A 144,179-nucleotide genomic window follows, 5' to 3' on the forward strand; every position below is an offset into this window, starting at 1 on the left:
CACATTAAAAGGCTTGAAATAAGACAAGGAGCAGTTCAAGAGTCTGGAAGAGACCAGGAGAATATTGTGTTTCTAAAGCCTAGGGAAGAGATTAGCCAGCAGGAACAGGTGGTTGATAGTGTCAAATGCTACAGAGAGAAGATCAAGGCAGTTAGCAACTGGAAAAGACCATTTTATTTGATGACTAGATCACTGATGACCTTTTTGAGAATAGTTTTAGCAGAATGGTAGAGATAGAAGCTTATTACAAGGACCTGAGCCCAAAGTAAATGGAGGGCAGCTAGATAGCACAGTGAATCAAAGCACCAAACCTGGTCCTAGGATCAAATCTGGTATCAGATACTTCCTACCTGTGTGACTCTGAGCAACTCATTAGCCCTTGCCCTTCTGTCTTAGAATTGTTACTAGGACAAAAAATAAGGGTTAAGAAAGGAAAAAGACAAAGAAAGAATAAAAAAGAGTAGGGACATGGTGAAGGCATTAGGGCTAGGCAATTTTTTTTCTCACAGAACTTTGTTGAGGCAGTCAGAGAGCTGGAACAGGTGCTGTGTGGTCCAGCAGGGTTAAGCAAAGTCTATTTTGAGATGAGAGAAACTCTAGTGTGCTTATAGGTGGATAGGAAAAAAAAAACTAGGGAGAGTGAAAAGCCCTAGATTTAGCCCTGGTTTCAAATCTTGCTTGGTGTGATCATGGGCAAGTCACTTAATACTCCTGCTTCTCAGAGTCCTTATTTGTAACATTTGTTACAAGGGAAACCTTTTGTTTTTATTTTGGGGGGAGGGAAAGAATTAGAGGGAACAGAGAATAATATACTGAAAAAAAGGGAAGAAAATGCTTACACATCTTTTAAAAGGTAAGCTAAAGGGAGAGCAAAGACAAGCAAAGAAGTGTTGGAGCTATCCTTGTAAATTTGATTATACAAAAAAAATTGCAAGAGTGGGGAAAAGCCCAAACTTTAAATAATGCAAGTTCCCAGTTTAATATGTAATTACTTTTGTGTTTTTATTTGTATATTGACATGTTCATTTTTGTTGATGTTTAAATCCATGATAAAAATAAAATACATTTTAAAAAATATTAGGGAAATATAAAGCGATATAAAGTGAAGTGAGTAGAACATTGTACATAGTAACAGCAATAATGTACGATGATCAACAGTGAATGACTTAACTATTATCAACAAGGCAGGGATCCAGGACAATTCCAAGGGACCCATAATGAAAAAGGCTATCCACCGCCATAGAAGGAGCAGATGGAATTCAGACTGAAGAATGTCATTCTTCACTTTATTTCCTTCATGAATTTTTCTCTAGTGTAAGAAATATGGTTTTTTTCATAACATGATAAATATGGAAAAATGTATTCTATAATAACATGTATATAACCTATATCATATTACCTACCTTCTTGGGGAGGGAGGAGTGGTGAGAGAGAGGGGGAGAAAAGAATGAGACATAGATTTTTGGACATAGCTAATATGAGGATTTTTTCTCTTGGATAAACATATTTATTACAATTTATTACATATTTATAACAAATCATATGTACTATATAGTTATGTTACATATTATATTGTCATATATTAACAAAATAAAGAGTAACTCAGAAAGTAAATAAAAAGATTGGGGAATCTTAGTTATAGTAAGCAGGCAGATAGGAAAAAGTCAGGGTGTGGAAAAAGCACTGGACTTAATGCCAGAAGATCTGGGTTCAACTACTATATGTTAATTATTCTGTGATTTTGACAAGTCACTGGACCTCAGAGTCCATATAAATAAGAAGAAAGGACTCAGAGATTCTACTTAGGGCCTATGAGATTGGAAAGGATTGTGAATCTTAAAACTGCTCAGACTGTACCTTGGAACATTTGGTTAAGGTTATTCCCTTATTGTAACAAATGAAGGTACTGAATCAGGAATGTATTGAGAACTTTACATTACTCCACCCATACTTAAGCATACCTTAGGGGAAGATAAAGTTGTAAACTCCTTACTGAACAATGAAAAGTCCCCAACTCATACTTATATTGAGGCAAAAACCCTTAAGCTAGGTTTATTTTTAGATCTAATACAAAAGGGTGCTAAGTACCTATAAAGGTTAAATTAATCACTAAAAGGTCAAACAACTTACAAAGGGCAAGCTTAGCAAGAGGTGTGAAGTTTTAGTCTACTCAGGGAAGGTAATAACAAAAGAAGATGTGAATTAAGAATGGTCAGTCCTGTGGAAAACGTCTACTGTGATTGGTAGATGTGAAAATTTAGGGGAGGTGACATAGGAGAAAATTCTCTTTAAAAGGAGGTCAGGAGTTCAGAAAGTTAGTTAAGTTTGGAAGCTGAATTGGAGGGTCTCTCTGAACACTAGAGCTTGCTTGGGACAAAATCTTGTGGTGAGTGGATAAAAGACTGACTTAGTTTTCTCTCTTAAAGAGAAAGGCCTAGGCCAAATGGCCTACTCCTACTATTTCCTCTTACTCTGTCTCTCTCCCTTCCCTTAATTCCTTCATCCGTAATAATTGAAATCTCCACAAAAGCCAGCTGACTTGGGTATTTTTCATATTTGGGAATTTTTCCCATGGCGACCACTTATTTTTTATTTAATTCAAGACACTAAAATTATCTTTACAGTTTTGGTGATTCGCAGTCTTGAAACCATATTTTCGCGGTCACAGGATGACAAAAAAAAATAAGCACAATTGTTAGAAGGGCTAGGGGAGGAGAGGCACACTAATGAACTATTATAGAAACCATGAATCAGTTATTCTGGAAAGTAGTTTATAACTCTAACCAAAAGGTCACTAAACTTGCATACCCAGGGATAATCGCTACTAGTCTTGTACACCACAATAGATCATCAATTTTTGTTGTAAGCAAAGTACTGGAAAGAAAATGTGTGCCTGTCATTTGGAGAGAGGCCAAAGTAATTATGGCATATGAGTGTAAAGGAATTATTTTGATTTAAGAAATGACAAAAGGGAGGGATTCAAAGAAACCTGGGAATGTGCATGCACAGATGCAGGATGAAGTGAGAAGAATCAGGGTAACAATTTATGCAACTATAATATGGTAAAGGAAAATAACTATGATTATGACAAATTTCCTGACTTCATAAGTCTAATAATAAATCATGTTTCTTATCTCTTAGAAGAGAAATGGTGGACTGGAAGTATAAAACATGATATATATTTTAGACAAGGCATATATTTATTTGTTACAAAGGTGGGTCTCATTTTTTTTGATGGAGGGTATTATGGGAAGGTTGTTATTATTCAATTATGTTCAACTCTTTGTGACCCCATTTGGGCTTTTCTTGGCAAAGATACTGGAGCTCCAGCTCATTTGACAGATGAGGAAACAGAGGCAAACATGAATTAAGCAACTTGCCCAGGATCACAGAACTAGTAAGTGTCTGAAACCAGATTTCATTTTGTTAAGGTGAGACTTCCTGACTTCAGGCCCAGCATCTACTGCACCATCTAGCTGCTAGTGGGAAAGAGACAGAGAGATAGAGAGTGAGAGAGAGAGGGATATTAGTGGAATTTTTAAAAAATTACTCAGAAAAGAGGGAAGTCAAAAGGTGATATGGAAAACTGTCAGAACTACTAATTTAAATTTAACACAGCCTATTTTTATTAATTAATTTTTTATTTAAAATTTTTTATTACTTTTTAAAATTTTTATTTAATTTTAATAGTCAACTTAGACTATTTTTCCTTGGTTACTAGAATCATGTTCTTTCCCTCCCCTCTCCCCAACCCCTCCCGTAGCCTACATGCAATTCCACTGGTTTTACACGTGTCCCTTATCAAAGCCTATTTCCATATTATTGATGTTTGAACGAGGGTGATCATTTAGTCTACATCCCCAGTCATATCCCCATTGGGTCATGTGATCAAGCAGTTGTTTTTCCTTCTGTATTTCTATTCCCGCAGATTTTCCTCTGAATGTGGATAGCGTTCTTATATATCCATCCAAGTTGTTCAGGATCATTCCATTGCCACTAATGGAGAAGTCCATTACATTCTATTGTACCAGTGTATCCATCTCTGTGTACAATGTTCTCCTGGTTCTGCTCCTCTCACTCTGCATCACTTCCTGGAGGTCGTTCCAGTTCACATGGAATTCCTCCACTTTATTATCCTTTGAGCACAATAGTATTACATCACCAACATATACCACAATTTGTTCAGCCATTCCCCAATTGAAGGGCATCCCCACATTTTCCAATTTTTTGCCACCACAAAGAGGGCAGCTATGAATATTCTTGTACAAGTCTTTTTCCTTATTATCTCTTTGGGGTACACATCCAGCAGGGCTATGGCTGGATCAAAGGGCAGACAGATTTTTAGTGCCCTTTGGGCATAGTTCCCAAATCGCCCTCCAGAATGGTTGGATCAATTCTAACTCCACCAGCATTGCATTAATGTCCCAATTTTGCCACATCCCCTCCAACATGCATTACTTTCCTTTGCTGTCATGTTAGCCAATCTGCTAGGTATGAGGTGATACCTCAGAGTTGTTTTTATTTGCATTTCTCTGATTATAAGAGATTTAGAACACTTTTTCATGCGCTTATAAATAGTTTTTATCTTTTAATCTTAAAATTGCCTATTCATGTCCCTTGCCCATTTGTCAATTGGGAAATGGCTTGATTTTTTGTACAATTGATTTAGCTCTTTATAAATCTGAGTAATTAGACCTTTGTCAGAGGTGTTTGTTATGAAGATTTTCCCCCAATTTGTTGCTTCCCTTCTAATTTTGGTTACATTGGTTTTGTTTGTACAAAACCTTTTAAATTTAACGTAATCAAAATTATTTATTTTACATTTTGTAATTTTTTCTAACTCATGCTTGGTCTTAAAATTTTTCCTTTCCCAAAGATCTGACATGTATACTATTCTGTGTTCACCTAATTTACTTATAGTTTCCTTCTTTATATTCAAGTCATTCACCCATTTTGAGTTTATCTTGGTGTAGGGTATGAGATGTCAATCCAAACCCAATCTCTCCCTTACTGTCTTCCAATTTTCCCAGCAGTTTTTGTCAAAGAGTGGGTTTTTGTTCTCAAAGCTGGAATCTTTGGGTTTATCATAGACTGTCTTGCTGAGGTCACTTACCCCAAATGTATTCCACTGATCCTCCTTTCTGTCTCTTAGCCAGTACCAGATTGTTTTGAGGGCCACTGCTTTATAGTATAGTTTGAGATCTGGTACTGTTAGGCCACCTTCCTGCACATTTTTTTCATGATATCCTTCATCTTTTGTTCTTCCAAATGAACTTTGTTATGGTTTTTTCTAATTCAGTAAAAATGTTTCTTGGTAGTTCAATGGATATGGCACTAAATAAGTAAATTAGTTTGGGTAGGATGGTCATTTTTATTATGTTAGCTCGTTCTACCCATGAGCAATTAATGTTTTTCCAATTATTTAGATCTAATTATAATTGTGTGGAGTGTTTATATAGTTCCTGTGTTTGTTTTGGCAGATAGATTCCTAAGTATTTTATATTGTCTAGGGTGATTTTAAATGGAATTTCTCTTTTTAATTCTTGCTGCTGTGATATTGAAATCACTTTAAAAGACTGATATATATTAATTTAAGGTCGCCAAGGAATTCAACTATGTAATTCCTAAATGAAACACTCGTCAGCTGCCAACTTTTTTATGGTGTTTTAATTACAAACAGGAGGAAGAAAGTATTAAAGGGAGAGAGAGAGAAAGAGAGAGAGAGAGAGAGAGAGAGAGAGAGAGAGAGAGAGAGAGAGAGAGAGAGAGAGAGAGAGAGAGAGAGAAAGGGGAGAGAAGGAAAGAGGGTTTAAATACCCACTCTGCTCAGGCTGAGCCAAAGTGGGGCCCAAGGCTCTGGATAGCCAAGGCAAGGAAAGAGATCAGTTCTTATCACTCACGTGACCAAACTGGAGAAAAACAGTCTGCGGGCTCCTCAAACTCCAAGCACCAGCCTCCTACTGACTCTAGTCCTCATCACAGGAAGTCCCGAGAACCCCAGAGGCTGTTCTCTACCTCACTTCCTGCGTCTCACGTGTGCCAATGGTGGCTCTAGCTTGACCTACTTCCTGCGTCTCATGTGTGCCAATGGTGGCTCTAGCTTGACCTAGGACTGCCCAGAGACGTGTCCTTTTTTTGCACATGTCTGTTGAGGGCCATATTCTCAAATAATTAAATCTTTTGAGTTTTACTGCAGCCCTTCCTAATCTTGTTACCCTGAGTAGGGTGGAGATTGTAGTTTCCAAGACCTGATTCTGTTATTCCAATTATCTCTATTGTTATTGATCAGGAGATAGCTAAATCCCATCTTCTAAAGAATGGTCTGAATAGGGTGGAGTAGTTTTGAAATTCACACTGCTGAGAAGTGTTGGAAATATATAGAAATGCTGATGACTTATTTGGGTTTATTTTGTATCCTGCAACTTTGCTAAAGTTGTTGATTATTTCCACTAGCTTTTTAGTTGATTCTCTAGGATTCTTTAAGTAGACCATCATATCAACTGCAAAGAGTGATAGCTTGGTCTCCTCATTGCCAATTTTAATACCTTCAATTTCTTTTTCTGCTCTAATTGCTACAGCTAGTGTTTCTAGTACAATGTTAAATAATAGAGATGATAATGGGCATCCTTGTTTCATTCCTGATCTTACTGGGGAATGCTTCTAGTTTATCCTGATTGCAGATGAATATAGCCTATTTTTAAAAAATCTAAGTGGTACAAAATTTCAATGTCATGTACAATTATCTGTTTTGGTTCCTTGTACAAGGAAATATTCATATTTGTTGTTTGTCAGGTTCATGATAATTACAATTTTATTTTTTTATTAATTAATTAAGAATATTTTTCCATGGTTACATGATTCATGTTTTTTCCTTTCCCTCTTCCATCCCCCCCTTCCTGAGCTGACAAGCAATTCCACTGGGTTATACATGTATCATTGTTCAAAACCTATTTCCATATTATTAATATTGTGATCTTTTAACTCCAAAACCCCAATCATATCCCCATCAAACCACGTGATCCATCATGTTTTTCTTCTGCATTTCTGTTCTCACAGTTTTCTCTGGATATGGATAGTGTTCTTTCTCATAAGTTCCTCTGGATTGTCCTGGGTCATTGCATTGCTACTAGTAGAGCAGTCCATTACATTCAATTGTACCACGGTGTATCAGTCTCTGTGTATAATGTTCTCCTGGTTCTGCTCCTTTCACTCTGCATCAATTATTCGAGGTCTTTCCAGTTCACATGGAATTGCTCCAATTTATTATTCCTTTCAGCACAATAGTATTCCATCACTACCAGATGCCATAATTTGTTCAGCCATTCCCCAATTGATGGACACCTCCTTATTTTCCAATTTTTTGCCACTATAAAGAGTGTGGCTATAAATATTTTTGTACATGTATTTTTCCTTAGTATATCTTTGGGGGTACAAACCCAGCAGTGGTATGGATGGAGCAAAGGACAAGCAGTCTTTTAAAGCCCTTTGGGAATAGTTCCAAATTGCCCTCCAGAATGGTTGGATCAATTTACAACTCCACCAGCACTGCATTAGGGTCCCAATTTTGCCATAAACCTTCCAACATTTATTAGTTTCCTTTACTGTCATATTAGACAATCTGCTAGATGTGAGGTGATACTTCAGAGTTGTTTTGATTTGCATTTCTCTGATTATAAGAGATTTAGAAAACTTTTTCATGTGCTTATTGATAGTTTTGATTTCTTTACCTGAAAATTGACTATTCATGTCCCTTGCCCATTTTTTGATTGGGGAATGGCTTGAAATTACAATTTTAAATGAGGGGATTCGACTAGTAAAAACTAGTCCATTTTTACTAAATCTATAATTCTATGATGGATGAGAGTGAGGCAGCACTCAGTGTTGTGAAAGGAGCACTGGATTTAGAACATTCTAGTTCAAATCCCAGCTCTAATAATTACTGCCTGTGTCTCCTTGGTCTTGTTGAACCTCTGTGGGTCTCAGTTTTCTCATTTCTAACATGCAAAGCTTAGCCTCAAATTCTTTTAAGGTCCTTTCCAATTTTAAATTTATAATCCTATGATTGAGAGAAATAAAGTTCTTGTAGCAGACAATAAACATTTATAAAATATCTACTATGTGTGTCAAGAATTGTGCTAAAGCTGGGAATATGATCAGAAAAAAAAAAGACAGTCTTTGCCTTCAAGACATACACAATCTAAAAGACAATAAGCAAATATATTTAAACAAGCTATTTATCTTACAGAGGATAAATAGGAAATAGGTAAGAGAGGGAAGGCATTAGAATTATGAGGAGTTGGGAAAAGCTTCTGGAAGAAGACAAGATTTTAGTTAGAAGATCAAGGTTGTGGGTATTGGAGGTTGGCCTTAATGAGAAGTAGGTCACCTATTTTGTGATTGGGTGGAATTATGAGATGATGTTCATGTGTGAGGAAGGAAGTTGAGGAATGTTATGCTGATGATCTCAGTGAAATAGGAAACTATCATAATTTGGTAATCACCCTTAGTTTCACCTTTCATGCCTATCTAATAGACATGTGATCTAGAACTGAGATATGTCAATATAAGACCAGCAAAACTCCAGAGTGCAGCCTGGACTAGATTCAAATGCACTTGTTAAATATTTTAAATGAAAATATAATAAAACATCATTAACATAAGAATTTATGTCAACATATGGCTGGCAGAGACCCTTATATATGGTTTAGTAGCCCCTATTTCTATGTGAATTTGACACCACTGATCTAAATCACGTATTTCCACATTTATTGATTTATTAAAAGGTAAAAATGTTCTTAGTGGTGAATACTGGCTAGTTAGAATACATATTCTTTCTTAACTCCATATATCAAATTAGATAAAATTCCCTACTTTCATTACAGAAAACAATGATAGTCCCATGAATATTTTTAAAGAAATTATTCTTCTTTTAGAATGGCAATGAATACCATCTGTAAATATGAGAAAATACATCTATAAAAGACTTCAGTTCTGCCCTATTAAAATTCTAGTTTCATAAAAGGTAGGACTTTAAAATTGAGTAGTAGACTAACTAGGGAAATTACTAATAGTTCATAGGACCTAAAGAATGACAAAAAATAGGACTGACTTGAAAACACTTCTGAGAAACTGATTACAATTTGAACAGCACGAATGACTTAATCTGATTAAAGAGAGAAAAATGGAATTTTGGCCCTGAATTTCATTGAGAGAAATTAGAAAGTGTTTATTTTGAATAATACATTAAAGTTTTACCTTTATGAATTTAATGTAAATATACTGTAGACTTCTGGCCATAATGAATAACTAGCACAACAAATGAACCATAATATTTTCAAGCCCAATGTTACTTAATGTGTTTTCTAGAGTCTTTTAAAAAACTGTTTCATACAGAGAATTGAAATGCTTCATTGGTATCTATGCAATGTCAAGGGAATAGAAGGAAGTCTCCTAGAAACTCGGGTAGATTTTTTGAGAGAAAGTGGAAAAGTTGCATAAACTAGGCAGGTATAACTAGGTTGTGATTTGCATTGATGGTGGTATTTAAAATAAAGAGAGCATAGATTCACTGGAGCACTGACGTTTACTCTGGAATTTTCATCTTTAAATAGATATATACGGTCCCTAATGTTAAAAAATTTTAGACTTAAAATGATTTATTTTTAAAGGTCATTTATTTGTTTCATTGGACTAAAGCCTCATATCTATGCAGTGTTACATAACATTTTAGACAACTATATCCTTATCATTTAATATCATTTATATTTACAAATAAAAGGGGAACAAACTTCTAGAAGTTCTGAATAAAAAACTAACTGGGTGATTTCTAAAGAATTGCAAAGTTGCCACCACATGAAAGAATGCTTCAAATTGCAAGAAAAGAAATGGAAATCAAAACAATCCTTTTTCCCTTATACTCTGCAAATTTACAAAGTTGTCAGAAATAGTTGATAATCAATATTGGAGGGATTGATGAGGGATGAGTTAGGCACAGTAATGTATTGATGGAGGAGCTATGAAATGATGCAATTATTTTGGAAAGCATTTAAAATTATGGACATTAAATGAATAAAATGTTCATACTCTTTGAACTGGACTTGAAGCCACAGTAAGAACAAAGTCCCTATATATATACACATGCAAATATTTATGGCAGCACTTCTTGTGATAAAGAATCAGGAACAAAGTGGATGCCCTTTGACTGGGAAATGGCTAAACCAATTGTAGTACATGAATGTAACAGAATCCTATTACTGTGCTGTCAAAAATAATAAATGTTCATGAAAGAGTAACAGAAAAATCAACACAAACTGATTGAAGATGGAGTAGGGCCAAGAAAACAATATATACAATGACTACAATGCAAATGGAAAGAACATCTACACACATGAAGATCAAAAGTGAATAATTATGATGATCAAGAATTCACATCCTTCTGTCTTCCTTATGTCTTCTTCTGAGGTGGGAGGTCCACAGGTGTTATATATTGTACATGTTTTTAGACTTTTTCAATGTAGCAATCACTTATGCAAATTTTTTTCTTCCCTTTTTTTTGAAGCAGAGGGCTTAAATTCTCTAGGAGGGTAGGAGAGATACTAAAAAGAATTATGATGATCTAAAAACAGAAGCCAACAATAAAAATGTATTTAAAAAAGAATAATCAGATTATCCCTAGCCTAGGGCCTACATTCATCATTATTGTCTGGGAAGGGCAGAAGCAAAGAACAATGAAAGAAGGGCAGGTAGGATCTTCAAAAAAAAAAAAGGTGAGAGTTTTGGATTAGAGAATGGTACATTTTAAAAAATGTACATTTTTTAACTTTCACACAATGAAGATTTCTAGAGGTGGCAATGAGTCAGATTTGCTTTTTATCTTTTTATTACCCTAGAGCTTAACACAATATCTGAAAGGTAGGTACTTAATAATTCTTGGTGGATTGCTAAAGATTTTTAAAAAGAAGTTTTTGTGCTTTTTGTCTTTAGATCATCCAGATTGAAGACTTCTCTTATAAAAGAAACATCAAATATATAAATCTTTTCTGATAACATATATTTTGTCCTGTGCCCATTTACTAGTAGGTTATACCATTAGAAAAATGTCACAAGAGGGGCAGCTGGGTAGCCTCAGATACTTCCTAGCTGTGTGACCCTGGGCAAGTCACTTCATCTCCATTGTCTAGCCCTTACTGCTCTTCTGCCTTGTAACCAATACACAGTATTAATTCCAAGATGGAAGGAAAAGGGTTAAACATTTAAAAAAAGAAAGAAAAATGTCACAAGAAATAGAAGTTGGCCAGATGTGACCAAAGGAGGTACTAGAAGCTATTATTCTGAGGGAAGATCTGACTTTGAATGTTATGTAATACATTTCTATAGGAAATGGAAAATCTGAAGTTCAGGATCAATTAAATTAGCTAATGGAATTACACCAAGGAAACTCATTAGCTGGTTAATCTTGTTATCAGTGTACCTAGGGCAGACAATGAAGAAAAGAAACAAGAGAAAAACGAACTGACCTACATCAGGTATACAGAGATATTCTTGACTGAAGGTAATGATTTTGAGGTGCATGGGTGTTCAAGGGGCACTAGCATCTCTGTGAACCCTTTTGAAGGCTGCTTATCTATCTTTGGAGTCTACTTGGCACTCACCTCTCATTTTTGGCTCCAAGAAGCTGTGGTATGCATAGTGGCCACACCTTGCCCAGCCATCTGGGCAAATGGGCTAAACCAGATTGAGGATGAAAGATAGGTCACAAACCCATCAATGAATTGGGGGAGTGGGGGAGGGAGTGTCTACCAAGCATGTGAAGACTTCTGGTAGAATAGAATCTTTTGTTCCAATGTCCATGAAGGTGGTTGAAGCAGGCACTGTGGAGAGCTTAGAATTTGGTCAGACATCTGAGATGCCAAAGTCATCCATTACATCCCAGGCCATCACCAGTGATCCTGCTTTTTGTTTGCCACTGGATTTTGATGACTCTGGAAGAAAGAATGAAGCTGATTGTGTTGTGCAACTCTGCCTCACTTAAATTCCAATTCACCAAAAAGTCAAGACATCACCCCATTTTTATGAGATAATCTACATATGTGTCAAAGGCATCTTTGATGAGGGAGGAGTAAAGAGGTTGGTTTTTTTAAGCAATTATAGGCAAGTAAACCATATTTCTACTCTCACACAAAGATAAAAAGACTACAAGATCCCACCAGAAGAAAATATCATATTAAAGGAGTTTTTCATCTTTTTTGTCATGAGCTCTTTTGGAGAAGTTTAACCTGTGTTTCAGCATAATATATTCAACTCAAAAAACCCATTTATATTAAAATGTAGGTACTAAAATATTTTTTAAAACGCCAAGTTTTCAGCTACCAAGAATGTCTGCCTTAAAGACTCTCTTCCAAGTAACACGCATATATCAAAATTATATAATTCCTTGAAAGATTTAGCAAAGTAATTGCTTGAAAGTCTTGTAATTATTAATATAGACATTCATTTGTAGATGACTATGCAACTGACACAAAGCCCCCGATAGCCTTCTGAAAGAGAATCATTAGCATTCAAAAAAGTAAAAAAGTCTGGCTTAAGAATCCTCATAAGAAACATCAGGTGGATAAAGAATGCCTACCATTCAGACATTTAGTAGTTTATGTGGATAACTATTAAGTTTGCCCATCAGTCTATATCTTAAATGAACAATGCAAATGGCTTATAAATTGGACCTATAACAACATAGAGAACTGGCTGAATTGACTCTGGGAAGTTGCAAGTTTTTTTTAAGGATACCTAAAGTTCTTGAAACAAAAATCCTTCTTTTTAATTTTAACATTCTTTTCGTGTTGTAATAGCTTCAAGTGATGGGACATGACAGACTCTGAAGAAGAAAAATTGAAACTTCCTCAAAAGATAATGAAGATGTATATAAAGGGCAGAATAAAGGATGTGTAATGGTAACAAGTAGATACTTGGAAGTCAGAAAGCATAGGTCCAGATCCCATCTTAGAGACTTAGGAGGGGTATGTGATCATAGGCAAGTCACATAGTCACTTTCAGCCTCAGTTTCCTTTAAAAGAAAGAACCTGGACTTGATAATCTCTAAGGATTCATCCAGTTTTAATTCTATGACCTTAAGATCAAATAAAGAAGATAGGGCAGTCATGTTTGAACAAGTACCATTTGGATGGACCATTAACTCCATTAGCACCCACAAACTGTCAATAGAAAAGGGGGTAGGAGACTATCCCCAGTCATTCATGATTAAAGTACAATTTGCACCGAGTAGAAAAATACCTCTATAGATTTTCAGATCCCAGAGCCATATTTGAGTTGAGTTTATGTTTCATAGAATCTAGATTATTCTGAAAAATTGATTTGATGGAAGAACTTGTGTTCTTGAAGTGGTATTTTTGAGGTCATAACTTTTAACATAATAGCAAAATAAATATATACACATATATCCTATATATATTTAGACATTCTATATATAGTTATATACATACTATACACATATCCCATAAATTTATATATTTTATGTACTATATATAATGTACATACACATACACAATTCCTCTTTGAAATTGTATACAATTTCTGCTTTTCAACTTTCCCTCTTTATATGGCACTCCAAAATGTCCTTTCATATCCATCATATCCATTCTTCAAGGTTATGTTCAAGTTCCACTTCTTTTGTCAGGCATTCTTCCAAAGACAGGCATTTCCTAATCTATACTGATTTCTTTTCATGAATTACTATAGCACTTACGTTTTATTAGACTTACACATTTATATTATTATTTAACTTTAAACATATTTTTATCCTCTGACTAGAATGAAAACTTCATGAGGATAAAGGCAAGGTCTTATAGATCAATTGCCTCATCTTCAATGCCTGCAATATCCAGAATTAATGCTTAACAAATACTAATGTAGTTATTCATTTAAAAAATCCCTTACCTCCTTTGAATTGATACGTTCCAAGGCAGAAGAATGGTAAAGGGTAGGCAATTGGGGTAAAGTTAACTTGTGACAGGTCACACAACTAGGAAGGGTCTAAGGAAAGATTTTAACCCATAACCTCTTATTTTCACGCCTGACTTTCTATCCACTGAGCCACCTACCTGCTCCACACATAGTTATAAATGGGGATAAAACTTACCAGAGTTTCAATGGATCTATTGCCAATTTCACAATGACAATATTGATAATATGTACATGAAAAGGGAGCAAGGTGATATTTTATCAGTAAAAATTCAAAATTCAGATCCAGAAGCTAACATTAGCTTTTATTTTACTGTGACAAATGGATTGTGAGGGAAGTAGCTTGGTAAAATGGAAAGACACTGATTTAGGATCAGAGGACAGAGCTCCAATACTCCAATACACTACCAAGTGGAGATAATAGAGCACTTAGATAGCACTTTAAGTTTGCAAAGTGTATTTCATTTCATCCACAAAAGTGTCCTGGTAGGTAGGTGCTATGATTATCACCCCTATTTTACAGATGAGGAAAATGAAGCAGACAAAAGTGAAGTGATTCACCTAAGGTCACACACCTAGTATTTGAAGATCTAGGCCTCCATTTCCCCACAGCAAGCAGGCAGTCCCTGAATCACTTTGGGCAAGTCATCACCTTTCTGGGCCCCACTTTTATCACCTCTAAAATGCAGGGGTTGTGGGGCAGCTAGGTGGCACAGTGGATAGAGAGCCAGGCCTAGAAACAGAGAGGTTTTGGATTCAAATGTGACCCCAGATACTTCCTTGCTGAGTGACCCTGGCCAAGTCACTTATCCCCTATTACCTAGCCCTCACCACTCAGTTTGCTTTGGAACCATTACTTAGAACTGATTGTAAGATGGAACATACGAGTTAAAAAAAAATGGGGTGTTGAACTGTATGCTCCAAGGTCCCTTATAGCGCTGTAGAATCCTATATTTCATAGCCAACCAGGAAGGATCAAAGCACAGATATTCTTCTACTGTATAAACAGATCTTCTTTATTAATTTTGTAACCATGGAATTTATTCAACAAAGACAAAGAACAAAAGTCTTTCCTTGAGTCATGGGAGGCCCCAGGGGCTCACTTGTATGTCTTCATGTGCCACAGGCCATCGTTAAGGTAGTGAATGTTTTCGATGCCTATGCCCTTGTTGACCCTCTCGATGTCTTGGGCCGCCATCTTCATGACGCCCACACAGAGAGCATGCTGTTTGCCCTCAGCCATGATGGCCACCACGGTGTCGGCGGCAGCTGGGTAGAGCTGGGCGCCTGGGGAGGTCAGGCCAGGGCACATAATGTTGGCACCACTGAGCACGAACTTAATGGCGCCCTTGTCCACGCGCTGGTGCGGCAGGATGAAGGGGTATTTGTGAAGCAGCCTCAGTGTGGGGTAGAAGGGGCCCTCCCTCTGCCGGAAGAACAGCAGCTCCCCGTTCACAGTCAGGATCTCGATGTGCTCATGGCAGCGCACGATCTTCACAGGGTCCTTTTTGGGCATGATCTGGTTGAGCCACGGCTCGATGCCCGGGAACTGGTCCAGCAGCTGGTTCTTAATGCCCTTGATGACGGACGTCTTCAGCTGGATGCAGTTGGACACGTTTTCTTTCTCGTCAAATTTCTTAAACATGGTCGCGCGCGGGCCGGCGGGTCTGGACCGGGAGGAGCGGGAGGCGCGGCCGGGGAGCGAAGAGGGAGGGAGGCGAGCGCGGCAGGTGCCGGGGCACGCAGGGACCTCAACAAATTACTCACAGTGAGAAGGTCCACGAACGATGGCAGCTTCCTCGAAATGGCGTTAGGTGTCCAGTCAGGTCTGAACCCTCCGATTGCCTTCCCCACCAGCCAGTCCGCGGCTACCTCCTCAGCAAGCGTGTTGACACATGCTTTACGGCTTCGCTCACAGCCTGGGCGTACCTGGAGAATTCCTTTACGGCTTACGGCTATTCGCGCACGCGCTACAGACATGGTTCTGTGCCCGCGCACTTTCGCTAACTTTTAGGGTTCTTAAAAAGTCTAAGGAATATCATGGAACGTTTTCAGTTCTCAGTTCTGTTTTTTTTTTTTTAGGAACAAGTTTTTCTTCTTGATGTAAATCAGCAAACAGCTCAGTCTGAAGAGGGCGGGAGGGTGGAAGAGAAGTCTACGCCTCGGGCCCAACAAGCCACGTCGGGGAGGAATCTGAACTCCGACACTGGCAGCCGGCGATGGGAGGGGACCATGGACTGGAAAGCTTTCTGCAGAAGTGGGCTAGCCCCGGAATCCTAAGAAATGGGAAAGAGTAAAGGGGGACCAGCCAATGTCAGTGCAGAAGGGAGAGGGGGGGGGGGGCTCCTGGGCACAAAGTACATCCAATGTAGCTGGATTTTAAAGTGTCAGTCTCTTAGGAAAGCCTAAGAAGCTTGGAAAGATACTCAGTGCCAAGTGGTGAACAGCTTGAAATGCCAAAAATAATGTCTTTACGTATTTAGTGATACCATCGCACCTGTACTTTTTATTTTGTTGCTCCTAATAAATGTTTATTGATTGGGTTTACAGAGTTCGTTGTTGTCTTTTGTTTTTCTCCTGCCAAAATTTCCTCCACTTCAGTATTTCATTTTATATTACTTGAATTTCTTTCCAGGTATCTCAGCCCCTCTCACTCCTCCACACAGCATAGAAGGCATTATCTGGCAGACAGACATGTAGATATAGATTGTCTCAGAAGTTTGTTGACACCACAATGAGATGCTATAAATGCTTTGGAACACACAGGTTCTTTTTCTTCTTCCGGTGATCTAGGTGAAAGACTATTGCTGGGTCTAATATATATATACACACACACACATATATATGTACATATACATATATATAGGTATTGCTCTCCAAAATAATTGGATCAGTTCACAGTTCCACCAACAATGTACAAAACCTGTCATTTTGCCTTTCTGTCATTTTAGCCAATATAATAGGAGTGAGATTTCAGAATTGTTTTGAGTTTGTACTTACTTAATCAGAAGTGATTTAAGGCATTTTTTCGTGTACCTACATATGGCTTTGATTTTTTTATTAAAAAAAAATCCTGTCTGTTCATATCTTTTGCCCATTTATCAAATGGGGGACAGCTCTTATTCCCACCACATCTGTACTTTAAGAAAATCACTGGTACAGAGTGGATGAAGTGGAAAGAATCACAGAACTTCAGGAATTCACCCAACAAAGGCTAAATATACCAAAAAATAGTAAGAATTTAAATTGTCTGGCTTTAAGCAAATTAAAAAAAAAAGTTAAAACTATATAGGATGAGGAGGGACAAGGCAGCCCAACACAAATACTACAAACAACTGAAAACCAAGAAAATTCTCAGGAGACAAAAAAACCAAGAATGAGGCCAGTAGTGAAACCCAAGCCTTCAGTTATTGATAGAAAACCCTGAAGGAGGGCAGTGACCATTCTCTCCTTAAGTAAGGATACAAGAGATGAAATTTGAAAGGTATCCCAGATTTGGGGAAGCAGATTTCAAAGGACTGAGGAAAGACAGAATTCCATGGAGTAAAGTGCTACTTCCAAGAAGAATGGGAGATGCTCATGAAGTTCATAAGACAAAAAGGTATCATTCTAATGAAGCAGAAAAAAATATATCTGTCTCCAGAAACTTGTGGATGTACAGAGAGCACTCAGCAATCAATCTGGACTTAAATAAGAAATGTATAAAAAATAAAAACAAGAGGATGAGTACGAGTGTGGCACAGTCTGTAAAAAAGTGTCAGGAATGATAAGCTGAGAATGAATTAAGGCTGGCTAGGGAAGGACAATTGAAAGGGTTTTTATCTTTTCAAAATTATATTGGGTGGGGGCAGCTGGGTGGCTCAGTGAGCCAGGTCTAGAGACCGGAGATTCTGGGTTCAAATCTGGCCTCTGACTCCTAGCTGTGTGACCCCGGGCAAGTCATTTAACCCCCACTGCCTAGCCCTTACCACTCTTCTGCCTTTAGAACCACTACACAGTATTGATTCTAAGACAGAAGGAAAGGGTTTTTTAAAAAAGAAACAAAACTACATTGGAAATAAAAAGGCTGTAAGCAGAGCAAGAACTTTTACTTGGGGTGGATGAAGTGATGACAACAGGGAGGAGAAATACTCAATTCCTGTTTTGTTTGCTTTTTTTTTTTTGTGCCAAGGAGAATTACTTTTGTACTGGAAATGTCAGAACAAGCATGATTTATAGAGTTGATACACAGATAAGGAAGGAGTAAGAATAGCACCTAGCTGCCCATGAATTCAAGGTACCTGGTCCAGATGAACCACACCCAAAGACCCAGAAAGATCTGACATGATGAAAGAACAGGAAAATAAGGCAAGTATCACAAAATCAGAATCCCAATTTTCAAAAAAGTTAAAATGTATTCACTTTATATATAATATGCAAACTATAGGGTGGAGAGTTTGTTGTAAAAGTTCCTGACAACTAACTATCCAAAAGCAGAATCTGTTACCTCTGGTAGTCATGGGGTTCTTTGTCACTGTATGCCTTGTGTATGTTTTAAGTGGGGATTCTTTGGTGTTTAGGTTGGCCATGAAGATTCCTTCCATTCTCAAATTTTGTGACACCCTGAATATACTATAGTATAATTGTGACTAAAAATGTTTATAATGAGATTGTATTTCCTAGGTTAAGGGGTTATTTTAAACTAGAATATACCCTCTTGGGCCTATCTCAGAGAAAACTTATGTTTAGGCAAATATCAAAACTAGCTAGAAGTTGGTAACTAGGTGGAGCTTGGGTTAAGAACCAGGCCTAGAGACAGGTGGCTCTGGGTTCAAACCTTTTTTAAAAGGTATTTTATTTTTCCCATTACATGTAATAATTTCCCATTTAAGTTTTCCGAAGTTATATGATCCAAATTAGTCTCCCTTTCTTCCTTTCCTCCCTTTTCCCAGAGATAAGCAATTTGACCTGGGATATACATATATCATCAAGTAAAACATTTCCATATTTTTCATTTTTTAAAAAACCCTTACCTTCTGTCTTGGAATCAATACTGTATATTGGTTCCAAGGCAGAAGAGTGGTAAGGGCTAGGCAATGGGGGTCAGGTGACTTGCCCAGGATCACACAGCTGGGAAGTGTCTGAGGCCAGATTTGAACCTAGGACCTCCCATCTCTAGGCCTGGCTCTCAATTCACTGAGCTACCCAGCTTCCCCCCTGCCCCAATATTGTTCATTTTTTAAAGAGAATACCCATATGAAAAACAAAACCCCAAAATAAAAATTCTGGGTTCAAATATGGCCTCAGACACTTCCTAGCTATATGGCCCCGGGGTAAGTCACTTAACCCTCATTGCCTACCTTATCACTCTTCTGCCTTGGAATTAATACACAGTATTGATTCTAAGAAAGAAGGTAAGCTTAGAATTCAATTTTTCACATTTTCTTTTAAACTTTCTTTGTCCTGACTTCTCTATTTATCTTTAGGATACCATGTTTGTAGTCAGCCAAGTTTATCACTTTAGTCATCTGTAACTCTTTCTACCCATGAGCTGAATCTGTTTCTTCATTTGCAAATATAATTAAAATGGGATTGGCAAATATAATAAAAAATTGTTGTGGTTGCTGTTTATAAAAATTAAACTATGAGTCAGTAAGCAGGAAATATAGGAGGTAGAAAATATCACCTAGCTAAAAATAACCTAAGTACTAATTCTGGTGCCTCCAGACTGTGAGTGTGAATCCGAATTAGAATCTCACCAGAATCCAAAGTCCAGATCAGGAAGCCTAAATCTGAAGAGCTGAAGATGCTGAAAAACCACTGAGAACCATCAGTGCACAAGGCCAAGACCATCATGAATCCCACCAGAGCTCATGCTCCCTAGGGTAAAGGCCACCAAGAATGAAGAGCTAGAATAAAGACTCTGAATCTCTCTCAGGTTCCTGCTTATAGTTTTCTCCACCCATCAGCTCTCCTCATCACATCTCAGGAATCATTCATAGCCTTCTAATTTGCTTAGCACTGCAGGGGGTGGGGATATAGTGCTTGTGGCATGAACTTTATTAGTGACTTACTAAGTATTTAGTGTAAAGGGAAAAAGGGGCTAATTATAAAAAGGCTAGGCTGGATTACATTTTAAAATAGGGTCCCTAGGAATTTATTCCAGAGATTTATAATTTACAAAATATAGAGTGAAGTAAGAAAATCAGAGAGGATAGGGTAAGATATGTAGCCTAAGCACTAAGTAATTTACTCAACGGCCTGGCTCAACCTCAGGTAAGGAGAGTTAGTCCTTAGCCAGCTTTACATTCAGAATAAATGTTTTCAACCCCCTTCAGTTCAGTTCATTACATCCCAAAGTTTACTCTGAATCTTTTGATGCAGTGTGTGGTTTCTGTAGGCTTCTTTACGGCATTTTCTCCAAAGGATTCACTTCCTTGATTCAGGGTGTTGGCGAGTTTCTTTTCCTAAAAATCCGCCCCCCCCACCAAATTTTAAACTTTGGATTTTATGAAAATTATACATAAAACTATGGTCTTCTAGAGGGCTTCTGCCACTCTTAACTAGGCTTCTGTTACAACAGGTTCCTTCTTTATCTGTTAGTGTCTAATCTCCCTCCTTTCCAATACATTATCCTCATAGCTGGCAAAAGTAATCTTCCTAAAGCCCAAGTGTGATTTTCCTTTCTGCTCTAGAATCTTCAGTCCTGTTTCTCCCTTCCACTTTTTATCAGTCTAGAATAATATGCAAAGTCTTCCACCAGGCACCTAAACTTGCCCCCATCCTCTTATTTCATATTATCCTTTCCTCAAAAACTCTGCTCCATTCTACACAAATTTGACATTTCAGTTCTGTCCTCATGCCTTTGTATAAGTTTTTCTGGGTGTTTTGAATGTCATCCCTCCTGTCTGTTTTCACTGTCAGACCAAAAAAAAAAAAAAAGGGCTTTTCTGAGACACCCAGTCATTAAGTGTTTTCTCCCACTTAGAGTTATCTTGTATTTAGCTAATATTGGATTTCTTTGGTGTATAAGTTGGGACTAGAGAGTCAATGCACAGGTTTCCTTTTTACTCTCAAATAGTCCATTTCCAGATGAATATAAGATTTTCAAGGGTAGTAACATTTTGTTTCAATAATTGTGCATGGCTTTGTAAGCATTATATTTAATAAGCCATGAAAACATTCCTATCTTTTTTCAAATGAACCTCACTACCTACTTGCCTTTTTTCTGAGCCTTCAATGGAGGGAGAAGCAGAATGGTGAAGTGGGGGTGGGGAATATTTAGTTTGGATTCAAATGTCCTGAATTCAACTATCAGCTCTCCTGCTTATGTAATGTAGGGAAAGCTACTTATCTTCTCTGGTTCCATTTCCTCATATGTAAAATACTATACTTGATCTCAGTCAAAAGGTGGAGAAGAGATCTCATATGTAAAATAAGACTGGATTAAATCATCTCTAAGGTCTCTCTCAAGCTTTTATATTTGATCCTATATCTTTCCTAAAATGTGATGTCCAGCACTGAACAATAATTTCTAGATGTGGTTTGAACAGGGCAAAGTATAGTGGGATCATCACCTACTTATTCACATACCTCTACATGCATCACAAGATTGAATTAGCTTTATTGGCTGCCATGCTATTGTTAATTCCTATTTGAATCTGCAGTTTAAAAAAATCCCCTAGTTCTTTTCCAAATGAACCATGCCTCCTCATATCTTGTTTTTGTAGTTTTCAACACGTGTAAGACTTTACATTTATTCCTTCTAAATTTCATATTATGTTTCAATCCAGTGTTCTAGCCAATCAAGGCCTTTTGGAATCCCATCATCCAGTGTTTGCTATTCTTCTCATCTTTGTGTCGGCTGGGAATTTGACAAACACGTCAACTTGTGTCTTTATCCAAAACACTTGTTAAAAATCCCTGGGGCATACCATTGCAGATTTTCTCATAAAATGACATAAAGCCATTAATACTGACTCTTTGAATTAAGCTATCAACTAGCTATAAATTCTAATTGTACTTTGTCATATAGTTTATACTTCATCTTTTTCCACAAGAGTAGTATGCCAAATCCTTTGCTAAAACCCAAGTAAACTATAGCTACATCATTGCCCTATATTAACAGCTGAGTAACCTGGACCAAAAAGGAAATGAGGTTAGTCTGGCATGACCTGTTTTGGATGACACCATGCCAGCTTTTTGGGATTACTCCTTCTTTTAGATGCTCACCAATCATCTCTTTTGCAATCCATTCTGGAATCCTACCAAGATTAGAAATCAAACTCACTGACCTAGACCTTTCACATTTCATTCTCTTACCTTTTGGGAAATGAGAACTACCTCCCCCTTTCCCAAATTTTCTCCAAGATTTGCCAAAAATCACCTTTATACTAAGGTTCAGAATAATTTATTTCTTCAAATACTCTTTAATAGAAAGAAGTCTTTCTTCTTGGAGACTTGCACTTCTCAAGGGTGGCTAGACATCTTCTTATCTCCTTGTCTGGGATATCAACTAGTCATTTTTATTCTGCTCTTTTCAGATCTAAGATCATTCTCCTTGGCAGAAAAAATAAAAGTGAAAAATCCTGCTTTTTTTGTGATTATCAGATCTTATCTTCTTAACTCTGAGAAGTACCTCTTTTTTCTCCATTTCTCTTTTTTTTCCCAACATAGCTAGAAAGCTCTTTGTTTCCTTTTGCAGTTCTGGCTCATTCTAAGTTTAGCACTCGTATTAATTTAAGAGTCACATTCATATATACTATTAGCTGAGTTTGCTTCCATCTAAGTGTCTTTTAAAAATTAAATTCATAGGCGAGTTCCCAACTAAGTCGCCTAGTGAGGCAGATGGCTGAATTAAAAGAAGATTGGGATGATTAGATGCCTTTCAGCTAACTGGTCTACTACTATTGTTTTTCAAATAGTTCACAACTATTATTTGAGAACTTTAGTAGTACCAGTTGGGGAGTGAGAAAGCTCTGGTTAGAAATGCTGGATTTCTTAGAAAACCAATCTTGGAATAAGAAATATCATTACTTTTAAGGAGCAGCAGGTACTGTCCATCAAAATGTGAGAACTTAGTCAAAGCAGCTAGAAAATGCCTAACCTTTATTACCTTGTTTTTGTTCAGATCTACCAACAGAGAATTAGGAAGTATACATATTGTACTGAATATCCACTCTGACAGAGGCAAGGAAGATGCTACTAGTGGAAAAAAAATAGACATAACTGGTTTTTAGAAACTTTACAATCCAATGAAAATCTTTTAAATTTAGAAAAGATGAGATTAAAAGTACACTAAAGAAAACACAATCTAAATGAATTCTGATATTTCTGTCAATTAATTTGTTTTAAACAATGGAAAAAGGATCTGGATTCAAGGAAAGATATGATTAACAACTGGGGAAGTCTGCAAAAAGTTTTATTACATGAACTGATTTAATTTATGGGTAACTGGGGATTTCCATTTTTGCTTCAGAGTTCCTCTGGCCCACAATAAAGTCCCGCATAAAGAAAATAACCTTATAACATTTTGAAATAAGATAGTCTGATGTGGCTACTATCAAGGAAAATATCATTAAGATCAGAATTTATTGCTTTGAATATTTTAACTTAGTAAGGTATCTTTTATAAAGAAATCTTTTTATCTTCTTTTATTCTCTTAGAACTCCCAATATATGACAGACTACATCTATATGTACAGAATGGATGTCTTTGATACAACCACTACTTTTGACATTTAAGGTCAATCTATATATTAAAAGACGATGACTTTGGGGCTCATTGACAGCCCCAATTATGTGTAAGTCAATTCAGCTTCCATTATGCACTCAACAATAGGTATGACACAGCCTTGGATATCAGCTTCAGTATCAGCAGACAGGTATATGCCATAGTTGTACTTTTCTGAGACAACATTCTTAAAAGCATGGGAAATAGTGGTGAGGGGGGTTGTTCCTCAAAAAGCCCTTTTGGTAGCACATTATTAGATTTCTTTTTCCGTATCTGTTTTATCAATACACAGACTACAAGCAATAGCACCAACCTGGAAAATGACAGCTACCAAAAGCCATCACCCAGGGGGAGGGGATGCAGGATGAGAGATTAGTCAGGGGTGTGGGCAAATTCCAAGTTGCCACCATTCTTTAAAACCTCACAACCTATTTCACTGAAAATTGACCTTTTACTGAAGGTGAACTTACCTGGGGGGGGAGGGGGAATTAGACCTTGAATTTTTTTTTAATTGTTAGGGCAATTGATGATTACATAGCCAACAAAAAGAGGGAAAAAATCCAACAGGTAGTTTGAGCAAGCAGCAGCGGAGCGCGGCCTCCTCCCGGGCCTTCCCGAGCGCTGCGGCCGCTTCTCAGGAGGCGTCGTCATTTCTGGAGTCGGGGCCGCCGCCGCCGCGCGCCCTTGTGAGGTAAGCCATCTTTGGGCCACAGGCGGGAAAGGCAGAGGCCCCTGCAAGGCTGTCACTCGCCTAAGGAGCGTGAGGCAAGGTCCAGGGTCATTGTTAGCCAGGCCCCGCCAGCCCGGGCCGTCAGTCCGGCGCTGGGTGACCAGGGCCGCCGGGTGCTGCTGCTCTGGGGGGGGGGACTGGCCTCAGGCGCCTGACGCGGCCGGACAGCGAGTACCAAAGCCCGATTCCCGCCCCCGCAGCTAGAGCCCGCTCCGGGCAGCTCGTCCCCGCCCCCGCGCAGGCATGGCCGGGAGGCGCCGGCGCTAGCCGCGCCCGCCCCGCGCCGGCCACACGTCCCCGCAGCTTCTTTCCCTTCACGAATAAAAAAAAAGAGAATGAAGGCGGCCGTGAGGACCATGGTGGCGGGGGGAACGAAAGACTCCAAGTGAAAGCGGCCCTGGGGAGCCTTGCCGCGGCGCCCAGCCAATGAGGTTTCTTCCTGTGAGCTGAGCCCACGGGGACGATGGGAAGCCGGGAGAGCCGGGGGCCGGCGGCGCACGGGCAGCTCTAACGCAGAGGAAGAACGCAAGACGGAGGAGACCCCCTCCAGCAGCAGCCTCACTTTCGCAGCCGGACCGAGCCCCACCCCCCTGCCTCACCTTCCTAGCCCCACTCACCCGCCCCGCCGCGCCTCCTCCGTAGCCACGTGATCAGCCCTTCTCTTCCTAGCCGTCCTCCTCAGTTAAGGGGAGGGGAGGAGAGGAAAAAAAGACTCCACTTCCCAGAAGCCCCCGGTTACCCAACGCACCCGCCACCTTGCGCAGGCGCCGCCCGGGCCAAACGGACACGTTCGTCACGTGGGGGCGACCGGCCAATCCGGTTTGAATTTCATTTTTTTACTCTCACCCCCCCTTCAGGAGCGGTTGTCTGATCAGATCGATCTAAGATGGCGACTGTGGAACCGGTGAGTGTTGCCTTCGGCCCCCCCCACCCCCTACCGGGTCCCCGCGCCCGGTTCCCCTGGGGCCCAGGAGACTCCGCGGGGACGGCGCTCCCGGCGCGCACGCATCTCTCGCTGCCCCCTCCCCCTCCGTCGGGCGCTGACCCTCTCTGGTGGTGGCGGCGGCTGGGGGCGCCGGGGAGGCGGCGGCGGCGTGTAGCGCACACATTCTAGTGGGGGCAGACGAGACGGGAGAAGAGAGGTGGGGGAGGGGCGGCGGGGAGCCAGCGGCGGTGGGAGCGCGAGGTGCCCAGATGGGCGGTGGGGGCACGGGTGGGGGCAGGGTGGAGAGAGGGTGCCGGACGCTGGGTCGGGGGCCCAAGCAGGGGGAGGAGGCGGGATCGGGTCTCTCTGGTTGGGACTGGCGGGCTGGGGGCGGGCGCGAGAGGCTAGCGAGGAGGGCTAGCTGTGGGACTTGGAGGAAGCCGGCCACCGGCTGCCGTAGGGGCGTCCGCCGGGGATTCGCGAGGTCGGGAGTTGGTGGAGCGGGCGGCGGCACGCGCGGAGGGCCCGGACCACGCCGGCCGAGGGGCGGGAGGGGCAGGCGCTTAGGGCTCGAGAAGCCCGCGCGAGCCGCCTGTCGGGGTTGGCGGCGCGTGGGACCGAGGGTGGGGGGTGGTTGGGGGCGGCTCCATATCGGGTTTCGCGATAGTGGCTTTTGGGGAAAAAACCGTGCCAAAACTGGAGCGGAGAGCACATTGTTCTCTGTGCCGCCCGGGCTGTCATGGAGAAGCCATTGGGGGCTGGGGAGCAGTCGCGGCCCCTACGAGGCCTAGTCCACGCGCTTCTGGGGCCGGGCAGGGGCCGGCTTACGCTTCGAGGTTTCGACTGCCCTCCATTCATTCAGCCTTGCCCCCGTTCTGCGCATTGCGCATGCCTTGGAGTAGTGGGAAGAAGGCTGGAATCTTCAATTCCTCGGAGTCCAGATGGATTGGGAAATTTGCCTTCTTGGGCTGTACTAGGGAGGGCGGAACTTGTTACAAAACTGGATCTTTTATTTCTTGCCGGTTTCTTCTCTCCACCTTACTCAAGCTCCCCTTCCAATAAATTTCAGGCAGGTCCCATTTTAGACTGAGAAGCAAACTGATCGAGGGCAGGAAATATCTCTTCCCTTCCCCCCAATCCCCCCATGGAGATAGAAACATGTGTCACAATGTGGGGCTTGCCATCTGCCCCACTGGCTGAAACCTTTAAAGCCCCTACGTGGCAGTTTTGAATCTATATAACATCCAGGCTTTAAAACCATCTTAATGTCAATTGAACTAACTTATTAGTTTCATAGTAGATAACAAAGTCTTAATTCTTTCAGCACTTTTTTTCCTTTACAGGTATCAGTTTTCTCTTTTATTGAGGAGTGCTTTCTTAGTTTTCCATCCCTAGTTGTGTTCATAAGAACCATAAATTTATATCGTTTTTGTTATGTATTGAAAAGTAGTTACAGTTGTGTATTTTATCTTTGGAACATACCGTTTTTCTATTTGTGTTTGGAAAACCTATTACCTGACTAATATTAAAATTATTTTTTTATACTCACATACATATTATTTAATAGTTCATTTAGGAGATGTGGTCTAGTATATGAGTCAAGATCTTCATCCAGGTACTTAACTCCCAAATAATATTTCTTATTAGTTTGTTCTGGACCCTTCCCCTCCTCCCCCCAAGCCCTGTACAAAGTGGGTTTTTTGAGTAATCTTAATTGCCTCTACACCACAATGATATTTTTTGATAAAGGGTTGATGGCAGTGTAAATATTTAAGGCAAATGTTGAGGAATATATTATATTTAGAATTTGCTGCAACCAAAAAGAAGCAAAATGTTTCCTTTTATTTATTAAGATAACTGTTAAAACATTTGCTCTTTCTTGTATTTATTTCAAACTGAACCTGGTGTAGCATCCACTATACTAGGTTATCCATGGAACCAAGGTAGTAATAAGAGTAATTTTCCAAGACTATTATGCTGTTGCTTTCATTGTCACATAACCATTACTATGTCAGAGACTATAGTTGAATAAATATTGTGGGTCTTTCATTCTTGAGCAACACTTCTGTCAGTTGTAAAGTTGTTCAAAACAAAATCCACTGGCCATTTAATGAAATTGTTGCAAATTTCTATTGTATTTCTACAATGTCTGAAAGTGCCTGTAGTGCGCAGACCCTTGGAAATAATTTGTATATGAGAGTAGAACTTGGAGTTGTGAGGAGCTGGATAATAGTGGAGGCCATATTGGATCTGTGTAGATTCAGATTATGCATAAAATTGGACTTGGACTATTTTGTTCATACTTATGGGTTCTTAAACATATAAGAAGTCATCTTGTGTTTATAACTTAGGTAAAGCTTTAAAACCTTCCTGTTCCTCAGTTTGTAAAAAGAGGAGGTTTTGATGGGAGCAGCCATTCTTAAATCATTTTTGTGTCTTGGACCCTTTTGATAGTCTGATGAACCCTAGAGAGACCCTTTTTCATAGTATATTTTTTACATTTACAATTGCAGGAAATGCTAAATTTCAGCTAGTATTTAGTGAAAGTAAAATAAAATGCTTTTATTTCCATTCATGTACCTCCTGTAGAACTGAACCCCTAAAGAACCCTAGATAAAAATTTTTTTCCATGTTTTTACAGTTAAAGAAACTTACTGACTCTAGAGAGTAGTGGTTATTACTTTTAAATTAATATGGTTTTTGGAGGTACTTATGTTTTAATGAATATTTACTGTTAATTGCCCAGTTTTCAGAAAAATCTTAATTTAAATAATAGAATCTTATAAGTAAATTAAAACAGTCCTAGATTGCTATCTACTAGATCTGCATCCTATAATTTGAAAAGCTAGGCATTTGGGAAGCTTCTATGTATCTAGATTACATAAAATAATGAATTATTTGAGTTTTGATACTGAACTTTTGTAACATTTTATCTTATGGAAGTATAGGCATAAAAATGTAACCATTTGGTTTAGAGTATACAAGATCAATGTGTTTGATAATGTTTTCAACTCTGAAAGACTTATTTTTCATGATGTCTAATGTTGGAGAACATTTTACATTATCCAGTCATCCAATAAAATAGTTAATTAAAATGTAAGTTGTTTTATTCTCACTTGTGCTTTAAATATAAATTTAAACTATAAACTTCCTTTACATAGATTACCAGATAATTTAAAACAAGTTTTGCAAATAAAAATGTTCACCTCTGGTTTCAATTTGACTTGATTTTGTTGAATAACAATGTTTCTTAAGTTACAGCTTCTATTCCTTTTTTCCTCCCTAAACCCTTACCTTCTAGCTTAGAATTAGTACTTTGGTTCCAAAGCTGAAGAGTGATGAGGGCTTGGCAATTGATGTTAAGTAACTTAACTTGTCCAAGGTCACCCATCAAGGTAGGAAGTGTCTTTGGCCAGAGTTGAACACAGGATCTTCTATCTCTAGGGCTGACACTCTCAAACCATTATGCTACCTAGCTGCTTCTACAACAATTTTTTAGCTTTCTGTAAAAAAATAAAATGTAAATTAAATTTTTTAACATTAGTCAGAGGCAGATTTCATTATGATGTTTTAAGGGAAAACAAAACAACCTTTATAGAAAAGTCTTAAAAGAAACTTATTTTGATTAAGTCCTAAGCTAGCATTTTATGCATATCTAAAATGTATTCTGAAGCTTAAGGAAATCTGCTCCTTGGATCCAAAATGTGGTAGTTTTTTTCAATTTCCTTTATAAAAAAATGATTTAAAATTTTCATATATTGAGATTTTTCCATCAAAGTGAATTGTTTTAGGTAAAATATCACTTTTCCCTTTTGTTTTTTTTTTTTTAGTTATATCTTTGCTAGGCTACAATCAAATATTGCTAAAGGAAATGACTATTTGACAGCTGGTTTCCTTTTTTTGATTTTTTTTTCTCCTTTTCCTCTATTTGTACCATTGAAATTACATTTTATAGGTCTTTTTAAGATCAGATCATTGATACTAATACTAAATGCCTAACTAGGTACACTACATTGTTGAATACAATTCTGAAGGTGCTGAGGTTGAGATCTTTAGAATTTAGGAACTTTAGATAATTTCAAATTTTGATGTGAACTGGCTATGCATCAGCTTTTTCCTTTCGATTGCCTTTTATTTTAGCTCTAACTGTATGTTAATAGCCTATAAGCCAATTATGTTGAAAAGCTTTTCTTTAATCTCTTCAGTTTTTGTAGTATTTAGAAAAGCAAGTTTAGTGTTCCTACAGATTTATTTACTAGGGAAAACTACTTAAATTACATGCGTACATTGTATGATTTTCTGGGTAATGAATGCTGGTTGACTGACATACCTTCGTGCAAGTTTATTACAGGCATTCTTGTTTGAGAGAAAACAGCATATGAAAATTCAGATTAAAATAGAATTGTTAGAGAACATATGTTGAATAAAAGGCATAGCTTTAAAGTGATTGGATTTGTACAGTATAGAAAATTTTAGCCTAGGATTACTCTGGTTCAATTGTATGACTGACAAAACCTTTGGGCTTTAATTTGTATTTTTGTGGCTAGTCTCCTAAAATCAGGAGGGTTTGGTTTCAAGTCCTTACTCCAGTATATAAGTTGGCTGTGTCCCTTGATTACAAGTCACTTTGTGTCTTGATGTGTGCTATTGGCCTTTTAGTTGCAAAGAAGCTGCTTAACCCTGCATTGATAAAATAAGTTTGCACATTTGGGTGTTTCCTCCATAGCAAAGAAATCATTGGTCCAGTTCTATTTTTATTAGTGATTTGGGTCATTCATATGATAATAGTTTTCATTTCTTTAAAAAACTGCCTATTTGCATCAGTTCCCTATATTAGCAATACCTGGATTCTTTTTCAGTACAACTCTTTGCTGAGTCTCTCATATCTATATATCCAGCTGCCATCACTCTCCTGAGCTGTTTTTCTCTATCATCAACCCTTCTGCTGATCTTCTCTTTGGCTGCTCCCATGGGTTTCTTAGACTCCGACTTATCCAAAATTGAATTTATCCCCTTTCACACTCAACACCCCTTTCCTCTCAATCCCCCATTCTTCTCTTTTTCTAGTCCAATGTATCACCATCTTTCCAGTCATGCATGTTCACAACCTTTGTCATTCTCTACTCTTCACTTTTCCCTCATTCTGAATATCCAATCACTCCTATCATTTCTGTTTCCATAAACATCTCATTAATTTCCTCTCTACTCAGTCTCCTTATCACTGCTTCTGGACTATTCTGCAGTAGTCACCTAATTAGTCTCCATACAGCTGCTACATTGATATTACTAAAGTACAGTGCTGATGAAGTTACTCGATCAAAAGCTTCAGTGCCTCCCTGATTGTATCTAGGATAAAATATCTCATCTTTGTGGCATTTCAGGGTCTTCAGTCTGGCCCAAGCTTAACTTTTTACACTTTTTACATTGCTCTTGCCATGTTCTCTATTTGCCAACCAGCTAGCCTACTAGATATTTCTTATTCACTACCTTCCATCTCTTAACCTCTGTCTTTTACGGGTTTCTTCCTAATCCCCAGTTGCTAGTGAAACACAACACCCCCCTTGCCCCCTTAAACATTTCTTTATACTTCCTATTGGTTTTACTGTTCCCTATGTATGACATATACCATCTCCATTATTCTGAACTGTCTGTCCCTTTTTCCTGGAAAGCATTCCCTTTCTATTTTGGTCTTTTCAAGTCCTCGATCAAGACAGCCTTTACTGTTGACCTAGTGTCACCCCATCCTCCCTTTTAACCCTGTACAGGACATTTTATTGATAAGGATATAAACTAATGAGGGCAGGAATTCTCTCCCTAGCGTCTAACACAGTACCTAGCACATAATAAGCACTTATTAAAATATTTGTTGACTGATATGGTTTGTATTTGTGTTGTCTTTTCCCTTATTCCTGTTCCTCCTGTCTTTTCCCTCCCTCAGTGGAATGTAGGCTCATTGCAAAGAGGAGGATTTGTTTTGGTAGTTTTTGAAATCTATCCCCAACCATTACTTAATCAATACTTTCGACCTGATTTGCTGTAGTTTCCCCAATGAGTACATTGTCTTCCTGTTCTAGTTGCATTGATTCTTCCTGTGAAAACAACTTTCATATAATTTTTCTCATCACTTTTATTATCACTGGGACATTCTTGATTTTGTTGACTCCCTAGATTAATTTTGCAATTTTGTTTAGTTCTTTAAAGTAACCTTTTGATTGTTTGGGAGCATATTAACACTATGAAAGAGTGTCATTTTAAAATCTGTAGGCAAAATAAGCATCTGTTGGTATTCTACAAATGAACTTTTGAAATAATAGACTGTGAATAATGTACATATTTCCTCTACTCACAATATATTAACCCTTTTGTATTTCTTAATTTGTATTGAAGTGGTACTATTCACAAGTTCTGGTTAAGTTGTCACTTCATGTTAATTAATATTTGTAATTTTTAAAAAGCTCACCTCATTTCGATGCTATTGTCCCATTTTCAGTAATTATTTTCTAAAAAAAGGTAGATGAAAACTCAAGAAAATAACACTTAGGTGTCTAAATTTGGGGACCAAGTAAACTTGAAAAATCTACATAGGTTATGTATTAATAATTAGTCAAACATTAAAAAAAAATTTTTTTTAAACCCTTACCTTCTGTCTTGGAATCAATACTGAGTATTGGTTCCAAGGCAGAAGAGCAGTAACGGCTAGGCAATGGGGGTTAAGTGACTTGCCCAGGGTCACACAGCTGGGAAGTGTCTGAGGCCAAATTTGAACCCAGAACCTCCATCTCTGGGCCTGATTCTCAATCCACTGAGCTACCCAGCTCCCCCCAGCAGGGGCTATTCTTATACCCCCTTTACAGATGAGGAACCTGAGGTTTGCAGAGATCAAGCGACTAGACCCAGAGGTATACTAGCTTTTTAATTTTTAATAAAATTATAGAATTTGGTAAATAGATGGTAAATAGATGGTAGATGGTAGATTTGGTAAAAAAATGGTAAGTGGCAAAATTTCCTACTGTTTGAGAAACTTTGTGAAAGAGTATAAACTTGTTGCAAGTGACTAAGACATTTTTAAAACAAGGAGATATAGTGTGCTTAAGGATAGGTGGGAAAATAGTGCATAAAATAACTCCAGTCTTAAGAATAAAGTTGATATTGCACAAAGTTAACTATCCTTAAAGATATTAGGAAAGCTCTTTTTACTTGAATTAAAACTTGGTTTTAGTTGTTACTGTATTTAGATGATTTGTGTGTTGCTAACTAATGCTTAAGTTTTAGTGGTAGGTCCTACATGCTGCAACAAGAATATTTACTTAGGTGGTTTTTTTGGTGTACAAAATTTATGTTTTGCCAAGTTGTATTAAAATTTCAACTTTTAAACATAATTTATTAATCACAAATTTAGGCAAAGCAAAACTCAGTATTGTATTAATAAAGCAATGCATCTTGATTTTTAAAAATACAGTTGTCCCTTGTTATATTGTGGATTACTTATCATGGCTTCACTATATCACAGGCTTTTAAAAAATATATATCTAATTCGGTTTAGCAGAGTTTTTGCTATATCATGGAACTTTGTAGATGAATACCATATTATACACAATGTAAATGCAGTATGCCACTACCAGTTGCACAAGTTTGCCAAAGTGAGATTGTACATGCACACTATTGGCTGATGGAATGAAAGGCAACCAACCACAGTGCTATGTTCTGTATCCTGGGTGCTGATTAGTTCAGTGACTGTAGCATCAGTCTATTTGCTCTCCCATATTGTGCCAATACATTCAGCATCTTTCCTTGTCTTACTTCACATCAACATCTGATCACTGTGTGTAGTTTTTGTGAAGTTTTTGTAAAAGTTTGAATTTATTTCAAGCTCTGTGCTCCCCAAATGTTCTACACCTTCTAAGGCTTCTGGCAGTGAACCCCCAAGAGCATCTGCTTACAAAAAAAAAACACAACAAAATATAATGCCACTTCACAAATTTTCAATTATCCTGGGGATTAGGTGAGGGATCACTGTATTCTTTCCTCAGCCTTATCTTTAGTATCTCATCTGTTCTCTCCAAGCAGTAAATAAAATGATCCGGATTACTCTGATTAGATCATTATTATGTCTGGAGGATTTGGGTTCAAATGTGGCCTCAGACACTTCGTAGCATGACTCTGGGCAAGTCACTTAGCCCGATTGCCTAGCCCTTGCTACTGTTTTGTCTTTGATACAAAGACAAAAGTAGGGGTTATAAAAATAAAAAAGATCACCATTTTGCTCAAAAACCTTCTTTTCCCTCTTAAATTACACACTTTTTAAACTTTATTAATTTTGCTACATGACAGAGTGGAATTGTTTAGATCAAATAAGATTTGTGACTTGTGAAAGTGTTGAAAAACAAAAATCTATCCATATGCAAAGTAATCATGTTTTCAGAAGACTTGATTAGAAATAGATTTTTACTTTCCTGGAAGGAGATTGGGGTTCTTAGACACAAGTGTATTTTATTTCCCAGGGCTGTCTCTGGTATTCTGTCACCTGGAGTCTTTTTTCTGGTAATGTGAAGAATCATCTGGTGACTACATACTGTTTTGTCTTTGGGGAAATACTGAGCTTTTCATGAGATTTTAACCCAAATAAATTTAATCCAAAAGAAAGTAGTATAGAAAGAAGCACAGTCAGTTTGGAAATGAACATGAAGTAATCTTTCAGTTCTTTGGCGCTCCTCAGTGCTTATAGTTTTGGCCTATTTATGACTATTATGTGCCTCTCCATTGATTTTTTTTTTAGATTTTTTTTAACCTTAAAGCAGTTTCACATATACAGTGGAATACCCCCAAACCCTCTATAAGAATCTTAGATTATTTCATCCAAATATGATTAGAATTTTAAGTAATAGATTATCTGGCATGGATTTACCAGCTTCTTCTACACCTGTGAATTTGTGTTCATTAATATTATGCTCCACCCGTCCATCCAAAAGAAGGATCTTGCCAATGCTAATCTCTTTATTTTCACCTTATGTAATGTTGATCCATTGTAGCCTTATTCCATTACTTCTTCAACTCTTTCCCCTAATTCTGTTAGGTTCCCCCCCCTCCCCCTTTTAGGCCTAATCAAAAATACTTCTGTTCCTAGTCCTTTTTAGAAAACAAAACAAAACCCATCTCTTTCAAACTATCAGCATTTATCTTTTCTTCAGAGCCAATCCTAAGAGAGTAATCTATGTTATCTATATTTGCTGTTGTACATACTTCAACTCTGTATAAAGCTTTCTGGATAAATCCACTGAAGACTATCACCCGTCTATAGTATTTGGTATTTTAGAGCACATGGCTTCTTTGGCTTTCCATGACTGACATTCTTCTTTGGTCTTTTTCAGATTCAAGAGACAAGCACATTTAAGTGCCTACTACATGTTAAGTACTTTTGTTCTATGAGGAGAGACAGCTTGCATATATTGCTGGGGATATATGCAGCCTAAATACAAAAGCAATACAAGGGAGTTTAGGGAAGAGATAGTGCTAGCAATTGGGGGAGATCAGTTGGCTTCTCTAGAGAGCAATGTGCTTGAGCTGAGTCTTAAAGGAAGTGAAGGAATCCATAAGGAGAGGTGAAGGAATGTATTCCAAGCACAGGGATAGATATGGCAGAGGCATAGAGAGGAGGGAAAAGGAATGTTTGCTTTGAAGAACAGCAAAAAGGACCAGTTCGACTAGTCAGCAAAGAGGATGATGATCTGGAAGTGTAGCTTTGGTTCAGATTGTGAAGGATGTGAAAAGCTGAAGATGGTAATTTATATTTTATCCAAATCCAGTAGGGAACCATTAGAGTTTGAGTGCTTAAAGGAGAATTACTTGGGCAGTTTAGATGATGAATTGGAGTGGAGAAAGATCCAGATGGAAAGGACTGAGAGGAACGATCACTTACTCAAGTCAGTGTCAAAGGTTATTATTTCGCAAACAACATGAGTATGAGCCAGTGTTACAAGTGTTGCAGCTAGCAAGTAACAAAGTATGGGACCAGTCAGCTGCCTTTTATCCTAGTTCAGTGATGGCGAACCTTTTAGAGACCACATGCTGTTACTTTTCCCCCTCCCCCCATTACCCCACACAGGGGAGAGAGAAAGTGTTCCCATTGGGCTGTTGGGTAGAGGGGCAGATGATGTGAGAAAATGTCCTGAGGCGGCGTGGTGGAGAAAAGGGGGAAGGGAGCAGCTTCGCCCAAGTCCCTCTGCCTTTCTATTAACAAAGGGCGGGATGGTGGTGGAGGTGACACATGTGCCCACAGAGAGTGCTCTGTGTGCCCTCTTTGGCATGTGTGCTGTAGGTTCGCCATCACAATCCTAGTCACTGATGCAAAGATGGTCTCTCTTCCCCCTCCTTCACTTTTGGCTGTTTACTTGAGAGTTACAATTTATCATTTTAGAATTTACAAAACCAATTAACCTAATTAATTAAGTGTTTTTTAACCAATAAAACCAGTCAACACAAGGACTGTTCCAATCCTATCTGAAATGGGGCTTAGGTTGGGAACATGAAACTTGTTTTGAATGGAAAGGCTCTCTGACTCCATCTTAGTTTCCATCATTCATTGATGGAATAGACTCCATAGTCATTTCCATCATTCATTGAGAGAAATCCACTATTTTTTTTTTTTTTGAATTTCATCTCTCATAGAGGCCATTGCAATAGTCCAGGTGAAAGTTAATGAGGACCTGAACAAAGATGATCCACTGGTTAGCCATTAGTTGTTTAAGATGCAACCTGAGGCACCATTTGTTTGTAGCTCCTTGCTTTTCTTTTTTTTCTTCCCTTTTACTCTAGATCTACCTTCAGCATCAGGAAGTTTCTTTTGCTATTTCTTTTGACTATTCCTTTCTTAGTATTATTCTACCTCTTCCCATTCCTTGCTTAATTTTCTCTTTTGAATTTGGTATATTTCTACATCACACTGTGTATGTTCAATCTTTTGTCCATTTTTAAAAAGAATGTTTCACTGTGCCCACTTTCTACTTCCTTTCCTCCTAGATTTGCATAGTCTTACTTTGCACCCTACTATGAGAAATAGCAGGTCTCATCCCCTTCCTTTTAACTCTAAGACTCTATTCCTGTTGGTCGTCTTTTCTTTTCTCTTGTCCCACTTCATTTTTATTTATTAGTTTTCTTGTCCCCTTTCAAATTCTCAGAATAGAGCCATTCAACCACCTGAACTTGTTTTTCTTATTTCATCTACTAAAGATATTAAGGTTCTGATGATACACTTGTTTCTTCTCTATTAGAATATTAGTACTATATAATTACTGCAATTGCTTAAAACTCTTTCTGGGTTTCTCCTAGTTGAATATATTTCAAAGTACCCATTCGACGTCATCAGAAAATTTTGAAAGTGTCTTAACTATATTAATGGTACACTTGCCCAACTTTGCAGGGCAAATTACTTTTACCTTTTAAAGATAGTATATTCTAAGTTGTAGTTGCTAGGTCTTTGGTAATTCTGGCTGTAGTTTATTGTGTTCAAACTACTGATTTCTAGATGCTTGCAGTATTTTTTTATTTGACATTGAAGCGCTCCAGACTTTCTTTTAGGAGGTGATTGGTCTTTCTGTCTTCATTTTGCACTCTCTTTTAAACCCTTTCCTTCTGTCTTTGAATCAATACTAAGTATTGGTTCCAAGGCAGAAACAGTGGTAAGGTAAATTGGGGTTAAGTGACTTGCCCCAGGGTCACATGGCTATCTGGGATCAGATTTGAACTAAGGGCTCTGTCTCTAGGCTTGACTTTCTATCCACTGAGTCACCTAGGTACCCCTTGCTCTTATTTCTAATGGAACAGTTTTAAAATTATGATTTATAGGCATATAGGATCCAGGTCTTTTTTTTTTTAATTTTGGTTTTTAGGGAACACAGTGATTTAAAAATTATTTTGCAATTTGTTTCCTAGGTCAATTTTTAAAATCAGTCTTTTGATTTTGTTCTAATTCTTGCTGTCTTATGGAGTCATTGATTGATTTTTATTTTCTCTATTCTAGTTTTAATATTAGTTGGGTTCGTTTTTTTTTAAAAATTATTTTGCAATCTGTTTCCTAGGTCAATTTTTAAAATTAATCTTTTGATTTTATTCTAATTCTTTCTGTCTTATGGAGTCATTGATTGATTTTTATTTTCTCTATTCTAGTTTTAATATTAGTTTGGTTAGTTTTACTACCAAATCTTTTGAGCCCCTTCATTTCACATTTTAACTCTTGCTTTGTTTCTTTTAAGATATGAATGTTCTCATGAAAAAATCTATTTTTTTCTTTCTTTGCTGTTTTTTTTTCAGAATTAAATCTTTTTGAGGCTTTAGTGATTTGTACTTCTTTTGATACTGATCACCGTTTGACTTACCTCCAGCTTGATTTAGTTCCTGATATGAGTCTGTGTATGTGGGTCTAACTTAACACCTTGTTTAGCTTTTGAATGGACCATGACCCTTTTCTGCTGACCCTCCACTTTCTATATTCTTTGAGGTTTACAGTGTTAGATCTTCAAGGATTACTCTAGCTTCTCAGCTCCTCAGAGCTCCTTGTTCTAGGGCTGTCATCTCTGTGGCTGGGGCTTCCCCAGGGTTTGGCTTCTATCTTTATTCTTTGGGAATTCTGTAATACTATTTCAAGGCACTGAACCTTGCGTAGGCTGTAAATATCCAGTCAATGTGGTTTGCAGGGACTACCCAGAATTGGCTTTGCTGGAGATTCTTCCTTTCTTATTACTTGAGGGCTTATGTCTCGGTTTTTTATAATTCTCTGGATGAAGAAGATCCATTATTCAGTATGATGGGAAATGGAGTTGGGAGTTTTGCTGCAGGAGTAGGTATGTGGGAGCTGGACCAGTCAGCTTCTCATTTCAGCATTTATCTAGGCAGAAATTCTTTACATTCTTCTCTCTCAATTATCTTCTGTGATATTCATATTTAGTTCTTTAGAGATAGTCTGCATCTCTTCCTTCTAGCAAAATTTTAGTATTGAAAAGAGAGGTCTTTGATTTTATGGGAATCTTGAATGAAGTTAGAGAATTTAGCAGTTTCCAGAAATCTAGCCTGCTACCTTTTGTTTGCTCAGGAGATAAACTGCTCAGGAGTGTTCCCAGGACCAACAGTTCTACTCCCAGACTAGTCACCACAGCAATCATTCCTTGAAGTAACCTTTGGGTAGAAGGATCCCTCTATCCCCATCACTGCCATCCAAACTGCTCACCAATGCCACTCTTGGGCAAGTAAACCTGAGAGTCCTAAGAACAGTACTTTCCACCTCCCTGTCTCCCCAGGTACTGTCTGTACTTCCTTCCCCTTAACCTCCCAACTATTGTACTGGTATGCAGCCCTTGTATAGATGTAAACTGACAGATGTTGATGCAAATGCCACCTCATCTCTTTCAGCTACTGAAGATCCAGAAGAAAAGTTCTTGTTAGTCCTTGGCAGCATTAATTTCATCTGGCAAAAGAAACTAATATGGTTTATTAATAGAAATGATACACGTTAAAATGTCACCTACTGGCAACTTGTATTTGTATCTCTAGTCAGGGTTTTGCATAGTAAGTACAACTCAAGTGGTTTGTGTCCAGTTGCTTATTATAAGTCTAGACAAAAGGCTTTATTTATCTATTTAGTTTTCCCTATATGAGTACGTAAACTTCTGTGTGATTATGAATCTGATTTAGGAAGTTTTGTCAATTCTAAAGCTGATACAATTGGCACAATCATAAAAATAGAAGCATTTGGAAGACAATCTCTAGGGAATTTGTCTCCAGTTTGGAGTCTGTGCTGGTCATCTTCAACACTTTTAGTGAATTATCCATAGACCTCCCTGATACTGTAATAATGGAGGATGTTAAAGTTCCATCATGGCTTTCAAAGAATTTTATATGGCGTTTTTTTTTTTTAAGAAGTGCTTCGGAAATAACTTAGTGGAAAACAGCTCTTCTCATATACTGTCAGCCCCTGTATCTGTTGGGGATATGTTCAAAGACCTAGCTTGGATGTATGAAACCAACCCAAGGTGGGGGAAACTTTAAAAAAGTGAAAGCGAAAGCAGGAAAACTGACTTCATAGAGACCAGGTTAAACTATAGCCAGCAGACTTCCAGCACAGACAAGTAATTGAAAACAATGAAAGCAAAAAGGGGGAGGGGAACTATTTTGGGTTTTTAAAAATAAGCTTAAAACAATGAGCATAAGTGATAAGTTGTATTCTTTGTATCTTTCTGCTTTATGACTACTGCAAAATGCTGCTCATGTTACTTTGCATCAGTTCATAAATGTCTTCCCAGGTGTCTCTGAACCTATCTCTGATCATTTCTTACCAGCATTTGTTCATCTTTTCTCTGGTTGATGGACATCCCCTTAACTTTATTTCTTGTGTTTTCCAGGGACTCTAGAATTATTTTGATTGGAGATGATCTTGCTTTTTGCTCACAAAGCATTGTTTTGTTCTGTAAGCAATAAAGATAAGCACATGAGATCTTTTGTACTACGCCTTTCAGTCAGTTGTAAGTGGTAAAAGATATCCACTGTTGAATATTGCTTGAAAAAGCCTTCCCTACTAATATAATACTCTTCTTGAGGATTCCCTCAATTTCTGTCAGTCTTCATCCTTAGATTTTTGTGTCCATTAAAATGTGAGGGCCGGTGGTTCAGTTATGATTTTGTGCCTCAGTTTTCTATTTTTGCTATTAATAAGGTCTGAGATTCTTTTTTCTATGTTTGGTATTTTTCTCTAGATATTTTACAGCTACACACACACACCAAAAATATGGCTGCTTCTCTTCTCTTTGTTCTCCTCATTACCATTTCTCTCTTCTTCCTCTAACCCTGGGGAGGATTGAATGAGATGTGTAAAGTCTTAACTGTGGTGGTTCAGTTTGTTGAAATAGTTTTTTTTTAAAAATATTTCCTATTTTTTAGTTTATATCTTTCCATTTGCATTCTTGAATGTGTGGGGTAACTTTGTTTAGTTGAATTATATTTTTAAAAATTAAAAAAATATATCCTCTATCATTTCTGTGAGATTCTGCTGCTTCATAATTAGCCATCTTTCTCCATAAAAATTTACAAATGAGTTTATATGAAATCCTTCTTGTCTTTGGAAGTTATCTCTTTTTGGCAGGTGTCTTATTTGCCAAAGGTTCTTTCTGTATTCTCTTGGCCTTTACTTGGCAGTTATTGACAGTCATGACAATTAAATTATATATGTTTAATTTCTGGCTAAAGTTGCGATATTATAGTCAGTATTTGATGTCACTGTTCATTCTCCATTTTTTCCCTATTAAAATAATTCAGGGTTAAGTCTTTCACTTGTATTCCATATCTTTTTCTCATTTTTCATATTCTGATCTTAGCTGAGTTATTCTGTAAACAATTGACTCAATGATAACTCAAAACAATGACATTTCTTTTCCTCTCATACATAATGTTTTGGTGGATCAGTAGATAGAGTGCTGGGCCTTGAGTATTCAAAGTCTTGAGTTCAAATGCAGCCTCAGACACTTAGCTGTGTAACCCTGGGCAAATCACTTAATCCTCTGACTCAATTTCCTCATATGTAAAATGGAGATGATAATAGCATCTCCTTCCCAGGGTTGTTGTGAGGATCAGATGTGATAGTAATTGTTAAAGCACTTAGTACAGTGCCTGAGAATACAGTGATAGGTAAATATTTTATCATTATTATTATTTTAATGATATTTGGTGTTCGCATCCAGTGCCTTCCCACTCATTATTGAAGAGAGTGTTCATGATATGGAACTTCTATAATCTACAAGTCTTTAGTCTTTTTCATTCCTGTTTCCTGAAACATTTTTTCTCATATCTCAATCTCAATAGAAACAAAACCAGAAAAAAGAAGAATGTTGCTTTTGAACTAAAGGATTACTTCCTGAAGGGAAAATTGAGTGGGTTTTATTGTTGGCCTAGCAGCAACAAGAAACATTATTTCATAAACCATTTAGCCATCACCTATGGAAATATATTGATAAGATATTTGCAAAAAGATTGCCATGAAAATAATTGTACCTTCTATAAATGTACAACATTGCTGAGGATAAAGTGGTAGAGAAATTATACAAAGAACCCTCTCCAGATCAAATCAACATACACTCCTAATATTTGGTGATTTTAGTACAAAAGTGTGAGGGAGTGGGGAATGAGGATGAGGTGATTGTTTTGCATATGTTAAATTTCTCTAGTATATTCTGTTAGTCTAGTAATTATCAGAATCCATAAGGTGTTTAAACTTGTCAGTTTGGCTCTGGTTTAACTAAATACAAAATTTGTTTTTATTCTTGCAATTCAAGGTTGGTTTTAATGTTATCTGTAATAAATTAGTAGTCTATACCTGTTAATAGACAGGTAATTTTTGGAAACTACTTCAAAATTGGCAACCAGTCATTCTAAGAAATTAGTTTTAGTTTTTATGATTTTATTTGATGTCATGTTTACCACTACTTCCCGAGTCTCCAGTACTTTTTATGCTTTTTGTTTTTATGTCATTTAAATTTATGAGCATATATCCTTCCCCTAACCCTGTCCCCTGAGTTTTCTCTTGTAACAAAAAATTAAAATAAGAAAGAACCAAATAAAAATTTTAAAGCATTTAGGGAAACTAGCATATCAACTGAGTTTGACATTGTATATAATATTCCTTGTCCATAATCCTCCACTTTAGAAAAGAAGGTGATACCAAAGTAGCCTGTTTCAGAGCTGTGGTGAAGATAAGAGCTGAATGTCATTTATACATTTTTAAGCTTCTATACAGCTATAACTCCTGGTTATGAGACTGTAGGAGAGGCTTTGAGGTATCTTATTGGATAATTTATCAGTTAAGAATAATTCTTGCTTGTAAGTGTGCAGAAAGAAGCCTTCATAATACACATTTTCCATTTAGATTCCTCTATTCATGTGCTGCTGCCCTTCATATGCAAAGATGATGTTCCTGACCCACTCTCAGTAGGTGATTAGTTTTGGTTCTTTTATTCTAGTAGCTTGATGGGTTTGGGTTGTGACAGTGATAGACTTCCCAATTCAGTCTTAGTGATTTAAGAGGTCTAGTCTGGACACAGGATTGAAGCTCTGCCATGCTTTTACTGATAGTGTACATACAAGTTTATTTACAAATGGATTTTGCTGAATAGAAAATGTATATTATTGTATTATCAGACTAAGCTTGATTTTTTTTTTAAGCTTGAGAATTCCATGATGCCCATTTACATTTTTATCACAATCATACTATGAACTAAATATTGATAACTATGTTACTCTACTTTTTGAAAAGTATTTAAAGAACTATAGATTGGTTTTAAACATTTCTGGTTTCTAGAACTTTTTAATTCCTTGATTAAAAATGATAATTTTTATTGTTTGCAGTTTTGTTTCAGTATATGAACCTACATGAAAAATTACTAAATTGTGAAATTTGTTTTCATATACTAAACTTGGTGTTAAAATATTTACATCTGTAACAAATGAACATTTAGTCATACCAACTATTGTGTCTTTTGTTATTTTATTTCACTTTTCAAAACTTAATTTGAAGGGAAATCAATTTTATAAGAAAAAGAACATTTGGAACTTCTTTTAAAGTGTTCTTGTACTCAAGCCTCCCCCCTCTTGCTTCACATTTTATTTCCTTCAGAATTTTTAGGAATCATTGAGATAGAAATGTGATTAGTCATTTGATGGTTCATAGCTCTTAATAGTTCTTTTTAAAAAATGATTGCCAGTGTTAGTTCTGGGTTTCTTTCTTTTGGTATTTCTTTATTGTCTTTTATGTCTCTTCATTTTGTTGATTGAAAGCTTCCAAGTAAAAATTCTTATTTCAAAAATAGTTTGAAAGTGATTAGACATAACTTAGCTGAATTGATATTAACTTTGAGTTCTTATTATAATTTGCAGGTCTTTATTTGTGCTGTTTATTAGTGATAATTGTCCAATTGTGTATTATTTTCCTATATAGTTTCAATTCAGATCTTCATCAGATTAATGAGATGCTTAAGATAATGACATAAGCATTAATTCTTCTTCATTTTGCCTAGATAATAAAGAAAAGTAATCTAACAAGAATTGTCCTAGAAGCAGAATGATCACATTTCCCTTCACTTGGGAGTCTTTAATTAAAGCCTAGATGACAATTGGGCATTTTTGTTAAGATGCTTGCCAGCCCAAAAAAACCTAAAGTCTGTTCCAACTCTTGAGAATTCTGTATTATTGTTTGCTAAGCAGTGCACTTAACTCTGGGGGAAATTATAAGGATTTGCACTTTGCGGATGGTTCGGGGAATAGGGATAGGTAGGGGTAAGATTTGGATCTGCAGTTTTATTGGTAGAAGAATCTCCTTGATGAGGAAACTTATCAGTGTTCTGCAGTTTATAGCTTTGAAGAGCTGTCTAGAGCTTGTGACTTGCCCAGAGCCAGTAAGTAAATGTCAGAGGTGAGGCTTGGACTCAACTAAGTCACTATTCAACTCAGTTAATTTAATTGTTTCCTTATTTCCTCAGATATCAAATATAAACTTTTCTGTTTCATTTTTAAACTCCTTGAGGGCCCGATAACCATCTTTTCCCTCCTTTCCTCCTTTAATTCATCCTACATTGCCTTCTTTATCTTTCTCACACAAACAGAAATTTGGCTGTTCCTCTTGACTGAAATATACCCCCTCTTCACCTCTTCCTCCTGGAATACCTCATTTCTTCAAGACAGCTGTAATGTTGTATTTTGTTCCCTTAATTGCTAGTACCTGTGCTGAATATTTTATACTTAATTATTTTGTATTTTTTGTGCATATACTCTATATGTGTTTGTATGTATGTATATCTGTATATATTGTCAGCATATGTTGCATATATATCTCCTCTTAGACTGTAACCTTGTTGACAGTAGGAGGTTATTCTTTAATATGCTCAGATGCATCTCTCAATTTCTGGCATATAATGATCACTTAATATGTGCTTGTTGATTGATTCCTAGCTCTAAGGATGACCCAATTCTGAGTATGACCTGCCATACTTGTTTGCATGTATGTGGTTCATGAAACATAAAGCTGAGATTCAGAACAATTTAGCAAAAATATATTAAATGCTTACCACAGTATGGGCAAAGCATTATAAGTCAGCATAGCTTGGTGTGGCTAGAGTGCTGGCCTGAGTCAAGTCATTAAAACATGGATTTAATTTGACAAACTGTTTGGATGCAATTCATTAACTTCACATTTTTCCTAGACAAGTTTGAAGAGAATTAATCTTAATTGTATATGTGCATGTTATTGAAATGTGAATCTATATCTGTGGCACAAAGTACTCCTTCCAACCCCCCAGTTGGAGGCAATGATGAGTAGATCTGAATCAGGAATATAAGGAGTTCTCTTTGCATATTCCTCTAGCTTCTTATCAGCAATTTTTCTAAACTATATCTTAGATAAGTTGCATGGTCATAGCCAGTGTGTGGGTAGAACTCGAACCCAAGTATTTCTGGCTACAGAATTGGCCCTCTAATCACTATACCATATCTTTCCTGACTAGGTATATAGGCAAAGAAATGAGGTACATTTTCACATTTCCTTACTGCCATCAGAAAGAAAAAGAAAAGAATAGATTAGATTCCCTTGGTTGTATTAGATGAACCATACAAGTTGGATTTTATTATCTATTTTATCTTTACTTGTGTTGTAGGTTTAATTAAATATCCCCCTTACTCCTATTTTGTGCATAGTTTGAGGTCATACATCTAATAAGCAACAAAGTTAGCATCTGAACTCAAGTTCTTTTACTTTAAATCCATTATTCTTTTCATAATACCATGCTCCTCCAGAAGAGGGGAATGTTGTTATTGTGTGTTTAAAAAAAAGAAATATGGACAAACTGCTTCATTTTGAAGGTTTTTCCAATATATAAAGCTGAACCAATAGTCCAGTATGTTATTCTTCCATCAGTAAGACATATTCTAATTTTGAAGATAATTGATTTTTGTTGTTATTGTTTTTGCCCTATCCAGCCAGGTTTCTTCTTATGACCTGTGATATTTGTAGGATGATTGATTACAGGTTATAAATATAGAAGCATAAAAAATAAACTCTAAAATTATTTGGTCTGGCTCAGGTTTTTGTTAACTACATTATCATTCAATTGTGAATGTGTATGTACTCTGCTTATTCAAATCTCATGTAGTCAAAAATAAGTGTCCTAGTTAAATGCATTTCTCTGTTCAACTTGTTTGAGAATTGGAAAGAGTATATTATTTTTTTACAAGTTTTATAATTAGGTTGTTAGAACAGAATTTGAGAGGTCATATAGTCTTACTCTCCTTTATTTTACAGGTGAGAAAACTGAGGTGTCCAGAAAAGTAAACTTCCCCATAGATATATTTGAATCAGTTTCTCTCACCCCATATCTTGGACGACTTCAACTCCACTATAGTGGTTTTGTGTTCAATATGCATTTTCTCATAGAAACAATAATTTAAATGATTAATAGGTTTCCATTGTAGCCTGTATAAGCCTATTTTATATTTAGCTCATTGTGTAGCAGTATTGTAATACTTAGTGTGACCTGGGCAAATCATTTAACCCAGTTTGCCTCAGTTCCTCATCTAAAAATGAATTGGAGAAGGAAATGGCAAACCACTCTGTGTTTGCCAAGAAAGCCCCAAAATGAGGTTATGAAGAGTCAGACACTACTGAAATGACTCAACAAAAACAAATTATGGAATTAATTATAAACCTGAATTCTGGGGTCTGGCAGGTTTTTGGATTTTTGGCAAGGCAGCGGGAGGAGTATTTTGGGTGGCATTTTAGGTAGGAAAGCTACTACCTAAACAAGATTTCGGTTTGTCTTGGCACCTTCTGACCATATAATGCTTTCTAGTAAAGTGTTGGGAGAGGTGCTTATATGATTATAATAAATCCTGAGTTACTCCTGCTTGTATTGATGATGATGCTTAAAAAGTTTAGTTTTCATGGCAATGAGAAGAAAGGTCTGAGAGTTTTATTATTGGGGCAGGGAGAGAGACTTTTGTACCATCAGTAAGTTCAAGGCTATGAGATGTACTAAATAGAAACCACTTTCTTAAAAAAGTTTTCATTTATACCTTTATAATTTGTATATAGCTTTATCTGGGCACTCAAGGAGGCTATTTTATTTGAGCTGATAATCCCTCTGTTTAGATGTTAGTGGATTGATGTACTTTGATATGTATGGAATGTAGTTGGGAATATTTTTCCTTTTGTACATTAACCCAGTATTAATAGGTAAGAGTAACATCTGAGTAAGTACATTGCTTATTTGGGATGTAAAAAAATCAGCCAGTTTGAAATTAGATAGTTTTTCTTGATGACACGACCTCCATTGTTTATGGTACAAATGACATTTGAGCAGGTGTACTTAGTATATATCTTGCAGTAACTCAAACTTCATACAAAAGTAATTTTATTATTTATTTTCCCCTTATTTCTATAGAACTGTCCGTTTTATGTAATATTTATTCACCTAATATAATTTTTGTTAGGCAGTATATGGCACGTTGTAAAGTTAGTTACTGCGTAATGAAATATTATTTAGAACATCATCAGGATTTGGGGAACATACCAGAGTGCATATGATCACCTTTAACTGCATCATCATAGTTCACATTCTTTTGAGGGGTTGGTAGGGCTTATTTGTTCATAATAGCCTGATGAGGGAGGGAGGTACAACATATAGTAATAGCTTCACTCTACAGATAGCATCACACTGCTATCACATTGATTGCAAATTCAGTTTTCTTTTGTACCAACAGTAAGCTGCCTCAAAATAGGAAGTTCTTTGAAATTTCTATTCCTGTTGCAAATAAAATTTAGAGTACTTTTGTTTGGCTGATATATGATTTGAACTTGAAAAGGGAGGACCCTTCAGTACCCCTGGCTATTGAAATTACTGAATAAAAACGTAAGGATAGCTTCCATTTCTAAAGTGGAAGCAGTGATTACCAAGATTTACTTGACTTTACTTGACCAAGAACCAGTCAACTTTAACCTTTTCTTAAAAACCAAAAGCAAAAACCTTACCTTCTCTCTTAGAATTGATACTAAGTATCTGTTCCAAGAGCAGCAGATTGGCAAGGGTTAGGCAGTTGGAGTTGAGTGACTTGCTCAGGATCACACAACTAGGAAAATGTCTGAAGCCACATTTGAACCTCCTGTCTCCAGGCCTGGCTCTATTTTTACTGAGCCATTTAGGCTTCCCTGTACCTTTCCTTTAGCAGCAGTTACATTACTGGTATATCAAAGAAATGGTGTAACTTTTAGTAGTTTGCCTAGATTTCAGAAAAGCATATGGCTAAGTGTGTTTCTTTCATGTTATCCTTTAGAAATAATGATTAGTTGTAGACTAAATGATATGTTGAAATTGATTCAGATTGAGCGATTGGCTGGACACCCAAAGAGTGGTTTTTGATTGAACTTTTAGGATTGCATTGAGTGCAGTGCCTGAGAGAGTTTTCTTTGATCCTGAAACATTCAGAATTTTTATCGATAATTTGCATAATTACATAGTTAATATACTTATCATATTTGCAGGTGATGTTTATTGGATGACAGTCCAGAACTAAGAGTATCTTAATTGCTAGAATGAAGAACCTGAATCATAGATGAAATCGAATGGTAAAACTGCGCGTGAGAGAGAGAGAGAGAGAGAGAGAGAGAGAGAGAGAGAGAGAGAGAGAGAGAGAGAATCCTATTCAGTGTGACATGGGCAATCCAAGGTTGCATTTAAGAGAAGAGAGGTAGTTTCCAGAACCAGAGAGTCAGTAGTTCCTTTCCACTCTGTCTAGATCAAGCAACATCTGGAGTATTGTGACACCAGAAACAGAAACACACATTAGAATGTTCATTGATAAGCTAGAGTTTTCTAAGCACCCAAGATGACTAGAAACCATGCCCTATGACATTTGACTGAAGGAACTGGGAGTGTTTAGCATGGAGAGGAGAAAATGTATTTTCATGTGGGTCACAATGGCCTCTCAGGCATTTGAAAAAGCTGTCTTGTATGTGAAGAGAGATTGAATGTCTTCTGTATTGCTCCAGAGGGCTACTCTTGGAATTAGGAACAGAGATGAGAAATTTGAGAGACGTTGCTGCCTTTAGAGGTCGTTGGGTTGGTCCCCCTTCACATGAAGCCATTAAGCAGGTCCTGGATAACCACTTGTCAGGGCTATAACAGGAATACAATTGGCAATGCTCAGAGGTTGTGACTTAACCAGGTTCAAACAGATGAGACTACATAGTTCAGGTAACACTTCCTCCCTGAGGGAGGAAGGCCACAAGGTTTTATTCCTTTCTCTTCCATTTTCTCTCACTTAAGTGGGGTGGAGTTATAAAAGAGATTCTATAAAGCACTATGGAAACTGAGATTTGGTATTAAGTCAAATGCTAAATGTGACAGTTAAATTTACCAGATTTTTTTTCAGTTTACTCCTGGTCCCCAGAACCAAGTTATTGGCACTCTGCCCCTTCTTGAACTTCCTACAATAACTTCCTTTCAGAGGATGGGGTTAGTATTAATGTTAGTTTTTGACAATTTGACTGACCAGGCTGTATCATCAGGCTGTATCTGCTTTCTAACTTTTTAGTCCTTTTTTATTGACTCTTTTTGGATGTGGGCACTGAAGGTGACTATCGCCTAGAAAAATCACAACTGAATCTTGTCTTTTGTGATTCTTTTTTTTTTTTAAACCCATGCCAATACTGTGTTTTGGTTCCAAGGCAGAGAAGAGTGGTAAGGGCTAGGCAATGGGGGTTAAGTGACTTGCCCAGGGTCACACAGCTGGGAAGTGTCTGAGGCCAGATTTGAATTGAAGACCTCCCATCTCTAGGCCTGGATCTCAATCCCTCGAACTACCTAGCTGCCCCCCATCCCCTGTGATTCTAGTTGAGAACTTGTAGGAGTATGGAGGAGGACTTGATAATTGATCGAATTGTGAGGTGAGGGAACCCCATATGCTGTAGTCTTTCTCAGCAAGTGATTCAACCATGTCTTTAACTTGTGGAAACGAATCTTAGACTCAAATGTGGGTCTTCTTCCCTATGGAGTGAAACTTAAAAGTTTTTTACATACATGGAAAAAAAGCTATATGAATGTTTTTTCTCTATCATAACAATTTTACTTCCCAATAAGCACCCTTTATGCTGTAGCTCATGTGTCCCTGCCCACAACAAATCAGTTTTTTCACAACCCTCTTCAGAAACTTTCAATGGTTCCCTGAATTACCTCTAGACTATACCTTCTCCCTTTATAATGTTACAACCCAATTTTCTTATTTCATATAATTTTTCTTTATGTACTTGTATTCTAGCCAAATGACTTTCTAGTCATTGACTAACTGAAGGCATTCTGCCTTCAAGGTTCAGTTTTTTAGATGTGCTGCATTCATTCTTTCCTTATCTTGTATCAACACCTATTTCTGTGATTACAGATCTCTTTAGTAGACTGGAAGTGCCTTGAATGCCAGAGCTCTTTGGCTTTTGTCTTTGTTTCTCTGTATTTTGGAGTATCTCCTAGCATGGTGCCTTGCATAATAGGAATTTATAAGTATCTGTTAAATAAATCTTTAAAATCAGCTTACATTCCCTTTTGGAAATTATTTTTCCTAGAAAATAAAAATAATCTCTCAGAAACACTGCTATCTGGTAGGGAGTATCAGGTAGGAATCTGGAAAACCTTATTCAAGTCTTGCCTTTGACACATGGAAAGTCAACAAGTTATTTAATCTCTCAGTGCCCCAGACAATTTGAAAAACTTCATTGCAGAGCACATACCAATCTACTTTTGCTTTGATAAAGAATTTCTCACCCAGGGCCCTTAGTGCCTGCCTGCCTATCTTATCTCTATTTTTTGTCTATCCATCTATCTGTCTATTTTCTTTCACTATGTAAAAAACAAAGTGTTAAAGAGACATTGTGGTGCAATAGAAAGGGGCAAGGAATTTGGAGTCTTAGAACAGGGACTGGAATCCATTCTCTGCCACTTGCTGCCTATGTTAATTTGGGGCAAAAACCTGGGCTTTAAGAGTTCCCGTTTCTGTGAAATGAAGGGAGTTGGAAATGATGCCTGTAAGACCTCTTCTGGCTATAAAAATTATTGGGGGAAAGATTATTCAACTTTAAAAATCTTCATATAGAATATTTTAAAGGATTGATTATTTAACAAAATGATTCATTCTTAATCACCAGATGTAGAAATCAAGATTAAAAATGGAGAACACAATAAAATTGGAATGGTTGTGAAGATTAATAATTAAATTATTTCTTGCTTAATAACAAATTTTTTAAATATCCCTAAAATTTGTTGAAAGGCTTTGTTCACAAACTTTTTGCCATATGGTTATGGCAACAAGCATTTATTCAGAACCAACTCTGCCAGAGAAGTGATGTGTATTGCCTAAATGGAATCTTTTTTACTATGGATCATGAAGTGCATAAGCAGTCTCTTAATTTTGTTTCTCTTTTTAAAGTATACTGGAAGGAGGTGGTAGACTGCTTACTTGGGGATCAGATTGTAGTTTTATTTTAATTAGTTTGATAATTGCCTTTTGAGAAAGATCTATTGTAAAAATTGTTTTTAGAATTTGCTGGTCTTTTTTTTTAGTATTTGTTCTCAGTAATCAAGTTTATAAGATGCTACTATAATATGTTCTTACCTTTAATCAAATGTAGTATCAATTAAAATTAGTAAAGCTTATCAGTAATCAAGTTTATAAGATGTTACTATAATATGTTCTTACCTTTAATCAAATGTAGTATCAATTAAAATACAGTAAAGCCCTTTAATAATTATCTGAATAATTTTACAAGGCACTTTATAAATTATTATCTCATTTTATTCTTACAACAACCTTGGGAGATAGATGACATCCCCATTTTTAACAAATGGGGAAACTGAGACAGACAAGTTCAGTGACTTAGCCAACTCATACACCTAGTAAGTGCCTGAGGCTACATTTGAGCCTCAATCTTTCAACTTTACATCCTGAACTATTTCCAATGTGCCATCTAATTGAATTGAGTTTATTATATTGGCTCTGCCAAACAAGTTTCACTTATAATGACTAAAACCTATAAAACAATAAAGGAAAATAAGTTGCCTGTGGTTTTTAGAGCCCACAAAGATCAACACTTTAAAGAGCAATAGAAAATAACAGGATTGAACATTTTAACATTTTATGCCAGATGTTCAAAATGGAGGCTGGAATGGTATTGGGCAGTGGCAAAAAAAAAGTAAATATGTAGTTTAAATGAAAGAGTTCTGAACATGGAATAAACAAAATCTAGGTTCCAATTCCAGTGCTGCCTTTTCTAAACTAGTAACACTGAATGTAGCCATTTACTTTTATCAGTATGTGTCCTCATGTAAAATTAGGGGGGGATACTCACTGCAGAATCACAGAATTGGAGCGTTCTAAGGGTCTTCAGTGGTCATCTAGTCCAACCTATTTGTGAAAGAAATTTCTAGTCATTTTATTTAAAGTAGTGATTCAACTTCTGAAGACTTCAGGGAGATGGCTGGAAACTACTCCCTCTCTCAATACAAAGAAGCAATTTTACTTTTTTGCTAAAATATTTTATATTAATTTTAGGTAAGTGGAACTTTTGAAACCTATGTATACAGCTTGATTAAAAAAAACTTTTGGGGGTCATTTTATACCTTCTTTGAGGGATAATCACACCAATTTCTACCCCTCTAAGGTATATAACAGCCCAGCTAGCCCTTCACCTAATCCTGCTTATTATTATTGTTTTGGTCCATTCATGATATTTAGATCAGCAGAAAGTAGGGAAAAAAGAGCAGCTAGTTGGCTCGGTGGATAGAGAGCCAAACTGGAGTGGTTAGGTCCTGGGTTCAAATGTAACCTCAGATGCTTCCTAGCTATGTGACTTTGGGCAGAAAATCACTTAATCCCCCCCCCCCCCCCCCCTTACTTATTCCTTACTGCTTTTTCCAAATTCCATAGGGCTCTTGATGAAAAATGCTATCCAGCTCTAGAGGGAGAACTGATGAAATCTGAATGCAGATTGAACATAATGCTTTTCATATCTTTTTTGGGGTGGGAAGAACATTGCTAATTTAGAAATGTTTTGATTGACTTCATGAATAATAGGTGTCATTATTCTTCTAAATTGGTAAGAGAATGATGGAGAGAAGGAAAGTGATTGGAACTGAAAAAAAATTTTTTTAAAAAGAGTTATACCCTTGCTTATAAAATGGAATTGATATTTGAAAATTAAGTTAAATGAAATATGAGACTAAATGTTTATATGAGACCAGACTTTAAATGTTTATATGAGACTAGAGTTTAACTATAATATTTGGTTATTTTCCTGTAGGAAACCACCACCACTCCTAACCCCCCACCTGCAGAAGAAGAAAAAACTGAAACCAATCAGGAGGTTGCCAACCCTGAACACTACGTAAAACATCCACTACAGAACAGGTAAGCCTTTTGAGCATATCCCAAAAGGTTTGATCTGTTTTGTATAAAATTCGAAGCCCAGAACTTCCGTCAGTGTAGGTAAGATTTGGTGTGATAACTCCCTTCATTTATCTGTAGTTTATAGTCTTAGAGCATTTCAGAAGCACTTGAGCAGCTTAGATCTTCCTACCTTCAAAATTAGCTCAGTTATACTTGGATACCTCTTAGAAATATGTAATTAATTAATAAGATATGACATAATCCTTTAAACCTTAATCTTTTTTGCATGTATCTCTCTGGTCTTGTAATCTCCCAGTCCTTAAATAATTTTATGTATATAATTGTCCATTAAATTTCTTAAACTTAGGATTTTAAGTTAAATGGTGTAGAACATTGGTTATAGAAGAAACATTCTAGATGACCCATATATTTATCTTGAGTACAGTGCAGCATTCATGAGACTTCATGTTCTAGTAGGAAGAAGAGTAGAAAAGGAAATATCTTCATGCATGTCATCTTTGGGGTCACAATTATTTTGTCATGATTTCATAACATTCAGTTTCAATTAAATATAAAGCACTTAATTGGGCTGAGTAACATTTTCCATCTTGAGTCATTTGGAATTGTCTTGGATCATTGTATTGAACAAATCTTTCATAATTGATCGTTATTATATTTCTGTTATTATTTACATTTTTCTGCTGGTTCTACTAACTTCAGTTTGCCCAAGTTCATATACATCGTCCCAGGTTTTTCTGAAACCGTCTCCCTTGTCACTTCTGTAATATATCATATGCAACAGCTTGTTTAGCCACTCTCTCCAACTGTCTAAATTCAGTTAAACACAAAGCACTTTATAAGTAAATTAACATGAGGCAGATGCTTTTGTGAACTGGATTTGTGATTTTCATTAGTACCAATGCAGATCAGCAACTTCTGTTATTGTCTGGCCAATTTCTTTGTGTCATAACCCTTAAACCCATATTTCTTTTTGAATCTGAAGCTGGGCCTCTATCCACCATGATATAACTTATGCCTCTTTTAATTAATGTTTGTGGCTATACCTATACAACTTCTACATACTAAAATGATTTACTATTTCCCTATAACCTTCCCCCCTGCCTTGAAATGATTTACCCACTTTTAAATAATCAAATATGAATTAATAGTAGTCCTTCTAAAATAATTTACTGGCATTCACAACTATAGTTGGTCCCATGCCATTGATAAGAATATCCATCAAAGTCTTGATTAAAAAGAATTTCCCCAGGAATAGTTTATTAGTATTTTATGTATGCGTGGATAATAGTATGAAGCACAACCAGGAAAACATAAGTCAGTTGAAAACGGCCTCTGAATGACAAGAAGAAAAAGCTCTTTTGAGTTGTTTAGTTGGTATTATGTTTACAATTAAGGTTCCTGGTTTGTCACATTTCACTGATCAATCAACTTTTCCTTAATAGTTCTTTTTGATGGATGATAGATTAGAATCCACAAATGGAAAGAGAGCAGACCCACCAGTTCAATGATGTTGTGATACTCAAAGGAATTGATTGTGAAATATTAGTTAGAAAAGGACAGGAATAGGAATATATGGGTCTTTGTACATATTAGAGAATTCCTAGAGTTTAGAGTGCTCCCTTTAAGAGTTTTGGTACTTGAGTTAAGAATCTGAGAAATTAATCCAAAGCCCTTCCTTTTATTTCAAATTGCATATACAGTGATCCCTCATCTATTGCAGGAGTTAATTCCAGAGATTTAGGTGAAAGTCTGCAAAGTAGTGGTGTTATATTTATTTTATTATATATATTTTAAGGCTTTATAAACCTATCCCACTCTCCTATAAATCTTTTCCACACTTTTATTAACCTTTCCCACACTCCCATTGGGCCAATCAGTGCCCAGGATACAGAACACAAAGCTGTGGTTGGTTGCCTTTCATTCCATCAGCCAAACTTTCAGTAGTGGAGTGTACTGCATTTCCATTGTGTTCAGTATTCATCCACAAAATCCCAAAATATAGTGAAAACTCCACAATATAGAATTAGTTTTTTTTTTAAGCCATGATAAGATGATATAGAGAGGGATGAGTATGTAAAATTGAGAAATTACAAATGTCTATAGGATAGACTAGATATTAATTCTTAATCTCCAGTGCAAAAGTTTATATCTCATTTTCCTTAATTCTCCTTTATAAAGTTCTTCTCACTGCTATTTTCCCTTATTGGAATAGCATTCACCTCTGATTTCAGAATTAACATTTTTGGTTTTTTAATTTTTAGATGGGCACTCTGGTTTTTTAAAAATGATAAGAGCAAAACTTGGCAAGCAAACCTTCGTCTGATCTCTAAGTTTGATACTGTTGAGGACTTCTGGGCGTAAGTAACATTTTTCATTTTGGAGTTTTAAAACTATTTAGATTAGTTTGCTTTTTTGATAATAACATTTGTCATGTTTTTATGTAACGGGGAGGGGGTCATTAACCATTATTTAAATAAGTCTTGTTAATAAATTCTATGGTCTGAAAATTTTGAATATTAAAACTCTTTCCTAAGAAATATATGGATGTCCTGAGAACATGAGATGCCCTTCTCAGAGAAGCAGCCTTTCAGTCCTTGGCAAGAATATCATACCACTTTCCTTACTGCTCCTGAAAATATTTGGCGGTGACATTTAAAACTTGTCACATTACTGCCTTATGACTAGGAATTCTAGGGTGATATTAGGGATTAGTCACTGTCAGGAGGGGTGGGGGGAACTGCCTGATGGTTTGAATTACTCTAGCAATTATCCAGCCTTCTCGTGTACTGTGATCTAGGGTCCATTATATGTGGTCTGTTTTTGCCTCTGAATATAAAAGGAGCCAAGTTAATGGCTGTAATCTAGTATTTTTTTTTTCATACTTGTTGGTAGCTTCTGGGAAAGATAGATTAAAAAAAAATTCTTACCTTCAATTAAAATTGGTTATCAGTTCTAACACAGAAGAATGGTAAGATCTAGTCAATGAGGGTTAAGTGACTTGTCCAGGGTCACACATCTAGGAAGTTGTGTCAGAGACCAGAAACCAGGTCCTCTCAGCCTCAAAACTGGCTCTACTAATTGTGCTATCTAGTAGCCCTGGTGATACATTTCTTGATTCTTTTCACACTGAACTAAATAGATAGCTAAGCAAAATCAAACTGGAATAGAACTTTAGTTTACCAGAAGGTTTAAGTTGGTCAATATATCAAGAATACTTACCACTTTGGAATTGTATGTGGAAAGAACCTGTCTGGTCAGATAATTCTACTCCTACTCGGATCTAGAATCTCAATATGCCCCATCTGGGACAAATGTCCACCTGCCCTCCAGGCAATTTAGACTTAACATTAAATAGAAATCTGATACCCCGAAACACATACAAATTGCCTTCTGGTCCCAGGCAAAGCGAGACTTATCTCTCTTTTCTAACACAGTAGCTTTTCAGATATTTGAAGGCAGCTACTTGTTTTTCCATCAACCTCATATGGGATATTCTGGCTCCTCTCTTCTGGATTCTGATCATCTCTCACTCAAGAACAATTTCGAGTTTTTCAGTGACCCTTCTAAACATGACTGTCCTATTAGTGCTACTGTGATCAAATTATCTCCTTTAAATGCTGTATTATCCTAACTCATTGAACTTAAAGACCAGTGATGGCAAACCTATTAGAGACCCAGAGCCCAAACTGGAAACCTCAGGCCACATATGAGCACTCACCCACCCACTCCCACCCCAGGTAGGAAAAGAGGGAGTAAGTACTCCCATTGAGCTGCTAGACTGAGGGAACGGGTTACATGAGAAATATTCCCAGGCATGCAGAGAGCAGCCCAGCCCCCTCCAGTATATGTGCTATAGATTCACCAAACATGGTTATAAATCATTAAAATCCCGAGGTTTTTTCTTTTTTCTCAGTGATCCCAATTTGAGGATGGAATGAGTCATAATTATTTGCATGTAATAATGATTGTAAATGAGCATTTATTTTAAATATTTCATAAATAAAAATTTATTGTTTTGAAATTAAACACAAATTTCGTTAGTTTCTTATTATTCTTGTTATTTAAGGTTGTTAGGATTGTACCTTTTACTTGTATAAAAATGCTTTCCCAGAAGAATGCATTGATTTGCAGTTATACTTTCAATGAAGTTGTACTTCATTGATTTTAATTATTTTTGTAAATTTGATAGGAAAAGTGGAACCTCAAAAGTTTTCATTGGTTTCTGGTTATTCTTGAAGTTTGAGCATTCATAATTTTTTCTCTTTGGTGATTGACCATTTATCTCAAGAATCTTTTATTTAAAGATTTATTTAAAGAAGTTTACCTTGTAAAAGTTAAAATAATTCTTTATATAAGATGCTAGGTTTCTAATCTGACTTATTTACCATAAATTTTTTTCCTCTCTGTTGTTTTTCTTTCCATTGGAATTTTTTAAACAGATTTATTTTGATATATTCTGCTTTAATTTCCTCTGTTCAGTAGAATAAAGTGTAACCTCCACAATTCATACCTAGTCTGAATACCTGACTTATACACATTCCAAGTTCATTTGTTAAATAATTCTTTTATCCTGTTATTTCCTTTGACTGATCAATGAACATTTTCTGCATATTTGATTGATGTATTTCCATTTTATTCAGTTAGGTGTTTTTTAAAATAGTGCTTCCTAGCCATATCTCCTTGTTATTATAATGTACAGTTGTTGTTATCCAAATGCCTAATTTTACATTTTAACTGTTAAATTTCATCTTGTTATCATCAGTCCATCATTTCAGGCTGTGAGGTTCTTTTTGGGCTCAGATGGCCTCATTTGAAGTGGTACCTTCTGGTAACAACTTCCTTTGATGAATATGCCGCACATGCTATCATCCAAGTAATTGTTTAAAATTTTAAATAAGAAAAAGGCCTTGTATTCTTCCACTGGAGTATTCCCACCATTTTAAAAGGTCAACACCTTTGTGTCTTATTAGTTACACCAATCCACCTAACCATTTTTTATCTAGTATACCCTCTTCTCTACTTTTCATCTCCCTGTACTTCTTTTCTTCTTCACCTCACAAGGATATGCCATGAAATATATTGTCAGATATCTCAATGAATTCAGGCAAAGGATGTCCATGGCTTTCTACTGAAAAGCTTAGTAGTTTTTGACATAAAAAATAGAAATTGGTCAGCTTTGTTATAATCTGTTTAAATCATCTACTTTTTAAAATGCTTACAAGTTTAATAATGTACTCTATAATCTAGACTTGCCATTTGACTCTTTCTCTACTCACACAGCTGCCACCCATAGCTCATTATTGAACAGCCTGCTAATTACCATAAATTTTTCACCACTTCAGTCCAGTATTATAAGCATACTACCCTATAGTGATTTACTATAAACACAAAATCTGATCATGTCTTATCAACAACTTTAGTATCAATTATAAACTCCTCTTTCAAAACCAGCAGCTATCTTTCCAGCCTTGTTTGACATTTTACTCCTCCTCCTACACTGAACAGTCAGGCCACACTGACTTTTTCTGGTCTTCTCCTATTACACTTTTGTCATCTGCCTCCATACAAATTGCTTGAGATACATTCCTTCTGTTACTTCCTCTGCAGAATATGTCTTCCTTCAAAGCAAAGCTCAAAGCATCCCCTTTATACACGAAGCCTTTCCTGATTGCACCAATTGCTAGTGTACAGGCCTCTTTTCCCATTTATTTGTATATATATTCTCCTTTTATTTATTTTACATATACTTAGATATGTACTTGTTGTCTCTCTCTTTTGGATATAAGCGACTTGCAAGTAGGGACCTCTTTCCTTCTTATTTGTGTCTCCAGTGTCTAGCATAGTGCTTAGCATATAGTAGGAGATTGATTGCTAGATGGAAGTGAATGAATATTTTTGGAGCATTTACCATATGCAGGCGCTGTGCACAAGTATAATTTAAAATACATTTATAATAAGCACATTAATAAATGCTTTACTTATTTCTTTACAATCCATTTCTTTGACTTTCCTTTATGCCACAAACATTTATTAAATGCCTACTATGTGCCAGACACTGCTAGAGATACAAAGAGAAACTAAAGATAGTTTCTTCTCACAGTCTAATGGAGGAGACAACGTGCAAATGAGTATATGTGAACAAACTGTATACAATATATATTTAATACTGGAAGGAAGGCACTGGAATTAAGGGGGATCGGAAAGTATAAAATGAGGTTTTAATGAGGACATAGAGAAAGGCTAGGAAAGCTAGTAGGCAGAGATGAACAGCTTTCTGTATCCTTCATGGACAGCCAGTGAAAATACTGCGTAGACTTGGGAGATGTATTGTGTAGGAACAACAGAGATCCAGTACTTGGATCACTGAGTGTGTAAGGGATAATAAGATGGAAGAAGATTGTAAAGGGAGGGAGGCAGGCATCCCTATTTTGAAGAATTTGAATGCCAAAAAATTGGATTTTGCTTTTGGTTCAGAAAGATTTATAGAACGATTGGAGTTCATTGAATTAGGGTCATGGTACAGACTTAGAGTGAGTTAGAGGTAAAGGATGGACTAGGTTCAAGGAGATTTGAGGTAGGGAGACCATCCAATAAATTGTTAGAGGTGATGAGGTCATATTATACTAGGATGGTGACAGTGTCAGAGGAGAGAAGAGGGCATAGAATTGACAGGATTTGACAGTGATTGGAGATCAGGAGTGAAAGTTAGAATTCAAGGATGATACTTAGGTTTTGAGCCTGGGTGACTGAGTATAGTGGTACTCTCAATTGTAAGAAAGAAGTTAGGAATAGAGGAAGATTTGGAATGGGAAAATTAATGAGATTGGTTTGGGACATAGTTTAAGATGTCCATGGGACTTCCAACTTGATGTTTCTAACAGACATTTAAAGACGGGAGACTGGAGGGGAGAACAGATTAAGTAGATTTGAAAATTGCCAGATAAGGATCATAATTGAATCCATGGACTCTGATGGGGTATCACCAAGTAAAATAATCTAGAGGGAGAAGAGGGCCCTGGACAGGGTGGTGGGGGGTCATTCACACCATTCACGGGTATGACCTGGCTGAGATTATTGGGCAAAAGTTAGACTGAGAGGGATAGGTAGGAGAGCTAAGGTAGAGTAGTATCACAAAAACAGGGAAGCATCAGCTACATCAAAGTAAGAAGGGTAAAGATTGAGAGAAAACCATTCGATTTGATAGTTAAAAGATCATTTGTAATCTTTGGAGGGAGCCCAGTTCCATTTGAATGCCAGCCATTATACTTTCTGTTTTGTTGTTTTTTTTTTGCTACTATGTAGCCACAAAAATATGCCTACCTCAAATGTTATGGTATATATGCAAACTTTTCCTTTGGTCTGTGTTCTCCTTTGGGGTATTTATCTAGGAATGAAATTACTGAGTGAATGTCAATTCCAACCATCCCCCACCCCCCACCCCAGCTATTAGAACAAACGATAGGTTCTACTAACAGTGTATTAATATGCTTGTCTCCCCCCTGGCCCCTTGAACATAGACTCTTTCTATGTTTTATCATCCTTACCATTTTGATAGATGTGAGATGAAGACAGAGTTGTTTTGATTTGTACATGTCTGTTGATAGTTTATGTTTCTTTGAAAACTTTTATAACTTTTGATCACTTATCTGGTAAATATATAGTTTTCTTCATGTACTTTCTATTGGTTTGCTCTTGGCTGCTTTCTGGAGAGGTTAGCAAGGGTGGCCATATATAGGGCTATTGTTGGGACCAGATACTTGGGGTTTTTTTTTTTGTTTTGTTTTGTTTTGTTTTGTTTTGTTTTGTTTTGTTTTTTTGGTAAGGGTGTGTGTTTTGGGTTTTCCAGGATTCCTTTAAGACAGTTCATGTTTGTGAGAAAACTATAGGGCCAGATGGAAGAAAGAATAATGTATTTTGTCTCCTTAAGATGCTTCAAGGATATCACTATTCCTTACTCAAAAAGGTAGAATGTTAATTTTGAGACAATACTCCTTTAAACCTTAATTTATTCTTCAGTTGGTTGTGGGGGGGGGAGAAGGGATATAGATCATTCTGGAAGTATGGCAGTATTTATACCTTTCACAGTTACAAGATCCCCTTCACTTCCAGAACAATATCTTACCAAAAAGGGGGGGTTTAATGGCATGTGAACTATGAATTGTCAAGTTCTTATCTTAGCCTTATCTATAGAGATGAATAGAACAATGTTTGTATTCTTTCTTGAGACATTTCCCTCTAATTAAGAAAAGCCATCTGAGACTTTACTCTTTAGTGCTGGCTCATCCTGACATGGAAGTAACCTTGGATCAGCTCAGCAGAGGGCAAGCTCTAGCAGATCTCATTAAGATAGAAAATATAGGCTTGGTGACAGACTATTTATGTCCCTCATTCATGAATTAGCCTTATCTATGGTAGAGTGATGCATTATCAGTTTTACCAAAGGATGATTTAAGGACATAGTAACCATCAGATTAGTTTGTATTGGTGGAAGAAGAGTACTTGCACTAATAAAATTTTAGATTAATTATTTGAAAGCTTTATGTAGAGCTTCCATATTAAGATCACGTTATGAACCTAGTATTATATACATCATCTCTGTGTAGCTTGTATTTTTAATCTGTGTGAAATATGTCCTCCCCAAAACTGTCATATAGGGAGTCCATAATTCATTGACAGGATCATATAGCTGAAAGGGGGACTTCAAGAGAGCATCTAGTCCAGCCCCCTTTTTCCAGTGAAGTGAGTACCTACATCATCCCAGATAGCTACTCTGTTTTGGTCTTGAATATCTTTGGGAATTGAGTACAATTTCGGTTTTCTTATTGCCTGGGTTCAAGATAATCTTATGTCTATCAAAATATTTCATTTTATGTGCAGTTTCTTTTTCCAAACATAGATAATTATTAAATTACTACTCAGCATCCTATTGTAAAGTTGATCTTTATGTTAGCAGAATGATATGGCAGCTGAAAAAGGAAAAAAAACAAAGAATGCCAACTTAGGCTACATTAAGAGAGGCATAGTGTCCAGAATATTAATACCACAGATTGTAGTTCCATTTTTTCTCCTTGGGTCAAACCACATAGCAGATGATTATTTTCACTTCTACATGACACATTTTTGGAAGTAAATTGACATAGTCTGGAGAGCATCTAGAACAAGTTAAAAAAGGATGATGAGGGTAAGAGATCATATTCTATGAAGGATCAGTTGAAAGATCTCGAGATACACCTATTGTGAAATAGAAAAGTTTTGGTCAGGAAATGATAGCCAGTATTTGAAAGACTGCCATATGGAAAGAAATGATGGAACAGATTTGTTCAGGCTTCAGAGAACTAGGAACAATTTGAGTATTGCAGAAACAGATTTAGACTTGATTTAAGGGAAATAACAATTTAACAATAAATTTAAGCATTAGGACTATTCAAAGGTATAATGACGTGCTTTGGCAGATGACAAACTCCACCTTCTCTGAAGGTGGTCATCAAAGCAATGGTTTTCAAAGTCTGGGTTACCACTTGTTAAGGCTATAGTAGTATGAGATCCCTTTCAACTGTTGAGAGTTTGTGATTCTACTTCATATATTTTAAAACAGGAACTAAGTCATTGTTGTAGTTCTCCTCTGCCCCAGCTAGATAATTCATTTCATTTAAATCTTTAATCCTTCATGGTCATGTAGATTCATACACTGTTCTTATGATATTAAATTAAGATCAGATGTGATATACTGATATTTGGCATTATAGAAATGTTAGACATTTACATCAAAAACAATTTGCAGTGTCAGAAAAAAATTCTTGAACATTATTCATGAATGAAAATCAGTTCAATAAGTCTATCTAAATTGTTAAGTAGGAATATATCTAATCTTGTGACCTATTTTTTCATCATAGTCTTTAAAGGTTATAAAGCTCTTAACTTTGCCTCATTTTCTTTTGTTTCATAACTGTCATTTTCTTTTATGTAGTTTATACAACCATATCCAGCTGTCTAGTAATTTAATGCCTGGCTGTGACTACTCACTTTTTAAGGTATGACTTATTAATTACTGACTCTTAAAATTAAGTAGATATGAATCATTTACATATGTTAAGAAATCTTCCCATATACTATGAAACATGGGCTAACAATATGCATATATAGACACATGCATTATCAAGTAGTTTTTATAGGTATGTTTGTATAATAAAAAACCATTATCTTTATTCTGTATATAGTATGTAATGGTAATATAGGTTCAAAGGATTACCCATTAATGGATGAATATTTATGGAGATTATTGAGATTTCAAAGGGAGTTTTTATTTGATACAGGATATTTTATTTAATACAGGAGGGAGAGTTGTTATTTTTGGTTTGAACTCTAGTAATCTTTGTTTTTTTTTTAAAGTGGTGTCTGATAATCTGCCCTTAAAATTTTACAGGATGGAATTGAGCCTATGTGGGAAGACGAAAAAAACAAACGAGGAGGACGATGGCTAATTACATTAAATAAACAGCAGAGACGAAGTGACCTTGATCGCTTTTGGCTAGAGACAGTAAGATTTTTAAGTTTTAAAATAATTTTTCAAGTGGCAGTTTTAGATTTCTGGTGATATTCCAACTCTGTGGAAAGAGGGTTATCATTACATAATGTTGTTCACTTGTTTGAAAAGAGAATAACATCCCCTTGAGAAAATGAGTAATTGCTTATATACCAATATATTAGCTAATATAATTAGTGTAGCTAATACATTTTAGGAGGTGCATTTGCTTGATCACCGTAAGCATCTTAAGTGAGAGACTATGTTGCCTTTAATAAAGATAATTAGCTTTTGCTTTTTTTTTTTTGAGTTGGGGATTATGATAGGATTTGCGCAGTTAGAGATTTGGTTTTAACTCTTGGCTTTTTACTTCATAGTCTATTCATTACATTGTTGAGATAACTAAGAGACTGTCAGTTTAAACCCATATTTTTTTAAGAAGTTCTTTAAAATTTTTCCAATATAACTGGAATAGGATATTCTTGTGTTAATAATTTGTAAACTGGTAAAAGTCTGAAATATATAAAACTCACCTGCTCAAATATGTACTGAAAAAATCTATTAGTAGATTTTCTTGGGAGTTGAATTTCATCTTGTTTCTCAGTCATCTGAAGAACTGTGCTCAATGATGAAATGAAGGATAACTTGAAAAGCTGCACAGTACCAAGTGAATTGTGCTCTTGGAGGGGCAGAGCCTTGATAAATGATGGCCGAAAGTTGGTAGAGTTACCTGTTCTCTGTGTGTAACAGCATGTACACATGGTTACATGTCATTGTAATGGGGCTTTTTTTCTTTCTTAGCTGCTGTGCCTTATTGGAGAGTCATTTGATGACTACAGTGATGATGTGTGTGGAGCTGTTGTTAATGTTAGAGCTAAAGGCGATAAGATAGCAATATGGACTACTGAGTGTGAAAACAGAGATGCTGTTACACATATAGGGTAAGCCTCATTTAAAAATATTAGTATTACTAGGCTGTTAAAGCTTGAGGAGGAAACATTTTTATTTATGGCTTGAGAGTTAACTTCAGTGTCATACATGGTTTTCATGAATATTTTTCATTTTCATTCTTACAGAATGCTTCACTAGTATGTGGTCCTATTCTTGTATTTGATTAATTATTCTGTCTTTCACAGATAATATTTCTCTGTGTCCAGGGATAAAACATTTGTATAAGATCACTTAAACATTCCCCCATTGTGTGAAGCACTATTATACCAAAATTTTGTTTTCCAGTCCGTTCACACTTAATTTTAATATCAGTTTGATGTCATTTAATGTCAGTGACGACCCTTATTATTCTGAAAAAGTTCTATATACATTGCCAAAACATTTTTAATTCTGGGGCGTGGGCATGGGGGTAGGGATAAGGAGATCACTAAGGAGAATAAATTATGGACAAATTTCATGCTAGATCTTCAGAATCTTCATTATTTTTGGTTTTCATTGTTGCTATAGATCGATTATAACTGTATTTAGGCCTTCTATCTGTGCTATAGATAGCACAGAATATAGTAATATTACTACAAATTTATAGTAATATTATTACCTTAAGAATTTGACAAGGATTTTTATTAGATTATCTTTTGCAAATCTGCATCAAGTAATAAGGTGCATAGAGATCTTGAAGCAAGAGGGTTCTCAGTTGGAGTCATGCTTCAGATTCCTACTAGTTGTGACTGTACTTCATTTCTTAAAGCCTCATGCACCTTCTTAAGTTATAAGTTATAAATGAGTTGCTATTCTGCATTAGTGAATATACTTGCCAAAGAAGTCATTCCCTAAACTGAAAGAATAACATATCCGTATTCTTCCCGATATATAAGTGTATTTAGTGTGTGTGTTGGATATGTCTTTAGTTTTTTGTTTTTCTTTTTTTTTCACCCTTACCTTCTGTCTTAGAATCTACTAAATACTAAATATCGGTTTCAAGGCAGAAGAGCAGCAAGAGAGGCATTTGGGGTTGAATTGCCCAGGGCCACATAGCTAAGAAGTGTCTGATGCTAAGTTTGAACCCAGGACCTTCAATCTCTAAATCTGGCTCTCTGTCCCCGGAGCCACCTAGCTTCCCTTCCACTCTTTCCCTTTCCCCCCTTGGTTTTTATTTGATATATAATTATTCGTAAAAATTAGTAGGTAATAGCCCTTTTTAACTTGAATATTTTTTCTTTGTACTTTTAGTGTGTGAATTTTTATCAGCCTATAAAATGTAGGTAGTAGAATAATGTCTCTTCCCACTTAGCCATATGAAAAAAATGATGTAAAGTGTCACAAATAATAAAGTGACATCATAATTGAATGAATAGCAGTAGTAGTTTTTAATGCCTTCTGATAGCTCAGAATGCGGGTTTTTTGCAATCAGATAATCGTGGATTTGTTTTTCCAATCCTTAATCCTTCAAGTTTTAGTTGCCTAGAAGAAATTCAGTTGATTATTTTAAAAAAAACTTCATATAAGCTTTGTTTTTCAAGGAAAGATTTATTTTGATAGTATTTCTTTTTTATTAATATATTAATGAATTAGTATAATCAAAGAAATAAATTTTTCTATAGTCAAAGAATCTTATTAATGAGAGGTATGTATAGCATAGTATAGCATAGCACTCCAAACAGCCATTTTTAGATACAGTTTCTGTCAAGGGGAGATGGCAGTGAAAAGGAAATTTGTTTTTTTTTTTTCAATGAAGTGTTCTTGTTTTACAAATTTTATTAATTGAATTCTAGTCCTTTGGAAAGTGCTTTTGTCAGGGAACAACATATTTCAAAGATTTTTACATTTTTGGACCACATGTATAAACTACTTGATATATCTTACATGTTTAATTTTTGTGCCGTGTTTTGTCCTTCCATTTTTCCTTGGATCAGTTTCACACAAATATATTCCTGTTGTATGGAATTTTGTTTGCTCTGTTGATATGTTATATAGCACTAGATTGGGAGACAGAAGAAACTGGGTTCAAATTGTATCTCTTATTAACTGCCTTGTTTTCCTTTTTTGTGAAAAGATAATAATACTTTGACCACCTGCTTTATGAGATTATTATGAGGAAAGTACTATTTAAAATCTTCAGGTGCATTATTAGTTAGCTTGCTTGTTCCGGATCATACAGATTGATGTGAAACTAAAATAATCATCATGAGAAGTTAATGTGTCCAAATGTATCAATAAATGGAAAAAATGCATGTTTTTGTTTTATTATTCTCTGCTTCTTGTATATGTTCTTGCCTAGAAAAATAATGATGCATAAATCATCTTTCTGTGAACACAAAAGTAATATCCTTTTTCTTTTTTCCCCTTTTCAGGAAGGTATACAAGGAAAGGTTAGGACTTCCTCCAAAGATAGTGATTGGTTATCAGTCCCATGCAGACACAGCTACTAAGAGCGGCTCCACCACTAAAAATAGGTTTGTTGTTTAAGAAGACACCTTCTGAGTATTCTTTCATAGGAGACTGCGTCAAGCAATCGAGATTTGGGAGCTGAACCAAAGCCTCTTCAAAAGCAGAGTGGACTGCATTTAAATTTGATTTCCATCTAAATGTTGCTAAGATATATGAGAAGTCTCATTCGCCTTTGTCTTGTACTTCTGTGTTCAAATTTTTTTCTATTTTGACTAGCGTAACCATTATCCCAATCAAAGAATTACAGTACACATCATCCCCAGAATCCATAAATGTGTTCCAGGCCCACTCTGTAATAGCTTAGTAGAAGCATTACTATTACAAAAACATTTATCTATCCACAATATTCAGAAAAGAACTCGCATTTCTTCACAGAGAATTACTTCTGTTGTACATTGCATTGTATGCAGTAACATATTTTACTGGTTTGGAAGAGTATGATGCATACCATTTTCTAGCAATTTTCTTTGTTTCTTTTTTACAGCATTATTTTTTGCTGTAATCTATGCTGATGGCTGCTAGATTTAATTTATTTGTTTCCCTACTTGATAACATTAGTGATTCTGATTTCATTTGGTTTTTTTTTTTGTTTAGTTTAGTTTAGTTTTTTTTGTTTGTTTTATTTTTTGCTCATGTAACATTGGTGAAGGATCTGGGAAATATTACATAAAGGTGGAATAAACATGAATTTCGTGCATTCTTTGGTAATTTTTTTGGTTTTTTTGTAACATTAGAGCTTTGCTACAAATTTATGCATTTCAGTCAAATCAGTGATCTATGTTTGTGTGATTTCCTAAACATAATTGTGGATTTTTAAAAATGTAACATCATAATTACATTCCTAACTAGATATAGTATGTCTGTTTTTGTATCTTATGCTGTATTTTAACACTTTGTATTACTTAGGTTATATTTTGCTTTGGTTAAAAAATGGCTCAAATAGAAAAGCGGTCCCATTCATATTAAGACAGTGTACAAAACTGTAAATAAAATGTGTACAGTGAATTGTCTTTTAGACAACTAGATTTGTCCTTTTATTTCTCCATCTTTACAGCAAGTATTTGTATTTTTTTGTTACAAGGCAGTCTCTACTGTGTCTTCTGTTGTAGTATCTTCCAAGAGAATAGCGTAAGTTTGGAGCTCTAGTTTGATTATTATGTTTATTAAAATTTTTAATAAATTGAATAGGTAGTACTATATACATGGAATTAAATTGATGTGGCTTTTTTTTTAACCAAGGTAATTTTCCTATTAACTCAGTATATTTTGATGCTACTTGTTTAGCACTTAATTCTTATGAATATTTTGATTCTTGAATGCATCACTATTAGATTTGAGGCACTAGCTATTAAAAAATGGCTAATTGCTGAACAGTGAGTAGAAATGGAGAAAATACTCTAAGAATCTATTTTGTTTATTTTTCAGTCTACTAAGTTTGTTTTATAAATAGATATGAAAATTTTGGTTTTTTAAAAGATGACATGAAGTATCTTCTTAAAGACCTTATAATACTTTGAAAACTTTAAAAATATAAAACAACTATTAAGTTTAGGGAAATCGCATTATGCTATTTAAAACAGCATAATGAACTATTTCAAAGCCTCTCAAATTGAAAGTGACTGCCAGAAATGAGAATATAAACTGTTTATAGAATTAAAATGAGAAGAAAATTATTTTCCTTTAAATATAATTTATATAAGTTCTTAAAAATCATAAAATTACACATAGACTTTATAAACCTCTTTCCTGTATGCTTGAAACAAATATGGAATTAGTGGAATGGTTACATTTTAGATTTTTAAAAAATGTTTCATGATTTTAAAAATGTTTCAGATTAGGGAACTCATCCAGGGTAACAATACCAGTTTGTATCTTCTTCTTTAGACATAAAGATTAAGGTTTCTAAAGAGAAACAAAGAATTAAATGATGGTGGCATAAATACATAAGTAGTACATAATTTAGTCATTTATAAGACAACTTGAGACCATGTTCTGAAAGGATGCCACAAAAATTATGCCAGTGCCTCTACTTGTCTTCTGTCCTTGACTTATACTGGCATTGAAAAGGCATCTGCAGGCAGAAGGGCTGGGTCCAAGACCTGGCCTATGTGACCTTGGCAGATCTTTAAACTTCTGGACCTCAGTCTTTTTATCCATAAAGTAAAGATATTAAACTCGGATGACCTGAGCTTCTTCCAGTTATAGATCAATGTATTCTTTTATGTGTGTCACTTAGTTCAATACTACAATTGAAGCTCATCATGACTTATGACCCTCACAGGGTCATAAATTATTTTGTTAGCTTATTTATCTATGCTTTAATATGGTATATCAAAAATACTGAATAAGTTGTTTAAAGGGTTAGAATGAATGTGTCCTGTACTAGCCATTTTGCTATATTGTGGGGATACTGCAATATTTCTGTCAAAAAATGCTTAGGACTAAAGCGCTCAGTTATTACTTGAAGTAGCTTTTTTAGGGGGAATTGAGAAATATTTTTCATGTAAGCTATTGACACAGTATTACAACCCATTCAAAGTTAGAAAAAATTCATATCTTTGATATAACTGTACTTAATCTGTTGAGACCTCTTAGGTTCCAGCCCGCATAAGTGAATAGAAATCTATTTCTGTCTACTAGCAGCTGGTGAATAGTATAATAGCACTTACTCAAGAAATATAGGTTGATGTGTTGACTTTTTTATGTATACCATTTTATGTGTCAACCTCTGCACCAAATTGTCTTATGCTTCAGCATATAAAGTAAAAACCAGAATTTTTAAACTGATAGAGGCTAAGAATAGTTGTAACACTATAATGTTAAAGAATAGCTGAATTTTAAAAGAATCATTGATTTGAATTGTTAAATGAGGGAAATCTGTGAGGATTACATATTTTACTTTTTGGAAATGAGATATATGGCAAAACCTGTCAGAAGTAGTTGCAAAATTATGACTTCTTGTTCAAATTGTTGCTCAGGTTTTGATTACTTATACCTTTTATCACATAGTCCATGTTTCCATCAAGCCTATCAGCAGTCTTTCAAACCCAAGTAATTTAGAATAATGCATTTTAATTCAGAGATAGTATTTTTTCCTCTTATAGAGCTGGGGATAGGGAATGGATAATTGAATCCCTTTATTAAGGTGTCAGCTTTAAAAAACATACAGTCAGTTCTAGGTTATATCCTATATAATGGAATGGGGCATTGAATGTGACAATTTTCTTTTTAAACCCTTACCTTCCATCTTAGAATCAGTACTAAGTATTGGTTCCAAAACAGAAGAACAGTTAGGACTAGGCAATTGTGGTTAAGTGACTTGTCCCACGGTCATGGATAAGAAGTGTCTGAGGCCAGATTTTGAACCCAGGACGTCTCTTCTGTAGGCCTGGTTCTCCTACTGAGCTACCTAGCTGCTGTACTTCCCCTCTCTCCCCCTACCCAATTTTTAAAAATAGTGAATGTACATTGATGAACATTACATAGGACACTTGTCTGCTTGTTGTGATGTTGGAGATAAAATCACTTGTAAGAATGAGGGCAATTATATGGCTGAGATGAAATTAAATTTTTATTTTTCACAGCTATATTTGAGTTGCAGAAGAATTATTGCTGGTACTTCAGTCCTTCGATAAATCTCTGATCGCATAAATCCAACAATGCAGATTTCTACTCATCTAAACCCCTTCATGCTGGGTCCTGTTGTGCATTTTCCACAGTGTCCACGGGCCTTCCTCCTATAGATCTGGCAATTTTGTGGATTCTGATAGAGAATATAAGTTGTGTAGTGACTGTCCCTTTTGACACCTGACTGCCCATAGTTTTTGTTACATGTTTCTTCTGTTGCTTAGTTTTTGATTGGTAATGGTAACAGCCCGAAATGCACCTCTCTGTTGTCCTTTGATTAAGCTTCAGCTTTAATTCTTAGGGGCTTCTGGTATTCCATAGCACCAATATATGTTGTCACTGGGAGGATATTGGCCTTTCTTTCAAGGATGAACTTGGGAACGATTAAAAGATCTGTACATTTTCCCAAATGCTATTCACTGCTCTTATTTTCAATTTGTGGCCTAGATCATTATCTTTTTACATGCCCATATATATACCCACTTCGTGATGGTGGCGCTGAGGTCTGTTAATCACATTTCATAGCATTTATATAATAGGTCTTCTTTATTCCCTTGAGGTTTTTCTTGTATGAATTGGCCAAAAATTTTTTTGAGTGACTATGAATCTTATTTTGGAGTCTCAATTGTGTGTGTGTGTGTGTGTGTGTGTGTGTGTGTGTGTAGATGCGAAACAAGTAATACAGTATCATCTACAAACAGGAGCTTCTGAAGTCAAGTTTGTGAACATACCTCATGATGGTAGCAAATACCTTTGCCTAACATTTGCCTAACACATCTTTCTATTTCATGACTTAGCTCATAATTTACCTCTGTTGCCTCTTTCTAGAAATCTTTGTTTTGATTTATGCATGGGAGACAACTTTGGAAAGCCTTTGCTTTATCAAATCTTAGTTCAAATAATGAGCACATTGTTTTAATTCATCCTTTGTCATTTACTAAAGATGTGGTCTGCTTTAAAATAATGATTGCAAAACTTTACTATCACTTTCATACCTTCATCATGCCCTCATAAGTGTAGATTTTTTTTTCCCTTAGAAAGTAGTTTTGTGGGCTTGTAGATTTTTTCCCTATGTTTTTGGCATATCCTCTTTATAAAAAGGACCTTAGACACTCAATCTGATGCAGCCTTCTCATTTTGAATGTGAGGAAACAGGCCCCAAAATATTAAGTGGCATAAGTTTTTAGGTTTTGAACCAGGGCCTTCTACCTCCAAATGTGTGGCAACCCTTGATACACTCAGCTGTCATCTCCACACAGTCTTTTTTTCTCTATTTTCTCTTTCTCTAGTTAACTTGCTTTTCTTTTTTATTACTGCATGCACCACATTAGATATAGATTATAAAATCCAAATAGAGCGGTTCTGTTTGTCATTGATGGATAAAGAGTTATGGAAATACTTACGGATCTTTCTCATTTTTCATTCGTTGTTCTTCCAGTCAATTGATCTTGGGATGATTTTGCTTATGGGTCTCCCACTAAGTCTCTCCACTGTTTTATTTTTATGAAATGATACTATTACCATCATTATGTTTTTATAATTCTTACCTTCCCACCTTAGAATCAATACTGTGTATTGGTTCCAAGGGAGAAGAACTGTAAGGGGAACAGCTGGGTAGGTATGATAGCTAAGTGGATTGAGAGCCAGGCCTAGAGATGGGTTCAAATTGACCTTAGACACTTCCTAGCTGTATGACCCTGGGCTAGTCGCTTAACCAAACCCCATTGCTTAACCCTTACATGGTATTAATTCTAAGGTGGAAGGTAACGGTTTAAAAAAATAAATAAAAGAGCAGTATAAGGGCTAGACAATGAAGATTTAAGTGACTTGCCCAGAGCCACATCATTTAGGAAGTTTCTGAGGCCAGATTTGAACCTAGGACCTCCTGACTCTAGGCCTGGCTCTCAATCTACTGAGCTACCCAGCTGCCCATGGCACCATTATTTTTAGAGTTTATGTTTTAAACTGATGTTGCCATTTGGCAAGGAGAGTGTGCTTGTTTGCCCAGTTAATTTCTAGGCTGCCTTTTAGGCTTCATTAGAAAATTATCTGTCAATAACAACACTCATGTATTTCCCTCTTTTGAACTGTTTACTTAAATTGGTCAGATTGGTGTTTTAGTTCAATATCTTCTCATTTTTATCTTAATGTAGAAATTATTTTGACTTTTAAGTACATTTTGTAGAAATAGTTGATTTGGAAATGGCTCCCAGATGTCAGCCACAAATTTATACTCTGTGGGAAAAAGTTTGTTTTTGGGGGAGAGAGGATTGATTTGGGTGGGGTTGATCATCAGAAAAATTTGTGACTCAACATGCCTCCAGTTTTTGTTTGTAATTTAGCAAAAATTCATTTTCATTCACCTGTTGGGGGAGGGGGGGACTAGACAAAATCCCTATAACTAATGTGCACCGTTAAGCAAAGCAAATTCATTGACCTTGTCCAAAAAATACTCAAAATGACCCCTGCATTGGATTCATCACTTTTTTCAAGTGAATAGCATATTGTTGGAAATATGGTTGGTTTTTGCATTGCTCACATTCTTTAATTATTTGTGACTTAGGCTTCTATAAATATAATCTATAACCTATATAAAATATGATCTATAAACCCCTGATTTCTCAGATTTCTTATTCCTGGTCCATTTTTTACAATATTTTTCAATATCTTTCCTAATGCTCACCATGTGTATTGAAATCACTTAATAGTAACTCATTAATATTTGGGGAGTTTTACCATATTCATTATAAAATTTCTCTCTACTTCCACAAATTTTATTTGTTTTCTAGGTTTTTTTAAAGTTGTATTCTTAATTCATTGATCTTGTAAGTTTTTTCTACATTTGTTAGTAAGGTTTTTGTGTCCTGCTAAGCAGTCAGTTTGTGTCAAGGTGTGCTGTATGTATTCTCCTTTTTATTCCCATTTTGTATCATCCAGGAGTCTTATACCTAACTTTTCTTTCTTTTTCTTTCTTTTTTCTTTTTATAGTTGGGTTTATGTTTACCTAAGTCTTAGAGGAGGAAATTGAGATTCTACTGTCTTTCTCTCCTTGTAGGTCATTCTTTTGAGAACTTAGATGCTATTCCATTTGGTGTTTATGTGTTTAATATTTATATTTATATTAATTCATCATTTATGGTACCTTTTAGCAGAATGTAGTGTTCCTGTTTCTCTGTTTTAGTCAGGTCTATTTTTACTATTGCTATGTCTTATATAATTGCAACATGTTCCTTTTTTATTTCTGAAACATAATAGATTTTAAAGTAGTTCCTTTTTAAAAAAAAACTGCACATATTTTTGCTTCAAGTGTATTTCTTATAAACAACATATTGTTGGATTCTGGTTTCTAGTACTTTCTGCTACCTGCTTTTTTATTGGGTAAGTTCATCACATTCATATTCATAGTTGATTGTTAATTGGATCTTTCCCTCTTACAGATCTTTGTTTCTTAGCCCATTTCTAAGAGTTTGTTTTCCTTCTGTTAATCCCTGCAAACTCTTTTCCTTCCTGTTTGAAAGAAATGTATTTCTATACCCGATCTCTCTCTCCCCCTCTTTTTGACCTATTCAAATAGGAGTGATGTTTATGTCATTTGTTCCCTATCCCCTTGCTTTACTCTATACCTTTTCTCTCTTTCCAGTCTTTTAAGATAGTCAAGACTATAACATAAAACACTCCCATACTTTCTTTATGACTTCTGCTGATATTCTATTGGACAATTACCATCTCCCATGCTTGCTCATAATTTCTTATACTTCTCTTTAATCCTGTGTTTTTATATTTCATAGTTCCGATCTTTTTAACAGGAATGCTTAGAAGTCTTCTATTTCATGAAAGATCTCCACCACAACTCACACCCTGAATATTTTTTTTTTCCAGGCAAATTATTCTTGGTTGTAAGCTTAGGGTTTTTTGCTTTCTGTAATATTGGATTCTAAACTCTGCTCCTTTCTTTTGGTAGTTGCTGAATCTTGTGGCCCAAGTTTGTTTGTTTTTGGTAGTTTGCAATGTATTTTCTTTGAGTGGAAGTGGGGTGTATTTATGTTATCTTTCTGAGAGTATTCATTTTGAGGATTTTTTTAGGAGGCAATTGGTAGATTCTTTCTTCTTTGGCTTATGGTTCCAAGAGATATAAGAGTTTTCTCCTATGATTTCTTGACATATATAACATTTATGCTTTTTTTTTTTTGAGCATGGCTTTCAGGTACTTTGATTCTTAAATTATCTCCTTTGATCTGTTTTCCAGTTATTTTTTTTCTTAGGAGCTCTGTATTTTCTTCTTCTTCTTTTTTAATCTTTTTACTTGTGCCATTTGACACATTCTCCATCCCTGGCTTTTAGTTGATCAATTTTTAAATTTCAGTTATTGTGTAAGGTTTTTACCATTTTTATAACTTTTTTTAAACACTTAAATTTTCTCTTCCATTTTTACCACACTAGCGCTTTATGTAGGATTCTTTTTTGCATTTGCTCATTATTCCAATCTAGTTACTTACTTCAGACCCTCTTAGGGCCAGACTCTGCAGGGAAATCTGTGCTAAGTTTTTTTTCCTCATGGGTCCTTTTTGCTGCTTTCTTGAGTAGTTAAGTCTTTTGTTATTCCAGCATCTCAGGGACAGCTCAGATTTGGGTCTTACTAGCTTTCAGTGCTCCCAAAGTAGTTAATCTTGAGCAGTGTCTACTTCCTGCCCTCCTAGTCTGAACTTTCATGCCTGTGGGCTTGTCATTGGTAATGGAATTCCAGTAAGATCACTGTTTGACTCAGCCCCTTCAACCAGCTGGGGAGCTCTGCAGGTTCAGAGTAACTGGCTCCCCTTTGGTCTGAGATTGTTATTCAACTGAGCCTTTACCCTGGACTGGAGGCTAGAATTGAGTTCCTGCTTTGTTCTCAAATAGCTATGGTTTGCTTCTAAGCCTGTTCCTTGCTCAATACACTCTAAGCCTCACCAGGCACAGATCTTTCTTTCATCAGCTCTGGATCTGTGACCCAGAAATTGGTAGTGAACAACAAAGCTGTCATTTTGCACCTGTTTCCATACCTTACATTAGTTTGGGGAGTCTCTAGGACCTCTTTCTGACCCAGTGCACTGCCTTGGTCCTTAGTCCCTGGGTGCTAGTATTCTTTGCAGGTGCTCCTGTCCAGACCCTATACATCTCTCTGCTATTCTTATGCTTACCTGGACTGGGAAAGTGACTCTGGGATCATTTCCCCCCCCCCCCCCCCCCTCCCCGATTTCCCTATCAAAATTCATATCTAGTACTACATTTTCTAGATCTTTGTGGAAGGATGGTCTTGAGGGAACTATTTTGACTCTTCTAAAATTCTGGCTTATAACTTTCATGACAATAGTTTTGCATTTTTTATTTTAGTTCCTCCTGAAATTTTCAACGAAAAGGATAGTATATTTAGAGTCCTGGTAACAAATTACTGTTTCTAGATAGTGTAGAAAATGATTTTTAGCATCCTTTTCCCCCCCTTTCCATCGTTCTCGCCATGCCATTGCACACGCTTAGGGTGACATTTTTTCCTTTGTTTTATGAGCTACAATGGCAAAGAATCCATCACTATGCATAGTCTACCTACTTAGAAATTAATAAGCTTCTGTTACCCATTTAGGCTAATCCTTGGAAAACAGACATGAGAACTTTTCTAGAACCATGAGTGAAATGATTACTTTCCAGGACTTGTTCTTTACTGACTTGACTTTCTTGAATTTGAGGGTCCCTCTTAATTATGAAGACTTAGAATAAAATTTTTTGTAAATTTCCATAAATCCTTCAGGGAGGGATATATGCAACATACCAGAGGCTTTTCTATGACTTTCCCCAGATTTCTTGTGATTATCAAATTGTGATTATCTCAGATTTCTTGTGATTGATTATCAAATAAGACCCTTGAACTACATTGACAGTATTTTGTCTCCTGTATTTGAATCAACTTCCTATTTCTAGTCATCCCTGCACTTGTTATTTTTATGCCTCTTCTGTATAATCCTTGGTTCCTATAGATTCTTTTTTCCCCCTTCTATATTTTAAAATTACACTATAGAAGACATTTTTTACAATTGATTTCTGATATTTTGCCATCCAAATTCTCTCCATCCCTGAGAGATGCTCTTATTGAGATTATATCAGTGCTTTCATGCAAAATATATTTCCATATTCATGTCATGAAAGAGGGCATATCCCATATATAATTTAAAAAACTCATGAAGGAAATAAAGTGAAAAATGGTAGCGCCATTCTGCATTCCGACTCCAACAGTTCCTTCTATGGCTGTGGATAACATTTCTCATCATGAGAACCTTTGGAATTAGCTTAGATCCTTGCACTGCTGGTCCATGACCTTCATAGTTGATCATTGTATAATATATTTGTTACTATATACAGTATTCTGGTTCTGCTCACTTCACTTTGTTCATAAAAATTCCAGGTTTTTCAGAAGTCATCTTGTTAATTTCTTAATGGCACAAATAGTATTCCATTGCTTTCAGATACCATAACTTGTGTGGCCATTCCTCAATTGATGAATAGCCCTTGTTTCCAATTCTTTGCCATCACAAAAAGAGCTGCTACTAATATTTATTTATTTATACACACACACACACACACACACACACACACACACACATATACACGCACATTGTTCTCTTTGGGATATAGACCTATAGTGTTATTGTTGGGTTAAAGGGTATGCATAGTTTTATAGCCCTTTGGGCCTGGTTCTAGAATGGTTGTATCAGTTCATAGTTCCACCAACAGTGTATTAATGCCCCAATTTTCCCATATCCCTTTCAACATTAACATTTTCCTTTTTTGTCATATTAGCCAATCTGATACACAGGAGGTGGTATCTCAGAGTTGTTTTAACTTGCATTTCTCTTAATAGTGATCTCGATCTGCTGTTGATTCTTTATACCTCCCTCATATCTTTCCAATGTATTTTTGAGTTAACTACAATTGGGAGTTTTCTTAAGTCATGGTGTTCCATGGTTTGTCCCTAGTATCAATGGGAGAATACTGGAATTAGCAAAAGATGGGTTTTCATGGCAAGGGAAAGCAGATTGAGATTGAAATTTCTACATAATTCCTAAAATGCAATGTGATCCCATTCCAATTTTGGGCCCAATTCATTTTTCCATTTTGTAGCCTATGCTATATAGAGATAATAATTTATTAAAATGTTAGTCAAACCATATATCATACTCATATGACATTCTGATTTTTTTCTATCAGTTTTATGAAAAATTGTATCTCATTGAGTAGTTTCTGTGATACTTCTGAATTCAGTGTCATCCACAAAAAGCAACCCATAGTTTTACCTTCATTAGGGAACTCCTGTTCAGTTGAACTTTGTGCAGGACCATGGCACTGCAAAATACCTTTAGTGTCTCCTTGTTTACATCTGATAATTATGCTTTACACGATGTCAAGGAATCTCATAGGCCTTTAATGTGGGAGACATCTTGGTTTTTAAAAAGGAGCATATTATTTTGCTCTACTGAATCAGTTTTTTTAATTAAAATATCAAAAAGTAAAGAATAGGATCTCGTTTTATTTCATGAGTCACATGAATGAAGATATCTGCTAAAGTGAACTAATCTGTTAAAACTTCTGTATCCTGGTCAGTTTTTGTTTTTTGTTTTGTTTTTTTTTTCAAAAAATACCCCCCATTATTATGTTCATGAATTTTTAAATGCTGAGAAAGGATGGGCAAATTTGTTACATGAATATAATAGAATATTATTGCACTGTAAGAAATAACATGAGACATCCAGAAAAGCATGGGAAGACTAAATGATCTGGATGCATAACATCAGAACAGGGGAACTACTTGCCTCATGACTATAACAATGTAAATGGAAAGAATAATTTAAAAACTGAACATTGTGTGATTATGGTGGCTGAGCTTGGACCCAGAGAAAAGATGAAAAAAATTCACCTTGGTTGAAGAGCTGGTGAACTGGATGTGGAATGTTGCATGTATTTGATTTTGCTAAACTGTGGTTTTCCTCAAATCTTGTTATTTACATGGGAAGCCTCACTGCTTAGGGAAGTGTGGTTTGGAAATCAATGTGATGTAAAAGTTTTTTAAAAAATGAATAAAATTTGTTAAAGAATGAAATGAGTTATATCCTCTCCCCCTCTAAGAAGGCACATTGATAGTTATTGATGTCTTCTCAGCTTGTTCATTCATTTAGCAAACACATCCCAGGCACTGTGTTAGCTAGTAGGGATACAAAGAGAAGGCAAGGAAGGGAACAAGCATTAAGTGCCTGCTACGCTAAGTATCTCAAAAGACAAATACTTTTAATACAAAGACAAAAAGTGGAAGTCTGAGCCCTCGGGGTATTCTATTCCAATATTCTAGTGGTGGTGGACATATCTAATGTTTTAATTATAAAATAGTAATTTCTGGAACAGGACCCACTACCAATTAGGCAGACAGTTGCTGCCCCTCTTGTTAACATAGCCTATATTTTCTCATACTTTTGGAATCTCTTTGAAATAGCCAATCATGAGTGCCATTAAAATTATAGGACATTGTAAAAAGAGAGCTGGAGGAGGAGGCAAAAGATTGGTCACCTTTAGCAAGTTTGAGTCTTGGCCCTCAATTTCCTCATTTTTTAAAGGGGATGAGGCAGATCAGGTGAAAAGTCATCCATCTTTGTTTTACTCCATCCTCTAAGGTACATATTTATTGTGTATGTTGAGTCTATCCAATTGCTTTTCTCACTGTCAGGTTTCACTTACTGTTTATAGGGCATCAAAGACATAGGCTAGAAAGAACACCCCATCACCACCACCACCACCACCACAGTCCTCATAAAATTAAGGACCTTGCATACTATGAGGAAGGATACTAACATGTAGGGGAAATTGTAAAAGACTTGTATGGTTTAAGTGATACACCTTTGTCATTGATGAGAAAAAATTGTTATAGAAACACCGGCAAATGCGTTTCACTGTTTTTGTTGTCTTAATTTCACTTAAAGAGATTTGGGTTAATCTGATCCAGTTGGATCTCCCTACAAATCTTTCTTGAGGTCCATTTTCCCCTGGTCTGCTTTTTGCTGCCTTGGGAGTAATATTCGACTGGCTCGATATCTTACAACTAGGCTTTAAAACAACCCCGTTAATATTAGTAAAAGAAAATTTCAGATTAAAAATGACTCTTTGGGTTGAATTTCAGTCATTTAGAAATGTAGTGATCGTGGGTTTACAATATTTGTAAATGGCAACATAATCATGACAAAGTAATAAACTTGGGAGATGGTTCTAGATGCTCCCTGACATAGGATGTATACTCTCCACGTTACAGAACTTTGATTTCACCATTGCTGATAGCTGCTCAAAAACTGGTTGATCTCATCTATGTCATTTCTTACACTTTTGTTTTTGCTGAAGTGAGAGAGCCGAACAACCATAGAAATAATTGACTAATTTCTCTATTTAAAAGAGAAAGTGACCTACACAAGGTCAGGGGTGTGGGAGAGGTGGCCTGAGAAGTCCTATGAACTCCTTTCATCAGTTCTTATATCTCTTAAGTTTGGGGTTTGATTTTTTTTTTTTTTGATATTGCTGCTAGTAAAAGCTGCTGGGAGGTAGGTGGCTTGGTGGATAGAGAACCAGACCTAGAGATGGAAAGTCCTGTATTCAAATCTGGCCTTATACTTTTTAGCTGTGTGATCCTAGGCAAGTCACTTAGCCCTAATTGCCTAGATCTGTTGCCTTGTTCTGCTTTGGAACTGATATTGATGCTAAGACAGATGGTAAAGGTTTTTTGTTTTTTTTTTAAAGCCACTGGGAATTTGACGAAACGTATTCTCTAGGATTTACTTAGAACAACAAAATATTTTTGGGTGGTGTTCCATGAAGGTTATTGAGACTGTCATTTGAACTTTGAATCTTCACCTTTTAACAGTGTCCTTAATGAAAATAATTATTGGACTGAATGATTTTTCTCAAATATTTGAAAGAACTGATCTACAAATTGGGAATCAACTGTCAAGAGAGAGTAGTAACCCAATATAAAGACTTGGAAATGGGTAATATTGGGTTTATTATTGAAAAATGGAGGTGGAGTCAAGATTGTGGCTTAGAAACAGCAGAAGCTGAATCCTCTGTGACTATCCTTCCACACCAATCAAAACAAAGCACTTAAAAAAAAAATTCAAACCCAATAAGATGGAGCCACAGGACTCTCCTACTCTATTCAACTTGAGAGGCTTGCAGAGAAAGTTGAATTCTTTGGTATAAAGGAAAGAATGAAAGACCAACACTCCTCCCCCACCTACTGCTCTGAGACACACTGTAGGACTCAGGCTGACAGTGGGTTCTCGGGGTGAGGACTGCAACTGCAATGGAGTGGCTTGGTGCCATCACGTGAAGCTCACACTGACCATAGCTGACCAACAGGAGCAGAAGGGAAGGCTGGCTTATTACTACCTTCAGCCTTCTTTCTTCTTCCCTCTTATTATAGGACCTTTTGGTCACCCCCTCCCTCCCAGTCTCTCCCTCTCTTGTATTCATCTGGGGAAGATTTGATCTCAGGGCAGATTAGGTCAGTAGATGAGCTCAACTGGTCTAATGCAGTATTCCAGCAGAGCAGAGAACAATCCCCTTCCGGGCAGAAAAGCTCAAATCACAGAGCCAGCAAACAACCAACCAGAGGAGCAAGTGTACAGCCCACAAGGAGGGGGAGGGGAAAGAAAAAGTATGAGTAAACAGAAGGAAAAAAAGGAAATTATGATTGAAAGCTATTCAGATAAAGAACAGATGGAATAGAGGGAGGACCAAGGAATATCAAGCAAAACCTCAAAAACTGGTGAACTGGATTCAGGCTCTGGAAGAGCTCAAAAAAGAATTAAAAAAAATAAGACAAGCTAAAGAAAATTGGGAAAATCAGAATTTAAAAAGGAAAATAGTCTGCACATGAACTGAAACAAGAAAATAGTGTCCTAAAAGCTAGAACTGACCAGCTCAAAAGAGGCAAAAAAAAAAGATAAAAATAATGATTTACAAAGAAAAATTAGGTCAAAAGGAAAAGAATCAAAAAATCATGGATGAAATTCAGTCTTTAAAAACCAGAATTGAACAATTTGAAGCTAATGACTTCACAAGGCATCAAGAATCTATAAAACAAAATTTTTAAAGATGAAAAAATAGAAGATAATCTGAAGCATCTTATAAAAAAAAAACTGATCCGGAAAATAGATCCAGGAGAGACAATTTAAGAATTATTGGGGGGAGGGGGGAACTGCAAATATTCGTCCATTATATATATATATATTTATATATATATATTTATTTATTTATATGTATATATTGCCATAAAGGGGGGGGGGGGGCGCAGTTGGGTAACTTAGTAGATTGAGAGCTAGGCCTAGAGATGGGAGGTCCTCAGTTCAAATCTGATCTCAGATACTTCCTAGCTGGCTGACCCTGGGCAAGTCACTTAACCTCCATTGCCTATACCTTACTGCTTTTCTGCCTTGGAAACATTACACAGTACTGAGTCTAAGAGGAAGGTAAGGATTTTTATTTTTAAAATAAATAACGGAAAGGATATTCAGCAAGGGTACAACATTGGTTTAACTAGGTATAGCTCCCACTCCTTGATATCTGCCTAGCTTGCCTAGTCAAAACCAAGTGTTAAGCATTAAGGGTTCCTACCTCTATATAGGTTGAGTTTTTATATTTTTTTGGGACCAAGAAATTCAATGAATTACTCCCTTGGACTAATTAAATCTGAAGGAAAATGTTTTAGAAAACTAGCTTAACCTGTATGGCAGGGACCTTAGAGGAAAATGAGGCAAACATAAAATAACTTGTCCAGGTCACACAGCCTAGAATTCTACAGAAATGAGCTCAGGAGAGATAGAAAGCTCTCAAAAAATAAAGTTCTGAAGCCAATATGAGTGGAGGATCATTTTTTGACCAAGGTAGCCACAAGGTTCTTATTGCTCAACTTTGATTTAGTTTTTTAATTTCATATATTTTGTTTTGACACAATGGACTTCTTGATAAATACCTGATAACCCACTGCCCCCCCCCCAAAAAAAAACCCACCTAAGTATATTCCCTTAAAATACCTGAGCAAAAAATAAATGGACTCCCAGATAGTCTATACATTCTGTAGTTTGAATGGATTTTTTTTTATTTCATCCTAATAGGCTTTGTTAATAATATTACAAAATGCTAATGGTTTCATGGGTTTGTTTGATATACTTCTGCTTTACTCAAATTAATAAATTTTATAAATTAAAAAACAAAACAAAAAATAAAATACCTGAGCAAACCAATTACTAACCCACTTGCAACTTGGCGTTCTTTCCTATTTAAATCTCCCTCTCCCTTCTTTCCTCTGCCTGTTTCTGTCTCTGTGTCTATATATTTATGGAAAGGGAGAGAAAAGAGAGAGGAGGGAGGAAACTAGGTGGTTGGTAGAGTGCTAAGTCATGGTCAGCTAGACCTCAGTCCAAATCCAGCCTTAGATATTTACTAGCTGTGTGCCCTGGACAACTTATTTTACCTCTGTTCACCTCAGTTCCTCAATTATAAAATGCAACTAATAATTGAACCTTCCCAATAGTGTTGTTGTAAAGGTCAAATGAGATAAATATTTGTAAAACATCTGGCATAGAGAAGGCTCTTAATAAATGTTTCCTGCCTTCATATGTATATATGTATATCTTTTTATATTACAATCATTTCCTGAAAAATGATTACATTACATTTATGTTACCAAAAAAAAAAATACGGAAGAAAAACAGATCAACAAAACATTCCTGGAGGGATATGTGTTACGTTCTTTTTCTGGAACCAAGATTTTTTATTGCAATTTCATTTGAGTTCAGATGTCTTTGAAAATATATATTTTTTCATTTATATTGCACTTGGCTCTGTATATGTTGTTCTCTTGGTTGCTCTAATACCTCCTTTCATACATGGTTTCCCATATTTCATGCTCAGCATTACTTATGATATAATAATAGTCCCTAACATTCATATTTTCAGTCATTTCCCCAATCCACATGCACTGATTTAAAACAATTTTTTGTTCCACGGAGAGTGTTGATTTGAGGATTCTGGTATATTTGGAAACTCAGTCATTATTAACCTGTTTGGAGTATATATTCCTAGTAGTGGAAGTCAATGGGTAGTAACATTTTAGGAACTTTTCTAATTTTCATTCCCTCCTCCCCCAGGATGATAGGAACAGTTTACTCAATGAAACATCAATACTCAATGAGAATGTATTTATTCTCTTCTCTTCCCCCTTCCTTACCCTTTGATGCAGCTAGACCTGTATCCCAAAGAGATGAAGGAAAGAGAAAAAGGATCTACATATACAAAAATATTGATAGATTATCTTTTCTTGGCAGCCAAAAATTGGAAACTATGGAATGTCCTATTGTTGAATAACATCAATTTATGGTATATGAATGTAAAATATCTTTTATAACACAAAATATATGTTATATGTATGTCCATATGAAAATCATAAAGTATAAGAAATTTAAAAAGGGAGCAATTTCAGCCTACATTGGGAAGACTTTTATTAACTTAATGGAGTAAGGTAAATAGAAGCAAGAGAATGATATAATGACAATAGAGAAAGAATGTTGAGAGACTTTAGAATCCTGATTAATGCTGTGATAAAAAAAAATGAAGGCGAAGCATACCATTCATTTCCTGATGTAGAGGTTATAAACTGAAAAGTCTGAAAGGGATATAATTTTAAACATGGCAAATATGAGACTTTGCCAAACTCTGTAGCTACTTTTTGAGGAATGTCTTATTTTATAGAGTGACCCTTTGCTACTTTGGTATCACTTTCCTCTTGTCATTAATTAAAAGGAAAGATGTTTACATTAATTTTGATGACATGTCATTAACATTTGCTATTGGGTTTGCCCATAGGGGTTTGTTACTGTTTTGCTTTCGATCCTAGGGGGAGAGGAAGGAATAAGATGCTCCTGGTGGTGGCTCTTCCCACTTAAACATCCCAATGGGGTCTGCCTTCCTTGGTCATTGGAAGGAGAAAATGAAAGGGGGAAGGGAAGGGTACTCCCACTGCCCATGTGGTCTGTGCAGCCTGGGTAGGCAGAGGTGGGAAAGGAATGAAATGTGCTAGGTTCCACATGGGCTAGGTAGAGTATGTGTCAGATGTACACCCAAGTTAGTCCCCCAACACGGAATGTCCAACTTGGCAGTCATTCAGCCTCTGAAAGGGGATCTTCAGCCACCTCAGCATTTAATGAAGGAGCAGTCACTGAGCACCAAATCATAAATTGTGAATGGCAGTAACATGTGGCAAGAAAGAAATTCCTGCCTATCATCCACCCGTCCACAATTTTTCCCTGTCCTGAACATAGGCATACCTCACTTTTAAAGAGCATTAGGTTGTCTCTCAGTAAATGATAACTCTCCTTTTGAAGAGATAGACTTGGCCCCTTTGATGAAAGCTCCAACTCTATAATAAGACCTGGAAAGATAATTTCCAGCTAGGTGGCTCTGTGGATGGAGAGCCAGTCCCAGAGATGGAAGGTCCTGGGTTCAAATGTGACCACAGACATTTCCTAGCTGTGTGACCCTGGGCAAGTCACTTAACCCCTGTTGCCTTAGTTCTTACTGCTCCCTTCTGTCTTGGAATCAAAACGCATTGATTCTAAGGCAGAAGGTAAGGGTTTTAAAAAAAAAGAAAAAGGTGATGTGAAAGATTTGAGAACTTTCAATATTATCTTGAGGTGGTAATGAAAAGTGTACCTAAGAAAACCCACAAGTTTCCAAAAAAACCTTCCCCCCCCCCCATAATGGGGGTTAAGAAGAGATGGTTAGCATCTGTGATTTTATTGGTGTTGGAAAGTCCTGGCATGGACACTCCTATCAGTATAGATTTAGCAATTTTTTTTGTTTTAAAGAATTTCCTGGGACATTGAAAGGTTGGGCCTTGAACCCATCCCAACTCTAAAGCGAGCCCTTTTAAAATCAACCAGTAAACATTAAGTAACTCCCATGTGCCAGGCATTATGCCAAGTGCAAAGGCATACACAGAGGCAAAAGACACTCCCTGCCCCTTAAGGAGCTATAATGGTCATCATTCTGTCTCAGAGAATTTAATTCTTAGAGCTAACCTCCACAGTAACTCAACTATAATGACTCCATGTCTTCAAACCAGATATTGAGATATATGTATGATATAATGGTTACATGAGGTATAACTGAAGCTTTCCTTTTTTTCTTCATTTCATGGCTAGTCGACCAAAGTATTCAAATCCCAAGTATCAAGACCCTGGTGAGAAGTCTTTCTATACTTTCTATTAGCCCTCAGATCATAGGCAGTCTGGCATAAGCTTGGCAGACCACAGAAGAGCTTGAGGATTTCTGGCATATCCTTAAAGAGTCCAGGGGTCAAGTTTATGCTCCAGGGAGATACTGAAGTAAGACTTACATGGACACAAAATAAGAAGATGACAAGAAACGACAAGTGAAAAATATCTCTGCATCATCTTTGTGTAATCCGATCAAGGGTCAAAAACTGAAAGAATAAGAGGATCATAGATACTGTTATAAATCCCAGCTTTCTCTATTCAAACGAACTATTGATGCTCAAAAATGTAAAGAAAAAGACATCTATGTTACCGTGTCCTGTGAAAGCTTGACACATATAAAGCAAATCACCTCATCCACCATCTCTCTATCAAAGGCATTCTTTATTATAGTATCTCCTTGATAGGTTAAGAAACATGGCAAATTTATTTAGAATTATCAACTTAACTTATAAATATTCGAAAATCTTACTATTGGTATCCCCCCCCACCCCCAGTAGTGGAAAGCTATGACAAAGAAAAGGAGTCTATTAAAAACTTGGGGTGATCTCTAGAGAAAGAACTGTCTGAATATAAATGCAGATAATAACACCTGATTTATAACTTGTTTATTTGGGTATATGATATGGGGTTTGGGTTTTATAAGATATAAGATTATTCACTTACAAAAATTAATACTATGGAAATATGTTTTGAGTGATAATACATGTATAAACCAGACTGAATTGCTTGTCAGTTCTGGGAAGGGGGGGAGGAAAGAAAGGAGGGAGACAACATGAATCATATAATTTTGGAAAACTTATGTGGAAATTTGTTATTAAAATAAAATAGGGAAAGAAATAAAAGCTTGATATGAAATCCAACTAAACCAGATTACGCCAAAAGCTTTTATAAATGAAAGTGAAAGGAAGACACCACCAAAAATGGAAACAAGATAAAATATGCCAACATTTCTGTAGCAGATTGTTTTTTGTTATCAATGATGATGAAACCATCATATTTTGACTCAAATACCTCAGTCACCAATGTGGTTATATGAATAAGTAAAAATGACACTTAAGAAAATGAGGTAGAATTATACAAATTATAAAATAACATAAAATAATTACAAAAATGTTCATATTCTTTGACCCCACCCAAAATTCTGTTTTTAAGGGTTTCAAAAGAGGTTAGTGACAGAGAAAGAACCCCATTGCACATATTTGTTAAAAAAAAAAAGCACCTCCCCTTCACAAAAAAAACTATAAAAAATTTATACCCAGTGATTGGTTGAATAAATTAAAGCAAATGAGTAATGAAGTATCATTATACCTTAAAAAATGATGAATAAGTTCTTCCGGGTATACCAAATTTCTCAAGTAGGTGTACAGGCCTTATTCATTCTCAGTTCTGAATGACTGATTCAATAAAGAAATGCATTTTGGCCCAACAAAGGCAATTATCTTTATTTTTAATTAAATCTCAGTTTCTCTCCCTTTCCATTCCCACACTCCTACCCCATTGAAGAAAAAACCATACTTTGTTTTATTGTCTGATAACAAATGTAGTCAAGTAAAACAAATTATCCTGTGATCTACATATAAAAATGTATGTCTAATTTTGCATATTTTGTTTATCACCTCTGTCAGGAGTTGGATAAATTCTTTATCATGATTCCTTTGAAAATATGGTTAGATGGGGGCAGCTGGGTAGCTCAGTGGATTAAGAGTCAGCCCTAGAGACGGGAGGTCCTAGGTTCAAATCTGGCCTCAGCCACTTCCCAGCTGTGTGACCCTGGGCAAGTCACTTGACCCCCATTGCCTAGCCCTTACCACTCTTCTGCCTTGGAGCCAATACACAGTATTGACTCCAAGACGGAAGGTAAGGGTTTAAAAAAAAAAAAAGAAAATATGGTTAGTTATTTTTTGGATGAGAGTTTATTAGTCTTTAAAAATGATCAATTTTTAAAACACTTATTACAGTAGAACTTTTTTTCTTATTTCTGCCCCTTTCACTCTGCCTCGGTTCATACAAGATTTTTCAGAAATTATTTCTTTCCTCATTTCTTAAATACAATCATATTCCATCACATTTATATTCCATAACTTATTCGGTCATTCTACAATTGATGGGTATCCCCTTAGTTTCCACTTTTTTGCCACCACAAAAAAAAGAGCAGTTACAGATATTTCTCCATAGATAGGATTCTCTTCTTTTTTCCTTGATTTCTTTGGGATATAATAACAGTATTTCCTTGTTGAAAGTGTATACACAGTTTATTAACTTTGGAGGCATATTTCCACATTGATATTTAGAATAACTGACCTAATATGTGGCCTCACTAATAGTATCAGTGTGCTGTAACTTCCCCAGCATTGTCATTTTGCATTACCAAATCTGTTTGGGTTCTTTTTTTTTTAAGTATAAGAATGTACCACTTTTCAAGTTTAGGAATTTTGCTGATGGAAAGGGAGATGACAAGGACAAATATGAGACTTTTACAACAAAAACTCTAAGCAAGCCACTACTAAAGACAATGAATGTGCTTACCCAGGTCAAAGCTTGCCTTGGTGCCTTATTTCTCTAGAGGCTTTTTTACATATGTGAACTTGGAAATTATTCCACCCTAATTAGACATACTTTAGGGGAAGATAAAGTTATAAACTCCTGATTGAACAATGAAGGTACATACCTTATAGTGAAGCTAAAACTTAAGCTAGGTCTATTTTTAGATCTAATACAAAAACGTGTTAAGTACCTATAAATGTGAAATTAATCACAAAAAGGTCAATAACTCACAAAAGGTAAGCTTAACAAAGAAGTGTGAAGTACCTCAGAAGAGCTAACCAGAGAAGGCGAGAATTAAAGAGTGGATAGTCCTGGAGAAAATCTAATCAAAGAAGGTGAGAACTAAAGAATGGGCAGTCCTGGAGAAAGTGTCCACTGTGATTGGTAGACGTGAAAATTTAGGGGAGGTGACATAAGAGAAAATTTCTTTAAAAGGAGGCTAAAAAAGTCAGTTCAGGCAATTTTATTCATTTCGGAGTGAAATTAGATTCAGAGTTCAGTTCAGTGAGGACTGGATCTCAGCCTGGAGGATCCCTCTCAGACAGCTTCCTGGAGACAGTCTTGTGGTGAGTGATAAGACTGACTCCCTTTCCCTTAGGCTCAGGGAGGCCACTTTGGCCAAGGCCTTTAACTACTTCCTGGCTCAGCTTGAGCCAGAGCAGTTTAAATTAATTCTTTCTCTCTCTTTTCCTTAATTCCTTCTCTATATTGATTAAAATCATCATAATTCCCAGCTGACTTGGGTATTTTATTATTTGGGAATTTTCTCTGGTGACCAATTATTTAGATTTCAAGTCACAAAGCTAAAATTATCCTTCACACATAGGACCAATGGGAAAATTTTAGATTTGCTAAGTGGGGAGTTGTCACCTCTGAAATGTTTTATGATTTTTGGATAAATGAATATTTCTGAGTTATGGCTTAGTCACTAGAGATAAGAATTTGGTAAACATACTGCCTAATCACCACCAACTAGAGTGAGGTCTTGCCTATATCTGAACTAAAAATGTTAGTCTAAATAAAAAAATTAAACACTTCTAGATCTGGGAGAAGAAAGGCTATATCTCTCTTTAGTGCCACCTCCTAACAGGAAAATGGAAATTCCTTGAACTCCAGCTAAGAGATTAGAACTGACAAAGCTTTTGCAATTCCTATGATAAGGGATTCTGTCCTGGAAGTGAAAAGATTCTATCTGATAGAGGAATATCCCCAAACAGAAGAGAAATACCCAGCAGAGGGACCCAGTTCAGCCTCAGAGCCAACTATCCAACAGGGATAATAGATCTGAAAGAATGTGTTGAAGAAGAAAATGGGCATCAGTCCCTGGAGTTGTCAGTTTTCATGTGGGTGCCTCATGACCATGATATTCTTCCTTGGAGAGAGTGGGAGAAGTGGCCCTACCCCAAGCCAATCTCCTCATTTTGCAGATGAGGAAACTGAGGCCTGAAGAAATTAGATGATTTGCTTAGAGTCATGTAAGTGGCAGGGGCACTTTAGTGGCACAGTGGATAGAGTACCAGGGCTGGAGTTGGGAAGACTTGGGTTCAAATTTGACCTCAGATACCTCCTAGTTGTGTGGGCAAGTCATTTAACCCTGTTTGCCTTTGCCCTAGAGTTGCCACTATGATAGAAAATAAGGGTTTAAAAAAATGAGAGCAACTGGATGGAACAGTGGGTAGAGCACTAGGCTTGAAATCTGGAAGATTCATATTCTTGAGATGGAATCTGGCCTCAGACACGTCTTAGCTATGTGACCCTTGGGCATTTCACTCAACCCTGTTTGACTCAGAAGAAAAGTAAGTGGCTACACTAAAATGTGAATCCAATTGCTCTGTCTCTACAATCAAGGTTCTTTTCTAAATATAATATGTTACCAACCCATTTAAAATAATAAAAAATTTTAAACACCCTTACCTTCTGTCTTAGAATCCATACTTTGTATTGGTTCTAAAGCAGAAGAGCAGTCAGAGCTAGCCCATTATTAATATACTCATAGTTTTCTTTTGTGAAGTAATTTAAACAATTATTAACTGTCAAACAGAAACTGTTTCAGTCCATCAGACTACATGCCTCTGGAGAGGAGGGAAAGGGAGGGAGGGAGGGAGAAAACCGAATCCTAAAAATGTCAGAAAACAATTGACAAAAATTGTTTCTCTCTGTAACTGCAAGAAAAAAGTAATTTAGCAACTTGATGGGCCCCAAATTGATGTTTCAAATGAGTAATGTATTAAAAGATCCTGAAGTAACCAATGTTCGGGGTTGTGCATTTCCTGGGATTATTATCTTATGTACAGTTTGCTTGTTAGCAAGCATTAATTATCTATGTATGCTGTGAGCCAGTTGGAACATTCATTCATTAACTGGTTATTACTGAGGTAATTTATTATCTTCGCTCCAGGAAATCTGTAGAAATGGAATGAAAATATATTGCAGTTTTCATTGTGATGGGAAAACTATTGGCAAGAAGAGGTTGGTTTGTCAAAGAGGAATAGGTCTTTAATAACAAATTAGCTTCCTCATTCAGCCTTTCCATCTGATTTGAGGAGTAATCATTTGCACAGCATTTGCAAATTAAAAGGATTATTTTCACACCTGCTAACCTCCTTCACTGGTAAGTTTATTTTTATACTCATTTGAATAGGAAAACACTCCACTCTGAGCACCTGCTATTGAACTCGGAGTTCGCTTTCTGTGTCCACCCTTTGCCAGGACTTTAAGGCCAGGGAAAGCAATATAAGAAAATGGCCCCAGTCCCATGGCCATCCAGAAAGGGCCTCCATGGAAGGCCAAGTGCTCAATGAGGAGGAGACCCAATAACTTTTCTGGCTTTGCAGTGGCTGGCTGAGAATGTAAGACAAATATGAAGAGATGTGGGAAGGGAGGTGTTCCATCCATCTTCTGAGTCAATTGGAAGACCAAAGCCATGGCCACAAGCTCAGGGAGTGAGGGCCCCCTCCACAAATACACCCTAAAGGTTCTATGTGGCCTTTCTGTATTTCGAGAAATTCCTTCCACCACCATCCCAAGGGGTCTCTACAGATACCAGGGAAGTTATCTCCCCTTTTTCTGCTTTGAGACCTTTCTCGGTGGTGTTCCAAAGTACAGACAACTTACTGAGAGTGTGTAACCTTCCCCTGTGCCTCTTAAGGTGTGACAGTTTTCTGGGATGAGGGTCAGAAGGGTAAGGGTGAATTTTTGAGTTCTCAACCTTGGCTTCACTGACCAGGGTAGTACCTAAGCTGAGCCTTGAAGGAAGGTCAGCATTTGTAGAAGCAAAGATGAGAAGAAAGGGCATTCCAGGCAAGGAGAGCAATTTAAACAAATTCATGATGGTGTTGAGTTCCGTGAACAATTCAGTTTGGTGAGAACATAAAATCAGGCAGTCAAGAAGCATTTATTGAATACTTAGGTGCCCAGCATTGTGCTAAGCACAGGGGATGCAGGGAAAGTCAAGGCAATCCCTATTTTCAAAGAGCTTATGGTGGAGAAGACAGGTAAAGCATGTAAAAATTATGTACAAACACGCTATCCACAGAATAAATTCATGAAAGGCAATGGGAGGCAGGGAAGACACTAGGGAAATGGAAGAACCTTTCTGTAGAAGTTGGGATAAAAACAAAAGAAGTTCAGATTTTAGCTGGGACTTGAAGGAAGCCAGATGTCAGAAATAAGGAGTGGAAGAATTCTAGGCTTGAGGAACAACCAGTAAAAATGCCTGGAGTCAGAAAGGGAATGTCTTTTGTGAGGAAGAGCAAGACCAGGGTCACTGGATTGAGGAACAACCAGTAAAAATGCCTGGAGTCAGAAAGGGAATGTCTTGTGTGAGGAAGAGCAAGACCAGGGTCACTGGATTGAATAATACTGTATAAGAAGACTGGAAAAGTAGGAGAGGGGCATCTATGAAAAGCTTGGAAAGCCAGAAAATTTAATATTTAATCTGGGAAGTGATAGGGAACCACTTGAATTTATTGAGGCTGTGTGTGTGATAATTAGACCTGTGCTTTAGAAAAATCATTTGGACAACTGAGGAGATGGGCTGGGGTAGGGAGAGCATTGTGGCAATCAAAGGCTATTGCAATAGTCCAGATGATGACAAGAGATGAGGTCCTGAACTAGGGTGGTGGCAGTGCCAGAGAAGAGAAGGGAACACGTATGAGAGATACTACAAAGACAAAATCAACAGGCTCTGGCACCACATTGGATTGAGAGAGAATGAGAGAGGAGTCAAAGATTTCACTTAGCCAGTGAGGCTGGGTAACTGGGATATGGAAATTAGAAAGAAGAGAGAGAGACTGGGTGGGGAAAGAGGAGGAATTTCATTTTGGATGTGTTTATGATGTCTATGGCACATCCAGTTTGAAATGTCTAGCAAGTAGCTGGAAATGCAAAAGCAGAGGTCAATAGAGAGGTCTGAGTTCAAGAAGCTGAACAGAGAAGCAAAGTACGACTAGAAAGGAAAGAGGGAAGCCAGAATGTGGGGGATGTTCAATTCCAGGCATTATATATCTCCATTCCTTAGCTCTTTCACTGGAACATGCTTAATAAATATTAACTGATTGACTGACAGGGTCAGGGGATAATAATTGTGGCTTAGGATAATAATAATGGGACTGAAAGCTTTGTGAAGCGCTTTACAAATATTAACTCATTTGGTTCTTACAACAACTCTGAGAAGAAGGTACTTTTTGTAGATGAATTTTGTAGATAAATTTGGAAGTCATCTAGCTAGAGATAATATTAAAGTATGGGAGTGTATGATGTCCCTGCAAGGGATAGGAGAAGGGAGTAGAATAGAGTAAAGGAAGAGGGGATTTGTAGAAATCCCTATTTTGTAGATGAGGAAACTGAGACAGGCAGACGTTAAATAAGGAAAAGGAAAGAATAAACATGTAAATAGTCTACTATGTGTCAGGCACTGCACTAACCACTTTACAAATATCACATTTGATCCTCACAATATCCCTGTAAAGTAGTTATTATTATTATCATCATTTTATAATTGAGGAAAAATTTACACAGCAAGTAAATATTTTAAACTAGATTTGAAGTCAGGACTTCCTAAAACGCTCTCCGAAATCCTCCAGGCTTAGTGCACCATGTACTGACTCCAATTTACCTGCTTACTATCTGGATGATTGTTTTGTTTTTGTTTTAAGTTTTTTATTAATGTGTTTTGCCTTCATATCACCTTTGGTTCTAAACATATTCCTTCTTCTCCTCTACCCAGTGAATCTTCTTATGTTAAAAAAGAAGATTTTTAAAAAGAAGAGGAAAAAACATTAGCTTACCAAAACCAATCAACACATTGATTGCATCTGACAGCATATACAGTACCTGCCCCCACTGCCCACCATAGCCTCCCACTTCTACAAAGAAGGGAAAAAGGTTCACTTTTTCATCACTTCCTCCAGGCCCAAAGTTCAGGATCATCAAAATTTGGTAAGGAAATCATTTTGGCGACTGTTCTGTAGCCTATTCAAAACAATTTTGTCTACTAGAAACATATGTTGTTAAAAATTATGTAATGCATGTCAACACCAATTCTAAATGATTTCTTTCTGTTTCCTGTTGTTTGGAATTATGTATACCATTGCTAATCTCCATTAGTTCAGGAAATTACAAGTCATAAATGTATGGGTGAGGCCTCTTCAGTAGCAGTCACAGCCTTATTTTCAAGCATTAGTCTTTGTACATAGTAATGAATTATATGCCTTCAAAATATCCATTTTCTTCAAATTTGTGAGATTATAATCTGTTAGTTGCCTTCTTTTTTTTTCTTTTTGCATGTCCATACACCTGAACTGGGAAAAATTTGCTTACTAACCAGTTTTCTGGCCACTGATTTTTTTTTTTTCTTTACCAAACTAAATTAGGGGGAAAAGACACTAGAGCTGAGAAGTCCAATGAGAGTAGGTAGTTGAAGCTGGATCAGTGAGGAAAAGGAAGAAAAAGGAAGAGATAAGCAGTAGCTGGACCACTGCTTGGTATCCTTTGCTGGATCATCATACTTACTTTTTCTGCCCACTGAGTGTGGGCATCCTGCAAGACCTTTGGTCCTCCCCCTTCCCTCCTTCCTCTCCTTACCTGTCCTATTCTCCTTTCTTCCCCTCTTCCTTTCCTCTATCCTACTCTCTTCTTCTATCCCTTTCAGTGACATCATCTACTCCCATACTTTAATATCATCTCTAGCTAGATGATTTCCAAATTTACATATCCAGCCCTATTCTCTTTCCTGAGCTGCAATCCCATATCTTCCTGCTGGACATTTCAAACTGAATGCCCCATTGGCATCTCAAACTCAATATGTCCACAAACAGAATTCATTACCTTTTTCTGATAAGGGCACTACCATTCTTCCAAACAGCCAGGATGCAACATCAGAGTCATCTCTGATTCTTCACTGTTCCTTATACCACCTATCTAATCCATTTCCAGATTTTGTCAGTTATCTCACATCCATCTTCTCCTCTTCTCTTACACGGACACCTCTCTAATTCAGGTCCTTATCACCTTTTGTCTGAACAATTACAACAGCCTCCTAATATTTCTCTCTGACATCTCCAATTCACCCTCCATACAGCTGACAACAATTTCCCCTAAAGTGCAATCCTGGTCATATCATTTAGCTTTAAGTCTTCTCAGATTGTTAGAAAAGCTTCATGATCCATAAATGTCCTGTCAGCGATTATATTCATAACAGGGCATGTAAAGAACTGCTCAGGCTGCTTGTGGATAACCATGTGTCAGCTAAGTCATTGGTATCCTAGAGATGGTGAAGCAGGCCTTTTAATGCCCCCTGGACAGGAAGAGCTCCGTATTTAGTAGACTTTGAAAAAAGGAGAAAATTCAAATCAAAACAACTCACAACCTTACACCTAGCAGAGTGGTCAGTATGATAGCAAAGGAAAATAATAGATGTTCGAGGGGATGTGGCAAAATTGGGACACTAAGGCATTGTTGGTGGAGTTCTGAATTGATCCAATCATTCTGGAGGGCAATTTGGAACTGTGTCCAAAGGGCATTAAAAGACTGTCTGCTCTTTGATCCAGCAAAATCACAGCTAGGTTTGTACCACAAAGAGATGATTAAAAAAAAAAAAAGATTGTACAAAAACATTTACAGCCGCACTCTTTGTGGTGGCAAAAAATTGGAAAATGAGGGAATATCCATCGATTGGGGAATGGCTGAATAAATTGTGGTTTATGTTGGTGATGGAATACTATTGTATTATTAAGGAATGATGAATTTCTATGAGAACCAGAAAGACCTCCGTGAACTGATGCAGGATAAAATAAGCAGAACCAGGAGAATATCATACAGAGTAACTGAAACATTGTGGGACAATCAAACATAATTGACTCTGCTACTAATGACGATGCAGGACAATTCTGAGGGACTTGTGAGAAAGAATGCTATCCACATCTAGAGAAAGAATGTTTGGAGAATGTATAATTAGGAAATCTTGTACCCTTGGACTTCATCTCCCAGCATCCCTTTCCCTTTCGTCTTCATGTTTACATTTGTTATGTGTGTATATAGTTCGATGTTCCCCCCCATCCTCTCTTTTTTCCACCAGTGAGGCTGGGTGAGCACTCTCTGTTTCTCTAGCCTTTTATTTTTCCTTTTTGCTTCACATTATTTTTTTAATAAATCTTAATACTTGGAGTATTTTGGATATTAATTTTTAATCTACATAAGAAGAAACACAGAAGAAAGCATGATTTATCACTTATTTACATGGGCATAGGATTTGGGGATTTGGTTTTTAAAAGATTATTATAAACATAAATAATAAGGAAATCGGTTTTGAGTGATGATATATGTATAACCCAATGAAATTGCTTGTCAACTCTGAGAGGGGAAAGGGAAGAGGAAAGGGAGACAACATGAATCATGGAATCCTGAAAAAAAACTTAAAAATAAAATTTCAAATGAATAAAAAAAAAAGGAATAAGTCTACCCCTACGTGTCTCTTCCTTCTATCTGGTTCTTTCAGTGAAGTGTGGTGGAGGAATGGCCTTTCTCTTCATGTGGAGTCTTTCCATGTGGAAGCTAGGGTAGAGGAGCAAAGCTGAGAGAGCGTTAGCCTGGGCTTCTGGCTACCTCTTTTATTTTGTGTTTCTTTGCCTAATCCTAAGTGACCAAATATTGATCTTGAAACGAGCATATTGGGAAACAGCAAGGTGGCTCAGTGAATTGAAAGCCAGTCTTGGGTTCAAATTTGGATTCAGACATTTCCTAGCTGTGTGATACAACCCACAATGCCTCACCCTGTCCCTCCTCTGCCTTAGATATAGGTATCTAACTATCTATCTATCTATCTATCTATCTATCTATCTATCTATCTATCTATCAATATATATTATATTTATTATATAAAAATATATAAAATATTATATATATGTATACATATATATATAATACACACACACACACACACACACACCACATATATATATATATACAGAACCAATATACAGTACTGATTCTAAAATGGGAAAGTAAGGGTTTAAAAAAAGGACCACATGCAGACTTGGAGGGGATCTTGTGAATTGGACTGGAGATATTGGGCTCTAGTCAGTGCTGGCTGCATGTTGCAAGAAGCACTAGGATTGTAGAAGACAATTACTGGCTAGAGAATGGGCCTGATTCCTGCTATGAGGGAGCCAGTGCAGAGCCAGAATATAATGTAAAATGCCTTTTCAGGTAAGCAACTGCTTGACTACAGGGTTGGAGGAGATAAGACTGAGGAGAGACTCTAAATGAACACTATAATGCAAACTCCAACAACAGGGAAATGGGTTCGAGTCAAGAACACATGTGATAACCAGTGGAATCATGCGTCGGCTATGGGAGAGGGAAAGGCGGGGGGGGGGGGAGGGGAGAGGAGGAAAAGAAAACGATCTTTGTTTCCAGTTAATAATGTATGAAAACGACCAAATAAAATAATATTAAAATTTAAAAAAAAAATGCCTTTTCAGGTATCCCAGCAAACGCTTTATGTTTTGAAAAGGTTCCGTGCCCATCTCAATGAGAGTAATTTTTGCTGCAGTTTGTTTAATTTTTTCCTTTTTTTGGTCAATGCCCATACTCAGCTTCTGTGCTGAGCATTTATTTTCTCCATAGAAATACTTTTCCCACATCTGAATTGCCCTGTTTCTTCTTTCTTCTCTTTGGATAGATCTTGATATGAACCAATTCCTAAACTAAAGGACATTTTTATTTGGGAGAGGGACTCAAGTCCCTGGATATTAAGAGCCAAAGAATGTCAGAAAAGGGGTTTTCTACTCCTATATGAATTCAGATTCCCTATGCACTGTGGGAAAAAATCCGGAGCTTTGGGAGAAAAGAATTATATGCAGTGTTTGGGGCCTCTCCAGGTCCAATAGAAATTCTAGGGTTACAGATTGAAGAGAGAGAGACACAAGAAAACTGTAGCAGAAAATATTCACATGCAGTTGTTGCTGACTCCAAGTTCTCATTGTTTCTTTTCTGTGGCCACAGATTTCTCCTTCTGGAAAACATAAAAAAGCACACATGGCATTTTGACTTTTTTTTTCTTCCTTGTCTTCCATTCTATGGTGGTGTAGCCCAGAAATTCACGTGATTAAGCTTGTGAACACTGCAATGGGGTCATCCTCTGTTTCAGTCATTTAGCCCCAGAAAATGCAGGATGCCTTCAGCATTGGCAGGGAATGAAGCTGCTGGGGATTGATGGGAAAGGAATATATGCAAAAGAGGGATTTATTTCTACTAGAAAATGTACCTCTAGCAGGAGTAATTGTTCATGTCTCTCTAAAACTTTTCCTTTTCCTGTTCCTTCAGTTCTGACATTTGGATCAAGGAGAACTTCTATTGGATTTAGGGAGGACTTTAAAGTTTTCTTTTCATCTTGGTTTTAATAGATTTAATTGGTGATTTCATTGATAACAGAAATCTCCCCACTAGGGAAACTCCTACTATCAATTTGTATTGACATTCACTCTGTGATTTATCATCTTATATCTAATAATTTTTTTCCATTTGAATTAGCTTATTTAGTCAATTTAGAACATTATTCCTTGGTTACAATAATCATATTATTTCCCTCCCTCCCCTCTACCCACCCTTCCCTAAGCTGAGAGCATTGGGTATTACTTGTGTCCTTGATCAGAACCTATTTCCATGTTGATGTTTGCATTAGGATGTTCCTTTAGGGTCTGTATTGTAAACCTTAAAATTTCACAGACTTATGAATGTTAAAAATTTTACTCCACATTGAGGAATCCTCCAATTCCCTACTTGAAACAATTCCCTACCAGATAGTGAGAACTCTACTTGAATGTGAAAACTCCTTGCTATGGGAGGACCTCTATTCCACCAGTACTTAAGAATGCTTTAGGGCAGAAAACTCCTTGCTAAACAATGAAAGTACTTGAAACCCATACTTATAAAGGAAAGGAGTTCTTTGAGCCATGCCTATTTTTGGAATTGATACAATGGGATGCTAAGTGCCTATAAAGGTGGGGCAACTTGTAAACTACTTAGACCTAAAAGGTGAAAACTTACTCAGAGGTTTTCTCTTAATGAAATTAGTCGACACAGCAGCATTTTTTTCTGACTTACTAAAGAGATTAATCTACTCAGCTGTGAATTCAAATTGGGCTGTCTTTTGGAAAACATCTACAGTGATTGGTAGATGTAGGGACTTAGGGGAGGTGACATGGGAGAAAAACCCCTATATAAGAAAAAGCAGAATCTCTTGAGGATATATCCTTTTGGAGAAATCCTTTTGGAGGATCTCTGATGAGGATCACTTGGGAAGAATCTCTTGAGAGAGGCTCTGGAGAAGGGAAGCTCTTGAAGGACAATCTCTAAGGAGGTCTCACTGGAGGTCCTCTAAGGGGACTCTGTCCTTCTGGAGGCTCTGGAGAGAGGGCCTTTGGAATAGTCTCTGGCTGGAAGGCTCTCTGGTAAAGTCAGCTGAGATGGAGCTGGCCTGGTGTCACTAGAATACTTGCTTAGGCAGACCTTGTGGTGAGTGTTAAAAGACTGACTGACTGATCTCTCTCTCTTAAGACTCAGGTCTAGGCCATGTTGGCTTAAGGCCCTTCATACTTATTTCCTTTTTCTCTCTTTCTCTCTTTTCTTTAATTCCACATTTGTATTAATTAAAATCTCTATAAAACCCAGTTGACTTGGGTATTTGAATAATTGGGAATATTTCCCTGGCGACCACCTTATATTTGATTTAAAAACCAAGACACTGTAGTGAAACATATTTTCTGTGGTCAAATTTACTCACCCTCTCTTATATCTATCACAATTTATATTTTCCACCATTTTAACTCACTACAGTTTATGGGCTTCACTATTTTAAATCTCACAGTATCCCCCGCTTCGACCCATGTAGTCAAGAAGTTGTTTTCCTTCGGTATTTTTACTCCCACAGTGTTTCCTCTGAAAGTGGATAGTGTTCTTTCTCGTAGGTTCCTCCAAGTTGTTCAGGATTGATGCATTGTCACTAATAGAGAAGTCCATTACCTTCGATTGTACCACAGTGTATCCATCTCTGTGTACAATGTTTTCCTGGTTCTGCTCCTTTCACTCTGCATCACTTCCTGGAGGTTGTTCCAGTCTCCATGGAATTCCTCTACTTTATTATTCCTTTTAGCACAATAGTATTCCATCACCAACATATACCACAATTTGTTCTGCCATTCCCCAATTGATGGGCATCCCCTTGTTTTCCAATTTTTGGCCACCACAAAGAGCGCAGCTATGAATATTCTTGTCTTTTTCCTTATTATGTCTTTGGGGTACAAACCCAGCAGTGCTATGGCTGGATCAAAGGGCAGACAGTCTTTTAGTGCCCTTTGGGCATTTTAATAATTTTTAAAAAATTAGTTAATTTGGGGGCAGTTGGGTAGCTCAGTGATTGAGAGCCAGGCCAAGAGACAGGAGTTTCTAGGTTCAAATTTGACCTCAGACACTTCCTAGCTGTGTGACCCTGGGCAAGTCACTTGACCCCCATTGCCTAGCCCTTACCACTCTTCTGCCTTAGAACCAATACACAGTATTGATTCCAAGATGGAAGGTGAGGGTTTATTAAAAAACAAAAATTAGTTAATTTCTTTGTTGGTTACATTAAGATTCCCAGGGAGCTTCAATTATGTATGAGTGTGCTCTTATAACAATGAACAATATGGAAGTGTGTTTTGCATGAAAATAAGATTAAAATAAAAAAAGGTTCCTAGGAATCTTCTTCCTTCCTTCCCTGCATCATAGAAGGCATCACCTGACAAAAAATAATATGTATATATAAATTATGTCTTTTGTGATTCTTTTTTTATCAGTTCTTTCTCTGGAGGTGGACATTCACAAGATTCTTCAAATATTAATTTTGTAGGTATATATAATGTTCTCTCAATCCTACTCATTTTGCTTTTCAAAATTTCATGGTCTTTCCAAGTTTAAAAAAAAATAACAAGGGGGCTGCTAGGTTGCTTAGTGGATAGAAAGCCAAGTCTGGAGACAGGAGATCTTGGATTCAAATGTAACCTCAGACACTTCCTAGCTGTGTGAGTCTGGGCATGTCATTTAACTGCAATTGCCTAGCTCTTGCCACTCTTCACCTTGGAATTAATACAACAGAAGTTAAGGGTTTAAAAAAATGGCTAATATCTATAAAGCACTTACTATGTTTCAAGCACTGTGCTAAGCACTTTACAAATATTCCATATGGACAGAGTTCTAGGTCTGGAGATGGCAGGTCCTGGGTTCAACTTTGTAAAACTTATGACTGAGTCGCCCTCTTGATATGAAAGGTTTCTATGTATTTTGGGGATCTGTAACTTTTCTGGCTCATATTCCTTGCCCACAAGGAATCCAGCAATTAGCATCTGGCATTTCCCCAAGGATTACTATTAGCTCCCCTTAAAAGCTTTCATATTCACAAGGCTTGAAAACATAGGAATCTACAATAAAGGACAGAGAAAGAATTTGCTTTTTTTGGGGTGAGGTGCTTGCACCCCTCCCATAACCCCTTTAGCGACCTGGATTGTCTCTGTGACTTAGAATACTTCCTTGGGTGAGATTTAAGTAAGGGACAAGGCTGAGATTCACCTCCATAGCTGTGTTGTGGATAGAAGTCATTTTATTTGTCAGTATTTCTCTTACCTTCAGTACTCTCCCATTGTCCTTTGAAGCATAGGTCATAAATGGATTTTTTCTTCTTCTTCCTAAAACCCTTACCTTCTATCTTAGAATCAATACTGTGAATTGGTGCCAAGGCAGAGGAGTGGTAAGGGTAGGCAATGGAGGTTAAGTGATTTGTCCAGGATCACACAGCTAGTAAATATCTAAAGTTGGATTTGATCCCAGGGCTTCCTATCTCTAGGTTTGGCTCTCATTCTGCTGAGAAATGGCTACCCCCATGATTCTTTCTTTCTTTTTTTAAAAAAAATTATTTAATGAATTAATTTAGAATATTTTTTTCCAAGGTTATAAGATTCATGTTCTTTCCCTGTCCTCTCCCAATCCCCCTCCTATAGCTGACACGCAAGTCCTCTGGGTTTTACATGTGTCATTGATCAAAACCCATTTCCATACCATTGATATTTACATGAGGGTGATCATTTAGAGTCTATACCCCCAATCCTATCCCCATTGACCCTTCTGATCGAGCATTTATTTTTCTTCTGTGTTTCTATTCCCACAGTTCTTTCTCTGGATGTGGATGGTGTTCTTTCTCATAAGTCCCTCAGACTTGTCCTGGAGCATTGCATTGCTGCTAGTAGAGAAGTCCATTACATTCGATTATACCACAGTGTAGCAGTCTGTGTACAATGTTCTCCTGGTTCTGCTCCTTTCACTCTGCATCAATTCCTGGAGGTTGTTCCAGTTCACATGGAATTCTTCCAGTCCCATGAGTCTTTATCACTGGCTTCATCCTCTGCTCGTAGAAGATGTAATTTTTAATTTTTTTGAGTGTATCTACCTTTTATTTCATTATTTTATTTTTAAAAATATTTTTCCATGTTTCCATGATATATTTTCTTTCCTTTCATCTTCTCTTCCCCCTCCCAGAGCCGACAAGCAATTCCACTGGGTTGTACAATTATTATAACTTGATACCTATTTCCATATCATTCATTTTTGCAATAGAGCAATCTTTTGAAACAAAAACTCCAAACCATATACCTATATAAACAAGTTTTTCTTTTGTGTTTCTACTCCCATAGTTCTTTCTCCCAATGTAGATAGCATTCTTTCTCAAAAGTCTTTCAGAATTGTCCAAGATCATTGTACTGCTACTAGTAGTAAAGTCTATTACATTGGATTGTTCCACAGGGTTTTACTTTCCGTGTACAGTGTTCTCCTGGTTCTGCTCATTTCACTCTGCATCAGTTCATGGAGGTTCTTCCAGTTCATATAGAAATCCTCCAGGTCATTATTCCTTATAGCGCAATAATATTCCATCACCATCATATACCACAATTTGTTCAGCCATTCCCCAATTGAAGGACATCCCCTTATTTTCCAATTTTTTTTTTGCCACCACAAAGAGCGCAGCTATGAATATTCTTGTACAACCTCTTTTTTTTTTTAACCCTTACCTTCCATCTTGGAGTCAATACTGTGTAATGGCTCCAAGGCAGAAGAGTGGTAAGGGCTAGGCAATGGGGGTCAAGTGACTTGCCCAGGGTCACACAGCTAGGAAGTGGCTGAGGTCAGATTTGAACCTAGGACCTCCCATCTCTAGGCCTGGCTCTCAATCCACTGAGCCACCCAGATGCCCCCTTCCATTTTTTTTTAATCATCTTTTTGTGGTACAAACCTAGTAGTGATTTTGCTGGATCAAAGGGCATGCATTCTTTTAAAGTCTTTTGGGCATAATTCCAAATTGCCTAGAAGTCATAATTTTTTAAAAACTATTTTATTATACAACATATGCTTTAGCAGTAAGGTTTAAAAATACAAACGATAACATTAAATCCTATTCATTTTTCACATTAAAAACACACTCTCTATTTATTCCCAATCACAGATATTCAGTTTTGATGTTGGGATAAAATGATGCATTTATAAATAATTGAACAAAGGAGGCTTATATTGTCCAAACACATCAGTATACAGTGGCCCTTGACTCTGGTCTGGTAAATCACTTGTTAGGGTATAGCTACTATTCAAGTGGTCTCAGTCTACTACCAACTTGGAAAGGCACTGACTTCATGTTGGTGGAACTTTTAATGCCCCATAGCTTGGAAACTGTTTCAGGGAGCTGGAGTTTACCAGGTTGCTTGGGATGAGAAAGACAGGGATATAGTCAAGAAAACTGGTCCTATCAGTGAATTGAGGCCCCCCACCTTTTTTAAAGTAAAAACATAGAAATTGTTTCTTTGGAAGTCTCATTCAAGTACCTGAGTTAAAAATCAGCCCAATTAAAACTTAAGGAGTTGAGGACAAAAACTTAAATTTGCCAAGTAGAATGTTTTTTATACTTTGGTATCTTTACCTGCTCAAGACCTATGTTTGTGAAATGAGACTGAACTTTTCTTCAGAGGGGTTTTGCATAAGTTTACATTTCAGTCATTGAAAAAAATTTTTTTCCTGGGATGATAGTATAATTCTAGTTGTAGTGGTCTGCTGGGGATATAATCTTAACTTATATTAACATTGAAGTGTTTATTTCATTTTCTTAATATTTACTACATTAGCACAATGGCAATATTTTTAATAGATGAATTTAAAAGACAAATTGAGACGGTAGAATCTTTTCATGTATTCATTTATTGCTCTATCTATAAAATGATGTTTAAAATATAGACACGTTTATTTTTTAAATTCAGCCCAGCAATGTTATATTGAAATAGATGTGCTGTGTCATAGCATAAATAATATCCTTTGCCTTTTCTTTTTCTTTTTAACTTGCCCCTCCTACTGCCTCTGTTCCCAATTTCACAAATACAAAAGGCAAACCCAAGAAATGAAGCCCTGTGAGGGGATCATGGATGAGGTACAGGGAGGAATGGAAACTCTTAAAGGAGTACGTCAGGCGATTTATCACTCACACATGTGTAAGTATGTGACTCCCCAGACCCATCGTCTCACAATGGGCTGCATGCTCCAAGTGAGAGTCCAGATAGCTCTGCCTTTGTCCTCCTTGCTGGGCAGATTCACAAGGACCAAGTGAGGGGAAGACCTCAGCAGGTGACCCGAACTGAGGCTTCCTTTATCAACCATGAGGGCATTTTGTTTGTAGTAGTCTCTCGGTAACCGAGGATGACGATTGTCTTTGTGCGTTTTCATCTATGATAGACGAGTGTGCACAAAGACACTTGTGCGTGAAGGAGATTTAAGTGGAAAAGTCGAGGCACAGAGACAGTCCCACTCTCTCGGCGTTGGAAGCCTGGGTCCAGTGGCACGAAAAATCGTTACTCCTGGAGACTTCCTCAGCTGCATTGGATGGCCGTGTTGTCTTTTGTGCTCCAACACGCCCTGAGCACTCCACAGTGCTTTGCTGCGTCGCCATCTCAGCCGTTGAACCTTCTTATTGGTTTCTTCCATCTGTTCGGCCTAAGCAGTCTTCACATGCTGGGTGAGCAAAGCCCTGGTTCACCAGGGGTCGACGACCCGATGGCTACTCTCACAAGGTTTGGCCAGCCTGTTGAAGCTGTTGCCCGGGGTGTGGCCGCTGCCGCATGCTAGCAGCTACTGGGAGCCACAAGTGAGAGCTGGTGTCAGGTGAGGGTCAGAGGCTGGAGAGCTGCCCTAGGAGGGCAGGACAAGCCCTCCATACCAGAGATACTACCCCTCCCTGAGCACCCCATACACCCCTGAGGGCATTATGATTAAGGAAATATGTGAACTTTGTAGACTTGGATTAGATGAAGTTTGATCATTGGATCAGATGAACTTTTATTATCTATTGTCATCAGAAACAGTTTGCTTTCTTTAAATGGAGGTGGCCAAACATCTAGTGGTGCATAGGAGCTTCCCGGTATGTAGGTGAGTCATTAGTAAGACATGTCATCACTTCTGTAAGCTATAGCTTAGTAAAAGGCCAATCACAAGCCCTCAATACATGACTGGATAGTAAGGTAATTCTTGCACCAGCCATGTCCAAAAAATGTCTGCTTCTTTCTGCTTTCAAGTCGATCACTCTCCAATGGGGTGTTCAATCCTCATCCCTTTGAATAGATGGTCCAGCATTGTGTGGATCCAAGTTCTAAAGTCCGTCCAAGTCTTGGCCATCATCACGAGTCCTTGTCAATGTCATTATCCAAAGGCTGGTCATATTGCTTCCCAATGTTCACATTTCCTCCAGTAGATGGTACTAATTACTTTCTCTCCAGTCATAATCATTGGCAAGCAGAGGGGATTATGGCACGATTCCAGACAGTGTAACAGTTCTTTCTCCCCTCCTGATCATTCAGGTCATTTAGCCTATTTAAATAAACCCTTTGCAGTTCTATTCCCAGGTTTGGTAGCTTTGGTAGAAAGAATATTTTCAGGTTGCTTTGGCATTGATGCTTCGACAGCTCATATGAGTTATTTTTTTACATGAATGTGTTGGCTTTCATATGACTTAATTATTTACCTCCTTCCTTCCTTTGGCCAAAACCTACCTAGGCAAGATTGCTTCCTGCTCACATCAGCAGTCAATTAACAATCATTTATTAAGCACCTACTATATGCCAAGTCCTGTGCTTATAACTGTAGATACAAAAAGAGACAAGACAGTCCCTGTCCTCAAGGAGCTAGCTTTAGTCCAGTGGAAGAGATAATAAGCAAAAAAAATCTATACAGACTTTATATTTTGAATAAATAGGAAATACAGAGGAAATGTACTAAATAAAGAGAGGCAGAGAAAAGCTTCCTGTAGAAGATGGAGTTTTAGCTGAAACTTAGAAGTCAGGGAAGCCAGTAGGTAGACATGTGGAGGAAGAGTGCTCCAGGTGTGGGGTTTAGTCAGAGAAAATGGTACCTCCCACTGAATGGTGCTGAAATCAGCACCTCCCACTGAATTTATTATTATTTTTTAAGGAAATGACAGAGATAGGATTAGAGATTTAGAACCTGAAGGGCCCTTGGGAGGACTTCTAGTTCAACCTCCCCATTTTATAAATGAGGAACTGAGGCCAAGAAAGAATAAATAATCTGCCCAGTGTTGGAAGTGGGATTTCAACCTAACAACCTAATCTTCCTGCTTTTAAGCCCAGCACTCTATCCCTGATACCATGATGGCAGTGGGCTTTATTCTTGTCTTTCTCCCATCTTCTTTTAGATCAGCTCAGCCAAAGTTTAGATAAATTGCTTCAGGCTGTTTCCCAGGGATCAGAAAATGAATGGGTAACCAAGGGCTCATGATGGTTGCTTCTAACACACCTGCCTAGAACTCAGAGATAGAGAAGTAATTCTTTTAATGCACACCTCTACAATTCCAGAGCTACTACTTTTTATGCTTTGAGAAACAATTAGATCGTATAAGATCATGAAGGGTAGGTTATAATGCACTCTGGACTTGAATTCAAGAGACCAAGGTTCAAATAATTTTTTTTTGGATCCACAGGCTATGTGATCTTAGGAAAATCACAACCTCTCAATCCTCAATTGCCTCATCTGTAAAATGACAAAAAGTGCTATTTTCATTCTCTTCCTCACAAGGTTAATGTGAGGAAAACTCTTGTTTATTTTAAAAAATATATAATATTTTATTTTCCCATAATTACATGCAAAAGCAAGTTTTAAACATACATTTTTCAAAGTTTTGAGTTTCAAATTCTCTCCTTCCTTTGCCTCTCCCCAACTTGAGAAGGCAAGCAATTTTAAATGTTATACATGTGTAATCGTGCAAAACATATTTCCATCTTATACTATGAAAGAAAACACAAATCCAAAATCCAGAAAAATAAAGTAAAAAAAATGCTTCAATTTACATTAGATTCCATCAGTTCTTTCTCTGGAGGTAGATGGCATTTTTCATTATAAGTTCTTTAAAATTGTATTGGATTGCTGAGAATAGCTAAGAAGTTCACAGTTAATCATCCTACAATATTGCTATTTCTACATACAGTGTTCTCCTGTTTCTGCTCATTTCACTGTGCATCAGGTTCTTCTAAGAGCATCTTGCTCATCATTTCTTATAGTCAGTGTTATTCTATCAAAACCATATATCATAACTTGTTCAGTTATTTCACAATTGATGGACATCCATTCAATTTCCAATTCTTTGTCACCACAGAAAGAGCTGCTGTAAATTTTTTTATATAAATGGATCCTTTTCCTTTTTGGTTTTTTCTCTCTTTGGGATGCAAAGCAGTGGTATTGCTGGGTCAAGGGAGATGTACAATTTTATAGCCTTTGAGTAAGGTTCCAAATTGCTCTTCAGAATGGTTAAATCAGCTCACAACTTCCCCATTAGTGTCAACTTACATCCCCTCCAAGATTTTTCATTTTCCTATTTTGTCATATTAGCCAATGTGATAGATGTGAGGTTGTATCTCAGAGTTGTTTTAATTTGCATTTCTCTAAACAAGAGCGACTTAGAACATTTTTATCTGACTATAGATAGCAAACTGCCTGCTCATAACCTTTGATCATTTCTTAATTGGGGAATGACTTGTGTTCTTATACATTTGACTCAGTTCTCTATATAGTTGAGAAATGAGGCTTTAGAGAAGCTTGCTCAAACACTTTTCATAGTTATGATTACTGTGTATTCCCCTCCATTCTATTTGCCCCTCTTGTCTATCATATTCTCTCCTTTCCCACTGCCCATCCACAAGAGGACATTTTGCTTCTGACTACTGCTTCCCCTAGTCTGCTGCCTTCCCTTTTATCAGCTCACCCTCTTCTCTTATCCTCTTTCCATCCTAGTTATCTGTAAGGTAAGATAGATTTTTATATCCAAATGAGTATTCATGCTATTCTCTCTCTCTGAGCCAGTTCCTATTACAATAAGTTTTAAACACCAATATCCACATTCCTCTCCACTCAAAGTTCTTTAGTGCCTCTTTCATGTGAGAAAATTTACCCCCTTATAACTCCCCCTTCCCTTTTCTCCCAGTGCATTTCTCTTTCTTACCTCTTTGTATAATTGAAAATCTGTTACCCTAAAGAAGAACTATATTTCCCAAGAGCCCACTGACTTCCTGTCATTATGTACTTCCTGTAGATAGGGGATATTAGCCGGGGATGTGGAAGGTCCCAGCTCTTTACTTCCGGTCCCAAGCTTGGTGGTGGTAAGGCTTTTGAACTGGCTGATCAGCCATGGGCACATGGTATTTATTTTGTATCTATTTTATTCCTTGATTTCTAATAATCATTAATAAATCTCTTAAGATATAATATTTTTATTAGAGATTTAATTTTTATAACTTAATAGCACTTGCCAACCTTAAAGTACTTTAAGAAGGTGAGCTATTGCACTTCTTTGCATCATCTGTGGCCTAGAGTCCTTCAAGAATCTGGGCTCATAGGAAACAGATCAAATCCTAGGTGATACCAAAAGCATCAATTTCTCTCTGGCTCATCTCCAAAAACAGTTTAAGTATAGCTCGTGTCTAGGTTCCTACAAATGTGAATGACAGAGTTTTCTAATCCTTTACAGGGATTCAAGGGAAGAAATACAAATCAGGCATGGAACCATTTTATTTCACTTCACAGGCAATGTAAAATATGCTAAGGATTAACTGGAGCTCATAAACAGATATAGAAGGCAAGTGTAGTCAGCAAGCATTTATTAAGTGCCTACTGTGTGTGCCTATATTGTGCTTGGGATGCAAAGAAAGGCTAAAGACAAGGAAGTATTACCTACTCTCAAAGGAGCTCTGTACAAACATACAAACACATATATGCAAATAAAATAGAATCAGGACAAATAGGAGATAACCAATGGAGGGAAGACACTGGCATTAAGGGAAATCAGTAAAGGTTTCATATGGAATGTGGGATAATCTAAGACTCAAAGAAGTTAAAAGGTCAATATGAGAAAGGAGAGAATTCCAGGCAGAGGAGAAAGAGTGGTAAAGTCTAGTCAGAAGTTGGTATGTCTTGGACAAGGAATAGTAAGAGTCATTGGATGGCAAAGTTGGTGGAGATGAATGAGGTGTAAGAAGCCTGGAAAGGTAGCTGGGGGAAGGTTAGTAAAGGTTTATAATGCTGAACAGATTTTATATTTACTTCTGGAAGAGATGGGAGACCTTTGGAGTTTATTGAGTAAGAGGAGAAGCATGAACAGACCTGTACCTGAGAAAGATTGGCAGTTGAGTGGAGAATGTGGTAAGAATAGATAGAGACTTGAAGTGGGGACACCATTCATATTAGAGAAATATTCCAGACATGAAGTAATGAAGACCTGCCCCAGAGTGGTGACAATGCCAAAGAAGAGCAGAGGATTGTATATGGCAGATGTTATGACAGTAGACTCAATAAACCTTGATAGCAAATTGGATACGGGTGGTTTTAGAGAGTGAGAAGCCAAGGATAGAACCTAGATTGTAAGCCTGGATAACTGGAAGATGGGGGTACCCTTTATGGTAAAAGGGAATTTAGAAAGATGGAAAGGTTTGGAAGTAATAACAATGAGTTAAGTTTTGGATATGTGGAATTTAAGATGTCTAGGGAGTTGTACATTCATAAATGGAGGTCAACAGAGAGGCTAGGGTTGGATAAGTAGATTTGAGAAGTATCAGCAGAGAGATGCTAATTGAATCTATGAGAACTGAAGAGATCACCAAATATGATTTTATTTATTTATTTATTTTAAAATTTTATTTAATTGATTAATTAAGAAAATTTTCCCATGGTTACATGATTCATGCTCTTTCCCTTCCTTCCTTCCAGCCCTCTCCTGTAGGCAACACACAATTCCACTGGGTTTTACATGTGTCACTGATCAAGACCTATTTCCACGTTGTTGATGTTTGCAGTAGGGTGACTGTTTAGACTACATCCCTAATCATATCTCCATTGAACCATATGATCAAGGAAATGTTTTTCTTCTGTGTTTCTACTCCCACAGTTCTTTCTCTGAATGTGGATAGTGTACCAAGTATGATTTTAGAAGAGAAATATGGTGGGACAGCAATGGCTAACTAGAATTACTGATGATCTAGCAAAGGAGACTGAGAAGGAATGGTCTAAGAAGCAGGAGAAGAACTAGGAGAGAGAACATTATGGCGAGTCTCTCTTTCCCAAATAGCCCTATGTGCAATTACCTCAAGACAAGTACTAGAAGCGCTGAGGTAGTACAGTGGATTGAGTGCTGGACTTCCACTCAGGAAGAAGACTTGAGTTTCAAACCTTGCCTAAGATACTTCTAAGCTCTGTGACCCTGGGCAAATCATTTAACCTCTATCCGCCTCAGGTTTCCTCATTTGAAAAAGAAGATAGCACCTATCTTGCAAGATTGTTGTAAGGCTAAAATAATATCTGTAAACTTTATCAAATTTTAAAGTATTATATTCATGTTAGCTATTGTTACTACCAATACTGCCCTGTGGTTTAGACAGATAGCAAACATTTTGGGGGCTGTTAAACAAGCAATTATTTTCCTATTGTATATTCTTGGTCTGGGTAATTCATGGTAAAATGGGGTTGAGGGAAAAGAGGAGAGAGGTGACATCTCAGATTTCTTCCCTTTCTCTGAGCTGACTTTAATTCTTCAGCTGCAAGGGTTAAGTTGACCATCCTTTTCCTTCTACAAGAACCTTGCTACTGTCTACTCCTTATAGCAGACCAGGACCCAATCTCTAAACCTCTTGAATTTGATATCACCATGAGGTTTCTCCAAGACTGGGACTCCCTTTCGGCTTTGCAAATAGGTGATGGCATGGATAGTGTATTGAATGTAGAGTTAGAAAGACCTAAGTTCAATGCCTACCTCAGCTATTTCCTAGCTCTGCTACTTCCTTGTCTGTAAAATAGAGCTAATAATAACACCTAACATCCAGGATCACATGAGATAACATATGTAAAGTGCTTTGCCCATCTTAAAGTGCTATATATACATTCTGGCTATTATTTTCAGGGAGGCTATCAAGTAACCATATTGCTGGCTACACTTGATGAGGTCAGTAGAGTTGGAGCAGGTATTCTTAACCTAGGACCTGTATGAACTTTTAAAACACAACTATTTCAAAACTGGTTTTCTTTGTAGTATTCTGTATTTTATTTTATGCATTTAATAACTTCACTCTGAGAAGAGATCCATAGACTTTTGTCAGACAACCAAAGGGGTCCATGATACAATAAAAGATTAAGAAACCTCTGAGGAAGAACATTAGAGGCACAGATAATTAAATTTAAGCTAAACTCTTTTAGGGAAAACTTTTTTTTTTCATTTCTAGGTAAGCTTGGAATTTTCAAGTCCAGCTAAGAGTAAGGAGGTTTCGAAGGAAACTCATTCTTTTGGTAGGAGAAAATCTTCAAGCCTCCATATGGCCATAGGTTTCCCTTATTGGGAAAACAAGACAAAGAATTTTTTTTTTGAGCATTGACAGTCACTTCTTTTTTTAAAAAACATTATTTTATTTGGTCATTTTCAAACATTATTCATTAGAAACAAAGATCATTTTCTTTTCCTCCCCTCCTCCCACCACTCCTCCCAATGGCGATGCGTGATTCCACTGGGTATCACATGTGTTCTCGGTCCAAACTCTTTTCCATGTTGTTGGTATTTGCATTAGAGTGTTCATTTAGAGTCTCTCCTCAGTCATATCCCCTCCACCCCTGTAGTCAAGCAGTTGCTTTTCCTCAGTGTTTTTATTTTTTTTCAGTATTTTTATGTAATATATATTTCCATATTCTCCATGCTGTGTGAAAGATGGCATGCTCTGATCTGTAATCAGATTCCAATAGTTTCCTCTTTGGCTGTGGGTAGCAATTTTTAATCATGAATCCTTTGAGGTTATCTTGGAACTTTGTTTTGCTAAAAATATTTTAGTCCTTCACAGTTGATATTTCTGTTACTGTATACTCTGTTCTCCAGGTTTGGTACACTTAACTTTGTGTCAATTCATGTAAGTCTTTCCAGGTTTTTCTGAACTCATTCCATTCATCACTTCTTATGGTTCAATAGTATTCCATCACAACCATTTACCCCAACTTGTTCAGTCATCCCCCAATTGATGGACACCCCTTCAGTTTTTTATTTTTTACAGCCACAAAAATTTCTGCTAAAAATATTTTTCTACAATGGATCCTTTCCCCCTATCTCTCTGATCTGATACAGTTCTAGTAGTTGTATTGCTTGGTCAAAGGGTATCCATAGTTTTATGGCCCTTGCTTATGCATCCAGATTACTCTTTACAATGGTTGTACCAGTTCACAGTTCCACCAACAGTGTATTGGTATCCCAGTTTTCCCACATCCTCCCCCAATATTTATTATTTTCCTTTTTGGTCACATCACCAATCTGATAAGGTGCTACCTCAGAGTTGTCTTACTTAGCCTTTCTCTATTTAATAGTGATTAGGAGCATTTTTTCTTATACTATACACAATTTTAATTTCTTCATTGGGAACTTTTTGTTCATATCCTTTGATCATTTATCAATTGAAGAATGTTAAAATATTAAAAAAAAATAAATTGACAAATCTAAAATTAGGAATCCATGATCTTGACCAACCCTTTCATGTTATAGATGAGAACACTGAGGATCAGAGAAAGCATGTGACTTGCTCAAGGTCACACAGGTACTAGGAAGCAAAGCTAGAACTAAATACAAGGGCATGCTGGTGCCAGATCTAACCGGAATGTACAAACAGATTGAAAATGTTTGTTTTGAGCATTTATGCCTCAGAAATCTGTGCTTGTTACAAAGCTCTATAAACACTGCTTGAGCTCAGCAGGAATGTAGTTGAAGACTCAGGGAATTACATCATCCTCAGTTTGGAGGCTTAGTGGACTAATATTAATAATAATGGCAACAATAACTTTAGTACTTTATTTTTTTAAATAGGAGATTCCATCCTTTTATTAAGGGACTCATAGAGAAATTGTAAAACTCAGATAGAATCAGGACCACTAAACCATACCTAAGGATTATTGCAGCCTTCCTATTGACTTAGGAAACCACATGTTAACATCATCTATGTTCTATTGCATTTTAATTTATTTTGCCCAATATTTCCCATTACATTTTAATCTTGTTCCAGCTACAGTTGGGAGTATTACCAATTGCAATGCTGCCTCTAGATAACTCTGGGCAAGATGAGAAAATATTAAATGGTTTCAGAACTAATCAAATGACAAGACTTAAAAGTAATCATTAATAACTCAATGTCACCTGAAAGATATTCTCCAGTGGAGGTGCTCTAAGATTCTGTGAGGCATCCTATGGCAACTGGCTTCTGGCTTCCCTGGCTTCCTTTTTTTTTTAAACATATTTTATTTGGTCATTTTTCTACATTATTAATTGGAAACAGAGATCATTTTCTTTTCCTCCCCGCCTCCCGTCACCCTTTCCCTAGCCAATGTGCAATTCCACTGGGTATCACATGTGTCCTTGTTCCGAATCCATTTCCTTGTTGTTGGTATTTGCATTAGGGTGCTCATTTAGTGTCTCTCCTCAATCATATCCCCTCAACCCCTGTAGTCAAGCAGTTGCCTTTCCTCGGTGTTTTTACTCTCACAGTTTGCCCTCTGCTTAAGGATAGTGTTTTTTCTCCTAGATCCCTGCAGATTGTTCAGGGACATTGCATTGCCAGTAATGGAGAAGTCCATTACATTCGATTGAACCACAGTGTATCAGTCTCTGTGTACAATGTTCTCCTGGCTCTGCTCCTTTCACTCTGCATCAATTCCTGGAGGTTGTTCCAGTTCCCATGGAATTCCTCCACTTTATTATTCCTTTGAGCACAATAGTATTCCATCACCAACATATACCACAATTTGTTCAGCCATTCCCCAATTGATGGACATCCCCTCATTTCCCAATTTTTGGCCACCACAAAGAGCGCAGCTATGAATATTCTTGTACAAGTTTTTTTCCTTATTATCTCTTTGGGGTACAAACCCAGCAGTGCTATGGCTGGATCAAAGGGCAGACAGTTTTTTATCGCCCTTTGGGCATAGTTCCAAATTGCCCTCCAGAATGGTTGGATTAATTCACAACTCCACCAGCAATGCATAAATGTCCCAACTTTGCCACATCCCCTCCAGCATTCATTACTTTCCATAGCTGTCATGTTAGCCAATCTGCTAGGTGTGAGGTGATACCTCAGAGTTGCTTTGATTTGCATCTCTCTGATTATAAGAGATGTAGAGCACTTTTTCATGTGCTTACTAATAGTTTTGATTTCTTTGGCTGAGAACTGCCTGTCCATGTCCCTTGCCCATTTATCAATTAGAGAATGGCTTGATTTTTTGTACAATTGATTTAGCTCTTTGTAAATTTGAGTAATTAAACCTTTGTCAGAGGTTTTTTATGAAGATTGCTTCCCAATTTGTTGCTTTCCTTCTGATTTTAGTTACATTGGTTTTTTTTGTACAAAACCTTTTTAATTTGATGTATTCCAAAATAAATAATTTGGAATACATGCATGTTTCTTGAAGACAAGAGGGTTTTGGATTCTATTCCATTCTGCTATTTGTCTACGTTTTATGGGTGAGTTCATCCCATTCACATTCAAAGTTATGATTGTCACTTGTGGACTCCCTGGCATTTAGATATCCTCCCCTAATTCTGACCTTTCTTCTTTAGCTATAACCTTTTAAGCCAGTGATTTGCTTTAAATCAGTTCCCCTAGTCCCCTCCCTTGATATGTTTCCCTTTCTAGCCCCTCCCTTTTTTCCCCTCCCCCTCACCCCTCTTCTTCCCTTCCTTTTTGTGTTCCCTCCCCTCCTACCCCCCTTGGTTTTCCCTTCTCCTTTACCCCACTGGATAAGATAAAATTCAAGATCCCAATGGATCTGGATGCTCTTCCCTCTCAGAGTTGATTTCACTTTAGTAAGGTTTAAGTAAAAACTCTCTTCCTCTCCTTCTTATAGGAGAATTCTTCCCCTCCCCTTCCCATGTGTATCTTTGTGTGAGAAAGATTATTCTATTTAGTTTTTTTTTTCTATTTCTTGGAGTATATCATAGTACCATCAACAATTCCCCCCTCCCTTTTTCTTTCTATCCCCCCCTTTCTCCATATCTTCTTGATGCCCTAAACTTTCCCTATGTGTGATTCTTCTTACTACTCTAATGATGCATACAATTTTTTAGAGTTACACATTACATTTTCCCCACATATTAATATATTTATATAAATTGATTTAAATGTAGTCCTTATAGAAGAGAGTTTGAATAAAAGAAAAAGATAACATTTTTTTTCCCTTTTCCCTTTCCTTCATATTTACCTTTTCATGTTTCTCTTGCTCTTTGTGTTTGGATATCAAACTTTCCACAGAGCTCTGGTCTTTTCTTTACAAACACTTGGAAATCTTGTATTTTGTTGAATGCCCATACTTTCCCCTGGAAGTACATATATATGTATATGTGTGTGTGTGTGTGTGTATGTATGTATATATATATATGTATGTATGTATGTATGTATGTATGTATATATAGTCAGTTTTGATGTATAGCTGATTCTTGGTTGAAAACCCAGCTCTCTTGCTTTTCTGAATACCATGTTCCATGCCTTATAGTTGTTCAGATTGGAAATTGCTTGGTCCTGTGTGACCCTGATTGGTGTTCCTTTATATTTAAATTGTCTTTTTCTGGATTCTTGTAAGATTTTTTTCTTTTGCTTGGAAGCTTTGGAATTTGGCAATTACATTCCTGGGAGTTGTCTTTTGGGAATTTAGTGTAGAGGATGTTCTGTGAACTCTTTCAATGCATATTTTGTCCCCTTTTTCTAGAATCTCTGGGAAGTTTTCTTTGATGATATCATGTATTATGATATCAAGAATACTGTTTATTTCTGGCTTTTATGGTAGACCAAATTATTCTCAGATTGCCTCTCCTTCCTCTGTTTTCCAGGTCTGTCACCTTGTCAGTGAGATATTTTATGTGGTCTTCTCATTCTTTAGTCTTTTGACTTTGCTTTATTAATTCTTGCTCATTTGCAAGATTATTGTCTTCCCGTTGCCTGATTCTGACCTTTAAAGACTGGTTTTCCTTTTCAGTTTGGTCTGAGCTGTTTTTTGAGGCTTCGAGCTGTTTCTGCATTTGCATATTTTGGTCTCTCATATTGCTGAGTTCCTTTTGCATTGTTTCCCATTTTTCCTGCCAGAAGGCTTCCATCTTTTTGATAATTTCTGATTTAAATTTTTCAAGAGTTTGTGGAGAATTTCCATTTCCTTTAGAAGGTTTTGGAGCATTTGTGTTTCTTCTAATATCTTCTCTGTATTTTGTATTTTTGCTCCACAAAATGTGTCCAAAGTCACCCCCTTCTTCTTGCTTTTCTTGGTATTTGGAGGCTTTTGCACTTATGTACTGTTTGCCATCTCTATCTGAGTGAGGAGGACTGGCTCTTAGTGTATCTGTCTGATGGTCCGAGGCTTTAGCCCCAAGCAAATTGTCCATTCTCCATAGCTGCACTGTCTTCCCGGGGAAGCCCAGCGTCTGCCTTCCCCTGCCTACTGGTGTTTCAGGTGTTACTGCTCTCAGTTCCCTCCAGTTGGTTCTCTGCTACCTTACTTTCATGCTCTGAGCCTGGCACAGGTCTGCAAGATACCTCAGTGCCTTTGCCGGTCCTGAGATTTCTGTCCTTTCAGAAGACCCTGCACTCTAAGGGGGGGAGGGTCCTGGCCTCCCTGAGCTCTGAGGGCTCCTGATGGGATTAGGGTCAGCTGGGTTGGTCTGGATGTGCCCCGAACCAAAAACCTCCGCTGCTTCCCTGCCATCTGTGTTGGATACCCCGAGACTGGTCCAGGTTACTTTCAAGGTGGGCCCTTTGGAGCAACCCCTTTGCAGGCCCTGAGGTTTCTGTCCTTTCAGAAGACCCTGCACTCTAAGGGGAGAGGGGTCCTGGTCTCCCTGAGCTCTGAGGGCTCCTGATGGGATTAGGTTCAGCTGGGGTGGTCTGGATGTGCCCCAAAGCAAAAATCTCCTCTGCCATCTGTGTTGGGTGCCCCGAGACTGGCCCAGGTTACTTTTAAGGTATACCCTTTGGAGCAACCCCTTTGCAGGCCCCGAGGTTTCTGTCCTTTCAGAAGACCCTGCACTCTAAGGGGGGGAAGGTCATTACTTTCCTTTGCTATCATGTTTGCCAATCTGCTAGGTGTGAGGTGATATCTCAGAGTTGTTTTGATTTGCATCGCTCTGATTATCAGAGATTTAGAACACTTTTTCATGTGCTTATTAATAGTTTTCATTTCTTTGGCCCAAAACTGTCTATTCATGTCCCTTGCCCATTTATCAATTTGAGAATGGCTTGCTTTTTTGTACAATTGATTTAGCTCTTAATAAATTTGAGTAATTAGACCTTTGTCAGAGGTTTTTGTTATGAAGATTGTTTACCAATTTGTTGCTTCCCTTCTAATTTTGGTTACATTGGTTTTGTTTGTACAAAACCTGTTTAATTTGATGTAATCAAATTTGTTTATTTTACATTTTGTGACTCTTTTTAAATCTTGCTTGGTTTTAAAATCTTTTGCTTCCCAAAGGTCTGACATGTATACTATTCTGTGTTCACCTAATTTACTTATAGTTTCCTTCTTTATGTTCAAGTCATTCACCCATTCTGAGTTTATCTTGGTGTAGGGTGTAAGGTGTTGATCCAAATCTAATCTCTCTCACACTATCTTCCAATTTTCCCAGCAGTTTTTATCAAATACTGGATTTTTGTCCCCAAAGTTGGGGTCTTTGGGTTTGTCATAGACTGTCTTGCTGAGGTCATTTACCCCAAGAATATTCCACTGATCCTCTTTTCTGTCTCTTAGCCAGTACCAAATTGTTTTGATGACTACTGCTTTGCAATATAGTTTGAGATCTGGGACTGCAAGGCCCCCTTCCTTTGTATTTTTTTTTTTCATTTCCCTCGATATCCTTGATCCTTTGTTCTTCCAAATGATCTTTGTTATGGTTTTTTTCTAATTAAGTCAAAAAGTTTTTTGGTAGTTCAATGGATATGGCGCTAAATAATTAAATTAATTTGGGTAGAATTGTCATTTTTATTATGTTAGCTCTTCCCACCCATGAGCAATCAATGTTTTTCCAATTGTTTGGATCTAGTTTTAATTGTGTGGAGAGTGTTTTGTAATTGTGTTCATATAGTTCCTGTGTTTGTCTCAGCAGATAGATTTCTAAGTATTTTATATTGTCTTGGGTGACTTTAAATGGAATTTCTCTTTCTAATTCTTGCTGCTGAATTGGGTTGGAGATATATAGAAATGCTGATGACTTATGTGGGTTTATTTTGTATCCTGCAACTTTGCTAAAGTTGTTGATTATTTCCACTAGCTATTTGGTTGATTCTCTAGGATTCTTTAAGTAGACCATCATGTCATCCGCAAAGACTGACTGGTTGGTCTACTCATTGCCAATTTTAATACCTTCAATTTCTTTTTCTTCTCTAATTGCTACTGCTAGTGTTTCCAGTACAATATTAAATAATAAAGGTGATAATGGGCATCCTTGTTTTACTCCTGATCTTATTGGGAAGGCTTTGAGTTTATCACCATTGCAGATGATGTTTGCTGATGGTTTTAGATATATACTGTTTATTATTTTTAGGAAAGGCCCTTCTATTCCTATACTTTCTAGTGTTTTCAGTAGGAATGGGTGTTGTATTTTATCAAAGGCTTTTTCTGCATCCATTGAGATAATGTGACTTTTGTCGGTTTGCTTGTTAATACGGTCAATTATGTGGATGGTTTTCCTAATATTGAACCATCCTTGTATTCCTGGTATGAATCATAGCTGATCATAGTGGATAACACTTGTGATGACTTGCTGGAGTCTTTTTGCCAGTATCCTATTTAAGATTTTTACATCTATATTCATTAGGGAGATTGGCCTATAGTTTTCTTTCTTTGTTTTTAACCTGCCTGGCTTTGAGATCAGTACCATGTTTGTGTCGTAAAAAGAATTTGGTAGAACCCCTTCTTGGCTTATTCTGTCAAATAGTTTGTATAACATTGGGATTAGTTGTTCTTTGAATGTTTGATAGAATTCATTTGTGAATCCATCTGGACCTGGGGATTTTTTCTTAGGGAGTTCTTTGATGGCTTGTTCAATTTCTTTTTCTGATATGGGGTTGTTTAGGTAATTTATTTCTTCTTTAAGTCTAGGCAATTTATATTTTTTAAGTATTCCTCAATATCTCCTAGATTGCCATATTTGTTGCCACATAATTGGGCATAATAGTTTTTAATGATTGCCTTAATTTCCTGTTCATTAGAGGTGAGGTCTCCCTTTTCATTTTAAATACTGTCAATTTGTTTTTTTTTTTCTTTCCTTTTTTTAATTAGACTGACTAATACTTTGTCTATTTTGTTTGTTTTTTTTCAAAGTACCAGCTTCAAGTCTTACTTATTAAATCAATAGTTCTTTGACTTTCAATTTTATTAATTTCTCCATTGATTTTTAGGATCTCTAATTTAGTCTTCATTTGAGGATTTTTAATTTGTTCACTTTCTAGTTTTTTAATTTGCATGCCCAATTTATTGACCTCTGCCCTTCTCAATTTGTTTATATATGAATTCAAGGATATAAATTTCCCCCTGAGTACTGCTTTGGCTGCATCCCATAGATTTTGAAAGGATGTCTCACTATTGTAATTTTCTTCAATGAAGTTATTAATTGTTTCTAAGATTTGTTCTTTAACGAGCTGGTTTTGGAGAATCATATTGTTTAATTTCCCATTAATTTTTTATTTATCTCTCCATGTACCCTTACTAATTATTATTTTCATTTCATTATTGTCTGAGAAGGTTGCATTTATTATTTCTGCCCTTTTGCACTTGTTTGCAATGTTTTTGTGCCCTAATACATGGTCAATTTTTCTGAATGTACCATGTGCTGCTGAAAAGAAGGTGTATTCCTTTTTGTCCCTATTTATTTTTCTCCCCATGTCTACTAACTCTAATTTTTCTAAGATTTCATTCTCTTCTCTCACCTCTTTCTTATTTATTTTTGGTTTGTTTTATCTTGTTCAAATAGAGGAAGGTTCAAATCTCCCACTAGTATAGTTTTTCTGTCTATTTCATCTTTGAGCTCCTCTAGTTTCTCCTTTAGAAATTTGGATGCTATGCTATTTAGTGCATACATATTGAGTACAGATATTTCCTTGTTGTCTATACTGCCTTTTATCAGGATTACCTTCCCTATCTCTTTTAACTAGATTTATGTTTACTTTGACTTTGTCAGATATCATGATTGCAACTCCTGCTTTCTTTTAATGAGTTGATGCCTAATAGATTTGGCTCCATCCTCTTACTTTCACCCTATGCGCATCTATCTTCCTCATGTGTGTTTCTTGCAGACAGCATATGGTAGGGTTTTGGATTGTAATCCACTCTGCTATTTGCTTGCGTTTTCTGGTGAGTTCATTCCATTCACATTCAGAGTTATGATTACTAGCTGCGTATTTCCCAGCATTTTGATTTCTACTCCTGGTCCTGCCTTTTCTTCTTTCACTATTTCCTTCCATACCAATGTTTGTTTATAATCAGTCCCCCTAGATCCCACCCTTATTTTACTTCCCTTTCTACCCCCTCTCTCTCTTCTTATCCCCCCCCTTATTTTCCCCTTTAGTCTTTTTTAAATTTCCCCTCCTCCCTTGTACTGCTTCCCTCCCCACCAGTCCATTTTTTACCCTTCTTCTCCCCTATAGGGAGCAAATCTATTCTCTGCCCCAATGGATTGTTCTTCCCTCTTTGGGTCAGGTTCAAAGCACATAAAAGTTGAGTATTTCCTATCTCCAACCTCTTTACCCTTCCAGTGTATCAATGTTCTCTCCCCCTCCTGCCATGAGCTTCTTTGTGACATATAAATTTACCCCCATTTGTTTCTTTTCCCATTTTTTTTAGTATTAACCTTTTTTTTTTTAAGCTCTGGTTGTGTATATATATATGTAGTAGTAGTCTCTCGGTAACTGAGGATGACAATTGTCTTTGTGTGTTTTTGTGTACAAAGACACTTGTGCATGAAGATTTAAGTGGAAAAGTCAATGCACAGAGACAGTCCCACTCTCTCGGCTTTGGATGCCTGGGTCCAGTGGCACGAAAAGTCGTTACACCTGGAGACTTCCTCAGCTGCATTGGATGGCCATGTTGTCTTTTGTGCTCCAACATGCCCTAAGCACTCCACAGTGCTTTGCTGCGTCGCCATCTCAGCCGTTGAACCCTCTTGTTGGTTTCTTCCGCCTGTTCCGCCGAAACAGTCTTCACATGCTGGGTGAGCAAAGCCCTAGTTCACCAGGGGTCGACGACGACCCAATGGCTACCCTCGCAAGGTTTGGCCGGTCTGTCGAAGCCATTGCCCGGGGTGTGGCTGCTGCCACATGTTAGCAGCTACTGGGAGCCATAAGTGAGAGCTAGGTGTCAGGTGAGGGTTAGAGGCTGGAGAGCTGCCCTATATGTATGTATATATATATATACACATATGTATATGTATTTATGCATGCATGTATCTATATACCTATTTATGTCTTGTCCTTTCATCCTATACAGTTTGTCACTGTTCGCTCTAAGTATAATTCTTCTAGCTGCCCAGGTGATAGCAACAGTTTTTAAGAATTACCAATGACCTCTTTTCTTATAGGTATACATATCATTTTAACTTAATGAGTCTCTTTAAATTTGTTGTTGTTGTTGTTGTTTTTCTTTTCCCCCTCTTTTTTAATTACCTTTTGATGATTCTCTTGAGTTCTGTGCTTGGACATCAAATTTTCTGTTCAGGTCTGGTCTTTTCTTTACGAATGCTTGGAATTCTTCTATTGTGTTGAATGACCATTCTTTTCCCTGTAAGAATATAGTTAGTTTTGATGGGTATTTGATTCTTGGTTGTAGACCTAGTTCCCTTGCTTTCCAGAATATCATATTCCATACCTTTTGGTCCTTCACTGTGGATGCAGCCAGATCCTGTGTTATTCTCATTATATTTCCATGGTATCTGAATGGCTTCTTCTTTGCAGCTTGTAATATCTTTTCTTTGGTCTGATAGTTTTTGAATTTGGCTATAACATTCCTGGGTGTTGTCAGTTGGGGATTAAATACAGGAGTTGATCTGTGGATTCTTTCAATCTACCTGCTCACATGGCACATAGTAGACACAATAAATGTTTATTGATAGACTGGAGATGAGACAACTCATGTTTAAAGATATTTTGACCTACTTTAGGTTATTCAGCTAATTAATAACAGAATCAAGGATATACTAGAGGTAGCTCAAAATAATCTTAAGGGCAGATTGTTAAGTTTTTGCTGTGAGAATTTACTCCTCAGAAATCAGGAAATGCTGCGAATAAGGACTTGATTTATGGTTTTATTGATTGTCTAATCAAGAAAGCAATGGAGGAAATGTTAATAATGCAGCTTAAACTTACAAATTTTGGGAATACATTCTTCCCCCAGAGAGCTGTTAGTTAGACATTTATTAGCACACTAGATTAGAATCTAGGTCTCCTGACCCTTAATGAAATGATATTTCCACTGTGATCCACTACCATCTAGTTTACCTACACCTTTGCTTTTCTCAGGTAATTTTCTTGCTTAAAAATTTCCAGTGGCTCCAATACTACAATGATACAAACCACTCTGGTATCCTTGCCAACAGGTGGTACAGAGCAATGGGCTTAGAATCAGGAAGACTCATCTTCATGAATTTTAATCTTGCGTCAGATGCCTATTAACTGTGTGATCCTGAGCAAGTAACTTAACCCTGTTTGCCTCAGTTCTCTTATGTGGAAAATGATTTAGAGAAGGAAATGGAAAACCACTCCAGTATCTTTGCCAAGAAAATTCCAGATGGGGTCATGAAGAGTCAGACAGGACTGAAAATACTAAACAACTGAACTCATACTACACTAAAGATAAGGAACTTTTTTTCCCAATTAAGGTACATTAACCCACAAGAAGGGGTGTATGGAGTGTTCAAGGAGGGGTAGTATCTCTGGTATCTCTGGTATGGAGGGCTTGTCGTGCCCTCCTAGGGCAGCTCTCCAGCCTCTGACCCCCACCTGACACCCAGCTCTTACTTGTAGCTCCCAGTATTCTATGGTGAACTGTCAGCTGGACTCAGGAAACAAGGCCGACCAAAGAAAAGATTCAAGGATCAGCTAAAGTCCAACTTGAAGTGGGCTGGCATGACACCAAAGCAACTAGAACTCGCTGCCTCTGACAGAAGCAGCTGGCGAACCCACATTCACCATGCAGCCATCACCTTTGAGGATGAGCGACATCGACGTCTTGCCGCTGCGCGTAAACGCCGACACCAGGCCACAACCGCACCTCCCGTAACAACTGGCGTCCCAGGCCCCATGTGCCACAAACTGTGCGCCTCAGCCTTTGGACTTCAAAGCCACATGAGGGTAGATCAGTAGATGATAATGCACAAAGACAATTGTCATTCTCGGTCACCAAGAGACCACCACTACTACTAACCCACAAGAAACAGGTCATGGAATCACAGTGTTGGAAGGGACCCTGAAAGCCAACCAGATCAACTTCCTATTTGAACAATGAATTCTCCCTATAATATCACAACAAATAACCAGTACTTAAATTCTTCCAGTGATGGCAAACTCATTATTTCATAAGCCCATTCTGCTTGGGGCATGCTTTAAGAATTTCTAATACTGAATTAGAATATATCTGCCTAGTTTCATTAGTCCTGGTTCCCCACTCTGCTGCCCCTCATTTGGCCCTTTTAATAAACCATCATATTATTATTTTACTTTTTTCTGCATGTGTCTTTTCTTCTCAACACGAAGTTGCAAGCTCCCTGCATCTCTTGAGTTTTGGGTTGCGGCAAGTCTTATTCAATCTGACACTTAGGCAAGAAGGGATCTTGTGCCAGCAAAGGGGAGGAAAAAAAGGCTTATTTTATCGTTTCCTTTCCAGTCTGCCTTCTCATAGAGAAGCCTAGACATTCATTGGAAATGTGGAGCTGGGCTAAGTGCCAGCCTACCAAAAGAGAGGGAGGAAAATCCACCAAAAGCCTTGACCCCTGCTCTGCTCTCCGGAACTGGCAGCCTGTCTCTTGTTATCTGGCCTTTGAGAAGAGGTTAGCTCATAGTTTCAAGGTTTCTATGGTGACCACCATTGTGATCTGGTCAGTTAGCAGGTGTTTTCATACATTTATCAGAAATCCCAGAATCCTGTTATGGTGCACAATCTGATGCTGAGGCTGGAGTTAAATTCAAGGAAATTTACACTCTGGTGATGTACTATGCATCCTCCCTTGCAGACATTTTCTCCAGCAATTTATGTCTCAGTACTTAACTTTCCCCAGTAGGCTATCCCACACTCTACCTCTGGTTAAGAGCTCTGTTATATCAGGCAGCCCATCTATGGGCACCTTACAGACACTTACTAACATTGCATGAAATCTGTGACTTTTTGCAGTCATCCAGTATAAATCCATGCTGACAGCATGTGTTTTCCACTGTTGTAATTGCAGGCCATATAAGCAAAATATCTTTATGTCAACTCTTACTCTCACATATGATTCAAGTTCCAAAACAATGCTGCATCCCTCCATCAGGGTTTTTAGTGTAATTGCTATGGAGTTGGAAGTGATTTTTATAAGAGTTAAAAGTGGTTTTGTTCAAATTAAGAGTTATAAAAAGTTGTTGTCATCACCATTTATAAAAATGGACCCTTAAGTCATGAGGCTGTTAGTAGTTTTAGTAACTTTATTACAGCAAGGCGGAGAAGAGAGTAAAGAGGGAAATGTAGGAAGGAGGTAGAAAATATTGCAAGCTAAATACCCTATAATTGCCGAACCAGGGAAACCTAGCTCAACCCCAACAAAGGGTCCTTTGGGTCCTGATGTTCTACCAGGAGCCGCAAAAGCCTCTTCAGCAAAAGCCATCAATGCAGAATCCAATGCAGAATGAAATCCAATGCAAAGTCACTAATGCAGCAAAATCCCTCCAATAAAGTAGTGCCTCTTTAGCTCTCTGGTCTCACCTTTTATAACCCATTTCCCACGTCACTTCCTGTCTCTCTGGTTTCTACTTCCTTTTACTGTGGACTGGTCTATCACATCTCAGGAACCAATCATAGTTTCTTAATTTGCCTGGCACTTCTGGGGGGTGGGGGGAGGGCAGTGCTTGTGGGATCCATTTCTGGTCTTTGAGGTTCTGAACTTCCTTTTCTTTTCTACTAAAAGGTTTTTCAAGTGTTTGTGTGTGTAAGTGTGAAAGGAAGGGCACTCCAAGTTCTTGACTGATTAAGTTAAAATAAACAAAGAAGGATAATTCCATTTACACAATCCCCTCTGTGATTCTGTTGAGAGACAAGCATGCTGAAATCTCCCAGATTTATATGCCTAGTCTCCCCAATGAATCATTTCACATAACCAGTTTATACCTTTAAAGATCTTCTAGGGGGCAGCTGGGTAGCTCAGTGGATTGAGAGCCAGTCCTAGAGACAGGAGGTCCTAGGTTCAAATCTGCCCTCAGCCACTTCCCAGCTGTGTGACCCTGGGCAAGTCACTTGACCCCCATTGCCTAGCCCTTACCACTCTTCTGCCTTGGAGCAATACACAGTATTGACTCCAAGACGGAAGGTAAGGGTTTTAAAAAAATAAAAATTAAAAAAAAAAAGATCCTATAATATTGTACTTTCTAAGGGGAAATTACAATAGTTTGGGATAAGAGGAAAATAAAAGAGAAAGAAAGCAAAATCAATGATTGATATGCACATTGACAAAAAGTCAATTAGAGGGCAGTTCCCTTTGGCATAAGAGTTTACATCCAGAATAAATGTGTTCAACCACCTTCAGTTCAGTTCATTATATTCCAAAGTTCATTCTGGATCTTTTGATGCAGTGTATGGTTTCTGCAGGCTTCTTTATAGCCCCTTCTCCAAAGGATCCACTTTCTTGATTCAGGGTGTTGGAGAGTTTCTTTTCCTGAAATTTCTTTGAAAAATTTTAAATCTTGGATTTTAGGAAAATCATACATTATCTAATGCTATTGGCTCAAGCCCCCACTGATGTACTTTTCAAGATTATTGATTACTTAAGAAATGATTTAGTCAGTCAGCCTGAAATATCTTTTTGAAAGGCACATTTATTAATTTATTTCCTTTGAAACTATTTATTTAATTAATTAACTTGCAGTATTTTTCCATAGTTACATGATTCATGTTTTTCCCTCCTCCCTCCCACCCCTTCCCATAGCCAATGAGCAATTCCACTGAATTTTACATGTATCATTGATCAAAACCTATTTCCATATTATTAATATTTGCAATGGAGTGATCATTGAGAGTCTACATCTCCAATCATATCCCCAAAGAACCATGTGGTCAAGGAAATGTTTTTCTTCCGTATTTCTACTCCCACAGTATCCCACATCCACTCTGGATGTGGATAGTGTTTTTCCTCATAAATCTCTCAGAATTGTCTTGAGTCATTGTACTGCTGCTAATAGAGAAGTCTATTATGTCCAATTGTGCCACAGTGTATAATCTCTGTACAGTCTCTGTGTACAATGTTCTCCTGGTTCTTCTCCTTTCACTCTGCATCAATTCCTGGAGGTCATTCCAGTTCACATGGACTTCCTCCAGTTCATTATATCTTAGAGCACAGTAGTATTCCATCACCAACAGATACCACAGTTTGTTCAGCCACTCTCCAATCAAAGGGCATCCCTTCATTTTCAAGTTTTTTGCTACCACAATGAGTGCAGCTATAAATATTTTTTGTACACATATTTTCCCCTACCATCTCTTTTGGGTAGAGACCCAGCAGTGGTATGGCTGGATCAAAGGGCAGGCAGTCATTTAAAACCCTTTGTACATAGTTCCAAATTGCCTTCCAGAATGGTTGGATCAATTCACAACCCCACCAGCAATTTGTTAGTGTCCCATTTGTGCCACATCCCCTCCAACATTTATTATTTTCCTTTGCTGTTATATTAGCCAGTCTACTAGGTATAAGGTGGTACCTCAGAGTTGTTTTGATTTGTGTTTATCTAATTATGAGAGATTTAGAACACTTTTTCATGTGCTTATTGATAGAAAGGTATATTTATTAAGGTGTTACAGTAAATACATTTAGTTAGTGCAGTAGATAGAATTCAAATATGACTTTAGACACTTATTTTATGGCCCTAGGCATGTCCCTTACCCTTGTTTGCCTAGTTTACTCATCCATAAAAGGAACTAGAGAAGGAAATGGCAAACCATTTCAGTATCTTTTGCCAAGAGGACCCCAACTAGGGTCATAAAGAGTTGAACATCACTGACCCAACTAAACAACAACAACTCAGTAAGAACATTAGAGATAAAACATCACCCCCTACCCCAAATCTATGACATGCTATTTCATAAGTACATATAAAGTCCAAAAAGATTTATTCTTTTTTAAAAAAAAACCCTTACCTTCCATCTTGGAATCAGTACTGTGTATTGGTTCCAAGGCAGAAGAGTGGTAAGGGTAGGTAATAAGGATCAAGTGACTTACCCAGGGTCACACAGCTGGGAAGTGTCTGATGCCAGATTTGAACCTAGGACCTCCCATGTCTAGGTCTGGCTCTTAATCCACTGAGCCACCCAGCTGCCCCCGAGAAGATTTGTTCTTAATTCTATATATATTTTTTATTTTTAAATGATGCTCTGACTCTTTAATAGAGTTTGGTAATTTCCAAACTTCTCTCCTCATTAATTCTAGGAATGCTCCCTGTCCCAGAGCAGCTTTAAAAATTGGGATAATTGAAATTGAGATCATGAATCCCATCTTGTCTGATAAACAAGAACTAGTTTGAACCAAATATGTATGGGAGGGCAGCATGGTGGTAGACTCCCCAATTTGGGTGAATGAAGAAGACTATCCTTCACTAGGTTATAACCTAATTTCTTCATTTAGACATTGGAATCTTATGATTGAGCTGTTATTTTCCATCATTATAAAAGAATCAGGAAGGGATTGTAAAATATTAAGTCTACTTCCTAATTAGAGATGCCCTGGGGATGACTGAATAATGAGGTTTCAAAATTGTATTTAATGACTCAAGATGTTGAATGAATTTCTCTTTGATCACCAAGAGAGATCACTGACCAAGTAATTTATTAGTTATTGTTAGCTTTAATAAATCGGTTTTCTTACTCAGAACCTAGTCTCTTGGAATTTTTAGTCATCACAACATAAAAGTGGTCTCAAACTTGCAGGCAACTAGGTAGCACAGTGGCTAGATTGCTAGGCCAAGAGTCAAGAAGACTCATCTTCCTGAGTTCAAATTTATCCTTAAATACTAGCTGTATGATCCTGAGCAAGTCATTTAACTTGTTTGCCTCAGTTTCCTCATCTGTGAAAAGGATATAATAATAGCATTTACCTCTTGGGAATATTGTGAGGATCAAATAAAATAATAATTATAAAGTATTTAGCACAATGCCTGGCACGTGGTAGGCACTATATACATGCTAGTTAATTCTCTTTTTTTACAGATGTGCACAAAATTTTTTGTAAGCATGATGAATCTGTCCTGATTCTGTCCTTCATTCCTGCTGGATATGCTGTTACTCATCTTTTCTTGTTGTCTTAAGGAGACAGTGTTAGGATATCAATGAAAAAAACAAAGCCCTTCAACCTTTTGAAGCTCAAAATGTCCATTTCTAGTCAAAGTTGAAGTGGAAGGAGAAGGAGGTAATGAGGAAATCTAGTCCTTTTATTACACTCAGGCATCTTATACTTCTCTCTCTCTCTCTCTCTCTCTCTCTCTCTCTCTCTCTCTCTCTCTCTCTCTCTCTCTCTCTCTCTCTCTCTCTCTCTCTCTCTCTCTCTCTCTCTCCTTCCCCTCTCACCCCCCACCCAGTGGTTGGAAAAATCCCATTTCAGAAAACTGAATACTTTTTTTAGGTAGGATCCAGAGAGCATAATGAAATCTCTTAGACAATTGAAGTAAAATTCCTGTCTGACATTATTTCACTTCATCAAATGGCTTTCAAAGACTTTTCACACATCGCACAAATACTCTGAGATTGATTGATAAAGAATCATATCACTTACTTTTTGTAGGAATTAGATAGCTTGATTTTGATAATCAACCTCATCCCTAAATTATTAAGGACTTCCTTCCATTAGTATCATCAAGGGTGTCAGGATTGGAAAATCAGGCAGTTTGACTTTTCTTTCATAATCCTGAGAAGTTGGTTATTCACATTTGACAAAAATGGGTCATTTATTATCACAACCTTTGTTGCTATTCTGCTCTGATTTGCTTGTGTCCTTAATTTTGTCTACATTAGCTTATAAATTGACCAAGATAAGTTACATTCTGTGTTTTCAAATGTATTAACAATCCCTTCATAACTAAATAGATTGGTGACATGGAGATTCCAGCTGGATGCTAAAGGGACTGAACTAACCTGTTTACCATATCACTATCTAGTTATTTTATCTGAGTTGAAAAGGCCAATGTATTCCTCTTAGAACATACATTCCCAAATGGAACTTCCAGGTAAATATGGTGGCAGTCTAGACGTGGGACACTTCCTCTCCTCAGCACCCAATGAAATAGACTACTTCAAAAGAACATAAAAATTATTTTCAGAAGAACAGAGGGGCTCAACAGTAGGGCACAGCATTGAAGGTATGTGGGGTTTGAGCATTTCCACACTATAAGGGAGTGAAAAAACTCCCACCCAAATGTGAACCGATCTACCCTCCCCACCCCACCAACAGAGCCAGAGTCAGAGCCAGCATGCACCAGGATCAGCGAGTGAGTGAGGGACACCTCTAGACTGAGCAAGGTGCACCTCTAGGTCCTTGGGAGCTGACTACGACTACCAGGGGTGTACCCCTGAGAACACTTAGACCAGAAACCGCTGCGCACTGGGGAGCTCAGACTGTGGGCGCTCTCACGAACAGTGGAGGCTGCAGAGATTCTAGAGCTTGCCTCAGGGAAAAACCTTGCTCCTTAACTCCATAAACAGAGAACCTGCCCATCTGACTCAGATTTCTGACTAAAAAGGGAATGAAAAACCACCATAGGGATGGCTAATTGTGCCCAGGACTAACAAACACCCTCCAAGAAAAACAGGAAGAAGGCATTGACCCTGGAAAATTCTTATGGAGGGAAAACTCAGGCTACAGTGGAAAAAGAGTAAGAAATTCAAACAAAATCAAAACTTTAAAAAAAATGGAAATTGTCCACAAGCTCTGAAAGAATTCAAATTGGAGCTTATCAAAAAGATTGAAGCCTTCTGGCAAGAAAAGTGGGAAATAATTCAAAGAGAAAACAACAGATTAAGGGACAAGAACTCCCAATTGGAGAAACAGCTGGAAGCCACAAAAAGCGGAATAGACCAAACTGAAAAGGAAAACCCATTTTTAAAGACCAGAATTAGGCAACTGGAAGACAACGATCTTGCAAAACAGCAAGAATTAATAAAGCAAAGTCAAAAGACTGACAAATTAGAAGAAAACATAAAATATCTCACTTGCAAGGTGATAGATCAGAAAAACAGAGGAAGGAGAGACAATTTGAGAATCATTGGTCTACCTGAAAAGCCAGAAATAAACATAAATCTTAACATTATAATACAAGAAATCATCCAAGAAAACTGCCCTGATGTTCTTGACCAAGGGGAAAAATAGGCATTGGAAAAAGTTCATAGAACACCCTCTAAACTAAATCCCCAAAAGACAACTCCCAGGAATGTAATTGCCAAATTCCAAAGCTTTCAAGCTAAGGATAAAATTCTACAAGAAGCCAAAAAGAGAATTCAGATACCAAAGAGCACCAATCAGGATCACACAAGATCTGGCAGCTTCCCCACTAAAGGATTGCAAGGCCTGGAACATGATATTCAGAAAGGCAAGATAACTGGGTCTTCAACCAAGATCACCTACCCATCAAAACTGTAAAAAATAGACTCGAATACAGGACTACAATCCCCACGAGCCTTTGCTCCACTTCCCCAGAATGCCTTTTAATCTCACCTGGGCCGAGATCGAGAAGGTATTTAAGCTGATTCAAAGGCTTTTGAGGGTCTGTCTTGACTCTGGGACTTCTGTTTTGGGGCAGGCCTGGCTTTTTTCATAATGTAGGTGAGGTTGTGTCTAGGCCATTCTATGGCCTGGACACGTGTTTCTTATCCTGTATTTTCTTTAATCCTTAATCTTCAATAAACCTCTAAAAAAATATAACACTCCTTGCAGAGAGAAACTAATTTCTACCTGCCTCAGATGCCTCAGTCTCCCCGTCTCCCCTAAATTTTAACTGTTACAAAACTGACTATATACTTCCATGGGAAAGTATAGGCATTCAACAAAATAGAAGATTTCCAGGTATTTGTAAAGAAAAGACTAGAACTAAGTGGAAAGTTTGATATCCAAACACAAAGATCAAGAGAAACATGAAAAGGTAAATGTGAAAGAGGGAAAAGGAGAAAAAATGTTTTGTTTTTTTTAATTCAAACTGTCTTCTTTAAGGGCTACAATTATATCAAATTATATATATTAATATATGGGGAAAATGTTACTTGTAACTCTTAAAAATTGTATTCATTATTATAGTAATTAGAAGAATCCCTCATAAGAAAAGATTGGAGCAGTAAGGGCTATAAGATGATATGCAAAAAAAAAAAGAAAAGGATGGGGGGGGGGAATCAATGATGGTACCAAGAGATACTTGAAGAAATAAAATAAATAGAATAATCTTTGTCACACAAAGATACACATGGGAAGGGGATGGGAAGAATACTCTTATAAGAAGGACAAGAAGAGAGTGCTAACAGGTAATACTTAAACCTCACTCTCAGTGAAATCAACTCTGAGAGGGAAGAGCATCTAGATCCATTGGGATCCTGAATTCTATCTTATCCTACAGGGTAATGGAGAAGGTGAAATTAAGGGGGATAGGGTGGAGGGAGTACAAAAAGGGAGGGAACAAGAGGTAGGGAGGGAACTTAACAGGCCCTAAAAAAAAAAAAGGGAGGGACCAGAAAGAGAAGCATATCAAGGGATGGGATTAGGGGGACTGATTAAAAGTAAACCACTTGTTTAAAAGTATAAATCAAAAGAAGAAAGGATGGAACTAGGAGAAGATATCAAAATGCTAGGGAATTCACAAGTGACAATCATAAATGAATGTGAATGGGATGAACTCACCCATAAAACGAAAACAAATAGGAGAGTGGATAAGAATCCAAAATCCAAAATAACGTTGTCTACAAGAAATACACTTGAGGTGGGTAGATACTCACAAGGTCAGAATTAAAGGTTGGAGCAAGACCTATTGGACCTCAACTGCTAGAAAGAAGGCAGGAGTTGCAATCATAATACCCGACAAAGCCAAAGTAAAAATAGACCTTATTAAAAGGGAAAGGGAAGGTAAATACATCCTGATAAAAGGGAGTATAGACAATAAAGAAATATCACTAATCAACATGTATGCACCAAATAGTATAGCACCCAAATATCTAATGGAGAAACTAATAGAATTGAAGGAGGAAATACATAGTAAAACTATACTAGTGGGAGACCTGAACCTACCACTATCAAATTTAGATAAATCAAATCAAAAAATAAATAAGAAAGAGGTAAAAAAGGTGAATGAAATCTTAGAAAAATTAGAGTTAATAGATATTTGGAGAAAAATAAATAGAGACAAAAAGGAATACACCTTCTTTTCAGCAGCACATGGTACATTCACAAAGATTGACCATATACTAGGTCATAAAAACATGGCTTACAAATGCAGAAAAGCAGAAATAATGAATACAACCTTTTCATATTATAAGACAATAAAAATTATGATCAGTAAAGGTACATGGAAAGCCAAATCAAAGATTAATTGTGAATTAAATAATATGATTCTCCAAAATTGGTTAGTTGGAGAACAAATCATAGAAACAATTAATAATTTCATTAATTAAAATGACAATGATGAGACATCATTTCAAACTTTATGTGATGCAGCCAAAGCAGTACTCAGGGGAAAATTTATATCCTTGAGTTCATATATTAACAAATTAGGGAGGGCAGAGATCAATGAATTGGACATGCAAATCAAAAAATTTGAAAGCGAACAAATTAAAACCCCCCAGAAGAAAACCAAACTAGAGATCCTAAAAATTAAGGGGGAAATGAATAAAATCGAAAGTGATAGAACTATTAAGCTAATAAATAAGACTAGAAGCTGGTATTTTGAAAAAACAAACAAAATAGACAAAGTACTGGTCAATCCAATTAAAAAGAGGAAAGAGGAAAAGCAAATTAACAGCATCAAGGATGAAAAGGGGGACATCACCTCCAATGAAGAGGAAATTAAGGCAATCATTAAAAATTACTTTGCCCAATTATATGGCAATAAATATGTCAATCTAGGCGATATGGATGAATATATACAAAAATATAAACTGCCCAGACTAACAGAAGAAGAAATAGAGTTCTTAAATAATCCCATATTAGAAAATGAAATCCAACAGGTCATCAACAGGTCAACTCCCTAAGAAAAAATCCCCAGGGCCTGATGGATTCACAAATGAATTCTATCAAACATTCAAAGAACAGCTAACTCCAATACTATGAAAACTATTTGACATAATAAACAAAGAGGGAGTTCTACCAAATTCCTTTTATGACACAAATATGGTGCTGATTCCAAAGCCAGGGAGGTCAAAAATGGAGAAAGAAAACTGCAGACCAATCTCCTTAATGAACATAGATGCAAAAATCTTAAATAGTGTAAGGATAATTTTAGTGTTGTGACTTGAAATCTAGATTTAAATGGTCGCCAAATAAAATTTCCAAGTGAAATTATGGAAATTATGGAGATTCTAATTAATATAGAGAGGAGGAATTTAGGAAGAGAGAGAGAGAGAGAGAGAGAGAGAGAGAGAGAGAGAGAGAGAGAGAGAGAGAGAGAGAGAGAGATAGAGAGAGAGAGAGAAGACTGAGCCAGGCAGTAGTTAAAGGCCTTGGCCAAAGTGGCCTCCTTGAGCCTAAGGGTAAGGGAGTCAGTCTTATCACTCACCACGTGACTATCTCCAAGCTGGGTTCCAGTTCTCCACTGAACTCAATGTCCTGAACTGAGTTCAGAGACCTCTACTCCAAACTGAATTACCTCAACTGACTTTTTTACCCCTTCATTTTAAAGAAATTTTCTCTTATGTCACCTCCCCTAAATTTTCACATCTACCAATCACAGGAGACACTTTTTTCCAGGACTTCCCATTCTTAGTTCTCATCACTCTTTAGTTATATCTTCTGAGTACTTCACAGTTCTTTGCTAAGCTTTGCCTTTTGTGAGTTACTTGAACATTTTGTGATTAATTTAACCTTTACAGGTACTTAACACCTTTTTGTATTAGATCTAAAAATAGACAGCTTAATGTTCTAGCTTTACTATAAGGTATGAGTTAAGTACCTTCATTGTTCAATCAGGAGTTTACAACTTTATCTTCCCCTAAAGTACATCTAATTAGGATGGAGTAATTTTAAAAGTTACCAATACATTCCTGATTCTTGTTAGACCAAGTATCTCCATTGTTACAATAAGGGAACAGCTAAATAAAATCTTTCTAAAATATAGTCTGAGTAGTTTTTAAGATTCCCAATAGGATACTAGCAAAAAGGTTCCAGCAAGTGATCAGGAGGGTTATTCACTATGATCAGGTAGGATTTATACCAGGAATGCAAGGATGGTTCAATATCAGGAAATCCATCCACATAATTGACCACATCAACAAGCAAACTGTTACAAATAAAAGAGTGGTTGTTCATAAACTGTGACCGCGGAAATATGGTTTCAAGATAGTGTCTTGAGTTAAATCAAATATAAAGTGGTCGCCAGGGAAAAATTCCCAAATATTAAATATGCCCAAGTCAGCTGGGTTTTATGGAGATTTTAATTAATACAAATTAAGGACTTAATGAAAGAGAGAGAGTAAGAGGAAACAATGAGCAAAGGGCTAGGCCAGCCCAGGCCAGCCAAGGCCAGCCTAGGCCCAAGCCCTGAGAGAGAGATCAGTCAGTCTTTAATCCACTTACCACAAGATTTGTCCCAAGCAAGATTCCAGTGTTCAGAGAGACCCGCCAGTTCAGCTCCTGAGCTCCACTTCAGCTTCCAAGGCTGAATTTCACTTTGGCAAGCTGCCCCTCTTCAGAGAGAGGTCTCAGAGAGAGTCCCCTTCTCTCAGCTTCTAACCTCCTTTTAAAGAGAATTTTCTCATATGTCACCTCCCCTAAGTTCTCACGTTTACCAATCACAGTAGACGTTTTCCAAAGGACAGACCATTATTAATTCACACCTGAGTAGACTAAACTTTTGAGTAATTCACACCTGAATAGACTAAAACCTCACACCTCTTTTGTTAAGGCGTGTCCCTTACAAGTTTGCAATTTGCCTGATCTTCATAGGTACTTAGCACCTTCCTAAAATAGACTTATCTTAAGGCTTTTGCTTCACTACAAGTATGAATTAAGTACTTTTTCATTGTTCAGTAAAGAGTTTACAACTTTATCTTCCCCTAAAGTATGCTTAAGTATGGGTGGAGTAGAGTTCTCACATTCCTAAGTCCCTTCATTGTTTAAAATGGGGAATGGTCTTAACCAAGTGCTCTGAAGTAGGATCTGAGAATTTTTAAGATTCACAACATCAACAAAAATCACATGATTATCTCAATGGATGCAGAAAAAAACCTTTGACAAAATACAACACCCATTCCTATTGAAAACACTAGAAAGTATAGGAATAGAAGGGTCTTTCCTAAAAATTATAAATAATATCTATCTAAAACCATCAGCCAACATCATCTGCAAAGGGGATAAACTAGATGCATTCCCAATAAGATCAGGAGTGAAACAAGGATGTCCATTATCACCTTTAGTATTTAACATTATACTAGAAACACTAGCAGTAGCAATTAGAGAAGAAAAAGAAATTGAAGGTATTAAAATTGGCCATGAGGAGACCAAGCTATCACTCTTTACAGATGATATGATGGTTTACTTAAAGAATTCTAAACTAAAAAGCTAGTCTAAATAATCAACAACTTTAGCAAAGTTGCAGGATACAAAATAAACCCACATAAGTCATCAGTGTTTCTATATATCTCCAACACATCCCAGCAGCAGGAATTAGAAAGAGAAATCCCATTTAAAATCACCCTAGACAATATAAAATACTTAGGAATTTATCTCCTGAGACAAACACAAGAACTATATGAACACAACTACAAAACACTCTCAACACAACTAAAACTAGATCTAAACAATTGGAAAAACATTAACTGCTCTGGGTAGGAAGAGCTAACATAATAAAAATCACCATCCTACCCAAACTTATTTATCTATTTAGTGCTATACCCATTGAACTTCCAAAAAACTTTTTTACTGAATTAGAAAAAAACATAACAAAGATCATTTGGAAGAACAAAAGATCAAGGATACCCAGGGAAATAATGAAAAAAATATAACGGAAGGTGACCTTGCAGTACCAGATCTCAAACTCTATTACAAAGTAGTGGTCATCAAAACAATTTGGTACTGGCTAAGAGACAGAAAGTGGAATAGACTTGGGGTAACTGACCTCAGCAAAACAGTCTATGACAAGCCCAAAGATCCCAGCTTTTGGGACAAAAATCCACTATTTGACAAAAACTGCTGGGAAAATTGGAAGACAGTGTAGGAGAGATTAGGTCTGGATCAACACCTCACACCCTACACCAAGATAAACTCAGAATGGGTGAATGACTTGAACATAAAGAAGGAATCTATAAGTAAATTATGTGAACACCCAATAGTATACATGTCAGACTTTTGGGAAGGGAAAGATTTTAAAACCAAGCAAGATTTAGAAAGAGTCACAAAATGTAAAATCAATAATTTTGATTACATCAAATTAAAAAGGTTTTGTACAGACAAAACCAATGTAACTAAAATCAGAAGGGAAATAACAAACTGGGAAACAATCTTTATAACAAAAACCTGTGACAAAGGCCTAATTACTCAATTTTAAAAGAGCTAAATCAATTGTACAAAAAATCAAGCCATTCTCCAATTGATAAATGGGCAAGGGACTTGAATAGGCAATTTTCAGTCAAAGAAATCAAAACCATTAATAAGCACATGAAAAAGTGTTCTAAATCTCTTATAATCAGAGAAATGCAAATCAAAACAACTCTGAGGTATCACCTCACACCTAGCAGATTGGCTAACATGACAGCAATGGAAAGTAATGAATGCTGGAGGGGATGTGATAAAGTCGGTACATTAATGCATTGCTGGTGGAGTTGTGAATTGATCCAACCATTCTGGAGGGCAATTTGGAACTATGCCCAAAGGGCGATAAAAAACTGTCTGCCCTTTGATCCAGTCATAGCACTGCTGGGTTTGTACCCCAAAGAGATAATAAGGAAAAAGACATGTACAAGAATATTCATAGCTGCGCTCTTTGTGGTGGCAAAAAATTGGAAAATGAGGGGATGCCCTTCAATTGGGGAATGGCTGAACAAATTGTAGTATATGTTGGTGATGGAATACTATTGTGCTAAAAGGAATAATAAAGTGGAGGAATTCCATGGGGACTGGAACAACCTCCAGGAAGTGATGCAGAGTGAAAGGAGCAGAACCAGGAGAACATTGTACACAGAGACTGATACACTGTGGTACAGTCGAATGTAATGGACTTCTCCATTAGTGGCAATGCAGTGATCCCGAACAACAGGAGGGATCTATGAGAAAGAACACTATCTACATTCTGAGGAAAAACTGTGGGAGTAGAAACAAAGAAGAAAAACAACTTCTTGGCTACATGGGTTGAGGGGATATGGTTGGAGATGTAGACTCAAAATGCAAACTCCTAGTAGACTCCTAGTGCAAACACTAACATCTTGGAAATGGGTTCTGATCAATGATACATGTAATACCCAGTGGAATTGCATGTCAGCTGTGGGAGGGGTGGGGGGAGTGTAGGGTGGAATAGAAAATGATGTTTGTAGCCAAGGAGTAATGTTTGAAATTGAGCAAATAAAAAAAACGTCAAAAAAAAAAGAACATACATTCGCTGAAAACAGATGACTTTTCTCCATTTGAATTAATCTTTGTAATATGCCCCTAGTGCAAGACCATCTGTATACAGAGTGAGTGCTCTGTATGTTTGTTGGATGGAATTATCACAATTTAACTATTGCATTACTTGCTTCTTCCACAGAAGATGAATGTGTTTTTGTAAGTTGCTTTTCATCCTCCCTTAGTGTGGCATAGGGGGAAGGGGAGGAGAGGGGATGACTTTACAAAGTGGCTGGAATTTTTCATAGAAAGGATGAATAACTTGCTTTCAACAAGCTTAACAAATGTATAACGAATTGAATTGTAATACTATTCTTTCTTGACCATCCTAAAGAAATGAAAGAGAATAGCTAGGTGACTTCACGTAGAATACTTCATTTAGTCCCCAGAATGTGACTGAGTTCTAAGCTTTGTCTAAACCTTGTCACAGTTCATGGGATTGTATATATATTTGTATGTGTGTGGGCAGAAAATAGTTTCCCAGCATTGTATGCATAGAAATGTGAGCGTCCCTCAGGGGCATGATGACATGGTGTGATATTAGGCAGGCCAGGAAACTGGGCAGCTTTAAATAGATGAAGGCAAAGTCCACAAACAATTTAGAGGGGAGGGCACTTTGGAAACAGGACACTGATTTCCTGGTCAGATTATAATTTTGGGAAGGGTCAAAACGACTACTTCTCCCAAAGGATAGGGGGGAAAATGGGGCAGGACAGTATCATTGATATATTTTATTTATATATTATCTTCACTTCTAAATATACCTCTTCTCTCTCCCCTTATCCTTTGTAAAAAAAATGCATATAAAAAAGAAAAAGAATAAAAAAAGTAGTTGGTTAAAACCAACCAACACATTGACCATGTCTGACAACATCTGCAACTTCCTGAAGGAAAGGTAAAGTTTCTTCTCTTTTTCAACAACAAGCTTGGTCATTGTAGTGAAAGAGCATTCAATTTCATTTTCCATTTGATCTTTCAAAATACTTTACATTGCAACGGTTCATATTTCTTCCCATGCTTCTCTGTACTTTCCATATTTATAGTTTCTGATTTTAATTTAATTTTCCATTAAATGAATGTATCACAATGTTTAGCCATGCTCCAATACATACACATTTATTTTTAATTCTCTCCTATCAAGAATGCTTCTATAAATATTTTGGTGCTCATAAAACACTTCTATCTTTGGTATCTTTGGGATATGTGTCCGACAGCGAAACCTTTGGACTATGGACTTTTTTTTATTGCTTTCTTTGTGTCTGTCCAAATTGCTTTCCAGAATAGTTGTACCAATTTGTAGCTTCATTAAGTGGAGTAGTGGGCTTGTCTTTTCCACAATTCCTTCAACACTGACCATTCCCACCTTTGGTCAGTTTTTCCAGCTTGCTGGATATGAAGCGAGTTATTTTGATTTTTTATTAATGACCTGTAGCAATATTTCATATGATTTTTGATAGTTGGCAGTTCTCTGGAAAAGTGTGTGGTCATATTTTGACCATATATTCAATGGAGGAAAGATTCCTGGTCTTCAGTATTTACATTAGTTCTATTTACATATGATATTAGAGCTTTATAAGAGCTATTGATGTGAAGATTTTTTTCCTCATACTCTTTCATCCTGGCCACGTGATTTTGCTTGCATTAAAGCTTTTCAATTTTGCAAAGTGAAAATGATCTATTTTTCTCTTTTGTGACTGCCTCTCTCCCTTGTTTGGTTAAGAACTCTCTCCAGAGACTTAGCAATGAAGCACATGACCTGGTCCTCTTAAATTAAAATAATTTTTTTTAATGATAACCCACTGCTGTTTAACTAATTTGCTTTCCAAATCACCCACTTTTGGATAATTTCTCCTAAACTTTTGTCTTTGAGGTCTCTTTTAGGTTTGGGTGAAGAAGCTAGTTTCTGATATCCAAGCAAAAGGGGACCATTTAAGGGAACAGGTCATCTTGCCTCACAAAGCTCCTAAAAAGAATGCTTTTGATATAGATTATAGGTCTTCAAACAGTAGGTCTTCTTGATGTCAAAACAAATCTCATTTGGAGTTGTTGGACTCACTGCTTATGGGAGGTCCTAGGTTCAAATCTGACCTCAGACACTTCCCAGCTGTGTGACCCTGGGCAAGTCACTTGACCCCGTTGCCTACCCTTACCACTCTTCTGCCTTGGACCCAATACACAGTATTGATTCCAAGATGGAAGGTAAGGGTTTAAAAAAAAATCCCAACTATTTGATCAATTGTTATAAACCATGACATGGAAAATGATGAGTGAAGTGAAGGAAAGAACATTTATTCAGCACACAATATGTCCTAAGCCCTGGAGACATAAATAGAAAAATCAAGATCATACCTATTCTTAGGAAGCTCAAATTTTAATTAGAGAAAATAATGTACATTAGAAAGTTTAAGAGGCAGCAAGGTTTCTCAATGGATAGAGAGACAGGCCTGGAAATGAGAGGCTTTGGTTTCAAATATGACCTTAGATACTTCTTAGCTGTATGATCCTGGGCAAGTCATTTAACCCCCATGACCTAATGTTTACTACTCTTCTGCTTTAGAACCAATACATCATATTGATTCTAAGACAGAAGGTAAGGGTTAAAAAAAAAAAGAATGTTTAACTGTAGAATGGATGGAAAAATCTAAAAGTTCTAGGGGTGCAACATTGGCATGAATGGGGAGGTCTAGAAGTCCTCAGGCTACACCTATAAGTCAGGCACTATCAGGTGATGCTACCAGGCTTCTGAAGGGTATGGAGGATGGTCCAATGATAAGACTTTGAGGACCTTAGGAGGCAGAGATCTTCAATCTCATTGGCAAGAATAAAGTTGATGCTCTCATCACGTCCAAGACACTTTAGTAATCAAGCAGTTCTGATGAGTTCCTGGAGGCTTACTTCAATGGAGGATGTGAAGATGGAAGGCAAAGATTAAGGATGCTCCCAGGATCATGAAACTTTCTGACAGTATCATGAATCTAACCTGCTGTGACATCTGGGGCATGAAGGAAGGGGCAAGAGTAGAAGTTAAAGGAGGAACGGTTCCTCTAGTGGTATCAGGACTTTCCCCTGTCCAGGCTTGTGGGCTGCATCTTTGAATAGCCAAGAACTGGGGCAGGATTCAAGTCTAGTATGGAAGGGTACTCTTGGTGGGGCCAAGATTTGTTAACTCTTGGCCAGCGTAAATAAGAAGAGAAATCTTTATGGAGGTAACTTATATTCATAAGAATCTAAGTCAGTTCCCTCAAAAAAAATTTAAATCTATAGAAAGTATTGAGTCATGCTGTGTTCACAATCTGGCATTGGATTTGGGGTCAGTTTGTTGGGTTCTAAGGGATAAGAGAGAGACTTCCTAACTTACTGTTCTGTCATTGGCTCTGGGCTCTGAGACAGGATGGATTCTGACTGGCTTTGCACAAGAACTAAGGTAGAAGAAAGCAAAAAATGTAAGTTAGATGTGACTATTCTGAAATTGAGGCTTATTTTAAAAATAATATTAATTGTATCCAAAGAAGGAAAATAGAGTCCTCTCCTCCTGATCCTCCCCTCCCCACTGCCATGGGGTAAGAAGCCTCCTTGGGACCTGATATTTGGTTTCATATGCTTTTTTTTTTTTTTTGCTTGAGATTCATTTCATTAGCCAACTGAGATTTCTCAAATACTGGAGGATTCTGAAGTTCTGGCAGTTAGTTATGATTTTCCCTAGCTCTGTTTCTGTCTGTATTCCTTTTGATCAATAATTCTTGCAGTTCTTCTTTTCAAATTTGGACTTAGGGTTGAACTCTGAGCCCTGGCAACTAAATGACCCGGTGGAGAGAATGTTAGACTTAGAATCTGGAAAAATTCTGGTCAAATCCTTCCTCAGGTATTTTCTAGCTGTGTGTGACTTTGAGCAAGTAATTTATCTTCTGCCTGCCATAGTTTCTTCATCTGTAAAATTAGAATAATAATATCACTTAGAGTTATTAGAGGATAAAACAACATTTGTAAAGCACTTTGCAAACTTTAAAGTGCCAAATAAATATTATTATCATCATCATCATCATTATTATTAACCTATTTATATATAATAATTTCTCTGCAAGAAAAGAAGTACTATCAAAGCAAATAGTTTCAGCATAAGAGCTATTCTACAACTAAAGAAGTCTATTTTTTCCCTTTTAATTATATTATCAGTAAAATTTTTTAAATTGCCTTTTCTGAGTCTACAGATTTGAAAGAGGAAGTTATCAACCTCTCCTAACTTTTATTTCCTATATTTAGCAGTAAATGTTTATATGACGAATGATTTTTGTGTTAACTCAGCAACCAGACTAGGGAAAGAAAGAGTCTATAAACAAATATATGTATCAAAGGGAGACTTACTAAAGGATATTCTCTAGAGCTGAGCAAAGTCTCAGACAGTCCCAAAACTGGGGATTCTATAAGTTTCCGTGTCTATGTCTTGAGGTAGACCTGTTATGTTAGATCAATTCATGGGTGTGTAGCAAACATAACTTCCTAGTATATTCTAGGGACAACTAGGTACTACTGTGGGTACACCACTGGCCTTGTAGTCAAAAAGACCTAAGTTCAAATCTGACCCCAGATACTAACTCTGTGAACATGGACAAGTCACTTAACTTCTGTTTGTCTAAGTTTTCCAGTCTATAAAATATCAATAATAAAAGAACCTACCTCCCACAGTTGTTGTGAAGATCAAAAGAGATAATAATTATAAAGGACTCATCACAGTGTCTGACATATATTGATCACAATACAAATGTTAGCTATTAGGATTTCTGTCACTTTACATTTTGTTGATGAGTTAAATGTTTTCAGAGTTCTATGAAAAAAGAATTGAAAGTTACTTTCTAACCTGGAGCTCTGAGATTGTTATTTTGCCTGAGTTTTGAAAGTCACAAACTATTATATACTGGAGAGATATGGACTACAGAATGGTTATATTATGGAACAAATATAATTTCTCTGGTTATAGATAAAATATTAGAATTTGATTAGTAACAATAAACAAAGGTTGAAGTCATAAAAATAAAGAAAAGTCTATACCCAGAAACATAAGGAGAGAGAGAGAGAGAGAGAGAGAGAGAGAGAGAGAGAGAGAGAGAGAGAGAGAGAGAGAGAGAGAGAGAAGGACAGAGAGAGAGAGAGAGAGAGAGAGAGAGAGAGAGAGAGAGAGAGAGAGAGAGAGAAGGACAGAGAGAGAGAGAGAGAGAGAGAGAGAGAGAGAGAGAGAGAGAGAGAGAGAGAGAGAGAAGGACAGAGAGAGAGAGAGAGAGAGAGAGAGAGAAGAGAGAGAGAGAGAGAAGGGCTGATTTCATTATTAAATTAGCTAAGTTGAAAGATGGAAGGATTGGATAGATAGATGCTATTGAATGTCTAGCTGAACTAGCTTGACTAAGATGTCAATCCTAGTGATGTGTTAGTCAAGGACAACTTCAATCAATTCAGTTTAACAATTGAAACATTTACTCAACATAGAAGCTCTTTTCATATAAGTAAATTTTTATGGACTGTTCCTGACACCTAAATAAAACACTGAAGTTTATAGTTCTAAAGTTATGAGTAATTCTGAACAAATGAGTTTTCCTCACTTATGTGCCTCCTTGTCAGATTTGTGTGCATAAATGGAAGTAAGTGACTCATGTTCATCTGTGCATCATGATATATTTTATTAGTCATGTATTTGCTTTGATATATGAGTACTTCTGATGCTAGTATTATTATCTGTCTTATTGCATTCTAAAAGTATCATTATTTGAACTGGAAGAATTCCATGTGAACTGGAATGACCTCCAGGAATTGATGCAGAGTGAAAGGAGCAGAACCAG

The 144,179-nt window shown here is 37.0% G+C and overlaps 2 protein-coding genes across 9 annotated transcripts; one reads left to right on the forward strand and one right to left on the reverse strand.

Moving 5' to 3' along the window:
• Positions 1-14,969: 14,969 nt before the first annotated feature.
• On the reverse strand, positions 14,970-16,516 carry LOC100013341 (malignant T-cell-amplified sequence 1). The gene has a single exon (XM_001364168.4). It carries the CDS (start codon positions 15,617-15,619, stop codon positions 15,074-15,076), a length of 546 nt encoding a protein of 181 aa, XP_001364205.1. The 5' UTR covers positions 15,620-16,516; the 3' UTR covers positions 14,970-15,073.
• Positions 16,517-23,872: 7,356 nt separating this feature from the next.
• Positions 23,873-86,057, forward strand: EIF4E (eukaryotic translation initiation factor 4E). 8 transcript variants are annotated; one of them, XM_056803165.1, is made up of 9 exons: positions 23,873-24,376; positions 25,273-25,319; positions 52,705-52,811; positions 55,073-55,168; positions 62,779-62,842; positions 63,235-63,348; positions 64,135-64,274; positions 66,636-66,737; positions 85,623-86,057. In XM_056803165.1, exons 2-9 carry the CDS (start codon positions 25,302-25,304, stop codon positions 85,687-85,689), a joined length of 708 nt encoding a protein of 235 aa, XP_056659143.1. In that variant the 5' UTR covers positions 23,873-24,376; positions 25,273-25,301; the 3' UTR covers positions 85,690-86,057. The 8 variants fall into 8 exon arrangements, with proteins under 8 accessions (XP_056659143.1, XP_007495969.1, XP_056659144.1 ...); XM_007495907.3 differs by lacking the exon at positions 85,623-86,057 and having other exon boundaries at positions 23,877-24,376; positions 66,636-67,752; XM_007495908.3 differs by lacking the exons at positions 23,873-24,376; positions 25,273-25,319 and adding an exon at positions 48,300-48,326.
• Positions 86,058-144,179: the final 58,122 nt, after the last annotated feature.

Source organism: Monodelphis domestica, chromosome 6 (genome assembly GCF_027887165.1).
Source record: "Monodelphis domestica isolate mMonDom1 chromosome 6, mMonDom1.pri, whole genome shotgun sequence".
Classification (NCBI taxonomy): domain Eukaryota; kingdom Metazoa; phylum Chordata; class Mammalia; order Didelphimorphia; family Didelphidae; genus Monodelphis; species Monodelphis domestica.

Coding starts and splice junctions, on each gene's coding strand:
- LOC100013341 (XM_001364168.4), bottom strand. CDS start 15,619: ATGTTTAAGAAATTTGACGAGAAAGAAAACGTGTCCAACTGCATCCAG.
- EIF4E (XM_056803164.1), top strand. CDS start 48,437: ATGAGAAATTTGAGAGACGTTGCTGCCTTTAGAGGTCGTTGGGTTGGT. Junction 55,169..62,778: donor ACTGTTGAGGACTTCTGGGC/GTAAGTAACATT, acceptor TCTTTTATGTAG/TTTATACAACCATATCCAGC. Junction 63,349..64,134: donor ATCGCTTTTGGCTAGAGACA/GTAAGATTTTTA, acceptor TTTCTTTCTTAG/CTGCTGTGCCTTATTGGAGA.